This window comes from Gymnogyps californianus, chromosome 9 (genome assembly GCF_018139145.2).
Source record: "Gymnogyps californianus isolate 813 chromosome 9, ASM1813914v2, whole genome shotgun sequence".
NCBI lineage: Eukaryota > Metazoa > Chordata > Aves > Accipitriformes > Cathartidae > Gymnogyps > Gymnogyps californianus.
The window spans coordinates 11,344,696-11,454,316 of record NC_059479.1 but is presented as its reverse complement, the minus strand read 5'-3'; the positions used below and the strand labels follow the sequence as shown (position 1 = coordinate 11,454,316).

The 109,621-nt window shown below is 55.2% G+C and overlaps 5 protein-coding genes across 11 annotated transcripts; 1 reads left to right on the top strand and 4 right to left on the bottom strand.

Moving 5' to 3' along the window:
• Nucleotides 1-1,986: 1,986 nt before the first annotated feature.
• On the bottom strand, nt 1,987-18,030 carry NONO (non-POU domain containing octamer binding). Of its 4 annotated transcripts, none has more exons than XM_050901617.1 (11): nt 18,008-18,027; nt 16,933-17,062; nt 14,128-14,348; nt 12,779-13,080; nt 10,493-10,588; nt 9,250-9,446; nt 8,887-8,971; nt 7,614-7,716; nt 6,224-6,266; nt 5,462-5,571; nt 1,987-2,193 (listed from the first exon to the last, which is right to left on the bottom strand). In XM_050901617.1, the coding sequence occupies exons 2-11, from the start codon at nt 17,051-17,053 to the stop codon at nt 2,056-2,058; spliced, it is 1,416 nt and encodes a 471-aa protein (XP_050757574.1). In that variant the 5' UTR covers nt 17,054-17,062; nt 18,008-18,027; the 3' UTR covers nt 1,987-2,055. The 4 variants fall into 4 exon arrangements, with proteins under 4 accessions (XP_050757574.1, XP_050757576.1, XP_050757578.1 ...); XM_050901619.1 differs by having other exon boundaries at nt 14,128-14,321; XM_050901620.1 differs by lacking the exon at nt 1,987-2,193 and adding an exon at nt 3,278-3,939 and having other exon boundaries at nt 18,008-18,030.
• An 11,340-nt stretch (nt 18,031-29,370) lies between these two features.
• Nucleotides 29,371-52,479, top strand: ZMYM3 (zinc finger MYM-type containing 3). Of its 2 annotated transcripts, none has more exons than XM_050901613.1 (24): nt 29,371-30,253; nt 30,964-31,004; nt 31,404-31,473; nt 32,305-32,596; nt 33,040-33,217; nt 33,657-33,869; nt 34,469-34,619; nt 35,175-35,290; nt 38,769-38,855; nt 39,186-39,336; nt 39,918-40,090; nt 40,514-40,679; nt 44,441-44,499; nt 45,076-45,244; nt 45,845-45,960; nt 46,116-46,290; nt 46,848-46,994; nt 47,823-47,926; nt 48,335-48,503; nt 48,625-48,776; nt 49,249-49,363; nt 50,268-50,522; nt 50,611-50,728; nt 51,137-52,479. In XM_050901613.1, the coding sequence occupies exons 1-24, from the start codon at nt 29,371-29,373 to the stop codon at nt 51,333-51,335; spliced, it is 4,299 nt and encodes a 1,432-aa protein (XP_050757570.1). In that variant the 3' UTR covers nt 51,336-52,479. The 2 variants fall into 2 exon arrangements, with proteins under 2 accessions (XP_050757570.1, XP_050757569.1); XM_050901612.1 differs by having other exon boundaries at nt 30,961-31,004; nt 31,401-31,473.
• Nucleotides 52,480-53,084: 605 nt separating this feature from the next.
• On the bottom strand, nt 53,085-54,112 carry LOC127019534 (gap junction alpha-3 protein-like). The gene has a single exon (XM_050901623.1). It carries the CDS (start codon nt 54,057-54,059, stop codon nt 53,085-53,087), a length of 975 nt encoding a protein of 324 aa, XP_050757580.1. The 5' UTR covers nt 54,060-54,112.
• An 832-nt stretch (nt 54,113-54,944) lies between these two features.
• Nucleotides 54,945-55,784, bottom strand: GJB1 (gap junction protein beta 1). The gene has a single exon (XM_050901622.1). It carries the CDS (start codon nt 55,782-55,784, stop codon nt 54,945-54,947), a length of 840 nt encoding a protein of 279 aa, XP_050757579.1.
• Nucleotides 55,785-64,101: 8,317 nt separating this feature from the next.
• NLGN3 (neuroligin 3) lies at nt 64,102-85,575 on the bottom strand. 3 transcript variants are annotated; one of them, XM_050901614.1, is made up of 7 exons: nt 85,098-85,575; nt 83,935-83,994; nt 76,792-76,851; nt 73,909-74,058; nt 71,989-72,174; nt 65,360-66,149; nt 64,102-64,939 (listed from the first exon to the last, which is right to left on the bottom strand). In XM_050901614.1, the coding sequence occupies exons 1-7, from the start codon at nt 85,573-85,575 to the stop codon at nt 64,102-64,104; spliced, it is 2,562 nt and encodes an 853-aa protein (XP_050757571.1). The 3 variants fall into 3 exon arrangements, with proteins under 3 accessions (XP_050757571.1, XP_050757572.1, XP_050757573.1); XM_050901615.1 differs by lacking the exon at nt 83,935-83,994; XM_050901616.1 differs by lacking the exons at nt 76,792-76,851; nt 83,935-83,994.
• Between the last annotated feature and the right edge of the window lie 24,046 nt (nt 85,576-109,621).

Genomic DNA, 109,621 nt, shown 5'->3' with positions numbered 1-109,621 from the left:
AAGAACAGATGCATCCTCTCCACAGGGCAACAGAAAAGCTAATCAACATTCTCTCCAACTTACTTGAGATTTTGCAATATTTAGCTATCCTAGCAAACGTGCCACATGAAAAACATGACCAAACTCTTCATACGGTACCTACACTAAGTCACAATCCCCCTGATAATCACCATTAAATACCATATCACCTCAGCAAGCCAGCTACTAGGGCTGATGCTTTCAAATGTGGAAAACAAAACAAGCAAATAAAGCAAGAGCATCAGCTGCAGTCTCTCTTCAATACAGCTTCTTATCAATCATCCCATTCCAGGCTAATTATAAGCCATCAAATGACAGGGGTAAACCAATAAAACCTCCAGAGTGATTATTTCATCTTTTCCTACTTCCAGAGTACCTACAGGACCAAACCCTAATTTTTTAAGGTTGCTACCTTGGTAACATTAGGCTTCTGAAAATGTTTTCATCTTCCCTATTATTTCACAGGTCTGTAAGGCAGCTCTTTATGCTCTTAGACTGTAAATCTTTCTCCCTCCCTTTCCCACCTATATTTCTTTCTAAGCTTCCCCCTCTGCTCCCCCCCCCCCCAGTCTCAACCTAAGAGCTTCAGTGTGAGAACACAACTCACAGAAGGCTCCTGTCCCTGCATATTCCCTCATGTATTACAAAAGATAAAGCATTACTGTTGCCACTGACAGTTACAAGTCCTCTGCTTCCTGCCCCAGCACAGGAGTTGCAGGCTCTGCAGGAAGGCATGCATCCCAGCTAAAGGCAACTGCAACACAGGGCAGAGACAGACAGACAACTCTGTACTATGCAGATGAGACACAAATTGAACTCCACACTCCCAGTGACATGCGAACAAGTCTTACGTCTCACTTCCCTGCATCCACAACAGACACATCCTAGGTGCATCAGGAGCTCCCTTATTGTATTCTGAAATGCTGAAGTTGAAGGTCTCACTCCAACACACAAATAAAACTCCTTCTGTGACACGGAGAACTGTTAGCAAATTCTCAGGGGTTGAACACCTGCTTTATAGAGCTATGCAGGAACAACTTTTGCACCAAAATCTGAAGCTTGATTTACTTCAATCCATATGTACACGTTTTTATTCAAAAAACAGAAGAGACAACACACCAGATAAAAAAGGCTTAAAATCCACTTTAATAATGCATTCCTGTAACATTCCTCAGACAAACTCAAACTTGTTAGTGGGACAATTACAGCTTGTGTTCAAACAGTTTACACTAAATGAAAAATCTTGTAGTACTTCTACACAAAAGACAGGCAAGGTTAAGATTATACAAACATTTGTTTCAGTTAAATCTTCAGCATGAGATACAGTATCTTTGTCCAATAGATTGTACTCTACTACCAGTAAAAATAAACAGCGATACAACACATTATCAAAAAACTCATCCAAACAAGAGCCTCCCAGCCATTCAGGCTGCACATGACAGTCAACTATTTTAAAGAAACAGATGGTCCAGATAAAAAGAATAACTACAAGTTAGGAGAGAGAGAGGAAAAACAAACAAACAAAAAAACCCAACCAAAATCTCCCCCAATTCACTACATGACGGATCATTTGGAGCTATATAAATTTACAGAATCACGGGAGCTGCAAAGTACCCAGATGCTGCCCTAGTTCTCCAGACACTTCTGTGCTCTTAAGCAAGGTACGCTACACTAAAAAAAATGCCAAGACATACTGCAATTTTATCTAGTTTAGTCTCAGGACTCCGGCTGCAAATAGGAAACCTGGAATGGTCAAGGCATTAGGGTCCTTGCCAGATTTTACCATTACTGAACAACCACGGCAGCCTCCCAGAATCCATTTTTCACATTGAAATTATAGGAATGCACCACATGAAATTTTCTAAAACCTTTACCAGTCAGACTGCACTCCCCTTGTCCTAGAGTGGCTTTACCAAAACAGGCCCTAATTAACTATTTTTACTATTCCCCCCCCCCCCCCCCCCCCAGTTGAACCCTGTATGGCCTGTCAAGATTCCTTTCTTCTTTGGGGCGTGTGCAGGGGGTAGCTTAATCCTGTTAGTATCTGCGACGCTTGTTAGGGCCAAAATCACCCCCTGGATTTCCTCTGTTGAAGGCAGGTGGGTTCCCTCCCATCGCTCCAAGGCCTTCCATCGTGCCACCCTGGCCAAAGCGATCTGCAGGTGGTGGTGGAGTCTTGTAATGAGGACAAATGCAGAAGAGGCAGGAAGAAAAGTAAGGAACAAAGGGCAGCAAAAAGCCATGTGAGTTGATTCAAGTTCTACCAGGATTCCACAATTGCAGCTGGCCTTGCTACAAACCTTCACCCCACCAAAAATATCCCCAAAGCCACAAAACTGGACTGACTACGTAACTTGTAGCCAAGCATACCGGAATATAGTTTGCACCATCTCACAGACTAGTGCCCTGCTGTGGAGCATGAGTAATGCAGTCTGGGAAAGAACTTCACATTTCCACCATAGTCCTTCACCCAAACTGAATGCAAATGAGGAGCAGTACACTGATATTACAGCACTATCACAATCCAAATGTACACAATACTCCAATTCCAAAATAGGTCTGTAATACTAGTCTTGTGCCCTGATTGTATCCTGTTATTTCCATTCCTTTGGCTCTCCCCTCTCCCAGCTGGGTTAGTGCTATTGCACAGCCTCTTCCTTCCAACAGGGAGAAAATGATCAAAGGATAATTCAGGTTGGAAGGTACCTCAGGAGGTCTCTACTCCAACCTCCTGCTCAAAGTGGAGTCAGCCATGAGGTCAGACTAGGTTAGTCACAGCTTCATCCAGTCAGGTCTCGCAAACATCCAAGGATGAAGACTGCACAACCTCTCTGGGCAACCTGCTCCACTGCTTCAATGTCCTCATGGTGGACACGGTACTTCCTTTGGGGAAGGTACTGGAGGCAACCACTGCCTCTTCCTTCCCCCCAGACTGGGGCGAAATGACTACGTAAAGCAGAGCTGCTTTACACCAGGCTCCTGGGTTCCATTTATTCTTTGTCCACAGGTTTACAGCATTGATACATACACATGCAATGTAATGTGATACATATACACACATCATAATTGGTATTAGTACTGTAGAAGACTCCATGGCATTGCCTGGTTCTACACAACACAGACCCAAACTTCAGTAAAAGTGTCAATGGGGAAGTCCCAGGGACTCTCAATGCTCACTTTGCTGGCAGCGCAGGGGAGGCACTAGCAGTAACACAGCACTCCTACCTTTTTCCCTTCCCTACAGATGAAAAATTCTGAGCAATCATGAACTTTTCCTGTAGGACACATCACAGGGAAGGACACTGCAATAACTTCAAGCAGCTGGAGCAAACATGCAAAGTAACTGCTCCCTACATGAATAAAAAGCTGGAATACATGGGCCCAGTAACTCCTAAAACCAAGCACATGGCCAGCATAAACAGTTTTCAAAAAGACTATACATATTTCTGGCCATTAGAGGAACAGCTTATTGCTTTTTTGTCTAAATGGTATTATTTCACCATATTGATCTCAACTCACCTCCCCTTTCCATTCCTCTCTTCATCTTCCCCCTTAATTTCCTTGTGTACTATGCATTCCCTTAACCTCAGCCACTCCACTGTCCCTACCACTTAAGTACAAAAGCTTATAGCCAAATAAAACTGTTCTTTATGACAAAAAAATTTCCATGATGTAGCAGTCACGACAGATCAAGAAGTCTAAGTAGGAAGGTTTGCAGGAAAATTGTTTATTAGACCAATTGATATAAACTGCTAAAGGAAGATGAACTTTCAGGACAAGCTTGACTATGACGTCTGCTGTTTCTGCTACTGACTGGAAGCGCTGACACTGTGAGAGGATCAATCCTCTGTATGACAGAGAGGAATGACAGATGGCACAGAAGCCGTGGTCTATTGTAAAGCTCTGCAGTAAAGTTTAAAACTAAATTAAATATAAAAATTAAAAAGGGCAAATAAGTAAGCAAAACCTCCACTGATTCTTTGCTCTTTACCTCCTAAGCAAATTAGCTGAACTCATTTTAGCATACTCACTATTACCAACTCATTTTAGCCTATTAGCATAGGAGATAATTGTTTTTAAAACTAGTGATGGACAGAACATTCCTGAAAGCTTGGCTTTATGCCGGCAAGAATCTACTCTCAAAACACTCTCATTCAACAAAGTGCTTCCCATTACGCCATTTAAAAAATAGCCGTATATTATTGCTAAGATCTTTCTAATGTTTTAGCACTAGCTATTTTGGAAGGTGTGGCAGGGGTTTGTGTGGCGGGGGTTTGTGTGGTGAAGGAGGGGCTACACGGGTGCCTCCTGTGAGAAGCTGCTAGAAGCTTCCCTGGCTCCAAGTCGGACCTGCCTCTGGCCAAGGCCAAGCCCATCAGCGAGGGTGGTAGCGCCTCTGTGATCACAGATTTAAGGAGGAGAAAAAGACTGCTGAGTAAGACGATGAGGAGCTACAGCGAAGAGAGGAGTGGGATGTGAGAGAAACAACCATGCAGACACCGAGGTGAGTGAAGAAGGAGAGGCAGGAGGTGCACCAGAGCAGAGATTCCCCTGCAGCCTGTGGTGAGACGGCAGGCTGTCGCCCTGCAGCCCATGGAGGCTTAACAGTGGAGCAGAGATTCCCCTGCAGCCTGGGGAGGATCCCACACCACAGCAGGTGGCTGGGCCCGAAGAAGGCTGTGACTCCATGGGAAAGCCCATGCTGGAGCAGTTCGTGGAGGACTGCAGCCTGCGGAAAGGACTCGCATTGGAGAAGCTGGTGGAGGACTGACCCCTGTGGGAGGGACCCCACACTGGAGCAGGGGAAGAGCGGAGTCCTCCCTGCAAGGAGGAAGGCGCGGCAGAAATGTGTGATGAACTGACCGCAACCCCCATTCCCGCCCCCCTGCGCTGCTGGGGGGGGAGGAGGTAGAGGAATTGGGAGCAAAGCTGAGGCCGGGAAAAAGGGGGGGGGGGGGGGGGGGGGGGGGGGGGGGGGGGAAGGTGTGTTTTGAAGATATGGTTCTATTTCTCATTATCCTACTCTGATTTGACTGATAGCAAATTAAATTGATTTCTTTTTCCCCAAATCGAGTCTCTTTTGCCTGTGACCATCATTGGTGAGTGATCCCTCCCTGTCCTTGTCTCAACTCATGAGCTTTTTTGCTGCATCTTCTCCTCCCCATCCCGCCGGGGGGGAGGAGTGAGCGAGCGGCTGTGTGGTGCTTTGTTGCCAGCTAGGCCTAAACCACGACAGAAGTAAAGTAGTTATTAGACTTGGCTCAATCTCCTGAAAATTACCAACTAGTATCGAGGCAAGATTAACTTCTAAAGATTTCATGAGTTAAGCAACAGGTCTAGGTAGACAAACAAGCTTCAACTTTAGCAGCATAGTGCCTAACAATTGAAACAACATAATCTGCATTTAAAAGGTGTGCACAAAAAGCAGATGGAGATACATTACCATTCCCATGGCTCCATCAGGTATCATAGCTCCAGGACCAGTTGCAGGAGGTGCAGCAGCTGGGACATTGGTACCACCCATAGCTCCTCTATTGTTCATGCCAATGGTACCTGGAAAAGAAAACTGAAGAATACTCCTGGCAGACATAGGGACTGGGGTCTACTCATCATTCCAGAGCCACAAAACACTGTGTAAGCTCCCCGCAGTGTTATATTCAGGGACAGAGTCCTAGTCTATTAACTAGCTTTGCACTATTAGGTCAAGACAAACTGATCTTGCATTCCAGTATTACCCGAAACTACAGCAGGCTCTAACACTCACCACCTTCATTAACCACTAAGCCCCCATTGCCTTTTCACTTGCTTTTGTACGTGTGGCCTGAAAATCTAAATCATGTAGTCAAAATATGGAAATACAGTAATCAAGATTATTTCCTGGGCTCAAGATCTAGCACTACATGTCATACCAGCTTCTGTATCAGTACAAACTTCTGAAGCACACTATGGGTCTGATAGCAACTTCAACCAAGTCTTCTGCTTACTGAATTGAGTCTTTCACAAATGTACAGTACTGCCTCATACCCAAATTTTGTTATGTTTCCTGTCACATGAACACTTCCTGTCACTGAGCTGGGAGAATATTACTATGACTGAGTTTCTAAATAAGAAGCCAATAAAATAAGACTACTCAAAAAACGTACAGATTTTTTAAAGGAGGAAAGGAACATGTACAGGAAGAAATATGGCCACAGAATACTCTTACCTCCCATACCCATCTGTCCCATTCGCATGTCTGGTGGCTCCCTCTGGAAAAAGAGACACTCATTTCAAATGATAAAAATTCAGGCTTTTTAAAAATGTAATTATACAAATTCAATGAGTTCTTGGGTTTTACTACTGAAAACTGTGCAGAAAAGTCATTCCCAGGGTAAATTTCAAAAGATGATCTGAGCTACCTTCACATGATAACTGCTGAACGTCTCATTCTGAAAGACACTTTTTCACAATTACGGTAAAACATCCAGCAGCAAAGCTGCGTGTGCAGATTTTACCAAACAGCAGCATGAAGAGATATCTGATATCTGGATGGAAAGATCTGCTGAGCAGCAGTAACACGTTAGATAGAATTAGTTTTGCTACTTCCTCAGCATAGCTAAGAAGCTTTTCCTGTTGAAAGGAATGCAAGCTTACATAAAGACGCAGCACTGGGTCACTTGCATTAAAATACCAGTGAGTTCAATTTCTGTTTTATTAACTGAGCATAGGGGACACACCACAGATCTCCCTCACTGCAAAGCTAGGAGCACTTCATCACTTCAGTGAGGGTACCGCTTTTTCCACAGTGGGAACTGAAGAACAGATTTCACTTCATCTGTAGTCTCAGTGCTACTATTTATCATATGAAGGCATTATTATTTAGACAAATCAGGAGTTCTGCTACACAGAGTAATATTCACACATTTAGGTCAGTCACATGGTTTTGGCCCTTTTAGTTTGACATATATTTAACTATTTTGCCCAGGGGTCAATTTTTCACTAGGATACATAATGTTGCATCAATGCCATTATACCACCTTGATAGCACTACAGCTGCCTCCACAATAGAAAGTTGCTGGGACTGGAAATTAATTGTTAGACAGTTCTTTATAGAACTGGAGATACTGCTATTAAAAGGCAGGTTACCACACAATTTACATTACAAGAAAATACTTGACCAACTGACTTTTAAGCACAAGCAATTACCATGCCCACAGCAGTGCCTCAAGTTGGGATCATTTCATCTAAGCATGACTCGGACAGACTGCAGGCTAGGGGTATAGCCGGGCATATGACCATAACAGGGTTCTGCAGCAGTACTTCAGGACAGTACATCTTTGTTACTGTTAGAATAAAATTAGTTAGCATATATTCTTCTGAAGAGGAAGACAGCTAGTGAGGGTCCTACATGAACAGCAGTGGGACAGTAACTGGGGTATTTATATTTTCCAGACTAAACTGTAATAAGATTGGGGGGAGTCAATAATTTAGGGCAGAATGCACTAAAGATGTAGAGTCCCTCAACCAACAAGTTAAGCATTCACAGAAAGCCCCATGCGGTGGAAGGGCAAAAATCTAATGTCAAGTGTCCAGATGTAATGGGAAGGTACTCATACCGCATCAGCAAAATTCCCTTTAAAGCCTTCCTGCTGGCGTCTCATCATCTCTTCTTGCTGCCTTCTCATTTCCTCCTCACGGCGCCTGCGTTCTTCCTCTTGCCTGCAAAAAACATCCAAGCATGGTCAGCACAACATACACCAACGCTTTGCATCACAGTGTTGCAGTGCTGCCTAATGGGTCTTGTTTGGAAACCTACAACTTTAAGAACATTATTTTGCTGATGCTGTAAAATATTAGGTACCTCATGATGAAAACAGAAACATGTATGCACACCAAGACATTTCCAACACTTTCAATTTTAAGGAGTTCATTATAAAACCCAACATGAGCACACCCGTGTGTGTGTGTGTCATGAGAAGTGGCTGGGGGAACTGGGCTTGTTTAGTCTGGAGAAAAGGAGGCTGGGGGGAGACCTTATCACTCTCTACAACTACCTGAAAGAAGGTTGTAGCGAGGTGGGTGTCAGTCTTTTTTCCCCAAGCAACAAGTGACAGGATGACAGGAAATGGCCTCCAGTTGTGCCATGGGAGGTTTAGATTGCATATTATAAAAAATTTGTTCACTGAAAGGGTTATCAAACATTGGAACAGGCTGCCCAGGGAAGTCTCAACAGGTTGAGTCACCATCCCTGGAGGTATTTAGAAGTGTAGATGTGGCACTTAAGGACACGGTCTAGCGGTGGACTTGGCAGTGTTAGGTTCACAGTTGGACTCAATGATCTTAAAGGTCTCTTCCAACCTAAACGATTATATGATTCTATGTACACAGCAGTTCCCAAATACATGCTGACTACATGCAATATAATGCATACAAGCCAGACAGTTCTCAAGCCCCATCTATTACAGAAGTAGTCTGGGGATCTTCCTGGAGCTTCTCAAAATGACCCTGAGACAAGGAAGAGCTGGAACGGAAAAGAGAAATCTCTGACACTAAGTTACCCCTCAAATGAAAAGATAGATGCTAGAATGGGTTTTCCCAACCTGCAGCACTGAAGCTACTGAATCACTGCACTGATTCTGATTTTTCTATCTGCCTCGGTCAAGGAGCTAAACTGAGACACAGAACTGTAAAAAACCGAATACAAATCAGCAGAAGAAACTCTTAACTCTTCCATCTTAAACCAACTGTACCTTCTCCCTATGAACAAGAAGGCCCAAAATAACAGCCACACTTTAGGTAGTAATTGTCAGTGAACAATTAGGTGCACTGAAGAAGCATTTCATTCCATAATATTATGGATTCACAGCATTTCATAACCTGCCCCCTTACCTGAGTTCCAACTGTTTACGTTTTTGTACTTCTTGGTTATGCAATTCCTCCATTCTCCTCAGCTCTTCCTGGCGTCTCATTAAATCTGTAAAAGATGACAGTAAAAAAACCAATCAAACTCACCTCCCATGCCACCTCTTATCAATTCCTGAACTAGAACCATAACACACAAGAGAATAAGGTAACAGAGCCTCCAGCAATACAGTAACATCTCTCCATTCATTTGCTGCTACCATGCTTGGTTACAAGTCAAGCAGCTACACCACGGCTCACCTTCAGTGGGCTCTAGCCACTCTACTGAGCTACCCACACCTGGATGTTGCAGGGCCATGTTCTGATACTGTATTTATCTTTGATTGGTACCTTGCCGCATGAGCATAACTTGGTGCTCGTGGCGAGCTGCTTCCATTTCCATTTCCAGCTTCTCTCGAGCTTCCTTGATGTTGCGGTCTACTTGTTCTTGCTGCTGCTTCTCCATTTCTATTAGAGCCTTCCAACGCATGGCATATTCATACTCAAAGCTGCCAGGCTGTGCAAATCGAGGAGGCTGCTCACGCTCCCTGTCAAACAAGGAAGAGCTAGTGAATGCTTCAACAGAGCAAGGAGGAACCAAGAAAAATACCTTTGCGTGGTAAATGCAATGGCAGATCCTTTTAACAGTTAGAAATGCATTTCTTAGTGCAACAAATAAGGAACCACTTTGTCTTCTACTTTCTCACAAACAGCTATGCCTGAGATACCAGTTTGTCTGCTCCTCAGGAATCATCTTGCTGGAAGGAGAAACTTAGGCAGAATCCTCCTGCAGGATTAATTATACATGGAAACTGTGTTCCATCCTCCTCCATAACAAGCAATGACACTGCTTTCATAAGACACCAAAAGATTCTGGGTGAAGACATTTAGAAATACTCTTGAAAGAAACAGCCTTTGCTCCTGCTGCACATCTTATGGACAGATCCACTCCAGAAACAAACACTGCCCAAACGTGTGTGTTTATTTCACTAATCTCTGCAGCCCCTGCACCTGGACCACATGACTATTCCTAATGCAGCCTCCCAGCTCCTGAAGCTCTCATCTTCCTTACTTGAAAAATTCATGAGCTCACATGGTTTAGTAATTCCCACTGCTTGGATCACATGATACCTACTTACACTGGGAAGCCTTCAAAGACCATGGCCTTATACCTAGATAGCTCTACAATCTGCTAATGCTATTCACATCATTCCTTAAATTTTCACTGTGGGTTCATACTCTCTATAATACAACAGTAACTTAAGTCTTTGCTTCAGCTTCTCATCTGAGCAAGGGGATCTCACATTATCTCAAACTGACACATTTTTTTATTCCAAGAACTGAAATGGACTTATGAAAAATATGTGGAGGCTGCCAGTCTTATCCAGCAGCGTGGATCCAAAACCACCGCTTTCTTTCAGCTAACCATGGCAAGAGAACAGTGTATACAATTCTCTTTCTGGAGTCAGGTCACGTTTAGAGAAAAAAGGAGGACCTTTAGTAGCACTGATGAGCCACCCTCCTAAGACTGAGGCACTAGTCAATGTCCTAGTCCACAGGTAGTCTCAGCCCCTGTCACACAGCAGGCACATACTTGTGATATTGCTGGTTTTTGATGACTAGTTTCTCTGGTAGTCCCTCCTCATCATCATACTGATCCATGGGCTCCACAGTGACAGGCCGAGGGAATCTGTAAAGAAAAGATGAGGTGCTTTCAAGAAAATTCAAGAATGAGCTTGCAGTGGAGGAAAGCATGTGTACCGTGTCTGAACTTATAAAATATTGCTTTTAGCACTGCTTAAAGAAATTCAGAGCAGTTGGGGATCTCAACCAAAGTGAAACCAGAAATCAATCTGAACACTTCTTTTCTTTCTCTCTAGAATAGGAGCTGAACTGTTAATCAAAATCCTCATTGAAGCCAAACCAAAATTGTACTGAAAGAAGAATACTTGCAGTTACTCGTTCAAATTAACAGCTTAACTGGAACCTGACATCCTCCAGTAGGATCTACTCAGCATGAAGTCTTGTAGTCCCTAGAGTCTGGTTTCTCTCCCTTTCCTCCCTTGCTACATGGCCAACCATGGGCTGCACAAGTTCTTGTGTGCCTTTCTATAGCTGCCTAAAGCGAAGAGTAACTACACTGCTCCTCACTGGAGGCTGCTGGCTGTACCATTCAGTCATACTCCCCTGGTGAGACCACCACGTGCCATTATTCCCAAGAAGTAGTGCTCTGTAAGTGCCTGTTGGGCTCTGTCTGAATTTCCCCCACAAGAAATCCACTGGTGCACTTCACAGACACTGCACACGTGTGCTTCTGTCCTCCTGGTTTCTGTGTGCAGAAGAAAGTATTTAACAGAAGTGTCCCCAATCTCTGAATTAGCTCCCCATCACAGCACTGACACTGCTCATCCTCAGCACAAAGCAGCACCGCAGCTTCTCGTTAGCTCCTCAGCCCCATTTGCCAGAGCTGGGGAAATGGAAGAGAAATGATCACGCTATGCCAAGCGGCAAGCAGTGCCCAAACTCCAGCAGGAAGGCAGGATGAGAGGCTAAAATCTCTCTCCTCAGCCGAGATCCACAATACAGCTTTTAACTTTGATGTGACATATTCCATTATCAATACTCTTATTTTCCAACATGAACCACTTCCAACCAGTTTATCTAGCTGTTACTGTCATGAACTAGGACAAACCAGAACAAATTTAATCAAAACCAAACCATAACTAGAAATAAGCAACATACTGGTTTGCCGTCCTAGATATCAGAATCTAATACACTGATAGCTACAAAAAGATTGAATGTTACCCTCAGGTGCTCTCAGTTATACACTGGTAGTGATTAGTTTTGCATGATCACTTTTAAAAATGTTTTCATGGTTCTTTCCGGATATAGACTTCTGAATCAGCAAAAGCTCCCTAACAGCAATCCTCCTGCAGAGCACTACACACTATGCTGGTTATCCCCAAAGAGTCTCAGGGAAAAAAAGACACTAAAAAAAAAAAAACGAAAAACCACCTGCTTTTTGAAACTGAACGTGCTTGTGTACAGTTGTGCCATATGCAGATCTCCAAGAAAAAGAAGAGAAGCAAGAAGCACAAAGCTTATAAAATTACTTCAGAAATTAGCCATATAGCCCCAATTTCAGGAAGTATTCTATTCATAAATTCTAGGTGCATACATACAAAATATACAGTAATTTTTATTTCCAAGAGATCAAAACTGGCTCCCTCTTAATAGTTAGAGCAACAACCCATGCTCTGTGGAACACATCTAGAATTAGTCATTTACTTGAGCAAGTTCACATAATTATGCAAGAACATGCTTTGTTGCCTTATGATATTCAAGCAGAAGGAAAACAGTTTATTATGGTGAAAACTCCAAACAATCCAATATATCTGACCAGCTTCTCCGACAGATCCCATGCCCACAGTGGTGGATCAGCATTCCACCCCAGCAGTGCATGCTGCTGAGTGGAGTCCCATCCCAAGACTCGCCTCAGAAGCAACCCAGAGTGCACAATTAACACACTTGAGCTTCATTTCCAACAAATGATACGGATGTTCTCTGAATAGCTCCTGCTTCTTAAAGGCTGCTTTAATTGCCCTAAGAAGGCTTTATGGAGAAAGAGCTTATTGGGAAGTTTTAGGCGCTTACCCCACTAGCAGCTTCCCAGAAGAAATTTTTCAGACCTGAGTTTCAGCACAGACTCACTCTTGTTGGAACAAAGCTAAGTAAAGTTCTCCCCGGGCAAATCACCTACCACCTCCTGCCCCGTATCTCATCTGTCCCACTCTGGTGTTAAGAAACATTGCTCACAAGCCAATGCCACCCATTAACCTGCACACATGCCAGTATAGCACTTCTCGCCCTCCACACTTACGTAGTTAGCAGGAAAGACCCATCACTACATCTATCCAGGGCTTTCCTAGCAGCAGGCTTCCCTGAGAACTCCACAATGCCTTTCCCAGAGGATCGTCCTCTGTCATCCACAATAACCACAGCCCTTTCCACCTGGCCAAACACTGAGAAGGCTTCCTCCAGGAGCTCATTGGACACAAACTGAGGCAGGTTCCTGACTGTCAGCGATGCGCTGTGGCATGCAAAACGCACTCTTAGCTGCTTCCCACGTAGAGGCATGTTGTCTAGTTCCACCTTTGCAATCTCTGCCAGAGTACGAGTTTCCTGAAGATAAAAAAAGTTATCATTAAAACTCTCAATGCAGTACAGAATCAGCCAGTCACAGTCACAACAGAGTCACAAGCCTATTTCCCCTGAACAAGTACTTCACAGAGAGGAACAAATAATCCTCCCATAGCATGGTAAAAAGTATCCTAACAAACTGTAGCTATTCTCTATTATCAATGACTCTAGCTGAATAGGCATGTACAGAGTTTGGGGGGGAAAAAACGTATCACACATAAGCTTAATCTAACAGCCAGTATGAACTAAGCAAACAACTAAATGATCATTATCTATCAGACATAATTATATTAAAGCTACAAAGCATGCCTCTTTTTTTAAAATACATAAAAAAAATAAAAATCAAGATTCAACTATTAGCCAAGTCTGATAACTGTAAAAGGAAATGCTGATTGTATGACAATCCATGAAAGACATCCTATGCCAGTTTCACACCTTCCCACTCATTTAAGTCACTACCAAGCAGCTACACTACAGCAAGGTGTCCCAGACTTTGGTGTGGGAACCTCATGCTCCATCCACTCACCTTGAGGCTTTCAGAAAGGTAGTCCATGAGCCAATAAAGTCTAAGAACCATTACTCTATGTTGGTAGCTACCTCCCTCCTAGCCACCCTTCAATGTGATCATCTAGAGATCCCCTACCTCAAGAGCATTCATCACTCCAACAATACTGCATGACAACCTATGTTCATAGAAATTCCATGTTCACACCCTTCCAGAAAATGGAAGTCCACCTTATCTATAATAGCATCATGTTCATGTTTTCTTTCTGTTTTCTACCAGCTGACTTCAGAATAACTTTATCAGATATCTCATAAATCCTGCCACAAGCTGCCTGAATTCACATTCCTTCTCATAACAAGCTCTAGACAAATCACTTGTAGAAGCTGATCCCATATTCCAGGTTACTAAAATCAACAGCAAGCTTAATTAGCAAAATATCTGAACATCTACTACTTTCGATTAGCAATACTCCTCCAGTGTGAGTCACTGCCACAAAAACACCCCAAAGGTAGCAAGTCACTCACCAGCCTGATAAAGCCAAAGCCTTTGTCCTTGTGTATGAAGACTTCACCTGCCTTGCCATACTTCTCAAATAACTTTCTCATCTCTTCCTCTGTAATATCTGGGGGCAGATTCCCCACAAACAGGCGGCTTCTTTGGGTGAAGGTCTTTTCACCAGGTTTCCGGAAATTCTTCAGGTCAATAGTCAGGCCTTCATCTGAGGGGAATAAGGTACACAGCTGCTCTACAGTTGGGGGGATAAATTCTATTAGGTTTCATCACAGTGAACAGAGACATAGGACAATATAGGTAACACTACTCATTCACTTCGGTCTCAAACCTCTCCAGTCATCTCTACAGCAACAAGGGGATTTTATTTCAGAATGGGCCCATATTCTTTCTAAAGAAAACACGTGCTCGGACCTCAGTGCTCATCAACACCAGTGAAAGACAGTCTAGAACTGAAGAAAAGAACACTGCAGCTTGAAATAACGTGAGAGATTTCACTCAACTTTTGGAGATCTGGTCAAGATGACTGGCCCGCAACATAATCAACTGTAGTCACAATACAGGAATTTGCTATTACAACCCGAATAATTGTAGAAAAGCCACAGTTTAGCCAGCAACCAGATTTTTACTCAAAAAAAAAAAAACAAAAAAAAACCACCCAAAACCAAACAACCCCAGATGTCTAGAAAAATATGCAAACAAGAGGAAAGTTTGCCCAGGCAGATAACATTTGAGATAGCTGTCATTCTACGAGATGGGATTTGGATTCTAGAGTCTTGGGTTCCAAGCTGAAGAGAAGACTGGAATGTTGAAAATAGTGAAAAAACCCACCCCAAAAACCAGCCATATAGGTGAGACCTCAGAAAAATTACAAAGTTCATTACAAAAAACAATACTCAGTAAGTAATGCTATATCTAACACTAATAAACAGGACAGATTGTAGGAACATTCTCAAATCCCCACATGCATATACAATCTTTAACCCTTAATTCAGCAAGAGTCCAGCACGATCCTGGAAGCTCTGCTATACGCCAGACACAGTGGTGGCTTTATCATCACTTTACCTTCCTGTGTCCTGTTTTCTTAAATGTATACAGAACTTCCCCACACAGGACAGCAAGCCATAGAAAGCAATTCCTTTGCAGAGGACACACCTCGTGGCCACACATATGAAATAAACTACGAATTTAGCCACTATAAGCGGCTTGATTCAGGCTACAAAGCATGGCACTAACCAGGAAAGGCTACTCATGCAAAGACAATGCATGCAAGGACAACTCTTTTATAAGAATAAGCACACTTCCACGGCTAACACTAAAAAAAAAAAAAAAAAAAAAAAAAAAAAAAGACTGACAGTATATCTATAGAAGAGTAGTGAGAGTAAGTTATCTACTTCACACAGCAAGGGTGCATAAGTTTTGTCTTGTGAACTTCTTCACACCATTATCAGAAGTATCTGGGGATCAATTGCAAGGCCTGTGACTACACCAGGAGGGACTTATGGCAGAGTTATACCACTATCACTGTTCTGCCTTAACTAGATCCACTCAAAGAAATCCAAGATACAGTCACTCACTATAAGCTGATCCCTGTGAGAATACCACAATATAGTTGTTGTGCTGTATTGTTTCCAATGTGACTGGAATCAAACTGGTCTGCCACCTCTGTCTATTCTCTTCTATAAACTGATAAGGAGCCTGTTTAACAGGGCCACCTAACAAAAATATGCATGAATTTTTTTTACTAGCCCAGTATCTCTGCATGTGTGTGTATATACTTAAACCTGCAACTTTGACAGAAAAAATACACAGAGATATCATGCAAAGTGGACGCTTCTGTTTTGAACAAAGTGCCCAAACTTAAAAAAAAAAGAGTTCTAATATAACTAAAGTACTTCCTCGCCCGAAAATGCTAATGGCAATGGCTTGCCACCATAGTTCTAAACTATCAAGTTAGATCAGTTAAGGCCCCAAAAGCCATTAATGCATATTGTCTCAGCTCACAAGCACCCCCTCTGTATCCCAAGTAACAGAGCTACAGTCCACACTGATTAAGAACAAACCCGGAAACACACTAATTAGAGTAACAGCCATCATCAATGTCAGCTAGTACTTGAACGCTGAAACACTATTAACTAAAGCTAGGTATCTCCTGGTCCCTCCCATGTAAAAATTTAACGGGTGACTGCAGATTGCTGTAACAACGTTCTTACTACAACTGTATCTTTACAGATAGCAAATTTATTTTGCTAGTACTTAAGGAAACCTGTGTTGAGAAGCCATCTGTTATGGTTGGGAAAAAAAAGGAAACAGAGCCAACGGAAAACAGGCCATCTCATATTTGCAAGGTTTACAAAAACACTGTTAAAGGTTCAGAGACTTCCAAACTCTTTAAATGAGCTTTTCTTGAGAATTTGAGACAACGAAGGAACCTCTACATCACTGCCCAGTTACGGGAACACAAGAAACTTACAAACAAATCCCAGTCAAACCTATGAGAGCCGCATGCATCTTTGAGCAGACTGAGGAAAAAAAACGAAAAAACAACCCAGCCGCAATTCAAACCACCGTCTCCAACAATGGAGAAACCTGACTATTGCAGGCGAACAGCGAATACAACTCACGGTTTGCTTAAGGACCGGAGTTTTTATTGTTTTAAATTGAAAGAGCGGGTTCTGTTTGTTTCCGCCAGGACCTGTTGCACCCGTATGGGCCGGCAGCTAACCGGGACCCGATGTTACCATCTGCAGCAAGGGCGGTCGCTCAACGCCTACCCAAAGCGGGGCCGGGCGGCCCCCCGCGGCGAGCCCGGGACTCACTCTGACTGTTGGCCTGCTGCCCGTTGGCGGGGATGGACGGCGGCGGGTGCTGCTGGTGTTGGTGCTGTTTCCGCGGAGCGTGGTTCTGCTTCTCCATGTTGAAGCCCTTGTTGCCTTGCATCTTCCCCACCTAGAGGTAGACACACCCGGTCGGCCGCGGCCCGGAGCTCGACCCCGGCTCCCGCCCGCGGCCCCCAGCCCCCGGGTGGCTGCCACTGCCCCCGGCCCCACCTCACCGGAGCCCGCCCGCCAAAGCGGCCGCGTGCAGCGGCGGGGCGGGCCGCGCAGGCCGCGGCGGGCCCCGGCAGGGACCTAGCGGCGGCGGCCACCCGGGAGTGGCCGCTCCGCGGCGGAGCGGAGCCAAGCCGCAGTCCTGCCACTGTCGCGGCCTCACCTGGTGGCGGACACCGGCGCCGAGGCGGATCGCGGCCTCCTCACCCCGTAGCAGCCCAGCGACGAGCTCGCGCGCGGCCGGAACCCGCGCAGCCTAACCAGGCGCCCGACCACCCGCGCTCCCATTGGCGTCCCAGCCTGCAGCGCCGCGCCGCCACTGGCCGTGCTCGCCGCCACTCACAGCCCAGCCGCGGCGGGGCGGGACTAGCCGCCCCGGCAGCCCTCTGCACGGAGCCGATTGGCTACGCCGCGGCACCATCCCGCCGCGCGCGCTGCCAATCATCGCCGCGAGTATAACGCTTGGGTGAGAGGCAGGCGAGCGAGGGACAAAGGAGCCCAACGAGCCGCCAGAGCGCGCCGCGCAGGCGCAGTGAGGTAGGGGGACGCGCAGGCGCGGCGGGGGCCGCTCGCTTTAAAGAGACAGTGGCGGGGGCCGTGCGCGTGCCGAGCCGCGCGTTCACGCTGCCCCTCTTCCCCCCCCCCCCACTTCCCGTGTGCCCAGGCCAGTGGCGGGAGCGGCGTGAGGGGCGGCCTCTCCGCCCCCGCTCTGCCCGTCCGTTATGGCCAGTAAGTACCGGAGCCGGGGGACCCGGTGCGCCGTTTGGGTCTCCTCAATGCGCCGCGGGCGAGCGCCAGCCCCGTGCCCGCTCCCTTCCCCGTCCAGCCGCGGGCGCCCCCTTACCTCCCCCTCGTTCTCCAGATGCCGTTCCCGCCGCCCCGCCAGCCCTCTCCGTCGGGGCGGTGCTGCCCCGCTGCGGGAGGGCAGCCGGCTCGGCTGGAGGAACCGGCGTGCGGGAGTGGGGAGGGTCCTGCCGTGCCCTGCCCTACCCTGCCCTGCCCCCGGCGGCTGCAGAGTGCCGGGAACGGTCCGCCCGCGCGCCGCGTCTCGGGCGCCGCGGGAGCGTGGTCGTTAACTGCCTCCGGCGGGCTTGATTTCACCGCCTTTCAATAAAACCTGCCGTTTCCTTCCGTGTCCCGTCGCACGTAACCGGGAGGGGTGCTGTGCGCCGTGGCCAGCCCGCTCCCCGGGCGCGGGAAGCAGCCGGCGGTGCGGCCGGTTCTCTGGAACTCCGCCGTCCGCTCCTGACGGCCGTAAACCTGCCTTCCCTCCGCGGAGCGCGGGAGGTCGCCCTGGCGTCTCCTCCCGGCCCCAGCGCTGCGCGCTCTGGTGTGCCCCCGGGGCCCAGCCCACGCTCAGCCCCTACGTCCCCTGTCTTCCCCGCGGGGAGACAGAAAAGCAGGCTGGGAGGAGGCTCGTTCCCGGGGGAGGATGGAGGAGCCCCCCCAAAGGAGTGGGGCGGCCAAGGAGGGAATGGTGCCCCTCTGAGATGGAGGGGGCCCGGGCGCCGCCGGGAGTGGAGCCCGCAGGGTGGCAAGCCTGGCTGGGGGGTGCTGCGCGGGGAGCACGGCTGGGCCCACGGATGGATAGGTGGGAGAGGGGTGCCCGTTGGAGGGGCTGTCGCGGGTGGGGGAGGGGAGCCGGGGTGGGGGCTGTCATGGTTGGGGGAGGGGAGCCCGGAGTTGTGTGGAGTGCCGCGGGTGGGGGGGGGGGGGCAGCCTGGGGGGCGCGAAGGGCGGCGGGTCTGGGTGGGGAGGGGAGCCCGGGAGAGGGGTGTCGCCCGAGGGGGCCGGGGGCGGGGCGCGGGCGGCGGGCGCCGGCCGGGGCAGCCCCTCCCGGGGGCGGTGCCGTGTCCCGGGCCCCCGCGGAAGCCCCGCCCGGCCGCGCTGTCACTCACCGCCCCGGGGAGACGCTCCAGCTCCAGGGAGGCGGTGGCGGCGCCTGGACCCGGCCGGGCCGCTCCCCAGCGCGCAGGTAGAGGCTGTGGCGGTGCGGCCGGGCTGGGCCCCCCGGGGCGGCAGCGGGGCCCGGGCCGCGCGAGGCGGCAGCAGCGAGAGGGTTAAGAGGGGGAGTGGGGTGGCAAGCCCGCTCCGCGCGATCCGCTCCGCACTTTGCGGGTGGCCGCGCGCGCACCGGCAGGGACTGGGGCGCCCCGTTCGGCCCGCGCCCCCCGCCGCGCACGCCCCTCGCGCCGCGCCGTGCCCTGCTGGGGTGCGGCCGCTGCCCGCGCTCGGTTCCGCGCTGTCTGTTCGCGCGGCCCCGCTCCGCCACGGTGATCCGTTCCGGGTTTTCCGGCCTACCGGCGGAGTCCGGGCTGTTGCGCCGATCCCGGGCTCGTGGCTCCGCTCCACATTTCCGAGGCCGCCGCCTGCAAGCGAGTCTCGCGAGCCCAGGCCTCGCTGCGGCCAATGGGAAAGCGTCCCTCGCTCTGCACAGCCAATGGGGCGCTGCCCCCGCCCCCCCTCGGGCTGCAGCGCGCTGAGGGCTCCGAGCGGCGCCTCCATTTAAAGGGGCCGCGACCCGAACCCGGGCTCTGGATAGAGCGGGCGGCGCAGCGCCGGGGAGCCAGGTACGAGCGGCGCCGGCCGCGGGCGCCTCCCTACGGCTGCACGGGAGGCGCAGGTGGGTCGGCGGCGCGGCGTGGGTCGGCCTCGGGGCGCCCGCCCGTAGGGCGCCGGTGCTTGGCCCCGCGGGTGGGGGCGGGGCAGGCGCGTGCGGCGCGGGTCCCGGGGGGGGCGGAGCGGGTGGGGGCCCTCCACAGGATGGGGGGCGGGGCGCGTGACTGGCAGGAGGAGGCGGGGCCTACCGCTCCGCGAGGGGGCGGGGCTGGCGCCGCTCGCGCCCCCCCCACCCCCCCCGTGACGACCGCTTGGGGGCGCCCTGCGCCGGGGGGCGGATCCCGGGAACCCCACCCCGATGCGGCACCGGCCCCGTGTCTGCTGGAGGGGGGGCCGGCCCCGCCCCCGGTTGGGACGGGGGAGACCCCGGTGCGATCTTCGTCCCTGCTGGGGGGAGCAGGCCTCGAAGTCCCCCCTGGTATGGGGCCTGACACCCATCCCCGTGCAGCCCCCGCCCCGGTGCTGGTTGGCACAGGGGGGTGGGGTGGGAAGGGGCTGGCCCCGGGGTGGCCCCCACTCTGGTGCTATGGGCCGGCTGTGCCCCCTGCCGTATAGGTGCCTGGGCACAAGCTGGGCCCAGGGGTTCATGAGACCTGCCCCAGCCCCCGGTTCACCCACCCCAGCAGGGCCTGTCCCTGCAGTGGAGAGCTGTGCTGCAGAGTGGCAGCAAACGTCCCCCGGCCTCCCCCTGGCAGCCAACTGCCTGGAAGCTTGCTGTGCACCTGGTGCTCTGCCCCAGCACCCAGCACACTCCTCGGCTCGCCTCTCCCTGCGTCTTGGGCAGAGGCTTTGAGCGATGCAGCCTTTATGCTGTTATCACCACACGTAGTAATGAAGTCTGTGGAGCTTGCAAAAAACGCAGCTGCTGGTCTGTGAACTGGCTGACCATTCTGTCCGCCTTCCCCCTGTATGGTTGGGGTGCATCTGGACTGGCGCAGGGCTTGGGTGTCCCCGAGGCCTGGAGTGTGTGTGTGGATCCCTGGGCACCATGCGCTGCTCTGGAGGATCAGGCCCTGTGAGAGAAAGGTGCAGCCCCACGGAGCTGAAGCTGCCTTGTGCTGCTGGAGGAGGCAAAGCCCCAATCTGTTGAAGCCTTGCCAGGCCGGGCTGCGTGTGAGCAGCGTGGCAGTGGCCAGCGAGGTGCCCTGGGGAGCATCAGTACCTCCCATGTGGTTTGCAGAGGTGGAGGCAGGACTGGGCCCAGACAGGAGGGTGTGGACCAGCAAGGCTGGGAGCTGGCTGTGGCGTGTGCCTGGCACAGGAAAAGACCCTGGCAGTCGGATATGCTTGTGTGGGCAGAGGCAGTGCCGGACATGGTCTGTGTCAGGTGATGGTGGGGGACAGGATGCTCAGCTGAGTGCTGGGGAATGGTTCCTGGAGTCTCTTTCTTATGAGGATGACTGCTGCTTCGTTTGTGCTTTTCCCTTCTCCTCTTGCTGTGCTTCAGCTATGGCTCTTGTTCTAGGCTGTAACTTCTTTCCCTCTCACTGCTGCTGCATTCCGCAAGAAAACTTTTAATCTGCGTTTTCTCGCCTAACCCTGCCTATCCTGGGATCAAAGCTGGTGATAAGAGCATAGCTCTGCTGTTATTGCCAGCCCAGCTTTATTAAAGGAATAGCCACAGCCTACAGAGCTGCCGCCTGTAATGGCCAACCTGCAGCTTACAGCCCCAGGATGTATATTTGCACAATCTGTTTCTCTCCACACCTGCTTACATCCCTCTTACTGCGAGTGCCCTTGCTTTGGAGGATGCTTTAGAGGATGACAGTAAGTCACACCAGATTCCTCCACAGCTCTGACAGCCAGAGCAAGGGGCTGAGGCTGAGCCCACGGCCTTACTTTGGGAACAGAGCCCCTTGTGTTATTTCTTTTATGGATGTTTTATGGTCAGTGATGCTGGGATGCGTGACCCTGATGGACACAGGTGTGCTAGCAGAAGCCTCTAGTGCAGAAGGGTTATGGTGAAAACAATCCAAGGGAAGTACGGAATAGGCTACAGCTGTGACAATTAATTTGTTAGCTTAGTGAAGGCCATGCTAGCAGGATTTCACTGGAATTGTGTTTTAATCTCAGTAGAGTGTTTTAAGTGTTAACTTCTTCCTCTGCTGGCAGCACAGGTCAGGAAAGGGCAGTGCTTGAGACCATTTTCACCAGTCCTGCTGGCCATGGGCTCTCGTGGTGTCTTCTGGCCACTTCCCATAAGCCTGCTCTGCTGGCTTAGCCCTCGGCAGTGTAAAGAGAAAGGAGTCGGTCACTAGGCTGGGTGAGACATTGGTCTGTTCAACACAGCGTTACCCGGGGCCAGTTTGTGCAGCTGCACATGAGGCGAAGCATCCCAACGCTGAGATGCCTTTTCGGGGATCTGGTGGCAGGCACCTTGCAGAGGGGTCTGGGACTGTCAGCAAGGCCAAGGAGACAGCTCACCTTGTGCTGCTAGTATTTTGGCTCTGTAAGGCCACTTAAGGAAAACTAGATGTTTTGCCCTCAAAGATACATCCTCCCTGAGACTTTGCCCTCTTGTCTTCTTTCTCTTCCCTGAGTAGTAAGGTTTATTCAAAGAACAGACAGATTTAGTTGGCAGGGACCTCTGGAGGTCTCTAGTCCAACTGACCTCGTGCTCACAGCAGAGCTGACTTGACACCTTGTTGTTCAGGGCTTTGTCCAGTTGAGTTTTGAGGACCTCCAGGGCTGGGGAGTCCATGGCCTGTTCCCAGGCTGCGGCACTCTCCTTTGGAGAGTCACCTGTGCCTGCAGCTGTCCTCTCCAGCTGGCTGTGGCTGCTTGTGTGAGGTGTCCAGGACTTTGTGTTAGGTGGTCTGACACCCTCCTGCAGCATGTGGGCAACAGGTAGAGACCGGGGGGCCATCTTTTTTTGACCACTTCCAGGTCTACTGTCTATTTCTGTCTTTTAATCAGTGTTTTAATATCATTAGGGCAGTTTCAACAGACGCTGCTCGAGCATGCTGTGCACCTCCATGCTTTTTGGTTGTGCTTCAGGTAGTACTCCCAAAGTTTTTTTACCCACCCACCCCCTTCCCCTGTGTATAATGCTATTTTAGCAGATGTTGTCATGTGGCGAGCCTTGGGAGAAATGTTGCTTATTCATGCTATAGACACAAAGCTGTATAAGCAGCAGGACAGTTTTCTCTCTGACTTGATCTGCAAGTGGACTTGGTTCTTGAAGCTGAACTGCTCTCCAGACACCAGGCATTGCTGCTAAGACTTCTGTCTTAACACATGTAAACAAAGCAAGTTGTGTTAGAGTGTACCTAGACTTGTTGCTCCTGTCTCTGTTGCAAAGCCTTGACAGTGCTTAGGGGGATCCTGGTCTTAGGAAAAGATGTAAGAGTATCCAAGCAGTTTCAAGCTGCTGCCAGGACGGCATTCCAGATGGATGAGCATGCTCCTGTTGGTTGTCTTAGAGTTTACTACTAGTACAGAAGTGTTGGGTTAGCAGCAAATAGCGCTGAGATTCAAGGAATGTTGTCAACCTTTGAAGTGTTGCAGGGAGTCTCCCTGTAAACCTAATTCCAGACAATTCTGCAAGAAGATTTCTGAAATTTATCCTTCCTCTTGCACTTTCTTGAAGCTGAGATGAAGTTTCTGGAATGCCAGCTCAAAATCTAGTTTGATCATTCCTGCCTTTAAGGAATTAACAGGAAACTCATGGTGCTGTTTAGCAGCACCATCTGCTCTGTGTTGGAGGGTTCAGGCTTTCTTGATTCTGGGTGACTGCTATACTAAGTTTGAGGCCTGCACTGTAAGCTGCTGCTCCTGCTGTAGAAAAATCTAGCAGTGGTGTTGGTACCTCCTGGCTTTGGGACTGTTAGAAAACCATTGCTGGAGTCTTGAGGTTGCTGGTCATGTTCTGGGAAGGCTCTTCTTTTCCCCATCTGCCGGTTCCTGTTGTGTAGACAGTTCCAGTCACATGTGAAGACTGGCCTGAAGGGGACATGGTGATAGCTACTGCTGTTTGCACTCTGAGAGAACCGATAATACATTTGGAGATGAGAAGAGACAACTGTTCACCGAGCCCTGCCTGCAAAGCACAAGCTGAAGAACTTGACCAGTGACATCTGCGGTAGCTATAGCTGACTTGGAGAGAGTCACTGAATGCTGTTGTAAAATCTCCAAGTCACAGAGGGTTTACATATCCCTGGGTCAGTTGTTTAAGTAATCATCTATAGTGTTAATCTGGAAATAGCTGTTTCTGAGTTTGTCCAACTTTGACTTCCAGCTTTTTGAGTCCTCATGTGTGTTTGTATCTCTGAAGAGTCCTCTGCTGTAGATTTTCTTACCTTGTGGGTTTTTTTGAGATGGGTCATGTCTCCCCATTTCTTTTCAATGAACAAAATAGGTTTATCACTGGAAGGTGTTTTCTGAACCATGGTTGATTCTTAAAGCAGTGGGATTCTTGCATTACTGTGTCAGATATTTATTTTTTTTATTTGAAACATCTCAGCTCTTCCAGTATCTGTCATCAAGTGTAGACACTAGCCAAGATTGAGACAGTAATGGTCTAGTGTGGTACTGTGTGCAAGCAGCACTGTGCTGAATGTCACCAATGGGCTTTGTGCTCTTTGAAGACTGAATTTGGGCTGCCAGGTGGGAGCTCAGAGAGCTGCCTCTCCAAAAACACTAGTGAATAACAAAATCCTTTCTGCTCCTTTCTGGAGAATTTTGACTGGACTGAAACCTGGTCCTTAGCAGTGTGCTTAGTTCACTGATTATTCTTCATAAATTCATTTGCTTTAAAATGAGTTAACCAATCTGTAATAAATGTTTGCAGTGCTTGAATCTGGAAAGCCATCAACTGCCCAGATAAACTCAGATAAGTCACAGCAATGAAGTTAGCTTTTGCCATATTTGTCACTCAAGGTGTAATATTGTTAATGAAGATCTGTTGACTGAAACCATGCTGGTAGGACGTGATATTATTTTCTTAATGTTTTATTGACAGAACTGTGTATTGACCACTGTTGTTTTTGTCAAGAAATACTAGGTTGCGTGTTACTGTTTATTCTAAAATTTGGTACAAAAAATAGGAACTTCCTCCAGAGCTCTGCTCAGGTCTTATAGCACTCATAGGTAGGAATTAGCTGGAATGTTGATTTAAGTGTCTTAATTTTTGTAGTTATAAGTTAATGCTTTTCATATTTCAAATTATCTCTAATAGCGAAAAAGGTGAATGCTTCAGCCTTCAAAAGTCTTTAAAATCTGAATCCGTATCCATGAAGAAGAGTCTAGGACAGGTACCCAAGCAGTTGCGGTTCCTTTGCTAGAGGAAAGCAGTAACTGTGTGGCTGTGCTCTTTCATGGGCAGTAGAGACTTCTGAGGTATTCACTTCGTCGTGAGGGAGTAACAACAGTATTTTTTCTTACTGTCTGATTTTAATTAAATGTTTGATAGTAGCTCCTCATTTTTGTAGGTAGGCCACATATTCCCCAGCTAATAGTTATCTGAGGACACTGAGATGTGGAAGATCTGTGCAGTTACAGCACCACTGATGTCTTTAATAAGCTAGATAAGGTCTCAGGTAGTCACTTGGTATACTTGAATGTCCCAGCAGAGATGTCTCACTCTGAGCTTCCAGGTCTGAGAGGAGATCCGTGTGCCCCCTCTTTGGCAGAAAGGGCAGGTCAGGTCTGGTAGTCACACACGTTGGATTTGGCGGTCAATGTTGCGTTCTATGCCAGTCCTGTGCACTCGGGGAGGACCCTCAGCCGTCCCATCACTTCTTTGGAAACTCTTGCGTGCTACCTGAGAAGCACCCAGCTTCAGACTGTTGTGCAGGGGACTTCGCTCCTTGAACTTGATCTTCCCAGGAATATCTGTTACTGAATACTCCGGAGAGGATGGTGCCGAGTCCTAAGTAAGGAGTTTCCAAATGTCCAATAGAGCAGTCGTATCCGCTGTAATGTGCAGTATTTCAGCACACTGCCTCCTCTTTGTTTGGCCGCGTCATGTTCCAGTGTACTCTCCTTGCTGCCAGGTATGGGGCTGGAAAAGAGGAAGATTTCAAGCAGACCAGCAACCAGAGCCCAGTGACTGAGCTGTGCATTACATGGTCGTGGAATAAGAAAGATGATGACTTGTGGTGGATCATTTCAACATCTGCCAGAAACATTAAGCTATTTTTCTTCTGTCAGAGAAAGTGAGAAGAGACTTTACCAGAGGTAAAGTGCATGTGCAGTTGGCAACTTAACTCACTGTGAAGCTCAGGAGAAAGCCCAGATGACTCTGAATGCCTGGGGCAAACAGAATAAGTAGCATTTCTTACCCTGCTGCAGCTGGGCAGCTCTAATTTCTTCAGGTTGAGTTTGACTTCAGAGCAACCCATGAAGCTGGAAAGCATTGTTCTCTCCTGTTCTGAGGGCTGCCCTCTTCATCCTCATCAGCTGGCGGTTGAAAGCCACTGTAAAGACCTCATTGTCGGGGAAGCAGAACTGCAGCGATGGGCAGAGACATTCCTTGCTTTCCCACTCAAACTGCTTGTCAGCATCACCTCCTTGGGTCCAACCTCAACTCTTAACTCCATCAACTTTTCCAGATTCTTATAAATACATCAAAAGTCAACACTCATCTGCTCTGTATCGCCTTGTCATGGAGCTCTGCTGCAACAGGTTTAAAATAAACAGAAGGAAAATACTTCTAAAAACTAAATGTTAGGCTGCAGAACATATTGCCACTGGAATTTTTGGAGGCTCAAAGTATGAATTGGTTCAAAGGGGGATTAGGCAGGTTCATAGAGGATTTGCCCAGTATGCACTCTTAACAGTGACAGTCTCAATGCAACTCAAGCCAAGCAGTTCTTCAGCAGCTGATTGCCGCTTGATCAGAGGATGTGCTGAAGAGGAACGTCCTGTTAGTTATGTTTCTTATACTCTCTCTCCAGGTATCCATTCTTGGTGTGCATAGGAACAGGATATTCAAATACATGGTCCTTTTGTTTGACTGACTGCAGTCCTTAGCTTTGCACATCCTAAGAAGAAGTTTTGGGTCGCTCGCCAGAATGTGTGAGCTGTTCTGCCAGGGGGATTCGGACAGAGCTGATGACAGTGGACAGGACCTTGAACACACAGGGCAAGCACTGTGCTTCCAACCAGAACGTGCAAGTGAGCGGTCTTACTGCGGACTCTTGAGTCTGCAGAAAGGTCTGCATATCTGTCCCAACCACATACCAATAGTTTAGAGTTGACTTAATCTGCAGAATACTTGTTCCCTTTAAGACTGTTTTGTTGGTCAATGTTGTCGCCATTAAGTTTGTCAGAGTCCTGTCTTGCATCGTAATGCTCTTGCGCCCAAAGCTTGAAAGCAATGTTAAGGTATACACTATTGAAACCAGATGCTTTTGGTCTATTTGTAGAGCACATGAGTAGCATGGCAAGTTCATGGATTAGTTGTTGCTTGCATTATCCTCTGAGAGGCAATGCCCAAATGGATTTCTTATGCTCCAAAATTGTTCCCAGGGTCTATTTCTACCAAGCAAAGACTAGGCTGGCTGAAAGTGGCAAATACCGTAGGAGTGTCACCTCTGTGGTTCATTGCAGACTCATGCAAAGTGTCTGAAGGTGAATTTAAGGAGTATGTTAGTCCTGTTAAGTATACCTAGAAATAAACTTTCCTTATTCATCTGGGTGGCTTGACCTTTCTGCTGCTTATTGTTGTAAGGTCTGCTGTCTGTCTGGAAATCTGGGTGGGGGACATCTTTGAGAAGGAGGCATTGTTTGTATTCCGAGCAGGAGAAAAAATGTGTTTATCATCTTGGGAGGGCTCTCACCTGCTTCAAATCCTTAGGACCTTTCTTTCAGATGTCTTCATTTCTATTTCACTTTGTTCTTCTTTCTGTCAGCCACCCTAAAACACTTATTAGATCCTGTATTGCTCTGGAATTGGCTCATTCTAGAAGCTTTGTCTCCTCTGTAGCTAAAGAAAGTGAATGGAATCACCAAAGTCTTTAGTGGTGAAACTTGCTGAGCATCTCTGAAGATTACATCTTCTGTAGTTTCTGTTTGTGATTGTGAGAACAGTGCTTATCTGCCACTGTGAAACAGAAAATGTTGCTGTGGTTTTTAGATAAAATAAGGAGGCAATGACTTTGAACTCCAGCTGTAGGGTATGATTCCCTAAACTCCTGCTTAAATGAGTTTCAGAAGTTGGGTACATTCTCTGTCCAAGTGTGTCCTGTTTAGTTCTGAGTAAATAATTTGTGAGTGAGACTTGGTTATCCTTTCAGAGGGAAGGATATAAAGAAAGAATTAATCAGCCATCACCAGTGAAATTATTTCAGGCTTCCTCCTTCATTGATATAGAGGAATTATGCCCACAGTAAGCCCCAATAGACAGGAATACTGAATCTTCTCTTCAGGGCTTAAAACAGTGTCAAATTTAGAATTAGAATGACTCTAATAGGGGGGGATAGGTTGGTGCCATGTCTTTTGATTCTAGTGCCTTCCTTGTAGAGTCTACTTACAGCTTGTTTTGGGGATGTGATGCTATTTCAAGTCTTACTCTGCCTCATCACTTGTAGACTCCAGCTCCTTCTCCCTTTCCTTCTTCAGGTTTGTCAACCATTATCTCTTTGTGGGGGTATAATTCATTTTTAGCCAATATTGATATAAATGCTTATTTGCCTCATCTCGAAGTCTTGCCCTTCCTGTCTTATGATAATGTCGACCGTGAGGAGCTGGGCTGTAACTTTGTCCCTCTGATGTTAGTAGTCAGCATCACATCTTCCTGTGCAAGTGCGCTGTCTGTGCTCTGCAAAGTCACACTGGTCTTTTTTCCTGCTCCCCATTGCATGCTCGTGTCTACTTTGCTACTTGTTCTTCCTCTTATGACTGCTTTTAACATCATGGGCTTTACCACCTTTCTTATTGCCACTTTCCAGAATTCCTCCTAGTTCTAACTTAAGCTTTTCCAATTGTTCTGTGTCTGAATATCAGCCCACGTAGTTTTGGGGCTATGCTGTAGCTGTAGTTATACTATAACATGGTTTATATCTGTCCTCTGACAAAGTTCATGCATCTTGTCATCCCGTATTTTGTTCAAGGCACAGGCTACAGAGCTGTAAAGAAGTTCTTTCTGCCTCTATGTTTAAGAGAAAAGATATTTTAGAAATAAAAGATGTGTTTAGCTCCATGGAAACAGATCAGGAGAAAGGACAGGCCAGATTATTTGGGTCTGGTGAGATAGAGAGGAAGGCAGGGAAGGGGGTATTACACACCACAGAACAGCTGCGTGAAGCCTCCTGAATTGGTACTCGAGTCATTTCTGACACACCACTGTGTCGTTTAGCATAAGCAAGTCTGTTTGCCGTGCTGTGGTGCGGTGTGTGGAGGCTGTAGAGTTCGCAGAGGTCTGCTATACCGAACTGCTGCGTCTCACTGCTGCTGTTAGGCTTTAGAGTTTTGTAACCTCACGAGTAGATGTGATTGACCTGCTGGTATGCTGGTTATGGCTAGCAGTATTACTGGGCCTTGTTTTACTCCAACAGTGTTCAGAAGAGTGGACAATTCATGCGCTGTGTTAGACTATTTTTCATTAACTTGCAAGTCTCTCTCTCATTTCCAGTTGCCATCTTCTAAATGGATTCCAGTGAATTTTCGGGATCTTTGGACCCCCTGTCCTTGCCTGACAAACCGCTTATCGGTGATCTCCCTGCTGACATGGAGTTTGGGGAAGATCTCCTGGGCTCCCAAACAGCTTCTACCCAGGAAGTTTCAGTTCTTCAGCCCCCTGACTGGGATCAATCCAAGCAGATGACTGCAGATGGGGACTTGGACCTTCTAGGGAAAGCAGACAGCCTGTCTGAACTAAACAAATCAAATGACCTCGTTCTAGATAAACCTAGTGTCTTGGATATGCTGGAGAAACCTCATGTCTTAGATGACTTGGATAAAACTGCTGACTTGATGGAGCTAGATAAATCAGAGGGTCTGGATGGCCTGTATAAGGCACAATCTTCCCAAGATGTGGAGGATGGACCGGCGGACTCCTCTGCCCTCTCTAGAGAAGCCCTTGTTCCAGAAACATGGAAAGAAGGGGAAGATGCACCAAAAAATGATTTTGGGGACTTAAAGGAAGATGGTGCTGCTGCTATTCCTGCACTGTCTGATGACAATGCCCCTGAATCGCCCCGAGAGCCCATTCCTGACTCCGGGGAGCTCAGCAGTGCCCCAGCCATGGAAGAGATCACAGCACAATCCTCAAGTCCACCAATGGCCCCCCCACAACTCAGTCTTAAACAGGCAAAGAAGACGAGGTTGAAGGCACCAAGGAGAAGCTCACCCATGCAGAGGGAAGGGCTGGCAGGGGAAGCAGAGGTGGAATTGAGCCTGGACAACAGTACTGCAGCTTTGCCCCCTGAGCCCACAGTGGAAAACCAGGCAGAGGAAGGGGATGATAGTGGGAACAGCTCGCTTAAAGAAAGTAGTGTACTGAAAGCACAGGAGGCCTCACTACCAGCAGGTAGGTTGTTATCTCTGCAGAACTTGGCTTCCTTTTGCTCAGGAGGTCATCCTGCTGCACATTGCTGAAGCTGGAGTCTGTTTTGTGCTCCAGCTTTTCCCATCGTCCCCTGCTATGGAAATTGTCAACGCTACTGATGGGCTAGATTTGGGGAAAGCGTCTTGCTTACAGGGAATAATGCTCTGGAAGCTGCTCCCTTGGTGCATACAAGCTCTTGCTCTGGCTTTCATAGCTTTAACTTTGATTTTCAATGCTTGTGTCAGCTAGGAGCTTCCCTGATAAGGCTGCGGCTGCACATCAGCTTAGCTCACACTCTTCATCACTGGAGTCTTTGCTGGAACTGAGGGTCACCCGGAGAAGGTGTTTCCAATAGGCAAAGTCCCTCTGCCCTGGCTGGCCATCCTCAGGAGATGCTCAGTCTCGGTCAGAAGCAGTTGGAGGCAACTGCCCAGCATGCCTCCCCTATGCAGGGAGGTCCCTTACAGGAGTCCTCCCAAGCTGCCTGTCTGGATCTGTAACTACAGGTGGTGGGTTTAGGAGCTTTCCTGTGACTGATCACCACCAGAACTGTGCTTGTTAGCCAGGACTGTCTGAGGCTTCATGTGCAGACTGACCCAAAGGGTGGCTGCATTTGAAGAACACCTGTCCTCTTCTGTTGGAGAAAAGCAAGATGTTAGATGCAAGCTTCTTCTGTGCTTCTGTTCCAGGAGAAGGCCTGTCTGGGAAGGGAAGCGAGCTGCCAACTGAGAAGGTGAGGAGAATGCAGTCAAGTACGTACGCTACAGGAGCATAGAGGGTGGCTGGCTGTTGTCAAACTCCATGAGGGACACTGGCTGTCTCATCGCCCCTCTGGGAAGGAGTTTGCATGTCTCCTGTGATGGAATGATCCCTGTGCACTGCCACTGTGCTGTAATGTGGCTTCAGTGTGTCCCTGGTACCCCGAGCTGGAATGCCATTCTCATAAGCCTACTTCCCCCTCTCCCCCATCTTACCAACTCTGGTCAGATATCCATGCAGTTTTATCCGTTTTCAGCCTAGTTTCTGGGAGAGCAAATCGCAGAAGTTGGAACTCCACCATGATCTGGGATATTTATCTATGGTTGTCCTAGCAGATGGTTAGCCTAAGTATTTTCTGAATGTCTTCTAGGAGCAGAAAAGAAGTGAACGAGCCAGAAGATCAGAAACTGCCAGGCCTGAAACTGTGAACTCCTCTGAGAGCAGTGAGTAACTAGGGCTGGCCAATGCCTGTTTACAGCCAGAGAGGAGGGACCAGGCCTGTTGTGGGCAGGTGGTTCATGGTGTGAGTATGGTGGGAACTCTGGAGCTTCTGTGCAGACTTCCCTCTTACACAGGACAGGTCCCTTCACCCCCTGAGTCTTCATCCTGGGGTACTTGCCTTGCTTCCTCAGGGCACTTAGGTTGAAGGGAGGGTTGTAGTATTTTTACAGTGATGTGTGGACACCCAGCACCAAGTAACAGGATGAGACTCTGGGGTTGTTCCCAGGAAATCCATATTCCATCTCCTCAGCCAGGAACTTTCTTCCTTTGTCTCTATGGCAGCAGGCTGTCTGAAAGAAGGTTGCATTTTGGGGATTTTACTGCAGAAGTATGTGAAGTCTCTGTTCTTTGAGATGTTGAGTGTCACCCTGCCATTCCCTAGTATTTGTGTGTTGCTTCTTCATTGCCTGCCTGTGCAGCCTGTGCTGGCGGCTGGTGATCCAGCTTGTTCCCTTTAAGGTCTACTGGTTCTTGGAGGGTTTTCTGCTGTAAATGTTCACACTTTGGGCTTCTGCTCAACCTTGGCAAATCATGACTTCCCAGAGAGGAATTGTACTTAAGCCCAGTTTTCTTAAAGACCTCCTGACTCATCTCCAATTCCAACAGAATATCTTTTAAGGGTCCCTTTATTGTTCCATCCAGACAGGTACAAAGCACGTAGAGGGACTCCAGAAAGGTGATCCCAGAAAGCCCCAGCATGTGTCTCATGGCAGAGGTTTCTGTCTCAGTTCCTAATGAGGGATTTCTGTGCATCTTTCTCTGCTGCTTTGCAGTTCCGGTCTCTGACGAAGACTCTGATGCCATGGTGGATGATCCCAACGATGAGGATTTTGTTCCTTTTCGTACCCGACGCTCAACTCGCATGTCTTTACGCACTCAGATGGCTCAGCGAGCTGCCCGCTCTACTGTCACCAAGATGACTTGTGCCAACTGCCGGACCCCACTGCAGAAGGGCCAAACTGCCTACCAGCGTAAAGGGCTCCCTCAGCTCTTCTGCTCCAGCTCCTGTCTCACCACCTTCTCAAAAAAACCACCTGGCAAGAAGATATGCACCTTCTGTAAAAAGTGTGTGTTCATTCCCCTTTTCTCAATGCTCCCGCACTTGTGACCCCATTCACCTGCCCCACAGCCCTACCTGTCAGTCCCCATCCCCGTGACCCTCATGCTTCCCATTCACCCACATCACTCCTGCCCACTGCCAGCTGCTGCACCATGGTCCTTCACACACTGCATATCCCATGCACCCTACACCTCCTTCACATTATTGCCTTTCCCTGCCTGTCCCCACGAGGCTCAATGCCCCACATCCCAGCCTCCTCTCAAAACAACCTCCTGCATGCCCCGTCTTCAGGCACCACCCCTCTGGGCCAGGACAGAAGCTGCTGTGAGACAGTTCTTGCCACCCTTTTGGGACACCAGAAAGTCCTGTGTATTGCAGTGTGCCATCTTGTCCCTTCGTGGCAGGACTGGTGTGTCCCTCCACTAACACATCCCCTCCTGATCCCCAGGGAGATCTGGAACACCAAGGATTCTGTGGTTGCCCAGATCGGTTCAGGCGGCTCTTTCCATGAGTTCTGCACCTCTGTCTGCCTCTCCCTCTACGAGGCCCAGCAGCACAGACCAGCACCTCAGTCTGCAGATGCCTCGGACACCAGCCGCTGCAGCGTCTGCCACAAACCTGGCGAGGTAAACAAATCTCTTGTCCTTCCCATGTACTGGATGAGGTGCTTGTGACCTGCAGCACTTGGCCCTGCCTGAGACCATCACAGGGCGTTTGCCAGGTTCTCCCATGGTGTGAGGCCTCAGCCCCTGAGCTGGCTTGGGCTCGCTCCCAGGTCCTTCCTTGTTACTGTGAACCAGCCCTTATACCAGCAGAAGAAATAAGTCTTCTGCTTGTCCCTGCCCTGAAGCTCATTGCTTCCTGCCACTCCGCTCTGCCAGTTGCTCCGCTGACTTTTGGTGAGGGAGGCCAGCCTGAGTCCACACCAGCTTCCAGTATGACTCTTGCCCAAGTTTTAGTGTAACAACAGCCTGTTATCCCAAGGGCTGTGGTAGTAGTGGTGCTCATGTGTTGGAAGGAGGCACATGGTGGTTTGGGGGAGTGACAGCAATGATGTCTCTGCAGATCCAGCATGAGGTCAGCAATGGGAACGTGGTTCACCGCATCTGCAGCGACGCCTGCTTCACCAAGTTCCGGGCCACCAAGGGGCTGAAAACCAACTGCTGTGACAACTGTGGACTTTACATCTACAACAAGGGCTTGCCCCTGGAGTACCTCTTCCACGAAGGCCAGCAAAAACGCTTCTGCAACTCTGCCTGTCTCAACAGTTACAAGAAGGTGTGTGGAGTCAGCTGCCTGCAGTGGGGGGTCTCCCTGGGCACACAACTCCTTTGCTCGGTGTGGCACAGGGCACTTTATGCAATAGCAGGTGACTTGAATCCCCTTGGCCTTTTATTGCTGACAAAACATTTAAGAGGTTGCTGTGGAGAAACTTTGAAGCAGGCAAACAGAATTTATTTATTCTGCGTGGGGCGCATCTTGGACCTGAGCACAGGTCAGGCGCTCAGTAAGCTGGCCTGTGCAATGACACTGGTATATGCACTTAGCATGGGCTGGCTTCTTTTGGGCGTCTCCCCAGAGCTTGGCTGGATATGTTCCTCTGTGGCCTGAGCAGGCTTCACTTCACTGTCTTGATGGGATTGCCAAGCTCTGTATTCCTGCCAGGGTACCCTTGAAATGAGAAGGTGAGGTGCTGAAGGCAGCCTTTTTTGCTACCACCACCTGAATCTGCAGACTATGAGCCTGGCTCTGGCATCAGGTGTTCTCTGCAGGAGAGCTGCGCCGTGGTGGATACAGTAGTGGGGTGGGATATGAGGGTCAGACCTTGCTGGCTGTGATGGTCTCCCTGGCAGCTCTGTTCTGCTCTGTGTTTGCAGAAGAACACTCGGGTCTACCCGTGCATGTGGTGCAAGACGCTGTGCAAGAACTTTGACATGCTGCCCAACGTGGATCGCAGTGGCAAGATGGGCCTGTTCTGCTCCATTTGCTGCACTACCTCGCACAAAGTGAAGCAGTCAGGCTTGGTTGGTAAGAGCACCTACGTACAGGGAATCAGTCACCTCTCCACTCTAACTCCTTCCTTGGTACTATTTACTGCTTGTGGATGAGACTGGAAAGAAGGCATGTTGCTTGCCTGGGGAGGAGTCCAGTGAGACAAGTGGAAGGAGATTTGGAGAGGGAGGAACCCTTGCAGCATGTAGACATCTTAATACTAAAGGGTAGTGTATGTTGCTGTTCTTGAGAATGCAGGAAGCAGTTGTAGTGCCGTACTGTGCTGGCATTGCCCTTTCCTTTTCATGGAGTACCGAGGTGTCCAGGAATGGGTATGGTCTCTGGTGCAAGTATTGCAGCCTGTTTTGTCCAAATTCCTGTAGAGCCAGGGTCACTTCCTTGAACCACTCTGCTCTCCATCTGTGTTTAACATTTCTGTCCTAGCAGAATCTAGTTCCTGGTGTTCTTGTCCCTTTCTTTTTGATAATAGCTTGACAGACTGAGGATGAGTGAGTAGCTTGCATGCCATCCTCAGAATCCAGTCCCATGTCCTGTGCTGCTGCCCTCACCAATTCCTGTCTGTTTCATCAGGTCCCCCTAGACCCTGCAGCTTCTGCAGAAAGAGTTTATCTGAACCCTGCTATTACAACAAGACAGACCGGGTTGTCTACCAGTTCTGCAGCCCCAGCTGCTGGACCAAATTCCAGGTACTGATATATCCTTCATGCTGGGCTGGGCCATAGAGCTCATGCCTCCTTTCACACTTAGCAGAGGCTCCACCTTCCTCAAGCTCCTCAGGGAGGGTCCATAAGAAAGTCTCTGCTGGAGCACAAGAGTTGCAGTGACTGTAGTTGCCCATAACTCAGTCTTGGCCCTATCTCCCCCTTCCTCCGTTGGGATAAGGCAGGCTGTAATTCACTTCTGTGCCCTTACGAAGGCACGAGCAAAAGCACAAGTAAGCTAGCAAAGCACAGTGGGCACCTGTTAGTGGGGTGGAAAGCGGCAGAGCTGCCTTCTGAGCCAAGCATCACCAAGGAACATAAGTTTTCTAGGATGTGTTGTCTAAAAATTTACAACCAGCAGGCCTGGATACCTCATGTTTAATAATCCTCAAAGGCTTGACTGGTGGTTTTTAATCTTCTGATGTTAAGTTTCAGCATATGTGAAATGTTTGTGGTATTCAAAGGCAACTGGAAGAATATTAGTTTTGTACAGTTGTCAAAGAACAAAGCAACAGCCAGGAAGACCTGGGAAACTTAGGCTAGGACATGCCTTGGACAACTGAGAAAACTTAAAGAATCTAGAGGTAGAGAGTTAGTTACTGGCAGTTGCAGCATTTGGTTTTGGGGTTTGTTTTTTTCTTGTGGTTTTTGTGTTGGGGGTTTTTTGGGTGGGGTTTTTTTCCTTTTTTTTTTTTTTAATAAGTCCTTGTTACATCCTTCGCTGAGATAACAAATGGTGTTGGTAGGGTAGCTGTAGAGTTTTTACAGTTGTAGACTTCGTAAGACTTGAATCATAGAATAGTTTGGATTGGAAGGGACCTTTAAAGGTCATCTAGTCCAACCCCCCTGCAATGAGCAGGGACATCTTCAACTGGATCAGGTTCCTCAGAGCCCAGTCCAACCTGACCTTGAATGTTTCCAGGGATGGGGCATCTACCACCTCTCTGGGCAACCTCTTCCAGTGTTTCACCACCCTCATCGTAAAAAATTTCTTCCTTATATCTAGTCTAAATCTACCCTCTTTTACTTTAAAACCATTACTCCTTGTCCTATCGCAACAGGCCCTACTAAAAATTTTGTCCCCATCTTTCTTATAAGACCCCTTTAAGTATTGGAAGGCCGCCATAACATCTCCCTGGAGCCTTCTCCAGGCTGAGCAACCCCAACTCTCTCAGCCTTTCCTCATAGGAGAGGTGTTCCATCCCTCTGATCATCTTCGTGGCCCTCCTCTGGACCTGCTCCAACAGGTCCATGTCTTTCCTGTGCTATGAGGACTCCAGAGCTGGACGCAGTACTCCAGGTGGGGTCTCACCAGAGCGGAGTAGAGGGGCAGAATCACCTCCCTCGACCTGCTGGCCACGCTTCTTTTTGGGCAGCCCAGGATACGGTTAGCTTTCTGGGCTGCGAGCACACATTGCTGGCTCATGTCCAGCTTTTCATCCACCAGTACCCCCAAGTCCTTCTCCACAGGGCTGCTCTCAGTCCCTTCATCCCCCAGCCTGTACTGATACCAGGGGTTGCCCCGACCCAGGTGCAGGACCTTGAACTTGGCCTTGTTGAACCTCATGAGGTTCACATGGGCCCACTTCTCGAGCTTGTCCAGGTCCCTCTGGGTAGCATCCCGTCCCTCAGGCAGGTCAACTGCACCGCTCAGCTTGGTGTTGTCTGCAAACTTGCTGAGGGTGCACTTGATCCCACTGTCTATGTCATTGATGAAGATATTAAACAGTACTGGTCCCAATACGGACCCCTGAGGGACACCACTTGTCACAGATCTCCATCTGCACATTGAGCCATTGACCACTACCCTCTGGATGTGACCATCCAACCAATTCCTCATCCACCGAACACTCATCCATCAAATCCATATCTCCCCAATTTAGAGAGAAGGATGTTGTGGGGGACCATGTCAAAGGCCTTACAGAAGTCCAGATAGATGACATCCGTAGCTCTTGCCTTGTCCGCTGAGGTAGTCACTCCATCATAGAAGGCCACTAGGTTGGTCAGGCAAGACTTGCCCTTGGTGAAGCCATGCTGGCTGTCTTGAATCACCTCCCTGTCCTCCATGTGCCTTAGCATAGCTTCTAGGAGGATCTGTTCCGTGATCTTCCCAGGCACAGAGGTGAGGCTGACAGGTCAGTAGTTCCCAGGGTCCTCCTTTCTACCCTTTTTAAAAATGGGTGCAATGTTTCCCTTTTTCCAGTCACCAGGGTCTTCACCTAATTCACCTAACTTGAATTATTGGCATGTAAAATCAGCATTGTAACATATGAGTTAACCCATGCATAACCTGGATTAGGAACTGTCTTGCTGGCAGATCTCAGAACACACTTGTCAAAGACAAACCACTGAAGACAGTGTTTCAAGATGGCTTCTTGGGGATCAGTATTAAGCCCAAGGCGTTCAACATCTTCATCAGTCATCTGGCAGTAAAGTCAAAGTAAGCGTAATAAAATTTTGAAGATGAAACAAAAACTGATGAAGTGTTAACTCATGCTGAGATCAGGGCAGTCATAGAAAGCAAAGCAATTGGATTGCTTGACAAGACTGGTTCCTACTAATGTGTGCTTAAACACAGTTCAGTGCAAGATCCTGTATCAACCTTACTCAAGTAGTGCAGGGATGTAAATCCTGGGAAAGTAAGGATTTGAAAAGGTCCTGGGATTACAGCAGATAAGCCATTCAGTATAAGCATCTTAGTTTACAGCCACAGAGGGAAGGATTAATTAAGTTATTGCAAGTACAAGCAGAGGAACAGGGAGTTAAAGTTTGGGGGCTAGGGAGCAAAAGAGCTACCTAGAATGTTGCACAGAGAGGAAGGATGTGCATCCGATGTCCACTTTATTTTCAACGTTGAAGAAAAATTGGAATTATGCTGAGAAAAGAAAAATTACATTTGGGCTTGAAAAATGCATGTACTGAGGCACTCGCAGAGCACCTTATCTGAGGTTATCAGAAAGAAAACCAGGAGGATGACTTTATTAATAAATATATCCTTGTGGACAAGACACCAAGTGCTAAATGGCTGTTTAATCTAGCAGAGGAAGGTGGGATGAGAACGGCTGCTTGAATTCTGAAGTTGCATTACCTTGAAAATAGAAATCAGGCACCTGTGCTTCAAGATCTTTTAGAGAAATTCTCAGAAGAGGTAGTGGAGCCCCTGTCTCTTAATATTTTCAAATCCAGAGGGGTGGCAGCTTGAAAGCTTGCCTTCCTGAGAAGAGCTGGACCCAGTACAGTGGAAGCAAAGTGAAATTGCTCAAGAATCTGCTCTCCAGGAGCTTGAGACATGATCTGATGGACTCACTGTGAGTCACTGACAGTGGCAGCAAGCCCAGGTCTGAGCAGGGGCAAACGGACTGCTGTGAACAGTGGAGGAGGCAGGAGGTGGTGGCAGTGCGAAGCGGGTGCTCGCTGCCCTCTGTGTGCCTCTCCCTCCATGAGCTGTCTCTGTCTCCTGCAGCGCACCAGCCCGGAAGGTGGGATCCACCTCAATTGCCATTACTGCCACAATCTTTTCAGCGGGAAGCCGGAGATCCTAGACTGGCAGGTGAGGACTTTCCCCAGGGGGATGTTGAGGTGGAGGCCAACCCCAGTGAGGACCGCAGGGCTCCTTCCTCTGCCTGCTCAAAGCAGAAGTCCTTCTCCGCCAGTGCTCTGAATGCCTTAGCTGCAGAGACATGCCTGGAGACCGTGCGCTGAGAGCTGCGCTCCTGATGTTCAGCAGGATGTCAGAAGGGCAGGAGGAGACCACTTCTGCCAAACCCCATGTCAGGAGAGCTGGGGAGTTGGCTCAGCCCCATAGTCTTGTTCTTGCTTCCCCGGGAAGTGTGGGGACCTCCTGCCAGCCTGGCTGACCCAGTGGTGGTCTCTCTGGCAGGACAAGGTGTATCAGTTCTGCTGCAAGGACTGCTGCGAGGACTTCAAGAGGCTGCGCGGGGTGGTGTCTCAGTGTGAGCACTGCAAGCAGGAGAAGCTGCTGCATGAGAAGATCCGCTTCTCTGGAGTGGAGAAGAACTTCTGCAGCGAAGGTACTTGGGGAAGGCACGGGAGAGGCAGAGCCCCCATGCCAGCCCATGCTGGGGGAGGAGAAGAGAGCATGGAGAGGAACAGAGGGGAGACTGTCTTAGCCAGGCCCTGGGGCGAGAGCCTTGCCATGCAGTGAAGGGAGGACTGTCGTGGGGATGGCTTGCTGTCCGGCCAGGCCCTAGGGCAAGATCTTTACCGTTCATTGTGTCCTTGGGGAGGGCTTTCTCACAGCTTTTCTCTCTCTGGGGGCTGGGGAGACAGCAGGTGGCAGCTCCGCTCCTCCTGTCATCATGCACTTCTACGCTCTTGCGTCTGGGCTGGCCTGACCTGGCCTTGCCCTGCCTGCTGGGTTCCTGCACACAGGAGGTTGGAGTCAGACTCTTCCTAGAAGCATGGAGGTGAGAGATGGCAAGTCCCCATGAGGTCCCATCTTATCCCAGCCCCAGGGGCCAGTGCTGGATTGTTCCCTACAGTGTGTTGCGTGTGCTCTGTTGTCTCCGCAGACCTGGATTCTGGTCATGTTTGGGTCAGGGAGGCCCCCAGTTCATCCTGGGAAGGTTTCACTCCTATTGTTTCTCCGCAGGGTGTGTGCTTCTTTACAAACAGGATTTCACCAAGAACCTGGGCCTGTGCTGCATCACCTGCACCTACTGTTCTCAGACCTGCCAGCGGGCGGTCACCGAGCAGCTGGAGGGCAGCACCTGGGACTTCTGTAGTGAAGACTGCAAAAGCAAATACTTGCTCTGGTACTTCAAGGTCAGTATTGGCACTGGCAGCTTGTCCTAAGTGCTGTGGTGGGCACGGCACCCAGATAAGTGGGCATTGCACTGAGGAAGTTCGCACTGCTGGAGTCTGGCTGGCACTGCTGCGGAGAACCTGGCACTGCTGGAGTCCTGCCTGGCAATGACGGGACACTGCTACGGGGAAGCTCACGTAGCTGGAGTCCCCAGCTGATCCTGCCAGAGCACTGCACTGAGGAAGCTCACAGTGCTGGATCCGTGGCTAGTGCTGCTGTGAGAAGTTCGCACCGCTGGAGTCCCTGGCTGGCACTGGCAGGGCACTGCTGTGGGGAAGCTCACAGCACCTTGCTATGTGCACCTTTCACTGGAGAGTTGTGTTGCACTCAGAGGGGGTGTGGTTAGTTACTCGTTGTTTCTCTCCTGCTGATGCGGGCTTTAGGCAGCTCGGTGCCATGCCTGCAAGCGTCAGGGGAAGCTGCTGGAAACCATCCACTGGCGGGGGCAAATCAAACACTTCTGCAACCAGCAGTGTCTGCTGCGATTTTACAATCAACAGAACCAGCCCAACCTGGACACGCAGAAGGGGCCCGAGAGCCTACTGAACAGTGAGTAGGAGGGAGGGAGGGGACCTGCATAGCTCAGTCTGAGAGACACAGGGAAGACTGAACAGCGAGGGGTGGAAGCTTCCTGCCTGGGACTGGATGAGACGCTAGGGAACAATCCTGCACTGGCCCTTGGGGGGGAAAGGACGGAGTGGGACCTAATGGGGCTTCTCCATCTCTAACGTCTATGGTTCTATGACACACAGGGCCCAGACGGGAGGAGCCGGTGCCAGCGTGCTGCCTGTAGCTCACACTCTTAGCGAGGATACTCAGGGATTTAACATCCTCATGTTGCCAGCGGAGAGCTCGATTTACAGGGTTAGGGGACAGCGTGGTTTGGCATGATAATCCACCTGCAGCCCCACACCACCTCTGAGCTGTGACCTTCTCAGATCTCATAAGCTAATCAGGATTGGGCCAGGTCAGTGCTTGGATGGGAAACATTCAAGGAAAACGCAGGGTGCTGCAGGAAGTGGTGCTGGTGATGCTGTAGGTGGGCTCTCCTCAGCCAGAGCTGAACCTAGAACGATCTTGAGGGAGCGCTGAGCTGCTGGAGGCACTCTGTCTTGTGATGTTAGATTGGAGTGCTACCACTTACCCAAAGATTGCTGCAGCTTTGGGGAGTTGCCAGCCCCATGTCCTGGATAACCCCATTCTGCATCCATGGAGTTCCAGCTGGAGAGGAGATTTTCACTGCCTGTTGCCCCATTTCCTATCATTAACTTGAGCCGGTTGCTTATGGAAGATTGCAAAGTGCTTTGGGGTCCCTCAGGATGGAAGGTGCTCGTAGTGACAGTGACAAGACATCACTTGGCCCTCGGACACTCGTGTAGTCTCATTCTGCTTGGTCTTTCGTAGGCCACGATCTTCTAGGTAATCTGTGTGATGTAGTTAAAATGCCTGCAGCTTATGGTGGGACTCGCTTCGGTGCATCAAGCTTCGACAGATACCTGCATCGCAGGCTCAGGGCTTTGCTGCCCTCCCTGGCATTTCATGAGGTGTAAAACCCTGACTAGAGTGCACCAAGGAGGGGAAACCAAGACAAGGACCTTCCCATGAGAGACCTCGTCCTCCATCTCCAGACTCTTTCTGGTTCCTCTCCTGACAGCAGTGGGCTGATTGCAAGACAGGGGAAGCCCTGGATGTCAGTGCTGCTTAGACAGCAAAGCAGAGCTGCTCTGCCGGAAGCGGCAGGTTCCCCCAGGCAGGGGAGTCCCAACCTGCCTTCCAAGAGCCACGCTCCGTAAAAGGCCATATAAGGTGACAGCAGAAGTGGCAGCACACTGGAGGGACCTGGATAAGGAACTGTTGGTTTCTGCTGGCATGGGGGTGCCCAGGGGGAGTCTGCTTGCTGGGGCACAGTCCTGCTGCCCAGGGGAGGAAGAGGTGTTAAACTTGCTGGTTCCTGTAGCTCACCAACTGATTCCACAGCCCTAGCCATGCTGTTCCATTTGTCCTCTGCTTTCAAGGCATCTCACTTGTGAGCGACGAGTAACACTGCTTTTGGGACACGCACAGCGAGCAAGCTCTGCCTGCAGAGGGAAGCATGTTCCACACCATTCGGCCATTGTCTCCTTGGAGCCGTGGACCACAAGACTGAGAAGTACCTTCTCCACCATCAACAACCACAAGAGTCTGAGCCCCCCCCTCCACCACATCTCTGGAGGCCCCCAAGGACTTTGCTGTTTGGCATGTGGGGCATCACCCTTCACTGTGCCACAGCTGCCTCTCCATGCACCCTGTGAGGCAGAGGACTCTGAGGGCAGCCAAGGAGGAGCCCATCCGCAGTGGTGAGCACTCAGCTGAGCACAAGCTCCAGGCTGCCCCAGCAGCTGCCATGCTTGGTGAATGCCGCTGGTGGCACTGGGCCTTCTATGTGTTGTGGCACACTCATACCCTGCCAGTTGTGGGATAGCTGTGGTCATCCTTGTCCTGGGACTGTGGCATACTGGTGAGCTTGCAAAGGAAGGGTGATGGAGCCAGGGCCTGCCGTGTGCTTACACAGAGAGCTTTCCAGCCCAGTGTGCTGTGCAGGGGATTTCGGGAGGAGCAGCTTGTCAGTGCATGGTGAGGAACAGCTTCTGCCTGGTCCAGCCAGGGTCCCTGTGGACCTGGCAGCTGTGTTGCCAGCTCACAAGGGATTTCAGGCCCATCTTGGGCAGAGCTGCTAACTACTTGCTTCTTCTCTTGCAGCCAGTGGTTGCCTAAAACCATTCATTCCTGTGACTCAGTGGCTGCTGCCAAGCTGGTGATCCTGAGAGTGCTTGCTGACGATAAAAGTGGCCATTCCTTTGCTGGGAACAGTCTGTGTAATGAGGGATTGAGGAGCTTCTGACACAGAACTGTGCCCAAAGACTTCCAAGGGGAACTGGCTCTGCATGGGGCCGTCCAGCTGAAGAGGACAGAGGGCCAGAAGTCACGGTTGGTGCAGGCAGTGCCTTGACAGCTCCTTGCTGGTGTTGGGATGAGAGTAAAGAACAAGCTGCAGCTTTCCTGGAAGCCTGGACATGTAGCACATGGAGCTTTGTGGCAGGAGGATCTTGTTTCCCTTAGTCCTACATCATTGGCCTGTGGGGCAATCAATTTTGCTTTTGATTCTGCTGCAGCAGAAACTCTGCTTATACTCCATAGCTTGTCTTTTCTCTTTCAAGCCACTGATGTCGCCCACCTAGACCTGCTGCCCATCCACTTCGGGCTGGTCAGGGGGAGTTCGTGGACCCATTGAAACTGTTGCAGATCCTATGGCTGAATGCTCAGCTGCCCGCTAGGGAGCTTCCTCCAACTGGAACTTACCTGTCCCCCTGTGGTGGTCAGCAAGTGGACCCTGCTGGGCCTCCAGTTGCTCAAGAGCTGTCCTGTGTTTCCTCAGGACAGAGGAAATCTGCACAGTGTGAATGCCCATGTGTTGGACCTTTGGGAGCCTGGGTCTTTCCTGGAGAGCCTATCTGTATGTAGGAGGTGCAAATGGACCTGCCACTCCCTTTGGGTGCTGAGACCTGCTGCTTTCCTTGCAAGTGTCTCCTTCATGCATGGCCCACAGTTAGTGCTGTAGAAGGCAGTTCTTTTTCCCAGCCACATGCGTAACCAGGACTCATGGGAGACTTGAATGAAGGTGCTCTTTTAGCTCATCAGCCTTTGAGATGGGTGCAGGTTCTCTGCAGAGCAAATGAGCTGGAATAATCATCCAAGCCAGGATGATATTGTCACCACCTGAGACTAGTGTCTGCCACATGTGCCTCTTACCTGCAGGTGATCCCCTCTTTCCTTAGGGGAATGGACTGCATCTATAGGGCTGGGGCAAAGCTGTCTCTCTGCTTTCTGGGATATCTTGTAATGCTACTACTAGCTCTGTCACCTTCTTCCTAGGGATCTCGAAGCACTTTGCCAAGATATTTGTAGCAGGGAGATGGAGGCACAGGGAGGGGCCATGGCTCGGTACAGCAAGCCAATAGGCAGAGCTGGGAATAGAGCCCTGGATTCCTCTCTCTACAAGGGGCTGGGATTTCTCCTGACCTGCTGTGATGGGGATGGGGTGGACTGCAAGGGAGCACAAAATGACATGGGAATGACTTGATTTTGGAGTTGTAGTGTCTTCTGAGCTGTTAGGGCTAGAGATTGTGGAAACATTACCTGTTCCTGGAGTGGCCAGGAGCAGTTTCTGGGGAGCCTGTCCCTGCCTTCTGGCTGCTGCCACCTCCAGTCCCAGCAGTGGGACCTGTTGGCCCAGGAGCTCTTGAACTTAGAGTCGTTGCTTTCTCTTACAGGTCAGACTTCAGAGCCAAAACCACCTGCCCCTTCCCCACAGAAGGCAGAGTCTAACATGGTAAGGCCTGTTGGAGGTAGAAGTTTGCAAGATAGCACAAAGGGGCTGTCCCCAAAGAGAGGACAGGTCTGCCATTGCTCAGGGAGATTTCATTCTTCTACAAACAATGCATTTTAAGATGTCTGGGTAGTGGGAGTTGATAAGAGCTGCTGGGGAGGGCAGCATCAGCATATCTCCTGCAAGTGGGAAGAATAACCATTCCCCAGCAATCAATGATGGGCTCCAGAACAGCTTGCCATTGTGGCACTGGCTACTCTTGGCACAGTGCTCCCCTGTGCCTGGGTATAGTCGCTGTCCCACTGTGTTCCCCACTGCCCCGCGGGGCAGGAGTGACCAGTGCCAGACTCCCTGCTGGCTGCTGCAGAGATGCCGCACAGGCTTGCTGCCTGCCAGGACCAGCTTGGCAGTCCTTCAGCTGGGTCTGACCGTGGGAGCGTCCGTGTCTGTTTGTGTGTGTGTTGGGGACTGCCAGGCTCCAGGAGGTGCTTTGGGAGTCTCTCCAGCTGTACCCGTGGTTGGGAAGAGGTGGTGCTGCCTTAGGTGGACACCAACCTGCTGCTTTCTGCATTTCCTCAGCTGTCAGCAAAGACCTCCTCAGCCCAGATGTCTCCAGCTGTGCCACCTCCCCCGCCCCCTCCGGTTCCAGCCACACCTCGGAAAAACAAAGCTGCCATGTGTAAACCACTGATGCAGAACCGGGGCGTTTCCTGCAAGATAGAAATGAAGTCCAAAGGATGTCAGACAGGTAGGAAAACAAGACATAACTGCAGGATTATGGGGGTGTTTTGGAAAGGCGAGTGGCATGTCCCTGCTCAAGACTAAATGTGAATGCAGCTTGAAATGCTGTACAGAGCAGCTGGGTGTTTGGCACTGTGCTGAGGAGTCTCAGGGCAGTGCAGGGCACACACGACAGGGCTGGAGGTAGGGAGCCCGTTTCCATCAGCAGCAAAAGGAGAGAAGCAGAGAGCACTGCTGCATGATCCCACCTCTTGTGGGACAACTCCTGTTGCTCTGACGATTGTCAACTTGTCTGAGAGGCCGTCTGCTGAGCAGGTTCCACTGTGTAGCTCCTGTTGATCATGTGTGTGTGATCTCCAGCATATGCAAGGCAACTAGACCTCAGGAGGGCCACGTAAGAGCAGGGCTTGCACCTCTGGCTAAGGCAAGCCTCTCTTGTTGCAGGGCTGTTTGGCTTGCTGCTGCTCCAGCTCTGCCCATGAGTCACCAGAAGCTGGTGGCTGGAAGGGCCATGATGCTGGATGGCTGGGGGCATGACAGTGCGCGGCGGGACTAGGTGGAGGAGCTGCTGGAAGCAAGCTCACTGACGTACATTTGCTCTTGTCAGAGGCTGACTGGAAGCCCCAGGTGATTGTGTTGCCAATCCCCATCCCGATCTTCGTGCCTGTGCCTATGCATATGTACTGCCAGAAAGTACCTGTGCCTTTCTCCATGCCTGTCCCGGTAAGCGACACACTCCACCGGCTCGTGTTCTCTTACTGTCTCGATCCTGCCTTGATGCAGCCTCCCTGCTTCTGTGTTTGTCCTCTTCTCCTGCCTCTGCTTTTACGTCAGTCAGCTAAGTGTCAGTTTTCTGCCCGGTGTGCTGCTGTCGACAGGTGCCCGTGCCAATGTTCCTGCCCACCACACTGGAGAGCACAGATAAGATTGTGGAGACCATTGAGGAGCTGAAGGTGAAGATCCCTTCCAATCCCCTGGAGGCTGACATCCTGGCCATGGCTGAGATGATTGCAGAGGCTGAGGAACTGGACAAGGCCTCCTCGGACCTGTGTGGTAGGTTCTAGCATGGCTTGGTCTGGCCGAACAGCTGGCATCGTGTGGGGTTAGCTGGCTCTTGGAGCTAGAGCATCTGCCTGGATCGCAGCTCTTCCAAAGACTTTGAAGAGGGAGCAGGGAAAAGCAAGTCCTCAACTTCTGCTGAGGGGGTACCAGGAGGGAAGAGGTGCCGCAGGGAGCAGTGTCTGCCACTGTCCCTTCTGGAGGTTCCAGTCTTGTGGCACATGTGCAGCACTGTTAGTTTATTCAGGTGGCTGTTCAGGTTCTTACCTAAAGCAGCTTCCCAGCCAGAAGACTAGCAGTCCTGACCTTGCAGGTCATTTTACTTGGGGGCTGCATTCCTCAAGCCCCAGTGACTAGGGCTGTGGCTGGGGAGAGGACAAATGTCCAATGTCTTGCTGTCCAGGGAAAGCTGGGCAGCGCAGATGTTATGGGGCTGCTCTGAGCACAGGACTGTCCTGCAGGGAGCCTGACTTCATTTTCCAGCCGTTATAGGGAAAACAGACAAAAGACTTTCTTGAAAGTTGCGTTTATGATCTGCTTTTGCATTGCAGACCTAGTGAGTAACCAGAGTGCAGAGGGTCTCCTGGAGGACTGTGATCTGTTTGGACCGGCACGGGATGATGTGTTGGCTATGGCTGTCAAGATGGCAAATGTCCTCGATGAGCCTGGCCAGGACCTGGAGGCTGACTTCCCTAAGAGTAAGAGCTGGGTGAAGCAGGCATGCAGGCCTGCTCATGCTGCAGCAGGGTCCCCCCGCTGCCCTCGGCCAACCGTTGCCAGCAGCATTAAGAGCTGTGTGAACTTACCTCCCCCTGCCCTCTGACTGACCGGGCTTGAGGCCAGGAACTGAGAGTCTTGCAGATGACTGCTCACAGCAGGGGTGAGGAGACCACCACTTTTGAAGGAGTGTGTGTTTGTCTAGATTAACTGACCTGCTGCGAACATAGGTCTGCAGAGAAGGGGGAATGAGAAGCTGATTTTTAACAGCACGAAGAGCAGGGCAGAGGTGTTGGTGTGCTCATGGATGATGATTCCAGAGGATCCAGCAAGGCAAGAGAGAGACCTGGACAGGGCACGACATCCTGGGAGACAGCAGAATTGCTGAGTGTCCATTAGCAGGCAGAAGGTGGAAGAAGAGACAGGGACTCGCAGGAGCACAGCAGTGCTGAGGCAGGATGCTAGCAGCAAAGGACAGAGAATTGGGGTGCCTGTGCCAGGCTGTCCCCAGTGCTGGCGTGGCACAAGGGGATGAGGAATGTTCCTCAGGTTTAAAAACCAACCAACCAACCAAACAACTGTCAGAGGGGAGAATGTGGGGCTCTGGTTAGTCTGAGAAAGCTTAGAATCACCTGCCAGAGCTGTATTTCCTTTGTTGGGCTGTGGCTAAAAGTTCATGCCAGGCAGTGGTGGAGGGTGTGAAGTGTTGGGCTGCGTGTTCCCTCTTCATCTTGCTGTAAGAACCAGGCCAGCACAGGAGACAGGATGAGAAGTCTCAGCTGAGCCCTTCTGCCTGTGTTTCCTTTCAGACCCTCTAGACATCAACCCCAGTGTGGACTTCCTCTTTGACTGTGGGCTGGTGGGACCAGATGATGTGTCCACAGAGCAAGATCTGCCTCGTGCTGTCCGAAAGGTGAGCTCTCCGTGGGTACTGCCTGCTTAAAGCTCTTTGAGTTTGGAGTGGGAGCTACCATCTGGGACATACGAGGTGAAGTGTGCCAGAGGCTTTGGTGTGCTGGGGAGGTTGTGCCCTCTCCCTTCAGGGCATGCCTGGCCTGTGGGCCACTCCTTGAATGAAAATACTTGCCTGTCACTTCAGAGGAGCTTTGAATGCCACAGGTCATGTGAGAGCTGGCCTCTTTCCTGCCTGTGGTCCTCATAACTAATGAGCCTTGTTGGCCTGGCTGTCAGCAGAAGGATGCCTGCTGGCATGGGCACAGGCACACTGGGAGGGAGCTGGCAGTCATCAGGTCTGAGGGTGGCCAGGACTCTTGCATCTGTCCCAGGTAGGTGCCCAGTCTCACAGTACACCTCTCTGCAGGGGCAGAAGCGTCTGGTGCTCTCTGAAAGCTGTTCCCGGGACTCAATGAGCAGCCAGCCCAGCTGCACAGTGCTGAACTACTCATACGGTGTGAATGCCTGGAAGTCCTGGGTGCAAGCCAAGTATGCAGGGGGAGAGACCAGCAAGGGAGAGGAGCTACGCTTTGGCCGTAAGTGTCCTGTCTGGATGGGGTGGAGTGGCAGAAACCTCGCAGAAGCTGTGTCCCAGACTGCTGAGGTGCTCCTGGCCTTGCAGGCTATTGGCTGAGACTGCTGTGCTTGTCTCCACAGCCAAGCCCATGAGAATCAAGGAAGACATCTTGGCCTGCACAGCAGCTGAGCTCAACTACGGCCTGGCCCAGTTTGTCAAGGAGATAACACGGCCCAATGGGGAGCGCTATGAACCGGACAGCATCTATTACCTCTGCCTTGGCATCCAGCAGGTGAGGGAGGGCTTGCTGCCCTCAAGTCCTCCACAGCCAGACCTGGGGGTCAGATCTGGTGAGGGGAGCTTGTACCCTTTATTCTGCCTTCTGGGGACCCAGAGAGGCTCACTGGACTCTCCTTCAGTGCCTCACCTCAGGACAGCAGCCCACCTCGTTCAGTCTTTGTTCCCAAGCCCAGTGGGTAGGGTGGCAGCTATTCCCCAGCCTTGCACCCTTCTTGCACATCCTTGAGGAGGGCTAGGAGATCTCAGCAAACTCAGTCCCTTCTTCAGCATCAGCACCAAGTCTACTTTGTCATGCCCCGGAGTTTTCCTCACAGCTCTCAGAAGTGGCTGGTTTTAGGAGTCTGCCCTGCAGCTCTGGTTGTACAAGGAGGGGCGCTCTGCATGTGTGCCCTGGGCTGTCTGGGGAGGGTTTGCATTCCAGGTGCTGCCGTGTCTCTCTTGACTGTGTGTTCTGTCCTTTCTAGTACCTGCTCGAGAACAATCGTATGGTGAATATATTTACAGACCTTTACTACCTGACCTTCGTGCAGGAGCTGAACAAGTCCCTGAGCGGCTGGCAACCCACAATCTTACCAAATAGTATGTGTCTCCAGAGTACCTTCAGTCACCACGTGTACCCAGTTTGTGCTTCTAGCCTTGGATTCTCCGGTCTAATTTTGCTCCCCCAGCCTCAGCCCTCTTCCTTGGCATAGGCAGCACGGTCCCGCTGTGTCTTGGGGTTGTACTGACCCATACCAACAGCGGAGCCAGCCTGGTTTACACCTCAGCAGCTTCTATTGCCCAGAGTCAGGGTAGCTGGGAGCAGAGCATGGCTGCTTTGTGTCCTGGGACAGTTTGAATCTTTACAACACTTCACAGTGATGTTTCCACCCTTTGGCAAAGAGGATACCAAGCCAGGAGGCACACTGCCTTTGTGTTCCCAGCACATGGGCGAGCCCGGCACACTGTGCTAAGTGTTGGCCAGAGTCGCTGTGGTGCTGTCTTGTGAGCGGACTAACTCAGAGCTCTGCAGAGGCTTTTCATGATGCTGTGATTTGGGCTGCCTTCCCTGCTGTGTCTTGTCAGTGGTTAGTTCACAGATCCAGCCTCACGTCTGCATATTGGCTGTCCCAGGCAGAGGCATTTGGCTCCAGACCTGTGTGTCTAGGCAGGAGCTGGCCATGTCTGTCCTGCCTGCTGCTTTTCCTTCATCTCATGCTGAGTGTGGTGGAGCACTGACCTGGAGTACACTTTGTGGCCATCTATAGGGATGAGCAGTTAGGATTGATTTGGGTTCTGGCCTGTGGTTTGGCTGCACTCTGGGGTGGCTCGCGGTTGGGCAGAGCCAGCATCTAGCTCTGCTGGTGGCTCTGGAGAAGTAACCTTGTGGAAGAGGGGATGTTGTGAAGTGTCAGTCTTTTGCAGTGAGCTTGCCTGGGCAGGGTGAAGGGACTGCCACAAGACCACTGTTTACGTGACCTGGTTCTTCCTCTGTGTGTTGTAGACACAGTTTTCTCACGTGTTGAGGAGGAGCACCTCTGGGAGTGCAAGCAGCTGGGTGTTTACTCACCCTTCGTGCTCCTCAACACCCTCATGTTCTTCAACACCAAGTTCTTTGGGCTGCAGACAGCAGAGGAGCATATGCAGCTCTCCTTCACCAATGTGGTGCGCCAGTCTCGCAAGTGCACCACGGCCCGTGGTATGACGAAGGTGGTGAGCATCCGCTACTACGCTCCTGTCAAGCAGAAGAAAGGCCGAGGTAGGGTCTGACAGAGCATCTCTCTGTCCCTCCCCCTGCCTCCCTCATTGGGTCCCAGCCGTGATCCTGCTCTTTCCCCCCTCTGCAGATGGCGGCTCTGGAAAGCGGAAGCGCGAGGAGGAGGTACCGATGCTGGAGCAGCGGGAGAACAAGATGAACCCCCTCCGATGCCCAGTCAAGTTCTATGAGTTTTATCTCTCCAAATGGTGAGGCTTTCTCTGGAGAAGGGGCATGTGCCATTTTGGAGCCACCTCTCAGTTTTGGTGGGACCCTGTGGAGTGGCTGCTGCTCTCCAAACATTTGTACTTGAGTGTGAAGCCTTGCCCACAGTCTGCGCTGCTTGTATAGACCATGGTTGAGAGAATGCTTTTCTCTGGCCCCTTCCACTACTTGCCTGTCTCCAGACAGGCAGGAGTGTGCATGAGTCCTGGTGCTTGGCTGCTTAGGGGCTTTGGTCCTGAGCGAGGAGCTGCAGACTCAGTTTGTGTCCTCATCCTGCCCAAGGATGAGGCTGTGACAAGCCTTGAGCCCCCCTTGATAACCATGCAGGCAGGCCAAGCTTTCTGAGCCCCTGGAGCTGATATCCCAGGGCTCACCTTCCTCTATCTTTACAGTCCCGAGAGTCTGCGGAACCGCAATGATGTCTTCTACCTGCAGCCCGAACGGTCGTGCATCGCTGAGTCCCCACTCTGGTACTCGGTCATCCCCATGGACCGGAGCATGCTGGAGAGCATGCTGAACCGCATCCTGGCCGTGAGGGAGATCTATGAGGAGCACAGTCGGCTCAGCGGCCTGGAGGATGACATGGACTAAGAGCGAGGTGCTTCCGGGCTGGCTGCGCTCCAGCCCTGGACGCCTCGTCTCCCTGCCTCCCACTGCAGGGCAGGGGCCGTGCAGCGTGGGAGGGGACGGTGCTGCAGCAGTGCTGTCCCTTCATCGTTACCGGACTTGGACATCCCATCCTGCTCGTTACAGGCCTCTCCTACGTATGTGGTCCCCGCACTCAGCGCTGCCTCCTGTCCTGGCTGCTGGGTGAGCCGTCTTCCCCGGGGCCAGTCCCCACAGCACAGGGGTGGCAGAGCCCCCAGGGCAGCTCCCCTTACCCAGCCCTGTCCCCCCCATCCCCAGCCCTGACACTACCCCTCTCTCCCCCTGCCCCGGGGCAGGAACCGCACAATACGGCAGAGCGCCATCTGGGACCAGCGGCCCTGAGGCTTTTAATTCCCCCTTCCTTTAACATCCCCTCACGAGGCTGTGGGTGGCACAGCAGGAACGGTAGCTCTGCTGCTGTGGCAGGATGGTGTTTTCAAGCCAGTGGGGAAGGACCACCAGCAGCCTGAGAGCTGTTGGATCAGGGGGAGGACTTGTTCCCAGGGATGGGAGAAGTTTGGGCTGGCTGTGGGGAGCGGAGGGAGCTGGTGCTGGAATGTGAGGGCAGAGACCCGGCCTTGCCGTGGGGACACCTCCCTTGTATGCAGCCAGGCCCCCTCCCTCAATTTTGTCAATGTTTTCTGAGTCGGCGGAAAACTGATGGAGACAGGTTTGTGCCAGCACTGCCCCTCTCTCCCCACTGTCACCCCTCCCCGATGCAAGGTGCCATCAGTGGGTCCCTCCCTTCTGGCCGGGGGCTTGGGCAGCTGCTGGCAGAAGCGAGGAGCTCTGCCTGGCCTCCCCCTCCCTCCCAAAGCAGTGGGGTGCTGGCACCCTGCCCGGGGTGAGCCTGGCTCCAGCTGTGCCACTCCCTGCTGCCTCCTGCCCCTCCTTGTGTTCTGGTCAGTTTTCTTGAGCTGTACATGGGTCTCCTGTTGAGCCTGTATATATTTTTCGGCGCCCTGGCCTGGGGCCATCTGTTCTCTGTGTCCATGTGAAGAGTGAGCCGCTCACCAGTCTTGTTGTAGTGATGCCAGGGCAGTAGGACTAACCCTGTGTCTCTGGAAACCATTCATTTCAAATAAAGATGCGGAAAACTTCTGGCAGCCCCTGCTTTTCCTCCCCGGGCAGGGTGGGCACTGCAGGAGAGCAGGGCCAGTGTCCCACTGCTGCCGTGTACCTTGCTCCTGTCCATCCCTGCCTGCCTGTGCTTCCTACCTTGTCTGGCCCCTGGTGTGCTGCCAGCTCTGGCATGCTGGGATGGCCCCTGACCCCGTGCCTGCTGGTGCTAGCCTGGCATGCCCTGCCTGTCCCTGCCCCACTTCTCCCTACCCCTCCCTTGCCCATAGGGCTGCAGCCCGACCCAACCCAGTGGTGGCCCTGCCCACACATGGGACAGACCGGTCGGAAAGTGATGCCACGGTGCCCGTGGGCAGAGCAGGAGTCAAGTGAGGTGCAGTGGGTGTTTATTTGCTCCCCCAGGGCTGACAGGCCCCTGTCCCATCCTGGTACTACTCTCAGCCCCACTGCTCCCAGGAGCACGGGGAGCAGCCGAGCCATGTCCCCTGGGCCATGCCCATCTCTCACGCTGGCCGTGGGGTCCATGCCACGAGCCTGGCAGGGCCTGGAGACAGAACCACAACTGTGGCCGCCTGTGTATCACCCATCCCTGAGCATCCCAGCAGGCCACGTTCACACTGCCAGGTCTGCCGCTCGCACCTTCCCATGGGACCCACTGGCCGCCCCCAGCCATGTACCTGCCTTCCCCAGGGGTGCCAGGCCATGGGGGGGTCTGCCAGCAGCCATGGGGCTGCAACTGCCAGGCAGGGTGATGCGGGTGCTGTGCGGCCCCGCAGGGCCACCAGGACTGGGCAGGATGCGTGACTTGGGGCCTGGCCCCTGCCAGCACTTGGTGAGACCCAGGTGGTAGATCTCCACCAGGTTGAGCAGCAGGGACACGCAGGCCACCCCCAGCATGAAGAGGATGAAGATGGTCTTCTCGGTGGGCCGGGAGATGTAGCAGTTCACAGTGTTGGGGCAGGGCCAGCGGCTACAGGTGTAGAGGGGCTTCAGCTGGAACCCGTACAAGGCATACTGGCCCACAATGAAGCCCACTTCCAAGAGAGCCTTGAAGACGACATTGCAGATGTACGTCCTCAGGATGGCCCCCCGCATGCAGACCCGTCCCCGTGTGTCGCCTGCAGGGAGCTGGGGCTGTCTGGGGCGCTGCCGCCTGGCCCCACTGCCGGCCCGTGCTGCTGCTTGCTGCTGCGCCTTCTCCTCCAGATGCACCAGGTGCAGGATGTGGCCCAGGTACACGAGGCTGGGGGTAGAGACGAAGATGATCTGCAGGACCCAGAAGCGGAGGTGGGAGATGGGGAAGGTGCTGTCGTAGCAGGCGTTCTGGCAGCCAGGCTGCTGCGTGTCACAGGAGAAGCCAGACAGCTCGTCACCCCAGACCCGCTCAGCAGCTGCCCCCAGCACCAGGATGCGGAAGACGAAGAGGACGGTGAGCCAGACCTTCCCCACCACTGTGGAGTGCTCCTGGGCGCTCTCCAGCAGCCGCCCCAGCAGGCTCCAGTCCCCCATGGCACATGCCTCGGTGCCCTGCAAGACAGCCACCCTCCAGACACAGCCACCCCACAACCCACCGAACCACCACCCCATCCCCCAGCTGGGCGGGCGTGCAGGGATGCAACTCGGGGCTGTCCCTGGAGTGTCCCCACCCTGCCTCCCATGGGACCCCCTAACCTGTCGCGGGGAGGGCACCGGGAGCAAGGACCTCCAGCAGAAAGCATCCCCACCACGCTGGGAGCACCGTGGGGGACCGCGCGATGGCAATCTGGCATGGGGAACCCTCACCGTTGGCAAGCGTATGGGGCAGAGCCTGGTGCTCCCACGCCGTTGGCTCACCTCAGCGGGGTGGTGCAGCAATCTGCGAGGCCCCTTCCCGGCTAGTCCCCAGCTCCTCAGCAGCATGCAGACAGGTACACCCAGCTCTGTCTGTCCCCCCGATGGCGGGCGTGGGGTTATTGGGGCATGAGGCAGCTGTGTGCCCCATTGGCTTTCATTCTGACTGGCAGATGAAACAGCCACTGGGGAAACTTTTTCCTTCTATTTTTGGTCTGGGCACTTTTCTAAATATATTCGGGGCTGCAGGGGCTGGTGCTGGGGGAGCGTGAGCCCTTGGACACTGCTCAATGCCACCCAGGGGTCACTGCTCCTGCATGCTGGCTGCCAGGGCACTGCGGCTAGGGCCCCAGCCCAGCCCAGGCACTGCAGCCCCCACAGCCCCTGGTGGCACCCACCTGGCCTAGGGTGCAAGGGTGGGCACCCCACACTAGAACCTCAGCCCCCAGCACGTCCCGGCCAGAGCAGAAAGGAGGGAGGCAGTGCCCAAGAACGGAGATTTAATGGCCTGAGATGCCCTCCTGGCTGTCTGGGAGGGCCGGACCGGCACCTGACGGATGCTATCCATGGGACAGGGACAGCACAGGGCTGTGGGGCAGCTGTGGGGTGGGGGCAAGGGCTGGGGCCCCCGTGGCGCTGGCCCTAGCAGGCAGAGCAGCGGTCGCCCTTCTCCTGCAGCCCAGGATTGCGGCGCAGCATGTCCTTGAGGGAGCCATCCTGCTCTGTCAGCAGCTGGTTGATCTCGTTCTGCTTGTACTCGGAGGAGGGCTTGTGCCCATAGAAGGAGCCCTTCCCTGATGGGGGGTTGGAGTTGTGCTGGCCTCGGCGGGCACAGGCCCGCACCACCAGGTAGACCAGCTCTGCCATGTTGAGGATGATGCAGATGCTGGAGGTGACCAGCATGAAGACGGTGAAGATGGTCTTCTCAGTGGGCCGGGAGATGAAGCAGTCAACGGTGTTGGGACAGGGGTAAGCCTCACACTTGACCAGCCGCACCATCTGGTAGCCCGGGTAGAGCATGTAGAAGATGTACATGAACACGGCCTCGAAGAGCAGCCTGAAGACCACGCTGCAGACGTACGTCCACCACAGTGAACCTGATATGCGCATCTTGTGCTTCTTCACCTCCTCCATGTGCTTGGGGTCCGCGTGCCCTGTCAGCACCAGCAGCTTCTTCTCCTGGTGCTGCTGGTAGGCCACATGCATGGCCACGAGGAGAGCCGGCGTGGTGACGAGGATGAGCTGTAGGGCCCACAGACGGATGTGGGAGATGGGGAAGAAGTGGTCATAGCAGACGCTGTTGCAGCCCGGCTGCTGGGTGTTGCAGGTGAAGGCGGATTTCTCATCCCCCCAGACACTCTCGGCTGCCACCACCAGCACCATTATCCGGAAGATGAAGATGACGGAGAGCCAGATGCGCCCGATGGCAGTGGAGTGGCGGTTCACCCCGCTCAGCACCGTGTAGAGGCCGGCCCAGTTCATCGTTCCTCACGTCTGCAGGAGCAAGCAGCGAGAAACGGTCTTAGGAGTGGGAAGGGTCCCTGGCTGAGAGCCACCTCATCCCAGCCCTGGTGGCAGCAGGCCCAGGAGGGACCCGGGAGCAACTGGCTGCTCCAGCCCTGGTAGGTACACAGCAGGATGGACAGACGGCAGGACAGCAGCATGGCTCCTGCTGCTGACACAGCTCAGGGCAGCGTTTTGGCCGGAGCAGGCAGGAGACCGGTTGGCCCTGCCATGCCATCTGCTCCTGCCCTGCCACCCCACACTGGCACAGGGATCCTGACCCACAGCTGCTGCAGAGGATGGGGGTGAAGCTCCCACACCTCCGCAGGGACCCCTCATCTGCAACCAGCGCTGAGTTTTCTGGCTAGGGATGGACACAAGGAGCTCCATGGGCTCCTGTGCACCAGCACCTCCCTGCCCTCATCCCCCCCATTCCCTGCAGGAGTGGGGCCGGGGAGCCCCGAGCTGGGGGTAGCCCCCGTGCAGCCATGCATTACCACCCTTGTAGAGCCATCCATGCCTGGGGAGCGTGGGGTGACCCCGCACCCCAAGCACAGACCCCCACCCCGCTAGGGCCACCCACCGGCATTGAGCAGCCCCGGGAGCTGCTTCCTACCCGAAGCACAAGGCTGGGGGGCTGGGACCTGCCCTCCGGCTGCCCCTGGTGTGGAGGGTCCCGGCAGCGCGTACCTGCCGGTGAGGAAGGGTCCTCGCGAGCTGCCCCCAATGGCCTCTCTAAGGTCTCATGTCTCCCGGAGGAGAGCTCTGCTCCGCCTGCCCTCGTCTCTATCCGCCACTGCCCTGCACTGGAAGTCATATGCTGCTTTATAAACTATTTACATACAATGGGACCTTTATCGGCCCCTGAACAACACACTTTTAGCATTCAGATCAAACGCCCTGACTTCCGCCCACCCCGGCCAAACAAAGTGCCTGTGTGCTGCATTCCCGCTGCCCGGCCCCGCACCCACTCCCACCTCGCCCCACACCAACTACGTCCGCGGCCCCCCCAACCTCCGGCCATGAGGTGCTCGTCACTCTGCCCTGTGGGACCCATGCCGTGGGCATCACCGGGCTGGACAGCCACCCAGGGTGCCTGGGGGTCCCTTCCCCAAGATACATGGCAGAGCCCAGCTGCATGCCCATCCCACATGGGATGGGCATGGGGCACCATGACCGGAGCAGTGGTCTGGCTGCTCCCCAGTGTGGCACTGAGCAGGCTGTGGGAACCCGTGGGGCTGGGTGCGCTGGGTACAGCCCCCGTGGGTCCTGCCATGCCCTCAAGGGGGTTGGTGCCAGCAGTGACAGCTGCAAGGTCACTGGAGCTGCTGTGCGTGTGCCCTGTCCTGTTGGGGACATGGGAAAGAGTCCGCTGGGGTGACGCTGGCTGTGCGCTAATGGGGGCTGCGCTCAGTGCTGAGCCATGCGCTGTGGGAGATGCACTCCTCTCCCAGGATGGGGGGCCACTGACGCTGACCCACTGCTCAGACACGCTGGTGGGGGCAACAGTCCCTGTGCTTGCAGACCCCCATGCCCATGTCCCTCAGGGCTGGTGTCCCAGCCACACCGTCACGTTGTGCCCCATCCCTGCAGGGATGGTACCATGTCCCTAGGGTTTTGCCCCAGCCTCAGGTAGGGAGCAGCACATCCAGTAAAACCTACCAGCTGGGGACCCACAGGGTGGCGGGGCAACAATGCCATCCCAAATGTCACCTCCACCCCTCAGCCCAGGGTGCGAGCGCCTGGACCTGTGCAAACAGTGGTGGGCAAAGACCCTCCAGTGAAGCCGTGGGGAGGGCAGCTGGTGCCCAGGCCACTCTCTGCTCCTCGCCTCTCTCCCCCCATGGGGGCCAGCACACCCAGCTCTGCCCTCCCTGGCCCATGGCTGAGCTCTTCTGCGGCCCCCACCCTGGACCCCTTGGTGCCCCCCAGCTGGGGGATGTGTGGCCACCCCCGCAGCGGCACCATGCCCACCAGGCTCTCACCTCAGCACCGGGACAGGCAAAGCTCTCAGGGAGCGCAGCGGCCTGACCCTCCAGCGCAGCACCCTGGACTTTATACTACCCTCCAGTGCGTCACCCACCCCCTCCCAAACAGCCTCGCTCTTTCCAGGATTTGCTCCCTGCCAAGTAAACACCGCAGGTGTGTCCAGCCCACACGCACACCACTGAGGCACCCACAAGCACCCACCGCCATGGCTGAGCATCCCCCGGGGAGAGCCCAGGGGCCACCGCAGCACCAAGGCAGGGCCAGCCCCCCAGGAGGGTCCCTGTGGGAGCTCTGTGGTCCTCCTGGCCACGCTCCCCTGCTGTGAGCATCCTCCCCACCATGTCCCCTGCAAGCCAGGCACATGCACCATGGCGGGGCCCCACTCTCCATCCTGGGGGACAGCTCTGGGTGCTCCCAGCCCCTGGAGCACCTTGATCCGCTGCTGCAGGCTGCCAGCTGGTCCCTGGGGAGCCACCAACATCCAGATTTAACGTGTAAAAGTGCAGCCGGGAAAGGCAAACAGCCTGTGAACGATTAACCCAGCTAACGGCCCACTCCAAGGTTGCGCCACCCAGCACCCCGCGTGGCGCCGCAGCGCACTGGGACATGGCGACCCTGCTCCACATTCTGGGGCTCCAGAGTGGGCTGCAGGATCCCGCACACCATTCCCTGCGTGAGGATGGCAGTGGTGCCACTGTGCCCCGCATGAGGATGGCAGGGTGGCCCTGTGGGGCGGCGAGGGGCGGCAGGGGGCGACGGGGTTCCCCCCTGCAGCGTGGCGGGGTCAGTGGGCAGGGAGGGGCCGGGGATCGCCGGGGGAGCGGGGCAGGTGGGGCCGGCCGGGGCCGCAATCTCAGCCCACGATAAGTCGCCGGCTGAGTCAGCAGCGTCCGGTGGGGAGCGGGAGCGGCCGAAGCCGCCGGCGCCGCGCACCCGGGGCCCGGGCCGCGCCCCGGGACCGGGGGGCCCTGCCTGGAGCTGGGTGCAGGGGGGAAAGGCGTAGGGGGGGGCACTGGGGGGTGTCGGGGGGCACGCTGGGGGGCAGTATGGGCAAGGGGCTAGTGGGGCCAGGCTGGGGGGATCAGACTGGGTGGGGGGCACTGGGGGGTCCCGGGGGGGTAGACTGGTGGGCACTGGGGGATCTGTGGTCAGGGCTAAGTGGGGGGAAGCATTGGGGGGGCTGCAGGAGCCAGGCTGGGGGCGGGCACTGCGGGGCACTGGGAGCCAGGCTGGGGGTCACTGGGGCGCTCCAGGAGGCAGGCCGGGGGCAGCGGGGCAGTGCGGGGCGCGGGTGGTGGTCGCCGCCCGCCGTGCCGGCTGCGCCCGGCCGCGGCAGCAGGTGGCGCTGCGGGGCCGAGCCGGGCCGGGGCGGGGAGCGGCGGGGCCGCACCCCCCAGCGGCAGCAGCCCGGGGGGGGGGGCTCAACGCGTGAGAATCCACGTAAAAATATAATAAAAATGGAGAAAAAACAGGAAAGAGGGAGGAGGAACCCTGAGCGTTGCTGTCCAGCCCGGTGCCCGCCCGGTGTCCTCACCGGGAGGTGGTGGGAGGACCAGCAGCCCCGGCGGTGGGCGGGAGCGCGGGCAGCACTCTCGCCTGCCCGGGGCTGCCGCTGACCTCTGTGCCCGGCCTCCGGGCACCGCCGCCTGCTTGCAGTAGGCAAAACTGTTGTGCAAAAGCCAGCGGTCAAGGACAGGCTGTACGAAGCAGCCGTGGCTGGCGCTGCCTCCAGTGCTCAGAAAACCGCCCCGTCTGGGACCACATGGACTAGAAATGGGCTCTTTGTTAATGACGATAATTGTGAGTTTAATTTGGTGTCTGAAGTTGCAGTGAAGAGCTCAAGGACGTGAGCACGTCGAATGCAGACAAGCTGATGAGATGGGCAGGGCTGAGCCAACATCCGGATGGTGGGATGGGGGTGACGCAGCTGCTGGCACCTTGCTGGGGTCAGAGATCTCACAGCCCAGCAGTCTGCATTGGTATGATGGAGGAAATCAAGCTCCAACCATCACTGAAACACCTCTGCTGCCAGAAGGAAAAGGGTGCTGCAGAGCAGGCTCTCAGAGTCCTCTTGCCCCTGCCATCCTGCCCCAGGCAAGGGTGGCACCATGCATGGCTCAGCCTCTCCACCAGCCTCGATGGCTGCTGCAGCGCAGAGGCCACTGAGCTTCCAGGTTTGGGCTGTCGGCAGCACAGGTGTCCCTGGATCCAGACTGCTGCCCTCGGAGAGACAAAACTGTCTGGTTTGAGTCACCTCTGCCAGGAAGGGCATTGGCAGCAGGTGAGCACAGAAATCCTTTGTGCCGCTGCAGCACGGGGCAGAGACGGTTGCAAAGCACAGTGTAACAACTTGTCCTGCCCACCTGCAGGTCTGCTGTCCTGTGTCCTAGGTGCATCAGGAATGTGGGGACCAGGACCAGGACACTGTCCTGGTGATGCTGCTGTGTGGAGCAGCATCCCTGCCCTCCTGCTGGCTGTGGCTTCTGGAGCAGGCAGGGGCCAGGCACAGGTCACTCACCCCTCCCCATGCCAGGGACACCTTTGTGGTTCAGTTCCCTTATGCTTCTCTTCGCCAGCAGCCCTAAACATGTCCCTTGAAGCTGAGGATGTCCCACAATCGTCACACAGATGTTAACTGCACATACCCTCCGGGACACACTGTCCCCTGGGCTTTGCCAGGTCTCCAAAGAAACGTTGCTGATGGTCAAGGACACCCTGGACAGATGGCAGGCTCAGGAGTTTTGCAAAGGCAGTAGCATAATAGCAACGTGTCATTGCCCTTGGGGTCCTGGCTGGGATGGCCATGCTGGCACATGGGGACAGCAGGCAGCTGGGGCCATGCAAGGATGAAGAGGGGTGACAGAAGGGCAGGGCAAGCCCCTATTCTGGGGCAGAAAGGCATCTCCTCTTCAAGAGGGCACTAGGCACTGCAGTGTGGGCAGCTGGTGGTAATGCTCGTGTCACCAGGATGGGCCACAGGCCACCAGGCAGGGCTGGCCCTGCTGCTCGCACTGCGGCGAGGCAGCTGCTGTGGAGCACCGGCATTTCCATGGAAACCCGGACCTGTGGCCTGATGTGGGTTTTTCATCTTGGTTCCTCCCACAGCCGGTCACGAAACAGGGGCACCTGGCAGCTGCAAGGGAGGGCCCTGGGATCACGGTCCTGGGGCTGCCAGGTCTGTCTCTGGTCTGACCGACCAGAGGGGCCAGCGGTTGGGGCAGCGCTGGATGGGGCAGCGCTGGATGGGGCTGTGGGTCAGGGTCCAGGGTGGGCAGCCATCCCCCCATCCGGAGAGCTGAGCCTGCAGGGAGCAGCTCTGCCCGTCAGCGTTGAAGAGCCCAGGGGAAGGCAGCCCCGTGCCCTGGGCGGGAGTCCCATCGGCCCATCAGAGTCCCACTGCAGCTCGGCTCTGCTGCTACCCATCCCAGGTGCTCCGCAGCATCCCTGACGTTGGTGGCACGGCACGGCACGGCACGGCATGCTGCCTGCCTCCGGCACCTTCCCCACCCTCTCCATCTCCCCCATGGCGAGGGGCCTGCCGCCATCCCAGGCTGGTGCCCCCAGGCCGTGCCCACACTGCCTGCCGTGTGCAGCAGCTCCAGGACACAGGGCACAGGCTGGCAGGGGCTGCGAGACCTCCACATTGGGCAGCACGGGAGGCTATGGGGGGTCCAGCACAGAGGCTGGAGCGTGGTGCTGAGCGGGGTGACATGTGCGAGTGGCACTGCAGCTGCAAGGGGTCCTCCGGGAGAGCAGGGCAGAGCCCCCCATGCAGCCCCCCCTGCCTGTCCCCCGCCTGCCCCCCGGCCCCCCTGGCTCGGGGCCTCCGCCCTGGCTCAGCTGCCTGCACGCTGCCTGGAGGCAATTCAGGCCCCATGCCTGGTTTCCATGGCAACTCCAGTTGAAATTACATTAAAAAGAAATGAAACCAGCAGCTTTTCTGGTTGGCAAGCAGGGGGAGGGAAGCTGAGCTGGGAAAGGCCGGGGGGAGCTCGGTGGGAGGGGGCTGTGGGGCAGATGATGTCCCACATGGGGTCCCAGTGCTGGGGGGGGATGACCCAGCAGGGCTGGGGGCATGTGGGGACCGCCCACTGTGGCACCTGGTGTTGGCAATCCTGGGTGGCATGGTGCTGGCTTGCATGTGTGCTGCACTGGGGGTCCAGCACCCCGACCTGGTGGGGTGATACTGGAGTCCTCTAGCTGCCTCTGCGGGGTGGGTGCCAGGGTCACGGGGACTGTCCAGACCCTCTGCCAGCAGGCACGGCCATGGCTGCGGTGGCTCTGAGCCAGCACAGGGCACCCCACCCAGCCTGAGAGCCCCCGGCCCCAGCATGGTCCAAGAAAAGGCAAGACACACCTCTATTAAAAATATCACTTCTGTTTTATTTGGAATTTGTTACTCTGCGCAGGTGACAGGGTATAAATACATTCTCCAATGAGCATCCTCACCCTCAGCCCTGCCTGGGGCGGGGGCCGGGGCAGGGTGCAGGGCCGGGGGTACGCTGGCCCCAGGCAGTAGGGCCAGCCAGCACCGGTGCGTCACGGCCGCCAGCGTGGGCAGCATCTGCCAGCCGGACCATCTTGCACAGGGACAAGGTATGGTGTCCCCACAAGGACCCATCCCTTCCTCCTGCCTCCTCAGGCCCCAGGTGCCAGCACCCACCATGAGGGGCTGAGACTGAGGTGCCCCACATGGGCTCCCAGGCAGCTCCTTCTCCACACCTGGCTGCACGAAAGCCCCTCGCCTTGAGTCCCACTACCCACAGCCATGTGTGGTTCAGTGGCCCCCACCAGCCCAGCGGGTGCCCCAGCCCTGGGGCAGGTGCTCCCAGCCCCATGCAGGCTGCATCACCCCCAGCAGCCCCGCTCAAGCAGCCTCTGCCCAGACGTCTATCACGGCTGTGCACCCCAGATGCCGGAGCTGGGGTCACCCTGTGATGGGGGAGCAAGGTGGGAGGCAGAGTCGCTGTCAGTGCACAGCTCACCCTGCTCCTGCCAGCCCCACAGCACTGCCCACCCCTGCCGCAGGCCGCAAACCGCTGGTTCTGCTTTCAGCTGTGGTGCGGGCAGGGAGGTCACAGCGTGGCCCCGGGGCAGTGGTGAAGGGACGTGGGATGCTCCCGGGGGAGCAGGGCAGGGCTGGGAGCACAGGGACATGGTGCCGGGGGGCTGCCTTGGGTTGATGGGGGTGGGCAGACGGTGCTCACAGCGGGTGATGCCCATGCAGGGCTGTGGGTGGCACTGGCCGGTGGAGGCAGTGGGGTGGGCCGGGGCAGGGGGTGCTCACAGGCAGGCCATCAGGTAGGCTATTTGGCTGAGATACGTGGGCATGGGCAACAGAGGAGAGAGAATATCAAAAATACAAAAGAGCGCGGCCCTGCGGCGCAGGAGGCAGTGCCCTGCCTGGTGCCCACCCGCGGCAGGTGGGGGCCGTGGGGGCCGGCACCGCGCGCACACGCTGGCTTCTAACTGGCTTTTTATTTTATATCAAGAACACTTGGTTTTAAAATCTTTACAAAGGACAAAACGCGGCGACTCCGTTAGTGTGTAAAGAACTAAAGATCTGCTTAAAAAACGTCTCTGCAAAGAGAAACGACTGACACAAAAGAGATTCTCTGCAGCGCAAAGAGGGGTAGAGGTGCCAAGTCTCCAGCCTAGGGCCCCAGTCCCAGCGTCCCCGGGGTCCCCAAGCCCCAGCACCGGCCCCAGCGCCTGCACCCAGCGTGAGGCCAGGTCCCCAGACCCTGCCTGCTCCCTCTGCCTATAGCACCATGGCCTGGGGCCACTTCTCAACACAGTGAAGGAGCCTTTTCCAGGGCACTCGGGATGCCAAGCTGCCTGGGGATGCCCGGGCACCGGCCAAGAGGGATGCCCGGCCCTGCTCCTCGTCAGTCCCAGGGTGCTGAGCGGGCGGAGCGCTGGAGATGTGATCGCCCATGGGGAGGCACAGCCCTGGTGCGGGGAGCCCCATGGCCACCGCCAGCACCCCACTAGTGCATGGGCGCAGGGGCTACGCTGTGTCCCCCTTGCACCCTACAGGTGCCCTGGGGCCACCCACTGGGCCCTTTGGCTGGGAGCCGGGAGAGTCAAAGCACTTCTCAAAAATTAGATAGGAACGAAAGAAAGCGCCGGGGGGAGAGTGGGGCATCCGGCCGCACCGGAACCCTGCAGGTCTCCAGGCTCGGTGACGCACTGTCCGTGGGCACTGCCCCTCCATCCGGGGGTTCCGTCGGCCCCGCCGGTCCCTCTGCCAGTGTCTGCTGCGTGCGTGTGCGTGCGTGCATGCGTGTGCGCCGGCGGCGGGCAGCTATACCCTGGTGGTGGAGTGTGAGTGCGGGAGCCCCGTGCTGTTGAAGCCAGCAGTGAAGGTGTTGTAGGGGTGCAGGGTCTGCAACCCCACCAGCGAGTTGGGGATCATGGTGATGGTGTTGGGGGTCATGAGCGGGATGTCGTCCGGAGAGCGGCGCAAGGTGAGGGTGTAGTCGGGCAGAGTGGCAAGGCGCAGGGCATCGTGGGGCGGCACAGCCTCGCACTCATGGTGCCCCTGGCTCACCTGCAAGGAGGGCATCTCCTCATCAGGTGCGTGGGCAATGTCGTTGGTGGCTCCACGCTGGGGGCTGGGCTGCCGGTGCATGTCCTGCTGGCGTTTGTCCTTGCGGTAGTAGAGGGCGGCGAAGGCCAGCACATTGAGGAAGAGGAGGGAGGCGCCCACGGCGATGGTGACGCTCAGCTCGGTGGAGTAGTCGCGGGGGCTCTCGAGCAGGGTGCCTGCCTCCTGCTCCGGGCTCCACTTCTCCTTCCCGTTCTCGCTGTTGTAGGCAGGCGAGATGGCGGGGCGCTTGGTGGTCCAGATCTTGCTGTTGGGCCGGCGGGTGATGTGGGAGTTCTGCGTGGTGTCAGGTGGCGGCACTTTAGTGGTGGTGGAGGTGTAGTGGAACATATCGTGCAGGTTGTACAGGTGGGGGACCAGGTGCTTCCAGAAAGCCACCTTGGTGGCCCGGTAGTGGTCACGTACCCGTGGCTTCAGCCCGATGTGCAGGTACAGCTGGTCACGGGGGTTGTACTTGGACCAGGCCACCTCCTCAAACCGGTTGGCCTTGGTGTGGATGAACTTGGTGTCCTGGGGGACGGGCTTGTTGGGGTCCCTGTGAAAAACAGGCAAAACAGAGCTAGCACTGGGACAAGTCAGAGAGGGGAGAAGGGAGAGCCAGATGCAGAGATGGAGGCTGGAGGGACCTTTGCCAGTGGTGGCACAGGGTGGGCTGGCGAAAGGTCCTGCATGGCTGGCCAGCACCACAACCCTGGGTCAAGTCTCACCCATGATAACCACGGCCAATCAACCTCCCCATCCCTGTGTTTGGCTGGGTCCTGTCCTGGGGGCTGGCCATGCTCTCAGCTTTTCACTGTGTGGTTGATGCCCTGACTCCAGTGAAGGTGCAGCACACGGACCTCTGGGCACAGGGGGCTCAGTGTCCCACACCAGGCATGACACCCCCCCCACCACAGCATGGTCCCGAGCTGCAGTGAGTGCAGACCTCCCAGGCACAGCACCCATCCCCACTCACCCTGTCTTGGCAAAGTTGGTCCAGTAGGTCATCACCACGGCGCTGAGCATGACGTCGTTCTTGGAGAAGTTGCAGGGAAAGAGGTCTGTGGGGCCAATCATGGGGATCCCGAACACATAAGGCACCTCATCCCCGTGGGCTGCGTCAGACCACGCAGGCTTCATCAGGCTCTGGCAGTGGTGGTAGAAGGCGTAGAAGTAGGTGGGGGAGCCGTAGCGGGCGTGCAGGTCGGCCGTCACCACCGATGGCTCTACCCACTGGTGGTCAGTGAAGAGGGCCACCAGAGTCTTGCGACGTGTCTCGGGGTTGTCCCTGTCAGCCCAGTCCGTGTACATGAACTTGATGGTCTCCCGCAAGGTGTCTTTTCCCTCGGGGTAGCCATACAGGTTGTCTACAAAGTTGGAGACCGAGTAGTCAAAGTCACTGCCCGAGACGCCGTCCTCGGGGTCCACTACGCCCTCCACGAACTTCAGCCCCTCGCCCTGGTTGACCCCCAGCATGATATCGTAGTTGAGGAACTCGCCCTGCTCCATCAGGATCTCCGGGTCGTCCGGGATCACATCCCCATCAATGACTGGCCCAAAGGCCACGTGGTAGCGAGCTGGCTGAATGTCTTGCTCCACCAGCTCCTTGGCACTCTTCTGCCGCAGGCAGTCCACCATGTCCACCGTGTCCAGCACGTTGCAGCCCACCTTGTCGGCCAGCATGCTGGTGTACTTCACGGGCTGGTAGTTCACTGCCCAGCTGGAAAGTGCAGAGCCGCTCTGGATGATGGCTCTCTGGAAGAGACCTGCAAGACAGGCAAGGAGCGGAGGAAGCTCACAGCATGAGAGGGTGAGTGCCGTTCCAATACCGCAGCGCTGCAGTGCAGGATGCAGCGTGGAGAAGGCATCGATGCCCTTGGACCCCTGCGAGGACCCAGCGCTCCAGCCCATGCCTGGCCTTGACCCGGGCTGTGCTGCCCGCTGAGCCGGGCTCACACAGGGGGCTCAGCTCAGGGCCACCACGAGGGTGGCAGGGTGACAGCTGGGCATGCAGCGGGTGCTCCTGGCAGCAACCAAGGGCTGCTGTACTCCCCGAGGATCCCACTGCAGGGGATGGTCTGGCATCCCTCTGTCTCCGTGTGGGGAGGAGAGGGGCTGTGGTTGTATCACAGCCTGGCCTTGCTGAGCAGCCCACGCTGTCCTGGCCACCCCAAGGACATGTTGCCTGAGCTCCTGAGGGGCACACGCTGCCTCCGGATCAGCGCCATCCTCCAGCCCAGGGTGGCACTGGCTTCGCTGAGAAGCCAGGCTGCAGGCTGGCAGCAGCGGGAGAGTTAATGCCTGCTCGGGGACACTTAACCCTGCATGTCCCACCCCACCGCTTTGTCAGGGTCCCCCTCATCCCCCTCCCTGCTGCTTCCTGCCCAGCTGGGGCTGCTCGGTGCCAATCCGTCCCCGCAGGAGCACGCTGCCAGATGCACAAAGAGGGCCTTTCTGCCACCGGGAACACAGAGGGAGTGGACTTTCGCCCTGGAAAATGGGGCCACAAAGGCCCTGGCCCAGGCGGAGGAATGCATGGCTGTGCTCCAGCCCCATGTCAATGGTGCTTGTGCTCAGAATACAAAGGGCGGCAAGGAAGCGGAGCCTCCAGGGCGGTGAAAGGCAGCCGGGCTCGGGGTGCATCCTGGGGACCCTGCTCTCTGGCCAGCCCTCTCCTGCACCCCGAGTGCTGCCTGCGCCCTCACCAGACCCCAGCACTCGCTCACCATGAGGGACTGTCTCAGGCGGTCCCCGAATGGTGCTGGTGCAGCAGCATGGTGGCCACAGGGCTGCCCTCGGCCCCCTGAAATGCAGAGTGCCTGCGTAAGACCCCTTGTGCAGCTAAGGCCGTGCCGCTCTGCAGGGGAGCATGCACCTTCCCACAGTAGAAGTGTTTGGAGGCTCCTGGCTTCCGGCCACCATGTCGATAGCTCTTGTCTGCACGCACAGTCCTTGCTCTGCCAAGTACCTGACGTACAGTCCCATGCGTGGGGACAAAGAGAAGTCACAAGCTCTGTTTGTCACCTCCCAGTGCCCTAGAAAGCTGTACCCAGCCCATGGGCTGGAGACTGGCCATAGGTTTGCTTGCTCTGCACCATCATCCACATGCCAAAGCGCCAGGATGGGGGTTCCCTGACTCCCAGGAGATGCTGTCCCAGCAGCAGCTATTGCTCCCTGCAAGCAGCATCACTTCCCAGACAGACCCACCAGGCTGGGCTCTGCCCCTGCCCGCCCCTGCCTGGGGAAGCACGGGCAGCTGGTGTCACCAACAGCTTCTCACATCCCTGATGCAGCCTCTTTGCTGTGTCTCTGCATGGCCACATCCTGACCTAGGAAGACCCAGGAGTCTGTGAGAGCCCAGACCTGCCATGTCCTCCCCCTCTATGCCAGCACGCAGCTGAAAGCCGACAAACACCCCAGGGAGGCATCGCCACCCTGCAGCTCACCCTGGAGCCCTCCAGTCTGCTGGGGCCCAGGCAGGAAGATGCAGCTCTGCCTTCCCTGCCTGTTCCCCTCTGAGCTGAGGGTCCCGACGCACCCCGCGTCCTGCAGAGCTGGCCGCCACAGCACAGCAGAGCCAAGCGGTAGGACCAAGGCTCTGCAGAGGGTGCCCGATGCTGCAGGCTGCTGCCAGCTCCTGATTTTCCCTTCCCTTTGCACAGTAGCTGAGACTGGAAACACCTCTGGGGTTGTCTGGGCCAAGCCCTGCTCAAAGCAGGGTGCTGGGTGCCTTGTACAGCTGAGGTCTGAGCATCCCCGGAGCTGGCAGTGAAGGGCAGCAGCCCCCATGGAGCAGGAGATGGGGCAAAGGAAGCACAATAGGTTTGCCTGGCAGTGACTGCTCTTGCCCTGGCATGGCCGGCTGGGGAGAGAAGCAGCACTTTGGTCCTTGGCGAGGAATCTACCCGCCTACAAGGGCTGAGGCTGGCAGGGGAGCCATGGGTCTCCCCGGCAGCCAGACACAGCGTGCGCTGCACCAGCCTCCAGTGTCTGCCTCTCACAGTGCCTGGCAGAGCAGGCACAAATTAGCAGCTTCATTAATAGCTCTTGATCACTATGAGTTTTATTTTGATGTGATAAAAACAAATGTGCTTGGTCTGCACGCTGCATCTTAGTGCAGCTCCCCCGCCATGCTCCAGAGCCGGCTGCCCCATCCCTGGGGAGATGGGTGCTCCGGCGCAGGGGTTTTTTTGAGGTCATTTTATGGCCATTTGCTTTGATGCAACACTGGCTGCAGCACTGAGTGCTCCGTTCCCATCTCACAGCATTTACAGCCAGCAGCAGCTCCCCTGCCACAGCAGTGAAGGTGCCGGGCACCCAGCACCGCTGCGATGCAGGGGGACCACACCACAGGCATTGGGGCTGGATGGGGCAGCAAAGGACATGGCACGCAGGTGCAGGGTTTAGTGGCAGAAAGCCTAGTGTCACCTGAAAAGTGCTATACTGGCACGACAGTATTTTTCATGGCTGGAGTCGGGGAGCACCTCCTCCAATCCACCCCCAGCCTCTCTCCATGCTGCTCCCTCCATCCCGGGCCTGTACAAGTGGCTGGGGCCACCTGGGCAGCTTCCAAAGAGGTGTCACTATCTGGCAATAAAAACCAGTCTGCAGCCTTGGGGCTGCCCTGCCAGACGCACCCAATCCCAGAGAAGACTCCTGGACAGAGAGCACCTCCCCACAATCCCTGCCTGCCTCACAGGCACTCCCGTGATGGAGAGGAGCACCCTAAGAAGCATCGCAAACGCATTACACCCAGTGTCCCCTCCCCAGCCTTTCACACTCAGTATGGGCAGAGAAAACCCTTTTTCTTTCTGCAGGAGCTTTCAGCCTGTAAAAGACTCCCCACCCCTGTGCCCATGCTACCCAGGGTGCTTGCACAAGGGCAGGAGGGCACGCAGAGTCCCAGGCATCCACACAGGGACAGCATGGCCCCGCACGGGACCCTGCAGCTGCAGAGCATCCCCTGCCCTGCCTGCTGGTCAGAAACAAGTCTGCAAAGATCTACCCATGTTCCTTTCCTACACACTGCTCAATATACCATCTAACACAAGTGAAGCATCCTCTGGCTTTAGCCATCAAAAGCATCTCCTCCTGTGGCCTGGAGAGCTGCTGCCTGCCCCACATGGCTCTGGGTAGCTAGGAATCCTACCCCAGGAGCCCCAAAAGCAGTGAGGGCAGCCCTGGTTCTGCCCTGCTCTGGCATTGCAACATCAGCAGCGCCTCTGTAGGTGTAACTCACATTTTCCATGTTCTTGAGCTTATTGTAGTCTAATACCTGTTAATATTTGGCCAAGTCACCTGAAGAGGATGGGGCAACAGCCCCAGGAGCATCCTGTTCAGGAGCTGTCATGGGGGGAGCAGGACAACAGAGGGGCTGACTTCAGGCACCGGGCACTCACATGGGAGCACAGACTGAGCACAAGTGTCCTGAGCGCTCTGGGGAGGCAGGGAAAGGGGCTTACCCAGAACAGACAAGTTCTGAGCAGGCAACAGCAGCTCCATACACGCTGCCAGGGCTGGATCACTTCAGCTTTACCTGCCTTTTTGTTTCTCCCTGGTTTACTCAAACATGGCAGGGCACCAGCGATGGTAACAGCAGAGCCAGCAGGCTGTGGCACAGTCATGGAAGACCAGGGACCATCATGGACTTAATGTAGGAGCACCCAAGCTGCCAGCTTTTGGGAAGCAGCTGCCCACCAGGTCTAGACATGCCTCTGTTGTCAGGTCTGTGGGGCAGAGCATCCCCCCGAGCTCTGGTCCTTGTGGCACCAAGGGGAGCCCAGCAGTGGGAGCAGCTGCCCTGAGAGCAGGAGCACTCTGCACAGGGTGGGCTGGTGCTGGCTGTGCCATGAGCTCCAGCACAGAGGGAGCATGGGGCACTGGTGGGCTCCAGAGCCTGCTTGGGATATCCCACCACCCAGGAGACTCTGGAGCTCCTCTGCTTACTCTGATCCCATGGGCCGTGGCAGCATGTGTCAGCCTCTCCAGTTCGCTGGCCCATCCAAGGAGACGCTGGCAGCCAGCTGCAACCGCTGGGCACCCTGATGGACAGCAGGGATGGGTGTGGAGGCACAGGCAGCCTGTCAGCCCCACTCTTGTTCCTGGGGAAGGGCAATCAGTGGGAAGCAGAGCCCACGGCGATGGGTCTCTGCGTGGGGGTGGGCTCACCACAGGGCAAGTGGTTTGCCGGAATCAGGCAAGTTTAACCAAAAGAGTAGCTGGATAAATCTGGGAGAAGAGAGCTGGTTTGGGCTTGCCTTTGACTCCATGGTGAACTGCCAGCATCCTACAAGCCCTGTGCCAGGTCTGGGCTCAGCAGGATGCTGCCCTTCACTCCCCACCACGAGTACAGGCTCTGCCACCTCTCACCACAACTAATGCCAGCCTCATGCTGCCCGCAGCACCTGACAACCTCCACATCAAATACTACCAAGCAGACCGTGATGCTGGTGCTGGTGCAGCCACCTTTGCAGCAGCCTGGGCTGAGATCATTTCTGCTTTCAATATTGGGGCAATCAGTCCATTGACAGCTCCCAGGGCTGGAGGAAGGCTGCCCAACTTTGCGGGCAGCCTGGCCAGTGCCAGCCTCCTCCCCTACACCCTCCGCCATGCCATCAGCCCTGCTGAGGTTATGAAGGTCTCCTTCGTTCCTGTACAGTTCCCAGGGTGTTGAGCAGGGCTGCAGCTCTTCTCAATGGCTTCAAGTGCAATTTTGTGTATGTCTCTGAGGTGCAGACTCACGTCCATGTCCACTTCCCATACACGCCCCCTTCTCCCCTGCACCACGCTTGGGGACATAGCACTGGAAGAGGGCTGCACCCTCACATAAAGCCCCTGTGACCAAGTCCCTGGCAGGCTGGTCCCCTGTGGACCATGTGCAGTTCAGGCTTTGCTCCTGTGATTTCCTTTAGGAAGTTTATCACGAACACCTCTACTCCCATGGTTAATTTTTTTTTTCCCCAATGATCAATGTAAATGTCTTTGCAGGTGGTTTACATGCATTTGCTCTTATGCCAACACGATCTTTTAGCATAAATAATTCCTTTCTTAATCTAGAGTAAACACTCTGCTATATTTACAGATATCAATCATGTCACTTCTACCTGTGTTTTGCTAGTCACAGCACTTCCAGCTCTCCCAGTCTCGCAAGATGGGGCCCTCCATCCCTCCCCAGGCTCAGGTCTGGTTTCCCCTCTATTCCAGTATGAATGCCTTTCCTAGCACTGAGATCTGTGTTCCCAGTGCCCTGCATGATGCCCTACACGCCCTCCACACCTGCATGTGGGCAAGCCTGGGCAGGGCGCCACAGGAGGGGTCCCCACTTCTCCCCACGCCCAGGTGCTGGCCCCGGGCTGCAGCCCTGTACGTTGGGAGCACCAGCTCCATCCCTGGCTCCCATGTGCTCTGCTGCTGGCCTCTCCCTGCCCACGATGAGAAGGTTTTGCTTCCTGGTCCTGGGTCAGGCTCTCACCAGTGACTAATTAAAAAGCAGCCCTGACTTTGCTAGGGTGGCCGGTGGTACCTGGGCGGGCTCCCTTCTCCATGGTAGCATCAGCAGGGCACTTGCTCGCAGCCGCAGCATCCTCAGGCGCAGCTGGCACCTACCTTCAGAGTGGTGGGAGAGGGTGAGCAGGCTGACGCAGGAGGCACCAATGCCGGAGCCGAAGACAGTGATCCGCAAGGGATCTCCCCCAAAGAAGGCGATGTTCTCGCTGACCCAGCGCAGTGCCTGTATCTGGTCCAGCAGCCCGTAATTGCCCTTGGCAGCCTGGTCCCCTGTGCTCAGGAACCCTGCGGGCCAAGGGGAGCCCGGTTAGGGATGAGGAAGCAGGGGGTGTCCTGACCTCCCACCCCCCTTCCCCAGGCCTAGGGGAGCTTCTATGGGACCCTGTCCCACCACAACATGAGACCCCACTACCAAGAGAGTCCTGTGAGCTCTAAGCTGGAGCAGGGACACCACCGAGCTCCAGCCACCCTCTGCACAGCACAGAGGGGCGAAAGGCTACGACTGCAGCTGCAAGCCCCGGGGAGCCTCTCCAGCCAACTGCAAGCAGTGACAGGGTGATGGGCACGAAGCCCTGTCCTACCCAGACCACTACCTGTGCTAATAACAAATCAAGATGTCTCACGCGTGCTCCAAGGAAAGCCAAGAAAGCACCTGTGGCTGCAAGCAGGCTGAGTGCGTGCACAGCCGATGCTTTCCATGGACTAGCATGGCCCAGAGGAGGTTCTATAAATGTAAGGAGATGGGCTGGGCAGAGAGGAACTGACTGCAGCTTGAAATACAAAGCCTCTCAGTGAGGAAGATGCTGAGAAATGCTTTCAATAGCAAAGGGAACACCCAAGATAAGCTATCAGTGTTTCATTTGCTTTGACTCAAAGCAGGAAACCAAAACCATGGTCCTGAGGTAAAATCCAGGCGGGTAACCCCAGCAGGCAGGGAGTAGTGCCGGCGCTGCTCTGGCACTGGAGGTGCTCTGGCCAGGCATGCTGCAGCACTTTAATGGAGATGACGATGGCACCATTTAAGTCTTATTTCATATTGTGACTTATGTCTCTTAAATTTGCACCTATCCACCTTAAGGGCCTGACTTTTAATATTGAAAGGTCTTGAATAGGCTTGTTTTTACTGAAAAGTCTATTTTCTACCAGGTAACTGCCATCTCACCCAAGAGACTATGGGGTCCAGAGGCCATCAGAGGGATGTGCTGTTCTGGGTACCGGCCGGGAGGCCAGCTGCCCGGGGAGAGCGCTGTGCCAGGCTGGATGGCCAGGAAGAGAGCTGGCCCTGCCAGCAGCTTGGCTGGGAAGGAGCTCTCCCCAAACCTCTGCACCCCTTGTTCTCCTTGCTGCTAAGGGAGGCAGCAGTGATGCTCCAGGCAAATCTGTGTCCCAGCCCCCAGGGGTTTCTGCAGCAGCAGGCAGGAGACTGCACTGCCTTTTGACCCTGTGTCCCCATTTCGCCTCTCTAGGTCACCAGTGCTCATGAAAATGGGACTGCCACCCTCCTCTATACAGCACTCAACACCCTTCGGTGACCCCCTCTGCAGACAGCCAGGCCACAGTGGGCAGCTGCAGGGAACCTGGCAGCTCAACAGCTTGGAGGCAGCCTGTGCCTGGGGTGGGAGAGCTGCTGGGTCCCCAGGGGCAGCCAGGCAATACCCACTGGCAGCTCACCGCTCCAAGCCCTCTCAGGAGGAGATGCTGGGTAAACACATTTATTATTTATTTAACCGCAGACCAATATTTGCTTTCAGCTGAGCCAGGTTGTGTAAATGAGCCTGAGGGGGCCTGTGCCAGGAGCCAGACCACTCTGCAACTGCCCGCTGGGGGCACTGCCACGTGGCACCCCACTCAGTGTCCGGGGTGGAGGTCAGGGGCAGCACCCACAGCGCAGCACCCATCCCGCCAGGCCCCACACCCCCCACTGCCCCCTTCCCGGCTGATTCAAGCCCGGTCAGCCGTGGGGGCTCATCCCGCTGCCCGGCCGTGCTGGCGGCACAGCCCACGCTGGCCAGCCCATACCAAGCACTCCAACGCGGTAGTTCAGGGTGATGACAATCACGTTCCCGTAGCTGGCCAGGACGCTGCCGTCTATCATGTTCCCCGTGCCCTCCATGTACGAGCCACCGTGGATATACACCATCACTGGCTTGGCCCCGCTGTCCCGGATGTCTGGAAGGAGAGGCGGTTAAACACAGGACCCCGCCGATGGCCACAGCACCCTGCCCGACAGGCAGACCAAGGACGAGGGCAATGCCAGCTGCCAGGACTGGGGAGAGGACTTAGGAGCCAAACCCAGAGCTCTCCTGGGGGCCACAGCATGGATCTCCAAAGCCGACCACCACTGAACCAACCCCCCGGAGCCCTTCTCTGGGTGGCAGCAGTTGCTGCGCCGTCCCCACACTGCTGTCCCTTGGGGGTCTCAGCACATGCAGGAGAGATGCTGGCTGGACCCGGCTACTCTTCCCCGGCGCCGGGCTCTGGCTGCATGTGGGAGCCAGACCAGCAGCACCTCCATGCTTGCAGGTGGGATTTGCAGAGTCCAGCCCTGGGATGCAGCCCCATGTCCCATCTTTGGCTGGACCCAAGCCCTCGGCTCTGGCAGTCCTGGAAGCTGGCATTGGCGGGGGGCAGGGATGGGGGTGTGCAGGACCTGGAAGGCAGGGGGCACTGGTGGGTGCTCCAATGTCTGACTCTCCCATCTCCCCTTCCCATTCGCCTGGGAAGGCAGAAACCTGCTGGCTGCCTGGATGTGAACCCATGGCACCCCAGTGCCCAGACACAGACATGGTGATGAGGCAGACAGTGTGTGCACGTGTGCATGTCAGGGAGGTGAGCATGGTGTCTGGACAAGGACAGGGCATGAGGCATGGAGTGAGGATGGGGAATGGGACCTTGAGGGCCAGAGAGAAAGGACTGCGGGAGCCTAGGGGACAGGGAGCAGCCATGCTCCCTCTCTTGATTGGCCCTGTCCAGGGGACATCCTGCCCCTTCTGCCCCGCTGGCCTGGGATCCCTCATGGAGCTGAGCCCGGGCATGAGGGAAGAACACCCGTGCTCAGCTCCTGGTACATCTCGCCCACGTTACACTGAGGAGGTGGTTGCACCCATCATGGAGATGGTGCCACGTCCCACATGCCTGCAGTGCCCAGCCCTCTCCTGCGCTGGTGAGCCAGCACCAATGGACTTTGCCCTCCCTTGTGCTCACCTGCACCTAGCGCCTTGCTGGGGCGGGCTGGCATCGCCTGCTGGGGCTGCTTGGCCTCAGCTGCGCCAGCCAGCCGCTGCTCCCTGCCTGCCTCCCTCAGCGGTGCACGGCACCATCGTGGCAGACAGCCCCCACCACAGTCCCCGTGGGGCTGGAACTCCCGAGGCACAGCCACACCAACTCAGCGGGGATGTCTGGCCAGGGTGGACATGCTCCCTCACACCCACCTAACCCCTGCCCACATCCACTCCTCCTCGCAGCTTGCCCATCGCAGGGTGCTGCAGGGCAGGCTGATGGGTACCTCTGGCCATCCCCACCTCCAGCTGTGGCCTGCGGCATGGCTAAGGGTGGCCTCCCTTCTGTATAGAAAACCTCTTCCCTCCAGGAGAATGAGGATATGGCAAAACCTGTGCCGGCCCTTTTCCTATCACCAGGATGCAGCCAGGCAAAGGCACAGACCTGGGGAGCAAAAAGCACTTGTGGCTCCTCCGGGACAGACATTGCCCATGAGGCAGAGCTATGGCAGGACAACTCTTCCCAGGGCCACATGCTTTAAATGTGAAGGGCAGGAACATCGGTGCCTGTGCCTGTGTCCTCTCCTCCCTGCCACACACTCCCACTGACACACAAAGGGACATCCTCACAGAAGAATGGCAGCAATGTGCAGAGATGTACCAGGGAATAAACGGCTCCTAATTGCTGCAGCACGTTTTAGTGTGCAGGGATTTAGCAGAGTCAAGTCACTTAGGCTGAATGCCAGTTTACACCCTGGTACAAGAGATCCTGGGGCACAGGTTAGTGGGAGAAAACAACAGGGTTTTGGTATTGCCAAGGAAAAAGCTTTTAATCTGTTTCCCAGATCCTAAACGCCATCTGCCAGGCAGTGCCCGAGCTGCCCTGGGACTCCTGCACACCATGAGGTTTTACTGTCCTTGGCACATTAGGGCTGCACCCTGGCTGACCCTTCCTCCTGCCTCCTCTTCACATCCCTGCAGCCAAACACACCGACTCCATACCCTGCAGGTGAACAACCCCATTTTACTAAAGACAGCTTATTCTGCAGCTTGCTTAGCCCTGGCATACGTCTAGAATCACATCTGCTTTAAAGCCCACTCGCTCTGCCTCGGCTGGTGCTGATGCTGTGGTTGCAAGCAAGACCTCGCTCCTGTTGGGTGGACAAGAAGTTAACAGAAACCATGAGCGAGTAGACCTCGGGTCTCCTGGGCATGGTCAGGTACCCTGCGGCTGCCAAGGGTGCCAAGCTGCTGGCACGGCCACCCTGCGGCAGTGCCCGCGGAAGGGCCAGGCAAGGGTGGAGGGAGAGGTCGCTGGCTCCCAGCTGCATGTCACTGACTCCAGAGGGATGAGGGGGGATGTGACCAGGCTCAGGGTGAAATGGGCCCAGGTGCCCGAGGGCTCCTCTCCTCCCAAGCTGCCATGCTTCCTCCCTGCCCTCGCTCAAGCGGAGCGGGAGCAAACTTCTCCTAAAGCAAAAAAACCCCACGAGCTTCCCCCCCGTGTCCTGAGGAGGGGAAGGGCTTGGGCGCCCTGCACAGCCGGCCAGCCTGCCCCCCACCCTGCACAGCTGCCCAGCACAGCAGACAGACACACACAGGGCTCCCTGGGGATGGCAGCGGATGGTGGGCAAACAGAGTTGCTTTGCGTGTCATGCAGTGGCAGCCTCGAGCACAGAAATACCTTCGTCTTCATCACCGTCATTATCCGCTAAGTCCTCGCCCTGTTTCTTAGCGCTGGCTCCTAGGGACCAAACACGAGGAGACAGAACAAAAAGGAAAGCAAAAGGAAACAAAACCAAACCAAAACAAAAACAAAAAACAAAAGAGAATTCAAAAATAGCATGATAGCAGAGACGGTGGGGCCAGGCCTGCACCCCACAGCACTGCTGGCTACTCACACTGCACCTCTCCCAGAGCCAGGGTGGCACAGGGTGCAGGCAGGACTGCCCTGGGAGCTGCACCAGGATGCTGCTTCACCTGGACCCCTTCCCAGATCCTCCTCGGGGAGTGCCGGGGCAGCAAGGATGAGGAGAGCGGGCCTGGGGCAGCATCAGCGCCGGCGGCGGATCAGCCTCTCAAAGCCCTTGCCGATCCTCCTGCATCCCAGCCTGGCCCCTGCCTGCTCATGCATCCTCGGCTCTCTGCGCTGGGGCAAGGCTCTGTCTCCTACTGCCTGGGTGCAAGTAGGAGCCCTGCTCCCAGTTCTACTGCCACTGGGGACGACCGTCCCCTGCCACCAGCAGAGCCTACATGAAGGGTTGCCCTGGGTGGTCACTGACCACCAGCTGGGGTCCTGCCTGTCACCCTCACACAGTGCATGGCCCCTTGTTGTGCCTGGCGTGACTACACCGCAAACCACCAATGCCGCAGCACGAGACCACCACGGCATGCTGCAGGGAGCCATCGTGACAGGTGCTTCCCTGCGCTGCTCGGCTCCGTCCTGTACCAACTCCCTTCTTAAAAGACTAGTTGTACGGTTCACTGAGGATTGCAAAGGCACTGACCAGCTTGCCCTGACCAAGGCAGAACCCTAAAAATATCGGTTTCTGTTAACGTCCTGAACTCCTTCCAGTCGTTGCACGGCCCTTAGCAAATCCACGGTGCCAGGGCACGGGCCAGGCCAGCAGCCCCAGCACGGCGCTGTGGGATGCTGTTGCAGACAGTGTGCACCGAGTGCAGCACTTCCTGAGCTGCATGCAGCCGCACGAGCCAGGAGAGGTGGCCTGTGGGCTGGCAGGGAGCAGACGCAGTGCAGACCTGTACCAAGGCCCTGTGGCTGCAAAGGGCTGCGTGCCCTTGTGGGCACAAAGCTGAGTAGTGCCATCCCCGTGCCCTGCAGCCCCAAATTTCAGGAAGAGGCTGTGCTTTCCTTATCCCCTTAGAGCTGCAGACCAGCACCTGCAGTCCTCTGCTCCCTAATGCCTGCACCAAAAAAGTTCCCCTGGTGACAGTGACCTCAGGGGTGACAGCAGGGTTTCCCCTGGACAGGACTGCCCATGCTGTGCCTGTGCTGCCCAGCGACCTCCCTGAGACGTGCAGGGCTCTGAGGTCCTGCCAGGCACCCGGCTGATCCCAGGGCCCTGCTGCTATCACCAGCCAGCCCCATCACCACCGCAGCAAGGGTTTTGCACGGCCTCCAGCAAGGCTCCCGCGAGTGAGGGGCAGCCCCGCAGCTGGATGAAACTACGATGAGGAGAGCACAAAACTGGCCAAGAAGACAAAATCGGGGAGTCGTCCTCACTGCCACTCTGGGAGCGGGATCCTGCAGGTGACATGGGTGGCGGATAACAGAGATGGCAGCATGGAGGGGGACAGGATTTGAATTTAAAAGGAATTTGTGATGGGGGAGTGAGAGGTTTGAAACGGCTGGCTGTGGGGCAGCTCCATCGGAGCAAGAGGCTTGCACAATGCCTTAAGCAGCCATGACCTGCTGGAGAAAGTCCGGAGGAGCAACAACCAGAAGTCTAGAAAAATCCAGCAGGCATGAAAAGTTTGCAGGAGGCTGGGTCATGCGAATCCCGGGAGCAGAGGAGTGATGGGAGCTACAGCAGCGTCCTGACACGTGAAAGGCCACTGCAAGGTGGTCAGGTGGAAGAGCAACTCCCTCTCCACTGCGCAGAGCACAGGCCACCCCGGAGCTACACAAGGCAGGTTGAAGCTGGATGAGAAGAAAATCTTCCTGGCAGAAAGGGCAGGAAAGCACTGGAAGAGGTGGCCCGGGGAGGTGTTTAAGACCAGGCGAGACACACTGCCAGGAAGAGGTGAGGTAGAGCCTGGGGCAGGGATGGATTGGCTGTCTCCCGACCCATCCTGATTTTCTCTGACTCAGAGTTCACCTCCCGACCTACACCCTCCATGCCCCAGCCCTGCCTCCTCACCTCCTGCTTTGGCACCCAGCCATCCCCTGAGCTCCTCACATCATTCTCCTGTTTTCACTCAATGCCACCCCCATCCCTGCCACCTCTCACCCCAGCACCCCAGCCCTAGCATCCCCCCTTCCTGCTGCATCCTTCCCCCACGCTCTCTCCCTAGCCCACCCGCCAGCTGCACATTTGGCCTGGCGCGTGCGGTTGCCCAGCCTGTTTGCAGGAGGCTGCAAGCTTGACCTACTGCATCTTCATTAGGAAGAGCTGCAAGCCCAGAAAGCACTTAAATGACGAAGTACTCATGCACTATTTGCTAACCGGTGCTATGCGCCAACCTCCTTGGTACTGCTAAGGGATAGGGATTTTTCTCTAATGAAGACCACAGGCAGCGAGCCTTCATTCGCACCGTGCTTCAGAGCTGGGCAGCCGATTACAGGCAGCTGGAGATCCCTTTCCACTGCTGAGGGCCCTGGTGCTGTTAAAGCCCTGGGACTGGCCAGGCTGCAGCCCTCCAGCCTGGTCTCCTTCAGGGGACAAAGGTGTGCATGCAGACAGTGACGGAGGAATCAGCTATGAGGAGCTGTCAGGCTGTAAGAGAGGGCAGTGGACAACATCCCTGTGATCTGAGCAACTGTCCTGGCTGAGCAGAGAGGGATTCGGCTGGAGACCACTGCCCCGGAACTTAGGGATGGCTGGGACAAGCCTAAGGCAACCTGAGCTTCACGCACCACAGAAGGGACGGTAGAAAGTAGCGCTGGGAAGCTAGGCAAAGCAGGAGTGCAGTAATGCAGACAGGGGGAAGGGGAACAGCAGTGGCACGAGCCTTCCCCATCAGCAGGAAGGTGCCAGGGTGGCTGGGGTTACAGCAAACACAGGATGCTGTGACAGAGGGCTTTTTGGCTTTCGCTATGTTGTTCACCTCCACGATGCCCCACCGATGCCCCACAGCTCATGAAAGCAATTACTTCCCTCACCTATCCCTTGCACTTTGCTCCATTACCTTCCTCCACCAGTTATTGCCATGTTCAAGGACATTCATCCCAGGAGATTTTCTTCTGCACTGGCAAAGGCCACCACACAGAGCCCTGCAGAACCTACTCTCATGGGGATGGGTTTAAGCTTGTGGATTCACAGCTGGAAAAACCAGAAGGACTCGTGGCTCTTACTCTCCTTACCCATCAAAAACTCCCTCCACTAACCTAGTGTGAATGCCTGTTGTGCCGCTTCACTTTAAGCTGAGTGCGAAGTGACATTGTTCAGGCCGATAGGAAGGATGCATACGCTCTTATCTGAAGGCTGTAGGAAGATTTAAGCTCAAGTTCAGTAAAAAATAAAATCACTTTCCCTGAAACAGGGGCATCCACACTGGATTTATGCTATCTTAAGTAAACCATGCCAACAGCACTGACACCAGTGCAAACAGAGATAAAGGAGGGCGAGGAACCTCAGTCCTTGGACCCTTTGTGCTCAGCATGGTGTGGATAAGAGAAGACCAGGAGCCTGACCTGACACCTTTCCAGATCCAAAAGTCTGCTCAGGGTGGCTGCAGGCAGCCCCAGCACCCCCTTCGCAGTGCAAGCTCCCTGGGGCACACACTCCCATGCAGCAGCCATGATGCTGCAGGGAGCAGGAGCCTGCAGCAGCGCTGCCACCATGTCTGATGGCCACGTGCACCCAGAGGCACACATGCTGGTGGCCACACGGGCTCAGGTGCTTCTCCAGGAGTGACAAGGAATGGGACCAGGACTGATGACAGCCATTGAACCTACTGCTGCACAACCCCACGGGCAGGCGCAGCTCCCCTGGGACCTGTGTCAGGTGGCACCTCCAGCCATCAGCCCTTGCTCCAGGACTGCAGCGCACTCAGCACCCAGGTCCCTGGGTGATGCAGAGGAGTTATCTCCACCCTTGAGCGGACTCCATAAAAGCACTGCATCTTCTTATGCTCTGCTGCCTCTGCCAGCACAAACACCTACCCTCACCTTTGCAAATCACTCCCTGGAGCAGAAGTGGAGCACCAGGGTGGTGGTCTGCTCCCAGCCAGCTTTGCAAAGCAGCAAGCTTCGCAGGAAGCTGGTGAGAAGCCTCCCAGCAAGGGAGCACTGCAGAAGTTGCACAGTCATAGGGAAGCCTCAGCTGGTACTCGGACAAGTTCATTTCTTGGAGAGCAGCGGAGAAGCCACTATGCTCTTCCCGCAGAGCAGCCGAAGCGCATCCCGAGCTCAGGAGCTGCTGGGAGCTCCAGCCACCCTTGCACAGCAGAGCAAGATGCTGGACTGGCACATTTGTCTCCACAGCATCGCAGACTCTGCACAGCCCCAGCCAGAGAGATTAGGGCAGTCGCTAGTAAAAACCAGGGAGGGCTGCTATGTGCAGGGCAGCTACACTTTTCCCCTCCAAAAATGACATCCACCTCCTCATGCCCTGCAGCAAGGCCTGCCCAGGCTGGTGGTGAAGGGAAGGAGAAAGCATCCTGGCACCCACCACAGCCAAGCACAGGCTGGAAGTGTTGGCAGCACAAAGCAAAGGGCAGGGCTGTGTTTTGCACATAGATACTGTACCGTGTGTGTGCGTACATGCTCTTCGGGTGGGCAGTGTTACTTTCACAGCAAAACTTGAGCCTCAGCTAAGCCTCAGCGCTGTCAGCTCCCTCGGCACCATGCATGGCTAATTATTCTCAAAGCGCCGCTGCCCTGCCTTGCTCCCAGAGAAGGAACCAATGTATATGGAGGAGACCGGCATGTAGGGAATTTCCATATAGGAAATTATTGTGGGCAACTGGACAGGGAAACAGGGACGTTTTTCTGTCCCAGGGATAAATTCTGATAAATTCGCAGTCCTTTGGCTACTATGAAATATACTGAGCTCAGGGGTGGCAGAAATCATGAAAACTCCAGTAAGGTGGGAGCGGAGGTGTTTTGAACCACCAAAATACTGCACAGTTGCCTGCTCTGTGAAAGGAGAGCTTATTTACTGCTCATACGTGGCCTTAGAAATAATAATCAAGAATATTCCAGAATGAGCCAATGTTCAAATGACATGTAGCCCGAGGAAATCAGCACTGCAGGTACATTATCCTCACCCCAAGCATTACCAACCCAGAATACACGACGAGGGGCCAGGGAACTTCCATGTCTCATCACAAGTGACTCAATTAATTCAAGCCAATGGCCACCAGAGCTGTGGCCAGAGCCAAAGGGCAGCGCCAGTGTCTGGGTGCTTTAATTCCCGGCACATCACACCTGGATGCCCAAATGGCTGGCACTGGGGATCTGCTGGTTCATGAGTCAGCAGAGGCCAGCGGGGTCAGAGAGCACGTCTCCCACCAGCTCCCCGGGAGGTGACCAGAGGCAACCGCACATGGGCTGCAAAGAAACCCTGCCTGTGAGCAGAGCCGGTGGGGAGGGAGAACCAGGAGATGAGCACGCCCAAGGTGTTTTGCGGTGCCTTATGTTGTCCCCCTTCTCCAGCGATAACCCGGACCCTGCTTCCCTGGCCCTGGCCATAGGGCTGGGGGTGGCGGGAGTCCGCCAGCCCCGGCAGCCGGTGGGAGGGCCGGGAGAGGAAGCGCTTTGAAGTGGCTGGTGATTGCTGGCACAGCCGGCTCCGGAGGCAGCGTGTGGAGACTCCCTAATGTGCCAGTCCTTTCAGGGGCAGCCTTGGCACTCAGAGAGATGGCATGTGAATAGCCAGGACAGCAACAGGAAAAGCAAAGCAAAGAAACCCAACAACAGAACTGGGGGAAAAGGCTGGAAGGAAAGTGCTCCCCAAACCTCCAAGCCCAGCTGTGCCAGTCCCGCCAACCCCAGGGATGCAGGGAGGCAGAGGCCGGGATGCAGGGACCCTGCTGCCATGGGATGCCCAGGATGGCAGCCCCTGCCCGCCAAACACCCCCTCCCTGCACTGAGCCTTTCAGAAGAGCTTGGCTGCCCGACCGCCTGCAGATCCAGCTTTGGGATGCACAGAGCAGCCTGGGCTCTCCCTGCCTGCAAGGGGACCGTGCAGTGGGATGGGTGAAGCATTGTGTCCGACAAGGGGCCAAGCCAGCTCCCATTTGCACGTCTCCACTCCCCAGCCCGCAGCAGTGGCCAGGAACACAGGATCACTTTGGGGCAAGGGAGGCTGAGCTGCCCCCCTTGCCCCAAAGTGCAGGAAGATGAGCCCTGCGCGGCCCTGGGGATGGAGGCAAGGCAAAGTGGAGATGTGTCTGAACTGGAGGTGCTCGGCCGCCTGTGGTGCGGCTGGGGCCCAGGGAGGATGCTGTGCCAGGGGGTGGAGAGCAGATCCTCACTGGCAGAGGCGTGGAAGTGTGAGCAGCGGGGAGCAGCCTTGGCAGGACCATGGGCTGGGGCAGAACATGGCAGCATTTACACAGCCAGGAGAGGTTTTATGCTTCTAACTGAGGAGCTTTGGATGCAAAATGACCAGAGATGGAATGGGAGAAGAACTCAGCCCAGGATGGGCTGCAGTTCCCCATCACACAGGTGCTTCCCTGAATGGGCCAGTACACCCCCGACAGGGGATGCACCCCTAAGGGATGGGTTCATGTAAGTGCTACCCGCCATCAGAGGCTCTCCCTCATACCCAGGGACTGGGAGGCTGCCAGTGCCAGTGGGATTGAAGGTGGGAGTGCGGACTCAGCCCGGGAGAAGCTGTTCTTGAAAGGCCTGGAGCAACGTGAGCATCCTCCTCTGACCTGACCCCAGACCTGCGCTCCCAGCCGGCACTGGTCCCGGCTCCCCCTGCCAGGAAGTGGAGGTGGCCGGAGCATCTGCAGCGCTCCTCCGAGTGGGAAGTGGGGGGTGGCAGGGTGGGCTGCTCAGAGGGCCCACAGATTGGGTGGCGGCACAGAGAGGTGCCGGAGGAGCATGCCGTGGGCCGGGGGCCGGCCAGGCACCTTCTCACTCTCTCACTCTCTTTCCTCTCTGTGCCTCTCTGCCGGTCAGCTTGCTACATACCTCCTTTCCTACATATTTTCTTGTTGGGCTTTCGGGTGCATTCCTTGGAAATCCGTTTTACTGTAAAATGAATAAAAGACTACAAAATAACAGGAGGCTCCACTGGCGGGAGTGGGCATGCAATCACAACCACGCTGCCACCCTCCCGCCGCCCCCGGGACCGCGGGAGGTGGGGAGGGAGTGTCGCCGTGGGAGGAAAACTCTGGGCCAGCTGTGCTGGGCGGGAAGGAAGGCAGGATGCATCCCATGGCCAAGGGCCCTAGGGACAGAGGAGTGGAGCCAGCCAGCCTGGGAGAAGCCACCGGCCTGCCAGGCTGCTCCGCTGTGCGCAGCAGACCCACCGCAGGTCCCTTCCAGCCCACTGAAAATCCCCGGGGGCTCCTGTTGCGGTGAGGCTGGGGCAGGCACGCGGGCAGGCACTGCCTCCTCTGCCCTCTACTTACAGTTCAGGTGGGATCCCCTACAAAGGAAAAGGTTAGACAAGGAGGCACCCAGTGCTGCTCAGCCTCACCCCAACAGGACTGTGCCCCACGGGTCCCTGGCACCCCAGGCTCATCACTCTGCCACTGTCCCACCGGTGGACGGGGGGGCAGCCAAGCGATGCGCCTGCTGGTGTTCCCAACCTCCCATCTGTACCAGGACCCAGAAAAGGGCTCCGCGGTCCCTTCCTTGCCAGAGCATCTCCCCAGGGAGAGGCAGAGAGTGTTCCTCCCAGCCGCAGCCCACACCCGCAACTAGCGCATGGACCTGGGGAGGGTGGGAAGGGGGAAGGAAGGACGAACCCGAACCAACTCAAGACAGAACCTGGCACTCGGCACCTGGGGAGCACAAACCAGCTTGTCACTCTGTGGATCTGCAGTCAGAGACTCGGATTCAGATTTAGCAACACAAGAGAGGAACCCGTGACGATGCCATGGAGGTGGAGGGGGGGACCGGGAGGTGTGAAGGAGCAGGAGCACGCGAGACAGAGATGGCAGCTGAGGGCAAGAGGGCGAGCTGCGTGGCCAGAGAAAGCTTTCCACAAACAGACAGCATGCTGCAGGGTCCACAACCACATGCTTCAAACACAACACCCAGGTGAGACAAACCACTGCTGGGGAGGGGCAGAGCGGCCCCCCCCCTCCCCCCCCTGCCCTCCTGTGGGCACCTCGGCAGGGACTCACCATCCTCCGTGGGGATGTAGATGTTGAGGTACAGACAGTCCTCATTGGGGTCCTGGATGTACGTGGCCACGATATCCAAATTGGAGGTAAACCAGATGGGCAGCATGATCTCAGGAACGGCATTGTGGATGTTCTGGGGGCAGACCGGTGAGAAGTGGGTAGCGTTCCTGATGCCCGACCAGGATGGTGGTGGCTCAGGGGGCATGAACCTCTTCTCCCCGATGGGGGGGGCGGCGTAAGGCACACCCAGATACTGGTCCACAGGCCCCAGGATCTCGCTGGGCAGTGGCACGCGCATCCCTCGTAACTTCCCATAGTGTGTGTTGACAGTCGGTGAGTAGACCTGGCCCTCCATCCGCACAACTGCCGAGGCGAAGCTCAGGACCCAGAGGGCGAGACGCAGGTCCCAGCCGGCCACAAGCTCAGGCACTTGGAAAACAGGGGGCAAGAGAGGGCTTCTCCAGAGTATCAGCCACATCGTCCGGGAGGAGCAGGACCAACATCCAGGCCTAAAGCTCCTGGGGCAAGGGCTCAGGGCATCCCCATCACACCAAGCCTCCTATTTGCCCACCAGGAACAGACAGAGCAGGAGAGCCAGGAGTCAGGAGCACACAGCCCAGCCACACCTTCTACTGGGTGAGTCGGGAGCACGGATGCAGAGAGATGTGCGACCGCTCCTCACAGCCTGCCAGCTGCCCGCTGCTGCCCTCCTGCCAACGGCCCGGCCTGGAGGGGACTGCTGATACTGTGGAGAGATGGAGGGAATTAACAGCAGACTTGCTCTGCGAGGAGTCAAAGAGCTGCAGTGCAGAAGGAGCCAGGATCCCCAGCCGGACCCTCCCACCCATGGGTGCTCGTTGGTTCTGCTGCTTCCCAGGCAGGTGGCTCTGGGAGTCGGGAAGCACAGGCAGCACAAGTACAGCACGTGCAGACTGCATCTGTGTACACAAACTGCATCTGTCCACGCCTGCAGAGCCTGTCCCCAGTGCTCAGGGGCCAGCCCTGCCCCTGCTCTGCCCAGGTGAGCCCCGCAGCTGCCCTGGGCGGCAGCACGGTGCCCTTGCCCCATGCTGCAGGAAGGTATCAGCAGCAGATTATGGGTGCCAAGATAAGCAGGACAGTGCCACTTCCCTGGCACTGTCCCTCCCCACAAGGAACCTGTCAGGCACCACCACTGCCCAGCACAGCCCTTGCACAAGAGCCTGCTGGCACCTCTCCCCTTCTGGCTGAGCCAGAGCCGCCTGTGCTCCCACGCTGCACAGTCTGTGCTCCTCGCCTCGGCTCCATCCTAGCATCGCTCCTCTGTCCGGGTGCCACCACCCCACCTCACACACCAGCAAATTAGACCCACGTGTCCTACCCAGACATCCATCTCACCCGCCCACACGCTCTCCAGCCAGCTTTCTCCCTCCATTCGCTGCTGGCTGAAACAGCAAGACCCCAGGCACAACTCAGGTGCTGGGCAGGCAGGATGGGAACAGCCAGAGTGCTTCTGGGCAGCATGCCCCTGTGCCAGCACCGCAGCCTCCCTGCCACCCCCTCCCTGCCCCAGCTACCTCCTGGCCACCCGAACAAGCCTCGGGGAGGTAGAGCTCTGCTCCCATGTCCCCATGCCGGGCCGTCGGCACCGGGGGGAGCAGATGTGGCAGCCCCTCGTGGGGTCTGCGGGGAAAGGAGGGAGCTGCAGGCAGGCAGGGCAGGCAGCAGCTGCAGATGGGGACCTGCGGATGTATGTCAGCGAGCAATGCTCCTGCGCCAGGGAGCCCTTGCTGGAGGCTGTGTGGATTATCAGCGCTCTGCCCTTCACCTCCCCGCACCGCCTGCCGCATTTGGGGCTTACATAAGTGGCTCCCTCGCCTCCCCCTGCCAGCATCGCTGCTCCCGGGGGACCTGGGCAAGGGGAGCTGCGGAGGCTGTGCTTGCTCTCACCCTGGCCAGGTGAGAGCAGTGTCAGCCGGAGGCCAGCTCCACACCTCGGCTTTGCAGCCCAGTCCCCACTAAAAGGCACTGCTTCGTGGCAGGTCAGAGGATGCTCATCCTGTCTCAGCCACATGTCCTTACCCTGGGAGAGATGGCAGTGGTGGTGGGGCACATCTATTTTGCCCCAGAGCATCCTTACATGCCCACCTGGTGAATCTCTCCCAAGCTCAGAGGGGAGCAAAGTTGCCTTGGAATTATTGGAGCACAAAATAAGGGCTGTATGCAGATGGGAGGACACGGCTCTGGTGGAGGCTCAGTTGAGCAGGGACTCCACAAATGGAGAACACCTCATCCAACAAGGAAAATCCGCAGGAAAAAAAGAAAAAACACAACACAGAGGGCATCTCAAATCTGCATTGCACATGTGCAGGCAATTCACTGCTGGTCATTGAGGAAATGGGCCTGTGCTGTGCCTGCCCTCCTAATATGCCCAGGGAACACAGCAGGCTCAGAAATCAGGGTATGACAGGCATAATAAGAAACACTCAGCCCAGAAAATCATGTTACTGCATCCAGCCTGCCCAAGCAGCGAGGTCTCGCAGGGCTGGGCATGCAGGCACCTTTCCAGAGCCCGTGGAGGGACTGCAGGTAATGCCAGACAAGGATGGTGGTACAAATGATGGGGAGAAGCAGTCACACCTACTGCCCCATCCATGGCACAGGGACTACCTGAGGGCTGAACTGTCATGACCAGGGCTCATCCTGCTCTACCCCTGACCCCCACCACTTCTGCGCATCATTCCCCTCCACGTCCTCCTGCCCCACCAGGCAGTGACAGAAACACACCCAGCAGGAGCACGACACTGCTGCATTATCCCCCAAACAGCTGCCAAAGCCTAAGAAACAAAAGGTGTATCGAGGGACAGAAATACTGCTGAGGCACCCAGAGACCCCAAGCTATGCTCTGCCCCACCACCACTGGAGCTGCCTCTGCAGCGCAGTGCCTCGGCTGCCCCACTCTGCCTCCAGGTCCAGAAGAAAACCATTCATCTAATATTCCTTGCAGCAATGCTCCTCCTTCAGCAGAGAACTGACCTTTGCCTAACAGCAACATCCCAGGAGTGCAATGACGGCCTGGGATCCCCCAAAGCTGCATTCCCAAGTGGGATCTCAAAGGTGCTTCAGACCCACTGCTCTGCCTGGCATTGCTGGAAGGCAAACTGCCCAGTGCAAGTCTTCTGCTCAGGTTCCTTCGGGTACCACAGGTTAGGATAAAGCCAAATTATTAATGACTGTCATATCTAATTTGCATGACTGGAAGCTACATGCAGCTTCCAGTCTTTATGATAGTGCCCACAACTCCCCGCAGAGCCATTTCAACCGACCTGTCATCGTTTTCCCTCTGCAGGAACACCACAGCCCTGCCAATGGTGGCTTACCAGCTGATTTCCCGACTCGAGAGCTTCCTCGGGGCTGTGGCCACACCCTGTTGTGGGCATTGCTGCTGCACCAACTCCTCCAGCCAAGTGATTTCACAGCATCAGGCAGCTCCACTCTGCAGCCCACAGCTGCCCGGCTGGGCTGCACACGCCAGTCACTGCAAAATTAGGGCTGAATTCACCACCCACTTTGCGTCCTTGCAGCGGCCGCACACCCAGCGTAACCACCCTGTCCCGGCACAGTGAGGAATCTCTTTTTACAAAACACAGCCAAAAATCAGCTTCTTGCTACAGCTCCTCAGAATTATGTTATGATGATATTCCTTTGGGTTTTTGTTTAATCCTCATCCATGGTCCTTTTAATAGCTTTTAAAAACCATGGAAATCTGAAGACAAAAACCATAAGCTAAGACAGAATTAAAGTTCCAAGTACACATCCTTAACTTAAATAAAATGATGCTACAGGACTTGCAACTGTCTCCAATTATGAGTTTTACGAAGCATCAGGCACAGAGATGAATTATGTTAGTGATAGCCAGGTATGACCAGATATGGAGATGCACAGTCAAGACCCAGCAGCCCTAACGTTACCCTGGTGAGCCATGATGACTTAACACTCAAATCCAGATCACGATATTTTAACACTTGTAATTCCACATTTGGTTCTATCATTTTTAAAGACTTTTTCCCTCCATCTGCCCATGTCCCCAGAGCACAGAATAAAGGCACCCAAACAATCTCAGCGACATGCTCCTAAGCCTTCCTATGTTTGGATTGTTTTTCAATTATAAACCCAAAACCAATGCAAATCCTAAATCTGGAATTCCCTGGGTTTCAAATGCCTCATTCGGGATGATTACAATACCCCTGTAACACATCTTACTCCCTCATATTGTTCTGTGCTCTGTGCTTTCTGCTGTAACTTCATGTTAACATAACATTTAGGATGGGAATTTAGCCTTAATTTAGTATTGACAGACTGCCATGAAAACCTGAGCTCAGCCCCCTTCACCGGGGGCCGTTGCATGCTCCTTGCATTGCTGCCTGCTGGTCTTTCAAAGCATGCAAAATAACCAGGAGATCCGAGAAAGAACATTTCATTTAGGGAAGCGATTCCCCTCGCATCCCACGGGAGGTGGGAGCAAAACTTCCCCAGTTTTGCTGCCTACAGCGCTCCCGTTCTTCCCTCCAGCAGCAAAGCCAAACGTGTCCCCCAGCGAAGATGGCTGCTGCCTCCCTGCAGCCCTGCGCCAGGAGGAGCCATGCCTGCCAACTGGAAGGGAAACCGGGCCGGGCTGGGCAGATACAGCCAAACTGGGGATGCTCAGACAAGTGTGCAGCGAGGAGCAGGGAAGATAAAGACACCGCAGGCATCCCAGGTCGCTCTGCCAGACCGCTGGTGGGGTGAGCGGAGGAAGTGAGGCTGCTTGCTGTTAGGGATGTTATTCATGTGCTTTGGAAAACAAATGCTCTATCGGTATTTCCACAGCCGTACTGTCTGCCAGACAGCACCCTCCTCAACAAGAAGACTCTCTCCATGGAAACCTGGGCAGGCGGGATCCTCTGGAAGCCTCCCTCGCAGATGCACAGTCAGGCATCTCAACACCAGCCAGACGAGCTGGATCCACACCTTCCCTGGCAGGCAGCTGGAGATGCCAGCAGGCAGCCTGCCCTCATATCGGACCCTTCATCAGTGTCCGGCCTCCTGCCCCTGAGCACTCAGGCTGACCCAACCCCAAGCTCATCATGTTGATGCTGTCACTCTATGTCCTGTGTCCTCCAGGGCCAGGACAGACTGGGACCTCAAACCGCCTGGCTGGCACAGATGGATGATCTCCTCCCAACAGCAAGCGGACGGGATGTCCCATTGCACCCTCCAGCCACTCTGCCTTGTGCAGCTCTGCTCACCATCTGACCCCATTGTATCACAGTGAGAGGTAGCTGGAGGCCAGCCCACGCACCCCAGCACAGACATGCACCCAGCAAGCAGCATGAGAAACCTCTGCCTCCTCTTCCCCAGGGCGAGCGAGCTCCAAGCCTTTCCACCAGTCTGTGCACCGGGACCTCAGGCTGATGCTCAGCTCTCAGGCAGTGGCACCTGCCAGCTGCGCTCCCCACCCTGCCAGCTGCTCTCCTCCACCAGGCAGTGACCCCAGCTCTCACCAACCCCCAGTCCCATCCCACCTGGCCTGCAACGCTGCAGAAACCCCACAGGAAACCCTGGGGAGCACAGACACTGCAGCACAACTGGACTGACGTGCTTGTGTCCGTGTGTCCCAGCAGCTCCTGAAGAGCATCCCTCTGCCAGCAGGTCTCGGCTCGCACCCTCTGATGCTTGTGGCCTGGGTCGACGCTTGAGGATAATACTACACAGAAAAGCTCGTGGTTACGTGCTATGGATTGTGCCCAGTGGGTCTTTCTGACCCACCCCAGGTTACCCATCCATGCCACAGGCAGATGTTTCCTGGTCCCACAGCACTGTGGAAGCAATTACCAGGACTTCAGGTCCATCACAGAGCTGGTGCACAGTAATAGATGGTTACCAGTGGCTTGCAGTTACACTGAAAGGGGACAAGTAGGGTTTCAGAAAGGTCTGCCCTGCTGCTGCTACTGCTTTGCTTTTTCATGAATGACCTAAATGACAGAACAGAGTATGTTTTAAAATCTGCACATGACACCCAGCGCTTTGGAGGCCAGGACGGGAATTTGACATGCTCCCGACAGACTGGGGAAAGGGCTGAGAGATGATGGGCAGGGCTGTAAGTCATTGGGAGGTAAAAAACTGCACAAACAAACCACAGAAGAAAAGACAGCAGCGTTTCTGCCAGAAGGGTCATAAGGGCCACAGGGAAGTACAAACTGAATGTGAGCCAGCGTGTCATTGTCACAAAAAAAGGCAAATACAGTTGGATGTGTGAAAGGCCAGCTTATAATGACATGTGAAGTAATTACTCTGCTCTTCTTTCAGCTCATAAAGGCACATCAAGTAATTATACCATTCTCCAGAGAACCAGTTCATTCCCCAAAAGATTTAGACCAACTGAGAGAGGCCACGGGAGACCAGCAAGACCACCAAAAAGCCTTGGACAAAAGCCTGGAAGAGCGGGGCTAGTCTAGACAAGAAAAGTCAGAGGATGCAGTTTTTTAACATGTAAAGGCCACTGCAAAAAAGGTCAGAACAGTCTGACATTGAACTTCATGCTAGGTAGGAGACACATTCATATTAAGAAAGGAGAGTCAAGTGTACACCAAGAAAAGTTAAAGCACCCCATGCATATCTGCAAAGGGTGCTATATGGCAGATGGATGGACCAAGTGACCCCTCAGCATACCCTTCAGCCCAGTCTCCTACATTTCTCATCAGCCCTGGCTGGCAGCTCTGTCCCTGCCATCATTTGTTCAGCATTTGTCACCCTGGTGTCACCTGTAGGTAGGGCAAACTACAGCCACCTTGGCCATGAAGCCTTCAGCATTTAGGATGCTCTGACAGAGCAGAACACTTAGGAGGCTGCCCAGCATCGTAGAGCCCATCATATCTGTTCTCTAGTCTTCAGAGGTCTCCCCCAGAGTCTGGTGTCCCCCATCTCACTCTCCGCCTAGAGGCACATCTGCAGCACCTCCAATATCTAGGCACCACAGTCACTCGGATGGGACAGAAGGAAAACCAGTCACAAACATCACCCTCGTTTGCTTCAAGTGCAAGATACCTCCCTGTGACTTGCCTTTCTTAACTTCTACCCACAGCACCACCAATATTTAAAGCAAGCTGAACGTCAGAAGCCTACGAGACACTCCACTGCACACCCTTCACCCTGGGGAGGGCAGGGCACGAGATGTGCCCTGGGTGGAAAGACCGCATGACAAGTGTCAGTTAAGTTCCTCAGTGCTGCAAGAACATATGTGGGACAGAAGCTCTTTGACAACTCCCAGACACGTGCCAAGATCCTCAAGAGTTCCCATTCAGAATAGAAGAATGTTACCCAAAATCCCTAGAAACAGACAATTTCAAGTGCCACTTCTGCTGTGGTGCCAGTGGCCTCCTGCTGCAATATGGCCTGTCCCCATTTGCTCCATGGCCTTTAACGAGTCCTTCATAAAGGAGCCAAGCCTGCCTTGGGAAGGACACCAGGGGCAAAGCAGACCTTTCCCTTGCCCACACTTCAGCCTTTCCAGACATTTTTGGTGTTGAATGCCAGCACACTGTTCAATGCTCGGCTCCAGAAGGCACACTACCCAGCAGGTGAGATAGCCTGGCTCATTTCCAACTCCTGTTTAGCATCAAAACCTCCAAAAATGCAGGAGTTTTCTCAGTGTCACTGAGCTGAGACTGGTGATGCTGCTGAAGGACAGCCAGCGAGCACTGCAGCAGGCACGGTGTTGGGGTCAGCACCCAATACTGCCGATGCAAGCAGAGGGTGGCTTCCTTAGAGGACCCAAGGACAACCATGCTTGAAAGCCTGGGCTCTTCTGGAGTGGGCTGCATGCTCACCTTGAGCTGGTCTAGATTTCAGCTGACGTTCCCACTCACTGCTTCCCAGGAGTCTGGTGGAAAGCTGAGGCAGGGCCAGGTGGCACAGCCAGCAGCTGCTGTGTGAGCAAGAGGCTCTCCCAGGACAGACCCCTGGCTGTGAAGAGGGCAGTGGCAGCAGCCTCTTGGTGGGCTGCTGGGTTTCCACATGGATCAGGGACAGCTGCTGGAAGTAGGCTGTTTAGTGCCATGTTCTGGATAGAAATAATCTGGATTATCTCATGTTATGGCTTCCCTGACCCCAGAATGAAGAAACGGCAGCAGCTTTTCTCTCCCTCACCTTGCTGCTTGCACAGTTTCAGTTTACAAATGCTTCCCTGCAGGGGCAGAGGTTAATGAGAACCACTGTCTAAACAGCAAACACAGTGCCCTGGCCTTGGCACGGATATACATGCACTTGCTCCCCAGCCAGAACAACTGGCAGCAAAGGAAGAGAGCCTGACACAGCCTGGAAGATCAAAGAGCCCCGGAGGAGACTCCAGAAGCCGCTGCGATAGGGTCGCCACACACGCTGCAACAGTTGGATGTGGCATCGCTCTATCCCAGCCTGAACGTGCCTGGTCAGGCCTGGCAGGACGGACCATCATGGGGTGGTGCTTTGTACTGTTCCCTGAAGATCGTGTGAGGGGGTTCAGGCTGTTCAGTGCCCCCCAGCCCTGCCAGCACGTTGATCCCTGCCTGCTCTGACCCCCGAGCAGGGGAGGTGGGACCGGCGCGTCCCCGCCGCCGTCCCCGGGGCCGGGCGGGAGCTGTCCCTTCAGCACCGCGCCGCTCCCGCCGCCCCGCCGGCCTCTTCTGCTCCAGGAGAAGGAGTGGTTCTCCTTCTCCGAGCAGACCCACAGCACAGCCCTGCAGCCCAGATCGTCTGACAGGCACGGAGTACTTGCAGGAAAAGCACTCGGTCTCTTTCAGGCTCCAGCGGGCCGTTTGTCTGGCAGCTGGAGGAAAGGCAGGACGTGCAAGGATATCTGGTGAACAAACTCTGCATCACCTGGACTAAACAAGGGGCGACCTCATTGCTCTCTACAGCTTCCTGAGGAGAGGAAGTGGAGAGGGAGGCGCTGATCTCTTCGCCCTGATATCCCATGATAGGATGCGTGGGAATGGTTCAAAGCTGCACCAGGGAAGGTTTAGACTGGACATTAGGAAGCATTTCTTCACCGAGAGGGTGGTCAAACACTGCAACAGGCTTCCTAGAGAGGTGGTCGATGCCCCAAGCCTGCCAGTGTTTAAGAGGCATTTGGACAATGCCCTTAATAACATGCTTTAAAAGGCGGTTGGACTAGATGATCATTGTAGGTCCCTTCCAACTGAAATATTCTATTCTATTCTATTTATTCTATTCTAGAGGAAACAGTGCTTTGTAAATAAATGGCAGAACTACTCCAGTGCTCACTTTGTGCGGGCAGGTGACTGACAATGCAAAAGTGCATCCGCAGAACCCTAGAATTTCCAGACATCTCTTCAGGAGCGAACTGACAGACAATCTGCTTTCAGCAAGCCCTTGGCACCAGCACAAAGTTCATGCCAAGACAACTCACTTGCTCTCCAACACACCACAAACAAGCACCAGGCACCTACTTTAAGGCAATATAAGCTCACTCACAAATCTGAGATCAACACTCCGCAGCTAGCGACTGGAGTGCAAATCTCACCCCGTGAAGAGAGAGCTGTCTGCACAAGTAGCATTCCCCTCACTTACTTCTCCAGCTTCGGCAAGCCGCGTATTGACATTATCCTAGCTGCTCATCACCATCCCCCTCACATCTGCCAGAGTAATGGCTCCTATGTCCTCTCCCAAATAACCGTCTTGGAAACTACCGTGGCTAGCAGGGGTCCTGGTTTTTAAGCTAACATGGATCATTATGACTGAACCATGTTAGGGAGCAATTACACAAGCACAAGGCACTCTTCAGAGCACAAGCTTCTGAAACTCTAAGTCCAAACATGTTCATATTTCTTACGTTAGCAAAAGCAGGTTTGAAATTTAATAAAGAAAGGAGGCTTCAGTGAACCAAAGAGGCTGGCTCTCTGCAATGACACCCCCATTTCTGAAATGCCCCAAACTAAGCAGCAAGTATGAAACCCAGCTACTGATGGAACGTCCTTCCCCAAAACTCTCTCATACCCCAGTCCCTCAAGCTCCTTTCTGGGCACTCAGCCATGCAAAGGACATGGATCCCCTCCAACCAACTGGGCCACGGGCAATTTGCACAAAGCCCTGTCCTACCCGTACTACCACCTGTGCTAATAACAAGTCAAGACATCTCACGCATGCTCCAAGGAAAGCCAAGAAAGCACCGGTGGCTGCAGGCAGGCTGAGTGCACAGCCAATGCTTTCCACAGACTAGCGTGGCCTGGAGGAGGTTCTATAAATGTAAGGAGATGGGCTGGGCAGAGAGGAACCAACTGCAGCTTAAAAATACAAAAGCTTCCTGCAAATGTGACTAGAGAGGGTGGGCAACAAAATCCAAGAATGCTTTGAATGGGAACAGCTACACCCAAAATAAGTTGTCAATGTTCAATTTTACTGACTCAAAGCAGGAAGCCAAAACCACTTAATCACAGGTTGTAATCCAGACCGTGGCTGTAAGAACCTCTGGTTTCAGTGGCAGAGCTGATAATTGTTTCCTTTACCTACATCTGCCCCAACCACCTATTTTTGCCTGACATCACTGCCCACTGCTCTTCGTCAGCTGAGCAAAGTCTGCGGGGCAGAATTGTAAACCAGGTCATGGAGGTGATCCAGGCTAAAGGTAATGACACCCAGGGCAAAGAACAAAGATGAGGAAAACAGTTGGAGACAAGCAGGAACTAACTTTTCCACAGAAGTTGAAACATTACATAATTAGTCAGCGTTCCTGTGCACAGATAAGGTTACAAGTTATCTAGCAGTGTACAAGCACCACCTTCCTGCACCACCCATTACCATCCTGTCTTGTGCCATGGTGTCCTGGTTTCGGCTAGGACAGAGTTAATTTTCTTCCTAGTAGCTGGTATAGTGCTGTGTTTTGGATTTAGTAGGAAAAGAATGTTGATAACACACCGATGTTTTTAGTTGTTGCTAAGTAGTGTTTATACTAAGTCAAGGATTTTTCAGCTTCTCGTGCCCAGCCAGCAAGAAGGCTGGAGGGGCACAAGAAGCTGGGAGGGGACACCATCAGGACAGCTGACCCAAACTGGCCAAAGAGCTATTCCATACCATATGACATCATGCCCAGTACATAAACTGGGGGGAGTTAACTGGGAGGGGGGATCGCGGCTCGGGAACTAACTGGGCATCGGTCAACGAGTGGTGAGCAATTGCATTGTGCACCACTTACTTTGTATAGTTTAATTCTTTTAGTATTGCTATTGTCATATTATTATTATTATCATTATCATTGTTTTTCATTCCTTTCTGTCCTATTAAACTGTCTTTATCTCAACTCACGAGTTTTTTTTCCTGATTCTCGCCCCCATCCCAGGGGTGGGGGGGCAGTGAGCAAGCGGCTGCGTGGTGCTTAGCTGTCGGCTGGGGTTAAACCACGACACATGGGACACCAACCCAACCACCAAGTCCATGGAGCAGGGTGGCTCTATAGAGACAGCAAATCCCTGTGCAAGCGGGGGTGTGGGCCATCCCAACAGAGCCACCCCTCAAGGGCCACAACGCAGGCAGCAGGGCCATGCATGCTCCCTCATGGTGCTAGAAAGTCCATTGCAGTCCAGCACCAAATCATTTCCTCACTGCAGGGTCCTTGGCAGCAATGCTCGGGAAAGCTGTCCCAGGATATGTTTGAGCTAGCATTACCTCCAATGTCCACACCACCTCCACCTTGTTACAATAGTCCCTACTTCCAAGTGAAACACCAGACAGGCTCCACACAGACCCATGTGCCCAGAGCCCAGGATGCAGGGCTGTGCCACGCCTTGCCCCCTGGCTTCCCACAGCTAGGAGAGCTGCAGGTCCCATCCTGCGCCGGAGAGATGCCCCGGCTGAACCCCAGCCAATCACCCTACTCGGAGAAGTGAGTGCCCCAGCACATCCCACCTGACACAAGCTGCTCAGTTGTGTGTTAGTGCCAGTGGCCCTGACCAAAGACCAGACATGATTTTCTGACCATATTGCAAGAGTCAAGCTGGGGTCAGGGGAGCAGCACTTTCCCTGGCCAGCAAGGAAAGACTGATCACCCAGACAGACTGATCATCCTGGCATCACCATGCTGGTGCCCCTTCCAGGCCTGACAGCATCAGCAGTGACCCACCACTCCACAACACTGTGGCTTGCCTGGGGACACAGCTGGCCCCAGTGGCAGCCACCACCGAGGACCAGGGCACTGCTCAGTCCCAGCTCTGCCATCACTGGCCTGGGTGACCGTGCTCCCCTCCTCACAGCACTGGTCTCTTCATCCACAACAGAGAGCTGCTCTCTGCAAAGCACTCAGAGGTGGGAGACCCAGAAAGCTCTGGACTGGGGCAGGAGAAGGGGAGCTGTGACCACTGGTAGCAACGCACACAGAGGACAGAGCATGGGCCAGCACAAGCTGCATTTGCTAACGCTGTTAATGCCCATTCCCTCTGCTCCCACCAGCAAGCGGGACTCACTGGAAACATCAGGAAGGGAAGATCCGAACGTGGAGGCAGGAAAACACCATTGCTGCTGGAAGCACCATGGACTCCTCTGTTCACAACATCCATCCTCCCCGTCACCCAGCTTGCAAGCTGCTGGTGGCAGAGAGCACCAGGTCCCTCTCGCTTCCGGCTGCACCGTGCCGCTCACCTCCATAGGACAGGGGCGACCAGCCCTGGGGCAGCGTCTCTCAGCAGGGCTTCTGCCAGCAGCAGAAGCCAACATGACACAGCGTCAAGCAGCCACGTCCTGCAGCAGCCACTGCTCCTCTGAGGTGACGTCAGCCTCTGCAAGAGCTGGCAGGCAGGACATGCTGTGCATGCCGGCCGCACTGCTCCCAGACACCGCCTGGCTCCAGCAGACGCCGTGGCCTGTGTTCCTCACCAGCTACGGCTTATCTACAAATTGAATTTCACACTTGCACGCTCCAGAATAAGGCACAGGTGCTGGAGAAGCCACCCTCCCCCTCCACATCTGTCTTCCCCTGCGCCCCACCCTGCCGCTGAGTGCTGGCACTGAGGACAATGGCTGGCGGCTGTGGAGGAGCTCCTGGGCAAAGCCACTGACCCCACACAGCCAGCATCGGCTCACAGCGGAGCTGCCACGATGCTGGCAGTGCCCTCCACGCCCAGGGCAGCACCAGGGCGAGGGGAGCCCCGGGGCCCGTGGCACAACGGCCACCCACACATGCTGCTGGCACGGCACGGCATCCAAAAACACCCGTCTGCAGCTGAATAAGATAAAAGCCCGTCCCAGAGTTACTGGTTTCCCCAGAAACCCTAAAGGCTTTCCCAGGAACTCTGGAAAGGCACAGATTTGCTACGTGCTCCAGTGAGCAACCTAAAGAGTTCATATAGGTGTCACAGCCAGAGATTGCCATCGTCACAGGTCGTATGTATAGCTGGCAGCCAGGACAGATGCGGTGCCAGTCATCTTGGAAGGACCTCAAGCAGTTAGATGGTCCAACCCAAGCCCACAAGAGCCTCTACTCAACTAAGACAAGCAGCTTCCTCAAGCAGGGAAGCCTGCCCTCAGCAAGAGCCATCGGCTGCTCACATCCCCAAACCGAAACCAAAGCTGGTGTGATCAAGCCGAAGATGATGAAAACCCCCCAGGCTGGAGGGTCAGCCTGCAGCCAGGGCAGCTCTGCAAAGTTTGACTCTTGCTCATGCAACCAGAGCTTGCTACGGACTGGAGGCCAGGCAAGCCAGCAGCTAGGAAGGAAGCCTGTTCAAATTTAATCCAAAATGTATTTTCTATTTTCCCTTGTAGCTTTCTCCTCCCATATTTTCTATCTTCAAGCACAAAAAAGCAGAAAGCCTAAAACCTCTGGCAAAAAATCCTTTAATGTGTTTTCCTGTAAAGGCTGCCTAGTGTTAAGAAATAAGCTGCACTGGAGCAAATCAGACAGCCTGGGGATACCCTGTCTCTCCAGAGGGAGCAGACCAGGATGAAGCAGGACATACAGGCAGGCTGCAAGGACCAGCAATGCCAAGGAAAGGCAACCCCCAGTGCCAAGAAGGCTCCCATGCTCCCTGCTGCTTCTCAGAGGTCCCTGAGCACAGCTCTGCCTCGGCAGATGCCCTCTTTGAAGCATCGCTCCTGGCAGACACAGGAGGAGGTTTTTGTTACAAAGAGCACATAACCACTTGGCTCCTCTTAAGGTCGTAAGCATCAAAGTACAGCAGCTCCCTGCCCAAGTCTGCAACCTCAGATCCTCATCAAGAGAGCCTAGTGGCAACAGAGACCAAAATGGCAATGAGACAGAAACAGATCATTTCTGTCTTGAGGCACAAGATCTGTCCCCTTACGGCTGCTAGCCAAGGGCAGATTTCAGTGTTGTGGTTGCAAGGACGCCATTGTGGCTGGATACTTCCCTCAGCCCTTGTGGACGGGGTCCTCCTGGAAGTCATCAAGATGGGAAACAGCGCCCTCTTCATGAGATTCAACCTTGCTTGGCCTCATCCTACTGCCCCCCACCCAAAGCCCACTGGGGACTGCTAGATCCCCAGCTCATCCCTGCATCTTCCTCTCCATGTCTACTTCTCCCACAAGAAGCAAACCTCTCCCAAGCCAAGCCTCATGTCTCCCTGCTGTCCTTGCATGTCTCTGGACTGCTTGAGGAGCTGGGGGACAGCCTTCTGGCACCCCATGTACACCGAGGTAAGGCTGAACCAGACCCTCACTGGTAGCAGGACATGAGTCTTTTCTCATCTGGGCATAAAACCAGGAACAAAACTGACACTGATGTTTCCTGACATGCATGAGAACAGGCAGAGCCAGGGGACTGGAGGAGGGCAAGATCACATCCCCAGTGATCTCACAGTGCCCACCACATGCAGCGAGTACCAGGGAACTAGGACAATGCTGGGACAAGACTCCAGCTCTGCTGCCAGCATGTTGGGCAGGTGCCCTGTGCCCAGGAAACCAGAGGAAGCAGAACTGCCAGGTAACACAAGAGGGAAGGGATATTGCCATCCATTTTCAAACCAACTGAATTAGCAACTGTTCAGCAGACAGAAGTCCGTCAGAAGTCTCCAGCAAAGGGTCCTGTGATGCCAAGGCAGAGGATTAGTGCTTAGCACAGGTCCCACCTCTCCTACTAGCTGCACCTCCATCATGTGGGGAGAGCATCTTGCACTCTCAGCAAGGAAGCGGGACTGAGCAGGCATCTGTCACCCTATGCCAAGCAAAGTAACACAGAGCTGCATGGGGATAAACCCGTCCTTCTTTACCAAAGCCCAGTGCTCCCTCCTGGCTCCACCCTCTCTGGTAGGCACAACATTATGAAAATAACAGCTCAGACCAAGGGTCCACCTTGCCCTATGTACTTTCTTGCCAGTAGTCAGGAGCATGAGCAATTTGCAGCTCAACAGCTGCCCAAGTCAGAGGAGGATCTTGGTGTATTTATGAGTTCTGAGGAACCTCTTGTCCTTCTTGAATTCATCCCATTTCTCCTGGAACCAACATAAGGTTTTGCTGTTCACAACACCTTGTTCTGAGGACTTCTATGGTTTGATAGCACGTCTGCGAGAGGCAATACCCCTCCTCCTGTTTGGCACCTCCTGCTAGCTTCATTTGATGTGAACCTTGTACTTGCATGGAAAGAAAGAGTGAACAGTTAACCTCTATCCCTTCTCTTCTGGCCTCCTGTAGACGTATCTTATCCATCTTCTGTTGTTTCTCTTCCAGTCTGAAGAACCCTGCCTTATTTAGCCATTTTTTGCACAGCGGCCGTCAGACCTCTGACCATTCCTGCTGCAACTTCCAGGCATTTGCCCCCACAATGATCTCAACACCCACACATCTCTCCTGAGCTCCCCCGGGCAGCTCTAGAGACAGAAAGACAGGGCAACCCCTGCCCCCTTCTCCTGCATCACTGTCCCACGAGTCCTCAAGTTGCTCAGCAATGCCTGGAGTCATGTAAGGGCAGAGGAAAGACGTGAGGACAGCCGGACTCACAGACTCACCTCCACAACTCCTTTAGCACTGAGTGCTGGCACCAGGAGATGGACACGGCCACTTCCATGGTGAGTGGCATGCAGACACTTTGGCCACACTGCAGACTTGGGCTTGTTCTCCCACTCCTTTAGAGTAGCAGCTAATGAATGCCTGATGAAGGCGAAGCCCCTGCAGACCCTGATCACCACGCCAAAGGGCATTCTCAGCAGTCCCCTCCCCAAGCCCATCTCAAAAGCCTTCCTGACCAGCCTCTGCCAACCATCCTCACCCTCAGAGAGCCCCAGCAGCCCAGACCCAAACAAGGCTCAGGCACAGTACGAGCCCTGTAACATGCTCTCTCTGCAACCTTTCCCAAACTTTGCCACCTGCTCTGCTGGCATGGCCAGAGCATCTGGCTACCAGGCAATGCTTCGGCTCTGCTTGCCAGGCACCTCGCAGGATACACTCACACTGGTATGCAGTTTGAAAATAACAGATGTTACTCCACTGTTCTGCATTTTGCAGTGTCAGGAACCAGGCTTCTTTACCAACAATCCCCTGAGCTCCTTGCCAAGGCGGTCTCAGCCCAGACAGTGCTCCCCGGCACAAAGTCTTGCTCACAGACACCCCTCCCCCCATGCCACATGCCTGCCCCGCTGCCGGACAAAAAACACGGCAAAAGGAGTATATTGCAAGGGCAGAGTTTCCCCACACAGCTGCAAGACTAAGCAGGAACACAGGTTTTGTCATGGACTGCAATACCACGTCGCTACTGAGCCCAGACAAGCCTCCAAACAAACAGCATGTACCCTAACCAGGGAAAATTTCCAGGAGCCCCACACACCCGACAGGACCCGGCAGCTGCAGCCAGAAGCCCCCGTGTCTTTCCAGTGTTCCCACTTCATCGTTGTTTCCCCTCAGTCAGACTTGCTCCAGGGTCTGAATGATGTGGGTTCAAACTGCCAGTTTTGGCAATTGCAGGACCTTTTATTCATCCCCCTCACACCTGTTGCAGAATCCTGCAGAGGCCAGCAGCACACAGCGCTGGTCACAGCCTGCTCCCTGCCCCCAGCCCCAGGGAGCATCACATTAGAAGACCACTAGAGCATTTAGTCCACCATGCAGCACCACTCAGCTCTGCCACAGTCCTCAAACCCAGCTCTCCTCAAGCACCCCAGTAACCAGGATCCACGCTGCCTCCTTCTGCTGACGTGCCCCTGCCAGCCGGCTGCAACCACCTCCCCTCCGTGCCGACCCAAGACTCACGTGTGCCTCTGGCTGTGCCTGTGGCTGCAGGTACAAGTGCCAGACCCTGATTAGGAAGCATCTTCCGAAACACTGTCAGTAGCAGCTGATAACCACAGACCATCAGGGGAGGAATCTCTGGGATCCCACGGGGAGCAAATAACTGTCCCATCCCAGTGGCACTGAAAGCCCTAAGGACAGAGGCAAGCTGTCCCTGCCCCATCCCTCTGCACTTGGTGCACAGCCCCAGGACAGCAGATACTCAGCCCCTCCATGCTCTGCTGTGAGATTTCACACGTTCCTCCATGGCTCCTCCACAGCTCGTGCCTAGACACATGCTCCATGTCCCCATCCCCACTGCTTCCCACCATCCTTCCACCCTCCTCCTGTTACTAGATTCCTCCAGCTGCCACTGGCGCAGCATGGACACCCCACACTGGTCTGTCTGAGGCCACAGTTGCTCCTGGACAGCCAAGAGGGCTTCCGTTCTCCCCCGCCTGCTGCATAGAAGTAGCTCCTAGCAGGAAGGATATGGGAAGATGGCAGCAAGCTGCTTGGGAGGCAGCAGAACCGCTGTGGTTGGGGAGGTTTAGGAGCTGGCTGAGCTGATGCTGCTCAGGAATAGTTTAGATGGAGCTTAGAGACTTGATGACCTCGAGGTCCCTTCCATACCTGCTGTCCTAAAACTCCTCCTCCCTTGACAGAAAGACAAGGCCAACGTGGACCTGCCAGAGGATTTTGGCAGTCACTATCTCCTTGCTCTTTCTCGCGGACTCAATGTGATCCTAGTCAAAAGGTACCTGGACTGGGTCCCTGTCTGTGTTGGACCTGAGCACCCAAACTGGACCCCACAGAGAGCAAGGAGAGATGCAGCCACCACAGCCGGAGTCTCAGCACAGTGCTCTGCCAATTCTCACGCTGCCTTCTGAAGCCTTGGCAGGCCCCTGCCCGCGGGCAAGGCACTGCCAGCCTGCACAGCAGCTCTGCTTGTGACTCCCAGGCTCTGCCTGCCCTCACCACCCTGCTCTCGAGCACCTTCACTCCAGCCCTTTGGGAGAAGGGCCTCTACACAAGGTCTGGGAAGGAGACAGACCCAGATGTAAGGTCCAGGGCTGGGTCCTTGTCCCAGCCGAAACCAGGACAGACCTTGGCATGGGCTCAACCTTCTTCTCCAAGAACACTGCCCTAGATGCACATTATGTGTTGAATATGGGCAGCTGGAGGCTGTGCAAGGCAGTAGCATGCAGACCCTGCCAAGGTGGGCACTGCAACTCCATTTCCTCAGCGCATCGCTGCACAGGGCCCACATGCCCAGGTCCGAGAGCTGCCCTGCATCTCAGCAGCTTTTGCTTGTGCCCTGGTGCTCCGGAGGTTGAGAGCTGCATGTTTGCAGGTGTCCAACCAAACTCCACATCCCGACTGCACATGTAACCATGGCAACTGCACATGCGAGTGGCAAAGCCTCGAGCTGGGCTAACTGCAAATGCAAATGAAGCAAACACATGCACAATGCTAAAAGTGTGACCTCTAAATGTCAGCCTTTAACCATTTTGCAGACACCAGCTCTGGTGGTGGTCACCTGCAGCGTGCAGAGCAGGAGGAGATTCTGCTCTGATGGGGACCTCGGGGTGCCCAGCCCTGCGCCAGGGGTTGGCACAGGTGCTCTGGTGCAGAGCAGGGAGAAAAGATGGCACACATGTTTCCAAGAGCTAAGAGTAACCACTGCCTTGGCAACCCACAGCTCCCTCTCTGGGGACACATCCACGCCCTACCCAGCTTGCAGATGCCCCTGATTCCACAGAGCACCCCAGTTTCCAGAGGAAGGAAGGTCCCACCAGGCTGACATGAAGCACAGCCAGCGCAGGGGCTCGCAGGGAGCTGGCTCTGTCAACTCTCCTGCTGCACCCATGTGTGCCCAGCCATGGGGACACCTCCAACCCCTCTGCTGTCGCCGGGGGCCAAGCTGGCACCAGCATCGGACAAGGCACCCTCAAAGGATGGAAGGAAGATCCCAGCATCATGGGGATGACAGAGCCAACTCCCCAAGGGAGGTCCGTGGCCTTGGGAAGGGCTGCCAGCAGAGGCACCAGGAGGTGTCACCATTTGGCAGAGCGTGGTCCAGACACTGGCTGGCCAAAGGCCTCACGTCCCTCATCACTTCTCCTCTCACTCACTGCCCACAGTGCCAGACGCGAACGGACCCCAACGCTAACCATCACCCACCACGCCTGTCCTGCTCTGTGGCTTTGAGCGTGACGGAGCCAAGCTCAGGTGAACGGCACCGACTCCAGCCACAGCGCGCGTCAACCAACGGAGCCACCAGCAACCCCTGTGCCATGTGCCACCCGGCTCAGGGACAAGCACAGCCAGGACAACAGAGCCCCTGTTTGACAACGAGCCTGCCTCCACCCTGGGCCCCTGCCCCAGAGAGCACAGGGAATGCCCTTTTGCTCTGGGAGCCCAGTGACTAATGTCATTCCCCATGCTATCCAAATAAATCGAGCCAAGGGGATCTCCTACCTGCCCTTGATCCGGGGATGCTCACGCCAGCAGCCTCGTGCCAGGCAGCACCAGGCCCATCCTTGCACCCCAAATAACCAACCCCGCCTGCACCAGCACCCCTAGGCCCCCCACAGCCCCAGGGAGGATCTCAGTCCCTGGGACAGGAGCGCCCGAGCCGGGACAGCTCTGTGCTGGGCCCGACGGGCTGAGCCGAGCGGAACCGAGCCAACCGGGCGGCCCCGGGCCGGGGATGCGGGGCGGGGGCTGGGGATGCGGGCGGGGGCCGCGCAGCTGAGGCGGGCGCACAATCCCCCTTTCAGCGCATCACCATGGCAACCCGCCGGCTCGCCGCGGCCGCTCATCCGGCCCCGTTAACCCCCACCGTTACCCGCCGCCGCCGCGCTCGGCCCCACCCGTTAACCCCCGCCGCGCCCCGCCCCGATGCCCAGCCCGGCCCCGGACGCCCTACCCCGGGACCGGGACCGGCCCGCGGCCACCCCCGCCCCGGGAGCCCCATCACCGCCGCGGCGGCCGGCCCCAGCTCCGCGCCCTGGGGCCGGGCCGGTCCCGCCCGGCCGCCCTCCCCAGCAAGAGCCGTCGCGGGCCGGGCCGGGCCGGGCCGGGCGGGGCGCACTCACCGTCGGGGGTGGTGGCGTGGCTGGGCCATGCCGGTGGCGGCAGCGGCTACTCCGCGCTCCGCTCAGTCCGGCCCGACCCCGCACCGGGAGCGCGCGGCGCGTGCACGGCGGGGGCGGGCGGGGGAGGGGCCGTACCGCAGCACCCCTTCGCTGCCGCCGGCACCGTCGTCCGGTATCGGTACCTGTACCGCACTGATCGGGCGTCCCACGGCCCCGCCGCTGCGCTGGCCGGGCCCGGTACCGCATGCCCCGGCATCTGCACCACCCTGGGTACTGCACCGAGGGGGTGTCGCACCCGCCGGGCACCGCGCAGTCCGGTACCGCGCCCACTGGGTGCCGGCACTGACCGCACCTGCACCCCCGGTATCCCCCGCGGCCCCTGGAGCACTGCCTTGCGCACGGCACGGGCATTGTCCAGCTACCGGCCCGGGGGGGAGGGGGGGGTAACCCCCACCGTCCCGACTGGCACACCTGCACACCCTGGGGCACCCCACACTGCCCCAGCAAACGACCCCATCTGCGGGGGCATCCCCGCACCGCCCTGGGCATCCTGCACCACTTTGGTCATCCCTGCACTGCCCTGGGCATCCTGCACCATTCTGGGCATCCAGAATCCTGCCCCACTGCACCCTGTACCTGCCCCAGCCACTCTGCATGGGTCCCCTCCAACCCCCCACATAGCCCTGGGCTGTGCTGCCCCGGCACATCCCACAGCAGCTGCAGCACCCCACGCCCTCCAGCCCTGGCATCTTTCCCCTTGGCCAGGGGAGCAGCCCCTGCCTCTCCCACTGCTCCGCAGTACCCAGCTCGTCCAGGGAGGATTCACCAGGTACCAGTATGGGATGCCCCATCCCAGCCTTAGCCCTGGGGTCAGGTGCAGCCCTGCCACCCATCCACCCCCTGCTATGCACCGGGCTGTGGGCTCAGCAGCCATAGTGCCATAGGCCCCAGCAGCACTGTGCAGCAAGACCAAGAACTGCTGTCGTTCCTCTTTCCTCCTGGTGTGCCCCTTCCCAGCATGGGTTGTCCCCCGCATGGGGATATCTTCCCCTCCCACACACGGCCTCCTGGCAGGAGTCGCCTCTCCTCCAGCCTGCCTCTGCCCATGGCAGGGCTACCCCTCTGTTTCAGTCCTGCCTGATGGGATTACAGAAATCATTTGAAACAGGGCATGGATTTGGGTCCTGCTGACGTGTCTGGTCTCTGCATCTCTCTGCCATAGCCAGGGCATCGTCAGCTGCAATGCCTGATCAAAGAGGAGGACGTGCAGTTACCAGCAGACACCTCCATGCTTTCCGATCCGGGCGAGGGGAGCTGGGCTCTGCCTCCCTCCTGCTGTCAGAGCTGCAACCCAGACCCTACCCAGGCTCTGCAGAGCAGCCACCGCTTCCTGTTTAAGATGCTTGTGTGGCAGCATATGAAGGGCAGGCATTTCTTTCAGCTCTCCTGCAAGCCACCAGCATGAGCACTGAGTCGGTGAATGTGCAGCTGCAGGGAGATCCCCACACTCCGATGCAGGCTGGGCTTCACCTGCCCCAGCGTCTTCTGGCTGCCATTGCAGAGCAGGTCAGAGCTTTCCTGCTCCACTCCCTCTCCAAGGGACCGCTCGCTGGTGGTCAGCAGCTTGACCGATTTTGTTGCTGGCCTGTTACATGCAGGGTGAGCTGCACGCTGCCACTGTGTACACCCTTGAGCAGACAACATGGTCCAGCGCCCCGTGGGACAGATGCACAACCCTGCCCCGTGCCCACCAGGGTTCATCAGCCCTGAGAAGCGTCTTGAAGGGGTTCCTGGATTGGTACCCTGCTGCCCTGCAGCAGGCAGGGCTCCAGGCATGGCTCCCTGTGTCCTGCTGCCCAGCAAAACCAGCCCAGGACAGGGTCATGGTGCATGGCTGCAGTGGTGCCTTATGGCCCTGCTCCCCACCATGGGCACCGCACGGGGAGGGCTGGGCACTCGCGGACCTGCTCCACTCCCGGCTTCAGCTGCTTGAGTAGGCAGTGATTGATTTTCTTGCACAACACCAGCTCTGACGGTGCCTGACAAGCCACCTTTGTCCTGGGCATGGTCCTTGGGGACCACCTGTGCCAGGCTGCTGGGTGGGGTGGGTGCGTGGGGCATGACCTGCCCACCCATCACACCACCATGCCAAGCTTTGTGCAACCTCAGGCTTCTCCCTATGTGCTGGGCACATACCATGCGGCATTGCCTGCACACGCCACCCGTGGACCCTGCCCAGGCACCCCTTGGGGCTGGCCCCCAGCCCCAGGGAGCCCAGCATCAAACACATACCCCCCACCCTGGACCGGTGGCCACAGCAGGGCAGCCACATGCGTTACTCAACGGGCAGTGTGTAGTAAAATCCCCCCCATTGCCTCTGGCTCTGTCACAAGCAGCATTTAGCCACAACTCGGAGGAGCAGAAGGGCTGGAAGCTGTCAGACCTGCTTAAAACCACCATGGCTCAGTGCTAACATGCAGCACAGCAGCAGCGGCTGCAAGGCACGCAGCCAGGCTGGGCAGAGCACAGCTCCCCAGATGTGCCCCGTGCCATGACCAGGTCTTGCCCTGGTCCCCATGTGCCCCTGCAGCCTCCTGCACATGCTGGAAACCTCTGGGCAGCCAGAGGGTCTTGTGGGGTCTTGGACACTGGCAGCCCTGGGTCTGTCACCATGATGGAGCTCTGGAGTCCTGCTCATCCCACGCAGACCCAGACTACCAAGCAGCTGGCACAGCTCGCGGGGAGCCTTTTACAGGAGGAAAGAGCAGGGGTAGCCCTGTTGCTGGGCCATGCAATAAAGCAGGGTCCCCTGGCAGCAGACACCTGGCCCCAGGGAGGGACAAGTCATCCCCTTTTCCCTAGGGAGGCAGGGTGGTCCCTGGGGTGCTTTTACCAGAACCTTGCAGCCCTGAAGGGCACAAAGCAGGAGGTCAGCACCCAACTCCATGCTCTGCTGCTGCAGCATCCCAGCCCTGCCACAGCCGCCATGCAAGCTGCACACTACTGCACCCCTGCCCAGAGCTACCCATGGCCTGCTGTCTTCTGCCACCCAGCTCCAGCACCGGCTGCTGCAGAGAGCCACCCTCCTCCCACCTCTGGCACAGCAGCAATGCAGAAGGCAGCATCTAAGACGCCGCTTGGCATAGGCTCAGCTGCCTCCCAGGGCTGGCAGAGGAGGCGGCCACTGGCCACAGCCACACACACCAGGAAGAGGGACTTGTTCTGCCCAGGGACAGTGCCCAGCTCCCCCAGGCTGTGGCTCCACTGGCCCCGAGGCACTCCCTGCCCACACCCCAGGCAGGATGGGGAGGGGAGCACAGCCCTCCTCCTGCCCCAGCCATGGGTCCCTCAGAGCAGGAGCCAGCTGGCACAGCCATGGCCCTGAGCAGGGCTTCCACCTCTGGGGTCACCCAGCACAGGCTGCGGGCAAACAGAGCCCCTGGCACACGCCTCCCTCGGGGCATGAGGGGATGGGGGACCTAACAGCCAGCTCAAGGCTGCTCCCCAGCCTGATCCTCATGGAAGGGGACAAGCAGGGATGCACAGAGGAAGCAGCTCTGTATACACATCTGTCCTCATTAACGAGGGAGTCCATCTCCATCAGGCCTGGCCAGCAACACCTTCCAATCCACCTGCAACATGGCAGGAGCCTGGCACAGGTGCAAGGGTGGTGTGGCACAGCACAGGGTGGGTGTGGTGCCAGGCAGCCCACACAGCTGTCCCCCCCCCAAGAGCAGCCACCTGCCTGCTGCCGGGGAGGAAAGGGCTCAGCTCCAGTTCTTGGGGCAGCAGACACAGGCCCATCAGCCAACACATCAGGCACGGCCCTGGGGCGCTGACATCCCTCACAGTAGTCTCAGCACAGCTGAGGGCTAGAGCCCCAACATCCCTCCTTCCTCTTCACTCCCTAAGCTTGCCTTCTTGCTATGGCCTACACTATAGAACTGTTTATTTGCCCTTCGATGAAGATCAAGTGCAGCTCCTCCGTAAGTCCCTGCGAGCCTCACCATATCCCAGAGATGGGGCAGAAGGAAGACTGGTCAAGAAAAGGTACCAGAGGGACCGCAGGTCAAACGGTCCACAAGCAAATTGCTGAGGAAGAACCAAAGACAGAAGAAAGGTGCTGGTGATGGCGGTTTCCAGGTTCAACAGACAGCAGGAATGGAGAGCACTAAGCTAAAGCAGCCTGCTACAGACAGA

What these genes read in the sequence shown, in the direction of transcription:
- GJB1 (XM_050901622.1), bottom strand. Translation starts at nt 55,784, where the DNA reads ATGAACTGGGCCGGCCTCTACACGGTGCTGAGCGGGGTGAACCGCCAC.
- NLGN3 (XM_050901614.1), bottom strand. Translation starts at nt 85,575, where the DNA reads ATGTGGCTGATACTCTGGAGAAGCCCTCTCTTGCCCCCTGTTTTCCAA. An exon ending in GAAAATATGTAGGAAAGGAG is followed by an intron (nt 76,852 to 83,934) that starts GTATGTAGCAAG and finishes TTTGGTCCCTAG; the next exon opens with GAGCCAGCGCTAAGAAACAG. An exon ending in TGACGGTGATGAAGACGAAG is followed by an intron (nt 74,059 to 76,791) that starts GTATTTCTGTGC and finishes CTCTCCTTCCAG; the next exon opens with ACATCCGGGACAGCGGGGCC.
- NONO (XM_050901617.1), bottom strand. Translation starts at nt 17,053, where the DNA reads ATGCAAGGCAACAAGGGCTTCAACATGGAGAAGCAGAACCACGCTCCG. An exon ending in GCAGCAGGCCAACAGTCAGA is followed by an intron (nt 14,349 to 16,932) that starts GTGAGTCCCGGG and finishes CCCCAACTGTAG; the next exon opens with AGCAGCTGTGTACCTTATTC. An exon ending in GCTTTGGCTTTATCAGGCTG is followed by an intron (nt 13,081 to 14,127) that starts GTGAGTGACTTG and finishes TTTTATCTTCAG; the next exon opens with GAAACTCGTACTCTGGCAGA.
- LOC127019534 (XM_050901623.1), bottom strand. Translation starts at nt 54,059, where the DNA reads ATGGGGTGGTGGTTCGGTGGGTTGTGGGGTGGCTGTGTCTGGAGGGTG.
- ZMYM3 (XM_050901612.1), top strand. Translation starts at nt 29,371, where the DNA reads ATGGATTCCAGTGAATTTTCGGGATCTTTGGACCCCCTGTCCTTGCCT. An exon ending in TGTGAACTCCTCTGAGAGCA is followed by an intron (nt 31,474 to 32,304) that starts GTGAGTAACTAG and finishes GCTGCTTTGCAG; the next exon opens with TTCCGGTCTCTGACGAAGAC. An exon ending in GCTGCTGGACCAAATTCCAG is followed by an intron (nt 35,291 to 38,768) that starts GTACTGATATAT and finishes TGTCTCCTGCAG; the next exon opens with CGCACCAGCCCGGAAGGTGG.